General features: G+C 55.2%; 5 protein-coding genes and 1 long non-coding RNA gene across 15 annotated transcripts; 4 read left to right on the top strand and 2 right to left on the bottom strand.

The window, feature by feature from the left end:
- Window positions 1-17,002: 17,002 nt before the first annotated feature.
- LOC134550664 (uncharacterized) lies at window positions 17,003-19,411 on the bottom strand. Of its 2 annotated transcripts, XR_010080391.1 has the most exons (4): window positions 19,276-19,405; window positions 19,002-19,048; window positions 18,410-18,679; window positions 17,003-17,352 (listed from the first exon to the last, which is right to left on the bottom strand). It is a non-coding gene; the product is annotated as an uncharacterized LOC134550664 (long non-coding RNA). The 2 variants fall into 2 exon arrangements; XR_010080390.1 differs by having other exon boundaries at window positions 17,005-17,352; window positions 19,002-19,411.
- A 24,586-nt stretch (window positions 19,412-43,997) lies between these two features.
- FRMD6 (FERM domain containing 6) lies at window positions 43,998-63,651 on the top strand. 3 transcript variants are annotated; one of them, XM_063399700.1, is made up of 15 exons: window positions 43,998-44,148; window positions 45,683-45,801; window positions 52,591-52,776; window positions 53,752-53,842; window positions 53,983-54,062; window positions 54,726-54,802; window positions 55,274-55,460; window positions 56,395-56,550; window positions 57,083-57,148; window positions 57,242-57,310; window positions 57,985-58,159; window positions 59,525-59,860; window positions 59,951-60,076; window positions 60,749-60,840; window positions 60,922-63,651. In XM_063399700.1, the coding sequence occupies exons 3-15, from the start codon at window positions 52,678-52,680 to the stop codon at window positions 61,204-61,206; spliced, it is 1,839 nt and encodes a 612-aa protein (XP_063255770.1). In that variant the 5' UTR covers window positions 43,998-44,148; window positions 45,683-45,801; window positions 52,591-52,677; the 3' UTR covers window positions 61,207-63,651. The 3 variants fall into 3 exon arrangements, with proteins under 3 accessions (XP_063255770.1, XP_063255768.1, XP_063255769.1); XM_063399698.1 differs by having other exon boundaries at window positions 53,983-54,125; XM_063399699.1 differs by having other exon boundaries at window positions 44,030-44,152; window positions 53,983-54,125.
- Window positions 63,652-67,490: 3,839 nt separating this feature from the next.
- Window positions 67,491-92,415, top strand: GNG2 (G protein subunit gamma 2). Its single transcript, XM_063399692.1, has 4 exons — window positions 67,491-67,867; window positions 88,443-88,509; window positions 90,090-90,205; window positions 90,969-92,415. The coding sequence occupies exons 3-4, from the start codon at window positions 90,119-90,121 to the stop codon at window positions 91,095-91,097; spliced, it is 216 nt and encodes a 71-aa protein (XP_063255762.1). The 5' UTR covers window positions 67,491-67,867; window positions 88,443-88,509; window positions 90,090-90,118; the 3' UTR covers window positions 91,098-92,415.
- Window positions 92,416-98,348: 5,933 nt separating this feature from the next.
- RTRAF (RNA transcription, translation and transport factor) lies at window positions 98,349-112,312 on the top strand. Of its 3 annotated transcripts, none has more exons than XM_063399691.1 (9): window positions 98,349-98,423; window positions 98,454-98,579; window positions 99,237-99,361; window positions 100,721-100,820; window positions 103,359-103,445; window positions 104,435-104,523; window positions 107,594-107,662; window positions 110,472-110,520; window positions 111,309-112,312. In XM_063399691.1, the coding sequence occupies exons 2-9, from the start codon at window positions 98,519-98,521 to the stop codon at window positions 111,461-111,463; spliced, it is 735 nt and encodes a 244-aa protein (XP_063255761.1). In that variant the 5' UTR covers window positions 98,349-98,423; window positions 98,454-98,518; the 3' UTR covers window positions 111,464-112,312. The 3 variants fall into 3 exon arrangements, with proteins under 3 accessions (XP_063255761.1, XP_063255759.1, XP_063255760.1); XM_063399690.1 differs by having other exon boundaries at window positions 98,405-98,423; window positions 98,460-98,579; XM_063399689.1 differs by having other exon boundaries at window positions 98,384-98,579.
- NID2 (nidogen 2) lies at window positions 111,857-129,566 on the bottom strand. 4 transcript variants are annotated; one of them, XM_063399683.1, is made up of 22 exons: window positions 129,261-129,566; window positions 128,263-128,571; window positions 124,738-124,970; window positions 124,129-124,502; window positions 123,346-123,495; window positions 123,023-123,268; window positions 122,240-122,440; window positions 121,902-122,123; window positions 121,452-121,595; window positions 120,587-120,715; window positions 120,368-120,511; window positions 120,166-120,285; window positions 119,852-120,085; window positions 118,949-119,185; window positions 118,617-118,838; window positions 118,326-118,495; window positions 117,140-117,269; window positions 116,352-116,526; window positions 114,134-114,291; window positions 113,444-113,567; window positions 112,692-112,804; window positions 111,857-112,603 (listed from the first exon to the last, which is right to left on the bottom strand). In XM_063399683.1, the coding sequence occupies exons 1-22, from the start codon at window positions 129,447-129,449 to the stop codon at window positions 112,593-112,595; spliced, it is 4,035 nt and encodes a 1,344-aa protein (XP_063255753.1). In that variant the 5' UTR covers window positions 129,450-129,566; the 3' UTR covers window positions 111,857-112,592. The 4 variants fall into 4 exon arrangements, with proteins under 4 accessions (XP_063255753.1, XP_063255754.1, XP_063255755.1 ...); XM_063399684.1 differs by having other exon boundaries at window positions 121,902-122,120; window positions 129,261-129,565; XM_063399685.1 differs by having other exon boundaries at window positions 116,352-116,523; window positions 129,261-129,564.
- A 134-nt stretch (window positions 129,567-129,700) lies between these two features.
- Window positions 129,701-136,364, top strand: LOC134551734 (uncharacterized). Of its 2 annotated transcripts, none has more exons than XM_063399687.1 (3): window positions 129,701-130,830; window positions 133,771-133,946; window positions 135,044-136,364. In XM_063399687.1, the coding sequence occupies exons 1-2, from the start codon at window positions 129,796-129,798 to the stop codon at window positions 133,774-133,776; spliced, it is 1,041 nt and encodes a 346-aa protein (XP_063255757.1). In that variant the 5' UTR covers window positions 129,701-129,795; the 3' UTR covers window positions 133,777-133,946; window positions 135,044-136,364. The 2 variants fall into 2 exon arrangements, 1 of the variants encoding a protein (XP_063255757.1); XR_010080670.1 differs by lacking the exon at window positions 129,701-130,830 and adding an exon at window positions 131,618-133,423.
- Window positions 136,365-137,068: the final 704 nt, after the last annotated feature.

Raw genomic sequence — 137,068 nt, 5'->3', positions numbered from 1 at the left:
AGTTGTTATCCCGTGGGAGATAAATGGGAATGGCAGCGAGCTCGTCCTTCTGGCGGGGGAGTCTTGATCAAGGCTTCAGCGTGTGCCCTGCATCCACAGACAGCTCCTGCCTTGCTCCTTTAATCACCTCGTTCTATTGGATTTTCCAGATGAAGAGCCCCTTTTTAATGAGCTCCTCCTCTAAGATTGAAATACGGAGTTTAATTATCTCCCCTTTACTTATTTATTTCAACGCCACGGGCCCGCAGCCCTTCCGTGGAGCTGCTCCCCTCCACGGGAGGCTGGAAGGAGAAGATTCCAGAGGCTGTGACTCATTTGTGGTGCTCTGCTTTGCTGAGAGCATCAGCAACATCCCAGGAGCTGGGATTGCTCCTGGCTGCTCGTGCAGTCGGGAATGAGCCGGAGCGTGGCTGCGTGGTGAATTATTGATAAGGGAATAATAGCAGCTGGAGATAATCTCTCCCACAGAATACAGGGAATAAATCTTCTCTGCTGTATGGGGAGTTAAGTCTTTCAGTGGGAAGGATGGGAATAATGGTGGCAGGAGGTTTTTCTGGAGCAAGAAGAGTGGAAGGAGCCCCTGGGAGCTGCGTGCAGCACTGCAGGGAGGGGGTTTGGCTCTGAGAGGGGGCTGCACCCACAGACCTCACTCTTGATTTGGGGACTTCTGCTTAGCTGAGAGCTGTGGGTCTTCCAGGGGAAACAGGTGATGGAAACTGGGAATCAAACAGGCATCCCAGCACCTCCAGGGCAGGTGGGGAGGAGTGGATCCCATCGAGTGCAGAGGATCACTTTGGATGTTCCCTGCTCCATGGCAGGGGCAGCTCCTGGGACTGTCCCTCCCCAGGACACAGCTCCAGCCTGGGATGGGGCAGGCACCCACCACGGGTGTGAGGGAGGAGGGGTGCGCTGGGATGTGGATGGGGAGGCACAGCAGGGGCAGTACCTGCTCCAGTGGGTCTGTTCCCAGCTTTTCCATGCCAGGAGGTTTTGTCCTGACAGCACCTCCTGGTTACCCTTCTACACCAGGCTGAGCTCTCCATCCATGGCCTGTGCTGGGGGCACTGGGGTGGCACAGGATGCACAGCTGGGACACCTGGACACTGTCGGGTTATTTACAGCCAAATACTCCCAATTAAAGCCTTCAGTGGCATCCAGAAGTGTCTGAGCCCCTTCAGGAGGGTTGCAGGGGCATGGTGGGGCTGCAGTGATCCCCCAGGGCCTGAAATCCCAGCAGGCAGGCTGTGCTCTGCCCTGGAGCCCCACGTGGAGCTGGGGATGTGGATGCAGCCTCCTCAAATGACAATTTTATTTTATTTAATTTTATTTTTTGTTTTCTTCTCTGCTGTTGAGCATGAAGAACACAACCCTGAGGTGTGTGGGGGTGAATCCCCCGTGTTCCCTGTGGCTCTGCAAGCACCATCAGCTTGGTACAGACCACATGGTGGGCACAGATGGTCCTTGCACCAACGGGGTCTTGTCTGATCCGTGTGTTCCCTGCAGATCCCTCTGCACCTCCAGGATCCCCACGCCAGCCCAGGCGGATCTGGAGCGCCGCAGCTCTGGGCACGGAGCCTCCAGGCATTCCTCTCATCCCTTATGGGCTGTACTGGGATTTTCCCCTCCAGGCATTCCTCTCACCCCTTATGGGGTGTAGTGGGATTTCCCCTCCAGGCTTTCCTCTCACCCCTTATGGGGTGTACTGGGATTTCCCCTCCAGGCATTCCTTTCATCCCTTATGGGGTGTAGTGAGATTTTCCCCTCCAGGCATTCCTCTCATCCCTTATGGGGTGTAGTGGGATTTCTCCTCCAGGCATTCCTCTCATCCCTTACGGGGTGTACTGGGATTTCCCCTCCAGGCATTCTTCTCTTCCTTGTGGGGTGTAATGGGATTTCCCCTCCAGGCATTCCTCTCATCCCTTATGGGTTTTCTGGGATTTTCCCCTCTCCTTGCCATGCTCAGTGAACCACTTTGGGAGAAAAACCTATCAAAACCAGTGGATGCTCTTCCGTTATTTAATTTGGAAGCAAAACCCTCACCCTGCACTGCAGGGATGTCCCCCAGCAGCACAGCTCTGCTCTGGCTGCCCCAACACCACACACGTGGATTTCTAACAGCTTAAAACACTCAGATGGGTCAGTGGACACCTCTCCCATCCTTTGGGAAGTCAGAGTTCCCATTTCAGTTAAATCCTGGTGAGATGAGCCCAGGCAGCAGCAGCAGCACAGACCAAAGGGCTGTGATGTCCCATGGGAGGGTGCACAGGGCAGAGGACAATTCCCCCTCCCTGTTTTTTTGTGGGGCTGGGAGGCAAAGCACCAGTGCTGGGACACTGCCTGGGCCATCAAAGAGATCCCTCTGCCATGGAGGAGCAGTGCAAGGAATTCTTCCCTGTGAGGGAGCTGAGGCCCTGGCACAGGGTGCCCAGAGAAGCTGTGGCTGCCCCTGGATCCCTGGGAGTGTCCAAGGCCAGGCTGGACAGGGCTTGGAGCTATCTGGGATAATGGAAGTTGTCCCTGCCCATGGCAGGGGTGGAATGAGATGATTTTTAAGGTCCCTTCCACCCCAAACCATTCCATGATTCCTGTGGCAGACCTTCAGCCCTGGGGACTGACTGGGCCCCTCCAGGCTCTGCTGCCAGCTCTGTGTTTTCCCAACGCTCTGGCTGGGCGTGTTTTGGGCACCAGCCTGGGTGGTGCGTGGCTGGAAGGGGCGCTGGGGAAGTTTCCCAGTCCCAGGGATGTCATTTCAGGGGTTGTGGTTTGGCTGAGCCTCCGTGGAGAGCCACATCTGGGCTGTATTTCTGGGAATCTGTAGAGCTGAGCTCTGTGTTCTCACTCAATTACAGTGGGACACTTGTCAGCAATTTCTTGTTTTTATTTCCTGTGACTTTCCAAACTTGGTTGTTTAAAAAAAAAAAAAACAGGCAGGAGGAAAAAAAAATCCCACCAAAACAACAAAACCCCCAAAGCACATGACACGTATTGGAAGTGCACCAGGAATGGACTTTTTTGGACAGGAATGACTCCACTTCTGCTGGAGCAGTGTGTGCAGGGAGAAGAAGCTGCCCAGAGAGCTCCATAATGATCCTGTCAGTGTTCCATGGAATCACAGAGTGGTTTGGATTGGAAGGGACCTCTAAAACCATCTCATTCCACCTTCCAAGAGACCAGGTGTCTCCAGGCCCCAGCCAGCATGGCCTGGAACATTTCCAGGGGTGTTCAAGAGGCACAATTCTCTCAATAATTCACTTTTGGTCAGCCCTGAGGTGATCAAGCTGTTGGACTTGATAACTGTGGCAGGTCCCTTCCAAGTGAAATATTCCAGTCCATTCCTGCTGTGGATGGGAGATGCTCAGTGCCCTGTTTTTGGGGCAGAGTCCAGGAGCACCTCCAGACCCTCCAGAGCAAAATTAGCCCCAGAGTGATGCAAAATCCACCCTCAATACCCTGGTCCCTGCATCCCCCTCCTGCTGTGGGCACTGGAGATGGAGCAATCCCAAAATGAAGGCCTTCTTCCAGTAATTGCTGCCTGAAAACACATAATTAATTCTGATAAATTGAGACGGGAACTTTAAATTGATTTAATGGCAGGTGGAAAAGAAGAATGCCCAAGGGTTGCCAATTTCTGCGGTTTCACTTCCCTGATATATGTAGGAGCTTTGGAATAATCACATTTGTCATTAGCACTGTCAGCGCTAATACATTAAACCAGACTAGTGCTGAATTGCTTTTATTTTAAAATTTATTTTATTTATTGGACCAAAGCGATCACGCTTGGAAATTTCCTAGTTTTGGACAGAAAGTGGAGAATCATGGAATTATTAAAGCTGGAGAAGACCTTTAAGAGCATCGAGTCCATGATGAACGAGCAGAGGTTGATAAGCTCTGTCTCTTATCTCATCACCAGCTTTTCCCACGAGAGTCCTGCTTGCTGGTGTGGCATTAAGAGCCCTCGTGGGTGTCAGGGCAGGGATTGTCCCTGTCCCCTTTGATTCCCCCCAGATTCCACACCCGTTGTTGCCCTGCAGAGTCACAGAGCATGGCTTTGACAGCTCATTCTCTTTGTCTCTTGGCTCCAGCCCCGTTTATCAGTGCAGGATCAGGATCTCTTGGCTCCAGCAGGGAGGAAATCCCTGCTGGCCCGGGATCCTTGGCAGCAGGTTGGCAGAGCAGGCAGCTTCCAGCCCTCCTCCCATGGCTTGGCTTCACTGCAGCCCCTCCTTCGCTGGGAAGTTCTTGTCCAGATGGTGCTGGAGCCAAAACGTCCGTGTTCCCTGGATTCCAGGACTTTTCCCAGGCATTGGCACAGAAGTGCCTCCTGCTGAAACCTCTCAGGGCCTCTCCTGTGTTTGTTCTGGGATGAGTGTCCCCAGTGCAGACCTGGATCCATGACCCTGCTCCTCAGGAAGCCTCTCAGGAGAGCAGGGAACCCAAAATCCTTCCCAGCCCCTCTGAGCAGGTGCTGGGAGCTTTTGGGAAGGCAGATGGGAGCAGACCTTGCTGGGAAGGAAATTGCTGCTGGGACAACATCCAGGAATTCTCCTCCAGGTGATGCCACTCAGGGTTCCCTTGGGCTGGTCAGAGCCATTGGAGTTGTTGAGTCTGGAGAAAAGGAGGCTCAGATGGGACCTTTTCACTCTCCACAGCTTCTGACAGGAGGGAGGAGCAAGGTCAGGCTCTGCTCCCAGAGAACAGGGACAGGACAGGAGGAAAAAGTCGTAAGCGACACCAGGGAAGGTTGAGATTGGATACTGGGAAAATTGTCTTCATGGAAAGGGTTGTCCAACCCTGGATTTAAAAGCCATGTGGATGTGGCACCTGGGGACATGGGACAATGATGGCCTCAGCAGTGCTGGGGGATGGTGGGACTCAACAATCTTCAAGAGCTCTCCCGACCTAAACAATTCCATGATTCCATAAGAGCCTGTGTCCTGCCAGCTGCTGGGAGCTAAGGCCTGCTGCTCTCCCTTTCTTCTTGGGACAGCCATCCCAACCTCATTCCCCAGTTTTTTGCATTCCTTGGAGCACTGTCACCAGCAGAACCGGCTGTCCGAGGCTGGGCTCTGCCAGGAGCTCATCCTGGCATTCCCAGCCCTCCACTTCTGTGCCGTGGCCATTCCCAAACCACACGTGCACTGTTTCCCTCATCCCTGCTCCCAGCCTGTGGAGAGGCACAGGCAGATCCGGGCTCTCCTGCAATATTTACCTCTCAGGAAGGTTCCCCATCTGCTGCCTCCTCTGATGCTCCCCAGGAATGGTGCTCAGCTGCTTTTCCAGGTTTGCCTGTGGAGCTCCAGGGCTGGGGCTGTGCTGAGCTGTGCTGCCCACCTGGAGGGTGACACTGCCACCTCCCAGAGCTGCTCTGCCTCCCGGGGCTCTGCCATGGCACACGTGATGCTGTCTGAAAAAGTGCAAAAAGTTGTGTTGGTAGGGGTAGCTTTTTCTTCTGTGAATTGTTGTGGTTTTTTTCCTTCATCTGCCTTACAAACATTCCCACTCAAACTCAAGAGAAATTCTGGGTTTTGGAATCTCCCATCTTGTTTCTCCTTTCCTCTTTGTCACCAGTTTGTCACTGCTCCTTTTGGGATGAAACCCCACCTCAGCTCCCTCCATTTGTCACATCCCTCATCCTTGAGGGGGTCGACACTTCCACTCTCCTCCTCACCTCATTAGAGCTCGCCCCTTGTACTTGATCTCCCAAATTAATTTGTCCTGTGTCTGTTGCCTGCTTGTTCCTGCAATTATTTTCCTCAAGGCTGAGGAAGCAGCGCTTGATGGGGATCTTTTCCCACTGGATGCCTGCAGACCTCCATCAGTAAACCCAAAAAGCTCTGCCAGATGGAGCTCCTGGAGCTTGGCTTTATCCAGAAGGTTTTCCTGCAAGTCCTGCTGGCTCTGACCCCCCACCCAAAAACTCCCATGGGGTCCTCAGTGGGGCTGGAGGTTGATCTGAGAAAAGGTTTCCCCCCTTGCACATCCTCTCCAGCTCTGCAGCACCCCATGGGGCACCTGCATCCCCCGTGGAGGAGAATTCCTGCTGGGAATGGTGGGGCTGAAGCTCTGATGGTGTCACTGCTTTGCATCCAACTGGCTGAACACTCAAAGTTGTGTTTGTCCCTGTCTCTGATTCTGTGTCTTGCGTTTTGCCCTCTCCCACTTGCCCATTTGAGACTCTCAGAGTCTTGGAGCTGCTCTGAATTGCAAATTTCCCTCGGAGTGCTGATCCTGGGATCTGAGTCACTGCGTAATCCATGGCCCCAGGGCTGAGGGGTTCAAATGCAGCCCAGGAGAAGAGTCATGGAGTCATGGAATGGGGAGAGGAAACCGCGTCTGGGAATGTGACACCCAGCTTTGAGCTGACAGTGGCCATGAGCTGTGTGTGACACATCACTGGCTCCCTGCTTTCCTACAGAGGGCAGGGAATTGTTGGGATGAGTCCAGGAAGGGCCATGAGCTGCTCCAAGGGCTGGAGCCCCTCTGGAGCCAGGCTGGGAGAGCTGGGGGTGCTCACCTGGAGAGGAGAAGGCTCCAGGGAGAGCTCAGAGCCCCTGGCAGGGCCTGAAGGGGCTGCAGGAGAGCTGGAGAGGGACTGGGGACAAGGGCTGGAGGGACAGGACACAGGGAATGGCTCCCACTGCCAGAGGGCAGGGATGGATGGGAGATTGGAAACTGGGAATTCCTGGCTGGGCTGGAATTGCCAGAGCAGCTGTGGCTGCCCCTGGATCCCTGGAAGTGTCCAAGGCCAGGCTGGACAGGGCTTGGAGCAGCCTGGGACAGTGGAAAGTGTCCCTGCCATGGCAGGGGTGGCACTGGACGGGATTTAAGGTCCCTTCCAGCCCTGGCCTTCCTGTGAGCACAGCTCTGTGTCACCCCAGCACAGCTCAGGTGTGGGAGGAAGGAGCTCTACCCCTATAAATTTCCTCCCTCGGCAGTCAGAGTCACCTTGGAGCTGGCAGGAGCAGCAGCCGGGCTGTAAATCACAGCTCACGGCAGTTTTGGGCTGTTCCCATCTTCTGGGTCTGTCCACAGTGAGTCAGAGCTGCCCCAGATGGCCTCACTCCAGCTGCTCCCTGTGTGCATTCCCAGGATTTACAAGGGCAGGGATCAGAGGCTGGGTAAGGAGCTGGAAGGAGTCACCCACTCACCGAGGGGCTGCAGCTCTGGGGGGATGTGGGGTGTCCCACAGTGCCTCCACATGGGAACCAGCCATGGCTGTGCTGGGAGAGCTTTGCTCCCAAGGAACCAGGTGAGATGGAGGTGTGACTTTATAAAAAATAGGGGCAGAAAAGGACAATCCAGGCACTGAAAAGATCATGAAAACAATGGACATTCATTTCTTTGCCTCCTTGTTCTCCCCAGTGTGGAGATGGGGAGGTCCCATGGGCCTGGACAGTGTTTGCTTGGAGAAAGAGGAGTCAGGGCAGGAGCACAAGGAGGGGAGATCCTGCTCCAGGTTCCTGAGGGATTCCTGCAGCTGCTCCCTCTCTGCCCCTAAAATGAGCACGTGAAGATGATTTGGGCTTGTTCTGAAGTTCTCAGTGATTTCAGTGACGTTTGTCCTTGCCCAAGAGTTGTGGGACTGGCAATGCTCCCCCCCACCAAACCCTGGCTGATCTGCAGGAAGGACTGGGGGTCACTCTAAACCCTTCCTGATATCCACCTGATTTTTCTGTGAAGCCCAGCCAGGGGAGCAGACACAAGCCAGCCTGGAAACAAGACACAGCAAGCCTCAGAGCAGAGCCCTGAAAATTCTCTGATCTGTATCAGGACAGGAATTCTGGAGGAGAGCAGAGCAGAGCTGCACTGTGTCAGGGTCACAGAATCGTGGAATTATAGAATGTAGAATATCCTCACCTAGAAGGGACCCACAGGGATCATCCAGCCCAACCCCTGTCCCTGCACAGACCCCCCAACAATCCCACCCTGGGCATCCCTGGCAGTGCTGTCCAAACACTCCCGGAGCTCTGGTAGCCTCGGGAATGTCACCATTCCCTGGGGAGCCTGGGCAGTGCCAGCACCCTCTGGGGGAAGAACCTTTTCCATTGGAGTGGTGAGAGGCTCTCCTGGGTGCTGAGGTGCTCTGCTGGAGCAAAGGTTGTCCTGGCTTCGGGAGGAGGAGACATAAAGATGGGAATGTGGGGGATTTCCATGGTGTTGCATGAGAAAGCCCAGAGGAGGCAGAGCTGGAATCTCATTTGAGGCTTTGCTTTTTTCCCCCCTCTGATTTTAGTTGTTGTTTATCTGTAGCATCAAATTCTGCCCTTATCTCTTGTTTGTTCCTCTGTTTCCAAGGCTCTGAGAGCACCAGAGGAGGCAGAACCAGCCTGGGGTCAGATGAGGGGACCTTTGGCTCATCCTGGCACGGGGAGCCCTCCGAGCCCAGTGAGGGGGATGTGTTTGTGTGCCGGGTGTCCTCTCTAAAGTCCTTAATAAAATTCACAAACCCATCAAGATCAATCCCCGTGCCAGCTTGGCTCATCAATACTTCAGTGCTCGTCTCCTCCCGTCCCTTTGAAGGGATTATTTTAATGTGCACCAGCTCCTCAGACGTGGATAATGAGGGGTCAGGCGGATGCTCCTGTGTGCTCAGAATGTGTCTGCAGCTGGGCTGCTCCCTCACTCCCTCCTGCTGGGGCTGCCAGAAGATTCCTCTGAATCCAGCAGCCTCCCAGCTCCCGGATTCCTGGGGTGCATCCCAGCCTCGTGCTGTGTCCGCTGCTGGGGCTGGGGAAAAGCCAAGTGCTGAGGACAACAAACCTGTCCCATGGCTGTGGGGCCAGAGCCCAGCCTGTCCCTCCCTAGAGGAGAATCCCACTATTCAATGGATGAACTTTCCCATTTTGTCCCAAAATTTTGGGATGTTGTTTCGGCCGTGCTGGATGGCGCTGCGTATTTGATTGTGTTGATGTTTTTGGAAACCTCCTCTGTTGAGAAGGTCCCTCATCCTTCCTCTGCTTCCGTGGAGGATTTGCCCATCCCACTGCTGAGCTGAGCTCACCCTGTGCCAGCCCTGCAGGACCCCAGGCACGGAGCAGGCAGAGCCCAGCAGATTTTGGGCTGGGGTCACGGCAGCGAGGCCTCTGGGAGGGCTGGAGTTACTGGAATGCTGGCTGTGGGCTCGAGGGGGGCTGGGATGGAGGCCACAGGCCACAGTGAGCTGCTGTTTGCCTTCTTCCCATGAAAAGCGGGAGGGCTGGCACTTGGGTTTGTTTGTTTTTCTCATCCCTGTTTGCAAACTCATTTACTGTAATAACAGCCCTGCTGCTCTTTTAAAGGACAGGTCTGCACTGCTTGGAAAAGGAGATTCAATGGGTCGGGAACAGGAGGGAACCCTCTGCTATTTTAAATGTTTTTCTCTCACTCACATCCTCTCTCCAGCCTTACCTGCTCATCACAGAGGGGCTTGAGCAGCCTTGGCTGCTGGAGATCTCCATGGAGATGCTCCAGGGGCTGGAGCATCATTTCCAGTGGAGCCAGGCTGGGAGAGCTGGGGGTGCTCACCTGGAGAGGAGAAGGCTCCAGGGAGAGCTCAGAGCCCCTGGCAGGGCTTAAAGGAACTCCAGGAGAGCTGGAGAGGGACCCTTCATCAGGAACTGTCATGATAAGACAAGTGGGAATGGGTTCAGACTGAAAGACAGGAAATTTAGATTGGATGCATGGAACAAATTCCTGGCTGTGAGGGTGGGGAGGCACAGGGTGCCCAGAGGAGCTGTGACTGTCCCTGCATCCCTGGCAGTGCCCAAGGCCAGGCTGGACAGGGCTTGGAGCAGCCTGGGACAGTGGAAGGTGTCCCTGTCCCTGGCAGGGGCTGGATGAGCTTTAAGATTCCTTCCAACCCAAACCCTTCCATGACTGTGATTTTGTGGAAGTGTTGATGGGACTGCTGTGCAATGATTTGGGAAAAGCTCACTGGGAGCTGCTGCATCATTCCATGGCAGGAAGGGTGACCCAGTGCTGGGGCGTGGCAGTCGCAGGGATCAAAGCCAGGGCCGTGCCAAACTTTCCTGACCAGATGTGGGTTTGATAAAGGAACTGGGCCATTATTGCTCCACCTTCATGGAGTGTGTGCAAATCATTAAGTGATTATTAATTCCTCATTACATTCCAAGCCTGAGAAAGTGTGAGGAAGAATTCACTCCACGTGGTTCAGCCCCAGACCTGAGGATGTCACACCTTGCAAGATGTGCAAGAGGGCTTGGATGGCTCTGCCCACCCAGGAGGGATGGTCCTGCTCCAGGACATCCATCACTCTTTGATGAGACTGTCCTCGAGGAGATTCCTGCCCTTTCCCTGTGCCAAAAGGATGTGATGAATCCCAGAAGACCATCCCCACATCCTCAGCCGTTGTCCCGTTATTCCCAGCTGACTTTGGAGGCTGTGAGAAGGCACAGTGACAGTGGGGACAGCTGGAGGGTGGCACAAAACAGTGGCCACCACAGCCTTAGCAAAGCACAAACCCCACAGTGTCAGCCCTGTCTGGGCTTTTTTCCCCTCAAAAAAGGGCTACAACAAAGTAAAGTCAATAAATGATATCCTCAAGGGACATTGGGCAGACACATGCTCCAGTTTTTCTCTTCACCTGCAGCTCTCCTTGAGCAGGAGAAGGGTCCACGAGCTACCAGCAGAGAATTAATTGCACAAATCATGAATAATTTTGGTTTCTTGGGGCAAATTAGGGCTCATCAAGGAGAACTGGCCAGAGATTCCTTTCCCAAAGCAGGAACTGGGCTGTGAGATGAGCACTGGGGGTCTCTAAAGCTTTTTTGGGGGGATTCTCTCATTAAGGATTGTTCGGGGGTCACACCTCTTGGTGGGCTTATCCCAGCAGGGACAGGGGGCCTGGTGGAGATGGGCTGGGAGCCTGTGGAGATGTTTCCCGTGGAGGAGAGGATGGTTCTGCAGGCACACGCCAGCCAGAGGCGGAGCGGGCGCAGGGACAGGCAGAGCCGGCTCCGCCGCTTCCCACGCCCGCTCCCGGGGATCCCCCCGGGCTGGAGACAGCTCTGGGGGCCCCAGCGCTTCCCCTCCGCTTCCCTTCTCGTCTGCCCGCGGAATCTGCCCGGCTTGGGGATTGTCTGCGCTTTGCCGGCCCCGCTGGATGCCCCGTTCCGGAGCTGCAGCCCGGACAATCCCTCCTGCCCCATCCCGGCACACTCCAGCCGGGCAGGGCTGGGATAATCGGGATAATCGGGATCATTCCCTGCCCGTGACTGCCCGGGGGGCTCAGGGACACCCCGGGCTGGCGGAGGGTGCTGCTGCTTGGTGGGAATTTGCAACTCCCCTCCAGCCCTTCTGCCCCCCTCTCCACTTCCCTCTCCTTCCCCCTCGCTTTCCTGCCTAATTTAAGGACAAAAAGAGCCCCATGAGCGGCCCCGTCCCTGCTTCCCAAACACTCCGAGTCCTCCTTCCCTCTTTGTTCAGCACCTGGCTCGCGATCCCTGCTCCAAGGGAGTGGGGACAAGGAGAGGTGGCACTGCCACACCAGGTGACATCTGCCAGCAGGATGCTGGAGGCAGCAGCATCACGGCCCTGGGACTGCTCCAGAGGCCGTGGATGGTGTCAGGGAATCGTGGCTAACACGGCTCTTCCCAGAGTCCCGGCCTCTGTCCCTCCACGTGGACAAAATCAGCTCGTTTTCCTCCAAAAAGGAGAAAAAAAATATATATATATATAGGCTAAGCAAGCACCTCAGCCTTTGTTCGGAGAGACAAGGGGCTGCAGCCTGCTCAGATGGAATTTATTTTGTGCTCAGTAATTCAATCCATTCGGGCTCAGGATGTGGCCAGGGCAGTTGAGCCAAAAAATGCAAGTTTAAAGCAACTAAATTTTATGCTGTGTATACAGTGAAGTTTGGGGTTGGCTGAGACAAGCAGTTTCTGTGGGGGTTTTTTTTGCAATTCCTGTTGTAGCAACAGGCTCCTTGTGCAATGGAAGGGCTGGGGGTTGTGGCTGGAGAGGGGCAGGAGGGGATCTGGGACAGCTGGGGTGGGGGACAGGGCTTATCACAAGGGGATTGATACTGGCCCAGCTGAGTGACAGAGGGGACAGCGTGCTTGGCATGGCTGAGAACATCCCTGTGGTGTGGCCTGGAAAGGGTTGGATCTTTCCTCCCAGCCCATTCCCCCAGCACCCAAATGCCCCCAGTGCCACGCAGAGCTTCTCCCAGTGCTGGAATGTGGCTGCTGAGCTGTGCTCTCCTCGCAGAGGTGTCCCTCTCCCTGCCATTAACATTTTCCAGCTGGAAAAGCTGTGCAATGCTGAGCCGTGGCCCAACAGCTGGGCTGCAGATGTGGGGAAAGCCAGCCTGCAGCATCTGTGTGTTTGTGTGTCCCCAGCCCCTCCAGCCCCATCTGCCTTCCCTGAGCACGGCTCATCCTTGGTTTTGCACCTCTGAGTCCTCCATGAAGCTGCAGAGCCACTCTGCCATTAAAAATCGTGAAATCAAATCCAGACAACTTTGGAAAAGGAGATTCAATTCCTGGGAATCAAGCCCAGGGCTCTCAGGAATAACTCCTTGTTTTCCCCTTGACCACGGGGTTATTATTTCAGCTGGCCAGCTCGCTCGGACCAGCCCTGCTCACCCCTCAGCCGTGGTTTTGGCAGGAAAAACTCGCTGTGGGAGCTCCTGGTGGGAGCTCAGCACTCCGAGCCTGGAAGAGCATCAGGGCTTGGGCAGAGCAAGCCTCTGCAGGGAGGTTTTCCTGTTAAATGGCATCAAGTGGCGTTTTCTGCTCAGGGATCACACCCACAAAAGTGCTGCTCTTTCAGGAAGCTCATCCCAGTGGCCCAGTGGAGCCCAAGGCGAGTTCTGGGATTTATCTCCAATCCAGTGTTGGGCTGGAGGGAATTCTCCTCCAGTTTTGCCCCGTGCTTTGCTTGTTGCTGCAATCAGGGCCAGTTTACAAAACACTTATCAGTTTATCAGGCTACTCCTGGAATGTGCCCACAGCCACCCACAGGACTGGGAGCTGCTTTCCAAATCCTTCCTTTCTTCCCTCTCAGGCTTTGCACTTTTGCCTGCAGAACATGCACTGCCCTGCTGAAGTCATAGATTAAATTAATCCTGGAATGGTTTAGGTTGGAAAAGACTTTTAATTCTCCCAGCCCATCCTGTCCCATGAGAGTCACTCAGAGATGGATATTTCATGTAACTTGTCCAGCTCAGGGGCTTCCTGATGGGGCTTTTAAGAGTTTGGCAACCCAGTGGATTTTTATCCCATGAACTTTTCCCATATCCTCACAAACCATCAGCATTCCTAGTGTTCTGTGAGCTCAGCAAGTTAAAGAGGGGCACGTTGAGGACCCACCTTCTTTTGGGTGCTCTCACCTTCATCTGATGCCCGTTTGATTCTGCATCAGCACTAACTGGACACAGCTCTGAATTCCCGAGGCCACCAAGATTCCACAGGCTCCTGTTGCCTTATCCTGGAGTTCCAAGTCACCTTGGGCAAACAGAGGGCTCCTTCCCTGGGAGACCCTGGCACAGGGTGCCCAGAGCAGCTGTGGCTGCCCCTGGATCCCTGGAAGTGTCCAAGACCAGGGCTTGGAGCAGCCTGGGACAGTGGAAGGTGTCCCTGCCATGGCAGGGGGAGGAATGGGATGAGATTTAAGGTCCCTTCCAATTCAAACCATGATTCCATCCTGCCCCATCCCCTCCCTGCTCCTCCACCACTGCCGGGCCCCACAGCTTGTCCCCAAAAGCTGTTTGCACCCCCATGGGTTGGAATTGGAGTGGATTTTGCCCTGGAACTCACATGTCCCTGCCTGCCTCTTCCTCTTCCTCCACCATCTCTTCCAGCAGAGACTTGAGAAGATCTCCTGAGATGCTTGGAATATCCTGGACCTGCAGGAGATCTGTGCATTCCTGGGGGACTTTCATCCATCCAGCATCCCCTCGAGGCTGTCCATGCCTTGCCAGTGCCAGGACACCACGGAGGGGACACGTGAGGGGTGTGGGGACCTTCTGGAGGCCACCACCACTCCTGGGACAGCAGCTCCAGGCCCATGACAGGGCTGTGGACACCAGGGGGAACTTGTGGACCCCCCCAGAGCTGCTGACGAACAGATCTCCACAGGCTGGCCCATAAACTGTTAACACATTAATTAAAAGAAGAAAAAGGAGTTGGTCCCATTAAGCTCCCCATCTGTTTTAATTATCCACTGGAGCTCACAGAAAGCTTTGTACACACTGTAATTGCATAATTAAAACGAACTGTTGGGAGATAGATGGCACTGAGTTGACTGGGGAGAGAAAAGCAGCCCTTGCTCCTGCTCTGCTGTCGCTGAAGAGCATCGTAATTAGAAAGAGACATTATAAAAAACCCCTTTTTGGGCTGAGCTTAGCATTGCACAGCCCCAGCTGACTTCTGAGAGCTTCCCGGGGGTGTTTGTGTCATCTCCACCCCGAGCAGAAGCAGCAGCAGCATCAAACCCCGCTTTGCTGATAGCTGGGATGAAAATTTGCTCCACAAATCCCAAATTTCCAGCCCAGATCAGCACCTGGGTGCAGATACAACCCAACCTCTCCTGCCTTGTGCCCGTGGGTGGGGATCTCAGCAGATCCAAGGGAGTTTGGTTGGCAGCTCCCAAAACCAGGCTCATCCAAAGGGATCACATCCAAAACCCAGCTGGCTGTTCTTGGGCATGGAGCAGGTGGCCTTGTGCTCATGACAGAAGTTTTAAAAATCAAAATATTAGTCTTAAGAAGGGAAAACAACAAGCGTAACAAACTTCCTGTGAAGCAGTGGGAATTCTTCGCATTTTTTTGAAGTTGTCTGTGGGTTGGGGTTTTGGTTTTTTTTATCCTTGTGGTATTGAACTGATATTCTCATGTCTTACAGCTTGTTTTTCCCAGCTTGCTGCTTTTCCACGTTCCCTGCAAACCTAATCTTTGGATTCATACTTTTATTTTTCTTGACATTAAACTTCTGATCCGCGCCGAGAACACACGATGAGGTCATTGCAGTCCTGAAAGCTGGAAAAAGTCCTTCTGCTTCAAAGCCCTCCTGGGACATGCCTCTGACAAGGAGGAGATCCAAACCACAACAGTTCCCGGGGAAAATACGACTCTGGATCAGGCCAGGAGCGAGCTCATGGCAAGGAAAACGCTGGGATGGAACAAAAGCAGAGCCAGCCAGAGCCTCCCAACTTTAAATGTCAGCTCAGAGACACACGGATAACTTGCAAGGGTCTCCTGGAGCCAAGGTAAACTTGGGATAATCTCGGAGCAGCGATGCCCTGGCACCACTTCCACCCTGGCACGGCCCTGATGGATGGTTTCTGTCCCATCCCATCTCCCAGGGGCTGGTATTCTGTCACAAAGCAATTTTCCTGGCAGAGAGGCACGATTCCATCAAACCTGAGGAGTTTTGTGGGAATATGGCTGACCCTCCTCGCCAGGGCATGGTTTGACTTTTCCTTTAGGGACGAACTTCCCTCGCCATGACAAGAGGAGTTATCTCTTTTAATCAGAGCTGGAATAAAGGGCCCAGATTCATCCCAGCTGTCCGGTTTCTCCTTGGAGTTTTGTTTCCTGGCAGATTCCAAGGTGTTTTTGAAGCGAGTTTGCAAACATGGCAGGCAGCAGCTCCAAACATCCAACAACAATCCAAGGCACGGAGAAAAACTCTCCACCTGCAACAGTTCATTTGTGGGCTTCTCATAGAGATGGACACAAGCAAATCCTCTTTTGCAAGTCATGCTTTTCCCATTTCTTTCATCTCCCAGAATTGGGTTTTTTTGGGTTTTTTTCCAGATAAAAAGCTGGTATCAGTTGCTCAGCTGTGCCGAAAAAAATAGAACTGGAGAAGGGAAGGGTTACAAATCCCTGTGGATGTGGCACTTGGGGTGGGCTTGGCAGTGCTGGTTAAAGGCTGGCTCTGATGACCTTAGAGGGCTTTTCCAGCCTTAACTCCTTCAAGTTCCATCATGGATCCTTAGCAGGAGATGCTGGGATCTCCATCCATACAAAACTGTGGAAAACATCACAAATTAAAGCAATAAAATGGAATCATGGCATCAACAGGGGAATTGGAGATGCCCAGTCCTGGATGCAGCCACACACTCCAGGATGGGATCCTGAGGCACCCAGAGGGTGAAACAGCACTTGGTTGGCATTTTCTTGGAAAGCCACTTCTGAATCCCAGCCCATGTGTCCTCTGGAAAACTCCCTGGCCTGGGATTGGGAAGCAAATCTCATGGATGGCTTAGTTGGGATGTGTTTTGCCACAGGCCTAATGCTCTGGAAAATTAGAGTGCAGGTTTCATCTTCTCTCCTTTCTTCTCTCAAGTGTACTCTGGAATTAACTGAGCTCAGTGTTGGTGTGAAATGATTGCAGAACATGCAGAAAATGGACTTTTTAGCCTAAAACTCTCTTTGAGACATTTTGAGAGCACAGTTTGCCAAACCACGGCTCGGCTTTGTTGGCTGTTGTAATGGGAAATCTCTCTTGAGTGTCTCCTACCACGGATGTGATCCATGGTGGCTTTCTCTGGAGAGCAAAATTCACCCCAAATTCACTGCTCAAGGGTCAGAATAGTGAAGCATCTTTTGGGAAATCTCTTCCATCTGGAGAAGGTTTTATTGGGGAAGGTCATCCGTAGTCACCAAAATGCAGTTGCTCCCCTGAATACATGTATAGATGAATATATGAATATAAATTTCCCCAATTCCCACTGAAGTAAAGGAGTTAATAATGCAGAAAGAGGAATAAAGTCAGACTAATGCTGTGAGGGTGGATCAACAAGAATCCCAGAATGGTTTGGGTTGGAAGGCACCTTAAAAATCATCTTGTTCCACCCCTGCCGTGGTCAGGGACACCTTCCACCATCCCAGTTTGCTCCAAACCCTGTCCAGCCTGGCCTTGGACACTTCCAGGGATCCACAGCTTCTCTGGGAAGCTGTGCCACGGCCTCAGCACCCTCACAGGGAAGGATTTTAATGAGGCCCTCAGGATTCTTGCAGGCTTTATTAACTGGGGTGTTGTTTTTTCAATTAACATGAGGGAGCAAAAGAAGCCCAGAGAGATGACTAAATGCGAAAGATCTGGATATTTCTGCTGTAGTGGCCAAGCCAGGAAGGTTCTGGTGTAACCAACGGCGCTCTGGAGTTCTCAAAAAAGAAAAAAAGAAGAAAAAAGGCAAGCCAGATTTTTGAGGGATTTTTATTCCACTATTTTTACAAAAGCTCTGAAAAACTCTTTGTCTGGACCCACCCAGAACCACTCGTGGGACCAGCGCCGGGGTTTTGCTCCTGGCGTCAGCTCCCCGTCCCTTTTGTGCAGCAATTTTTCTTCCCACTGAGGTCACTGCTGAACAGAAAGCGCTGGTTGTTTGGAAGCAGAAAGTTTCCTGCAGAAAAACATCCAAATGAAACATTTCAGCGCTGGGAAACCTTCCCTCCCACCCGCTCTGGCTTTGCTTGGTTCTCCCCGTGGAAAATCCCCGGTGTTGCAAACCCACGGCTCGTCCCTGTCCCCCTGCTCTGTCTGGGATGCACAGAGCACCAGGGCACCTTCCCAGTGCCTATCCCTCCTGCCAAGCACGGCCATGGCGTGTGCTCGGTCACTGATCAGCCTCTGGGAAGCCCAGGGAGGTGGTTTTGATGGAAGTGGAGGTGACACCTTGATTTTCCTTCCCAGGATGAAAGCAGGTGCCTGCCACGCCCAGCAGGTGTCACAGAGGGAATCAGAGACACAGAATCAGTGCCACAGCTCGGGTACCCCTGCACTGAAATTGTCCATCCCCATGGAATGTGGCAGGGGAGGCAATTCCCAGCCCATCTGTTTGCTGGATGATGAGGAGGTGTTTGGGCTGATGGTGGGGCATGGCTCTACTCAGGCTCCAGAGGGGCTGGGGACATTCCAATGTGAAATTCCCACGTGGCACACAGAGCTGTGTGCTCCTCACCCTCAGGACACTTTTCCTGAGCCCCTCTCTGGACACCTCCTCGCTCTGGAGCCCGTTGCAGGTGCATGAGGAGCTGATTCCCCACCTCCATGGTGCTTTGAGCTGTTCTCCCTGGGCTGCACTCACAGGTCACTGCCCAGTCTGGCATGGCCCTGAACTGGTCTGGCTCCTTTCCCTGCTGGGACAGTCCCAGCTCATGGCAGGATTTCTCCTGGCTGTAGATGTCAGGTTGCCATCAAGGAAATCCTGGTTTCCTTCTCTCCAAATGCCTGAGCTGCAGGCAGGACAAATCTCCAGTGCTCTGGATCCACCCCTTATCTACCCCTGGTGTTCCCAAACCTGAGGTTTTCCATCCCCACGTTTGGGCTCTGCTGCTTCACGCCCCATTCTCCTGCCTTGCCTCCTTCTCCTTTTCCATGTCATCCACAACAAAGCAAAGGGAGAGACAGAATCACAGAATCATGGAATGGCTTGGGTTGGAAGGGACCTTGAAGCTCACCTTCTTCACCCTGCCGTGAGCCTGGACATTTTCCACCATCCCAGGCTGCTCCAAACCCCATCCAGCCTGGCCTTGGGCACTGCCAGGGATCCAGGGGCAGCCACAGCTTCTCTGGGCACCCTGTGCCAGGGCCTCACCAATGTCTCCAGGATGTTTCTTATCCAGGATGAGCAGTGCACACGTGGGATCCCACCTGGGCAATCCCAAGCAGTGTGGGTTGTTCCTGGTGAGCTCTTGGCAGCACCGGGGCTCTCAGGCTTGGAAGCAGCTCTGGGACAACAAGGAAAAACACAACATTGATGAAGCTTTCCATGAAAATGGTAACTCCAATCCCAAAGGGCAGCTCCAGCCCCCAGTGTGGCCCTGCCCAGCCATGGGATGGGGTTTAGTGGTGGTTTTAGCTCTAGGTTAACAATGGACTCAAGGATCTTAGAGGTCTTTTCTCAATGATTCCATGATTCTATGAAACAGAACTGGGGATCTCATCCTTCCTGAAAATGTTCGTCTCCATCCCCTGGTACTTCTGTGAAATAGACGTCAGGATCTCACAGGGAAACCTGGAAATCAGACAGAAAACGTAGGGAAAAACTACCTTGGAACGATCTCCTCGACTGTGTTTCCATCATCCTCCCATATCAGCTGCAACACAAAGGACAGGAAAAGTAATAAACTGTTTAAAAAGTCATATTTCAACTTAACTGCCCTTTTCTAATGCTTCAGAACAGCCTGTGCTGGGCTGAGCCAGAGTCTTGGAAGAAAAATGAAGGGTTGTTCTTGCTTGGTCTGAACTGGTTCGTTGAGTCATGCTCTTAGTTAATCCCTGGCATCGGCACAGCACAAAATCCTGCTGGAGGGGAAAAACTCACTCAGGGAAAGTTCAGGCCATTCGTGCTGCTCTGAACGGGGCGAGCAGACAAAGCCTTCTTGTTTCACAGGCGGGGGAGAGCAGGGAGGAAGAGGGAGGCGAGGAAGGGCGAGGGATGGCGGGATGGAGCTGGAGAAGAGGCGGATTTGGGATGCCTGCCCACGGCGTGCTGCACGCCCAGCCCCAGCCAGCCGGGACGCATTTTTCCAATGCTTGAGCTGTGTCAAGGAGAGGCATTCCCTGTGCCAGAGGGGTGCGTGCCTCAGAGGGGCAGGACAAGACACAGCACGGGCTCGGTGGGGTGGGAAGAGCAGGGTTTGGGGAGGAATGTCAGGTCCCTGTTGGTGGCGCAGGGAAAAGGTGGGATGGGAAGAGCAGGGTTTGGGGAAGAACATCAAAATCCTGGAGAAAATACCACTGGTGGCATGGGGAGAAGGTGGGATGGGAAGAGCAGGGTTTGGGGAAGAACATCAAAATCCTGGAGAAGATACCACTGATGGTATGGGGACAAGGTGGGATGGGAAGAGATGTCTGATGCACCAGAGTGGTGGGCAAGCTTTTCCAGGCAGGGAAACCTTTTCCAGGCAGGGAAGGCTTTTCCAGGCAGGGAAGGCTTTTCCAGGCAGGGAAAGCTTTTCCAGGCAGGTTGGTAGATGCTCTGTTGCAGGCAGAGTTTGGAATGTCCCTCCAGAACAGACACAAAGCAATCCCCATGGCAAACACTGCTGGGACACTTTGTGCAAAGCTCTGCTCACCTTGGAGGCCCCTTCCACCCCACCCCATGCCAGGAGAGGTGGTGGGATAGGAATGAAGGATGTTTTTCCACCACACACATCCAGGCTGAGCCGAGCTCCAGCCCCACAGGAGGTCTCAGCAGGTCGGGGCTGTGACAGGACACAGGCACAGCTTCAGGCAGGCCACCACCTCCTCCTCACCTCCACTGCTGTCATCAAAGGGTGGCAGCCAGGTGAACGCCTCTTGCTCTTGCTGGCTGACTTCCAGGGCTCAATTAGGAAGGCAAAACTGGTTAATTAGGGATGCCTCAGAGCTGGCCATCAGGCCAGACGCTGGTGGGTCTCCAGGGAAGATCTCTGAGCTCATGCTCTGGAGGATCACAGCAGCCATCAGCCAAATGTGATCTAATAAGCAAATAAATAATCTGCAAATGAACTGCAGCTCTGACAGGTTCCTGCATTTGCAGTGCCCTGGAACTGCTCAGGGCAGTCAGGTTGGGTAATTCCTCCTGCCTCAAAGTCAAGCTGGTGTTTTGCTCCTCTATGAGGAGCAGATCTGCAAAAGCTGTGGGGGGAAGGGGAATGGGAGCACAGCATCAGGTCAGAGGTTCTCCTGCTCACCCTGGGGAGTGAAATAATTGAATAATTAGTGAATAATTGCTGCCCCTTGGCCCCTCATGCTCCTGGATAAGGGATATTGTTGCCCAGCTCTCCTTTTCTGTCCAGCATCCCATGGGATGAACACATGGGTGAACTCTTGTCTAGGCAGGGGATATGTTCATATTCCATACATTATTATATCCTGTAGAATATCATCTAGCCCATAAAATCATGTTCACTGCACCTTTTATTCTCTTTGCCTCTATACTGTCCCTCTCATCTCAATGTCACCCACCACCTACGTCGGCAGCGACTTCCAGATGAGGCTGGAGACAGAATGAATCATAAAAGTCACTTTGCATTGGCTTGCTCATAGAATATTCCTAACCTTAAATCCTTGCCCAGCTTAAAGTGAGGTTTCCACATTTCAAAGGGGTGTTCTTTTTTAATCCCACCACGCTTCCCAGGTAAGCCTTCCCTGGTTGCCTCTGTCTGGAAATGAGGCCGTGGTGCAGCTGCAGGAGCCCAAATTGTGCTCACAATTTGAGTTTGGATTTAACAGAAGAGAGAGAAAGGAAGGAAACTGAGGGGAAACTCTTGGAAAATGATGAGAGGAGATGACCATGAATCCATCAGGGCTGCACAAGGACAGCTTTGATTCTTCCCTGTGAGGGTTGTAAGGCCCTGGCACAGGGTGCCCAGAGAAGCTGTGGCTGCCCCTGGATCCCTGGCAGTGTCCAAGGCCAGGCTGGATGGGGCTTGGAGCAGCCTGGGACAGTGGAAGGTGTCCCTGCCATGGCAGGGGTTGGCACTGGATGATTTTTAAGGTCCTTTCTAACCCAAACCATTCTGCGGTTCTGTGTAACATCACCTAAGGCTCAGATGGTTGAAGTTGTGTATGGGGGAGAACATCATCCAACCAAATAACCCCCTTTTGTGGGGTAATCCACCTGCAGAGCCAGCTGGGTGGATGAAATCCACCTTTAAATATATGATTTTCTTTAGGTTTGTAATTTAGAGTAGAACAACGCTCTACTTCATGGAGTGGGGGGTTTTTTTTTGGAGGACAGCTGCCTCCTGGGATCTTCCTGCCAGTCTTTAATCCTTTAATGGGAGCTTCATGGATATTCTATGGAGCTTAGGTTTTAACAGCAAGATGAGGAGCCCCTCCCTGCCTTTGTTAAGGCAACATTACACCTGGCCCTGTGATGCTGCCAGTAGAATCCATAGTGGGATCCTTTTTCCCTGCCCATCAGAGCTTAAATTCTTTTTTGTGCCAATTTTCTCTTTTTTCGTGGTCAGCTGCTGGCTCTGTTCAACAGTCCAGCTGCACAAATCTACACCAAAAGGGGGGAAACACCATCCAGCATCTCCCACCTGCAAGGCATTGGGTTTCCTGGGGCTTTTTGCACAGGTAAAAATGAGATTCTGATGCTCTTCGCAGCAAGGAGTGACATGGAGCTGGTCCCTCTGGTTATGTGTCTGCTTTCCTGGGCTTTCCCTGAGCTGAAAATTGCATCCTGCTGCATTTCAACGCTCAGTCACCTATGGAGTGAGCTGCTGGCAGGCTGTGGTGGTGTTTGCAAGGATTTCCAGGGCTTCAGCTTCCTCCTGCTCTTCCCAGAGTATGCCCAGGCTGCTCCTTGGGTTTTGGGGCTATTTGTCAGGAAAAAGGGTTTAAAGAGCTCCTGACACCTCTGTCCTTGCACAGGGCTCCTCTCCTTGCCATGCAGAGCATGGCTGGCTTGGAAAATATCTTGAGTTCTGACTTTTAGAGCAGGGTCAGCATGAAACACCCGCGATCCCCACAAAATGTGGGACAGGAGACCCCGCTACGGCCACCAAATCCCCCTGGGAGGGTGACAGAGGCCACCACCCTGACCAACAGAGCTGTGGAGGGAGATCAGCCAGCCCTGGGAGAAACTCTTGCCGTGGGGTGGCTTAATTACATCCTGGCTGGAGCAGCCCAGGGCCCTTTGATGTGGGGACGTGGCGCAGGTATCTCGCAGAGGAGATGTCTCCACGCCAGCCGCCGTCTAGACTCCAGTGCACAGCTGGGAGGGGGTGACTCAGCCACTCTGCGTCCCCCCCTCCGAGGTGGCTCCGAGTGACAACGGAATGGCAGCCCTGAACGGAGGCCACCACCCCCAGGAACCTGTCAGTGCCCCGGGCACGGGGTGAGCTGCTCCAGGCAGGGCTGGCAGGTTGCTCTGCCTTCCACAGGCTCCCAAATCCACTGCATGGGATGGGTTTTTTTCCTATATTTCAAGTTATCTGTTTGCACGGTAAGAGTTCAAGGCCACATTAAGTTAAGTTGGAGCAACCTGGGCTAGTGGAAGGTGTCCCTGCCCATGGCAGGAGGAAGAAAGGGATGGTTTTGAGGTCCCTTCCAACCCAAACCATCCTGGGATTCCGTGACCTTATGCAATGACCAGCAACACCACCCCAGTACTGGGCATTTGCTCCCCGGTTCCCCAGGCAGGACATGGTCCCACCAGCCAGGGACAACTCACATCCAAGTTCTGCACAGTTTGGGGTGAAATCATGGCTTGATTGGAGCACGGGTGTCACCAAGATAGCTCCTAGCAGGGAGTCGAGCTAATTAAAGTCCGTTTAGGGGAAGGAGCTGCCTTTCTCGTGGCAGGAGGGAGCAACTTCGTGGGCTCTAATAAAGTCAGGGAGGAAAGCATGGACGTGGTCATGGATACAGGGATGCTGCTCCCCTTCAGGGGAGGAACCACTTTGTTCAATTACCTGGAAATGCAGAACATTCCCAGGCTCACAGCAGGGAGGTGTGAGCTGGTGGCACCCCTGCTCTGTAGGGACATCAGCTTTAGGGTCACCACAGCTCCTCCAGCTAAGATCAGGGATGAATCCCACCAGCACTGGCGAGTTCCAGCACAGGGACATAAAGGAAAATACAAAATAAATTAATACATTTTGTTCTGTATTCTTCCTGTTAGGCCTTAAATGTTCTCTGTGTCTCCCATGACCTGGGAGAGTGATCCTGCATCCTTGGGGACCTCTTTTTTGGCTTTCCCAGCTCCCTAAACCACCCTCACAGAGAAGAATTTCTTCCCAGTATCCTATCTGTCATTCCCTCTTGTTGTGTCCCTCCATCCCTTGTCCCATGTCCCTCCCCAGCTCTCCTGGAGCCCTTCAGGCATTGGAAAGGGCTCTGGAGCCTTCGCCTCTCCAGGTGAACACCCCTGGTCTCTCAGCCCTTCCTTTTGGAGAGAAATGTGTTTCCCAAATCCAGAAGACAGGCAGACTGGAGTCCCTCTAAGGCCAGCTCCTGTGCCAGCAGCACCTTCCCTACTCGGTGTTTTTCCCACTTTTGATCTCAAGAGACAAATGGGAACATCTGACAAGCAAATGACACCATTCCCTCCCAGCCCTACCCCACCATGGAACCGCTCCCTCCCAGGTCCTGCACCCGTGACCTTTGGGAAAAGGCCATGGCAGGGGCTGAGCAGAGATTTCATCCCCCAGTCTTGGTGGGCTGCGGGTCTGGTGTCCATGGTTGTTCTCTACAAGCCAACCTTGCAGGAATTCTGCCTTTCCATGATGGGGAAAGGGCTCCCCTTTCCCCCATCCTGCCCTTGGAAGGTTGGCTTAACCCAGATTTCTGTCTCCCACCACTCGCCACTCCCCCGATAAAGATCCGTGTGAAATTTATCTCGCCATCTTTCATTAAAATAAACCAATTAAGCAGCGCCGAGGAGCCTCTGATCCAGGCCAGCTCGGTCAGTTGGTGAATCCCTGTTTCCAAAGCATCTTCCCTCTCTGCTTACCCTCACATCAAAGCAAGCCAGGGACCAGCCCCGTCCTTGGAGCAAAGCCTGTCAAGAGATTGGGGAAACAGCTGACTTAATGCTGAGGAAATTAGTAACCAAATCAGTTCTTAGCCAAACGGCTCCTCTTCTTGATCTTGGGAAAAGTGGTGTTTAAATTCTCGATCTCATGGTTTTAGACTCAGGAAATGTGATTACACATCTGTCATTATTTTACTCTTCTGCGTTGATGGGTCATATTAAACAAACCACATTCCTGCATCGCTTAGTAATCTCTGCTGTTCCCTTTCCTTGCCGAGGAGACAAGTCCCAGCTTGACATCCCCGTCCCTGTTGATCACAGCTCTGCTGTGAACCAACCGGCAGAGCCGTGCTGGCACCAGCCTCAGGAGCGCTCGCACCTCCGACCTCTTTTCTCCAGCTTCCCACAGCTTTGCAGCCCCCTCTTCTCCTAAACAACAACGTTTGGTGAGGAGCAGGAGATCCACGCCCTGCTGAGATCCATGTGTTTCTCGGAAAGGTGGTCCGGCCTTCCCCCGTCTCCCACCGAGCAGGTAAGAACATGCACTCTGGGCTTGGACACCAGTCAAAAAGGGTAGGTCCTTCCAAGCAGAGCACAATTCCCAGGGATCCCGGGGCCTCACCACCCCAGGAGGCTCCTGCGGGATGGGCTCCCAGCGGCCACGCAAGAGGAACCTGCCCTGAAAAGCGCCACCTCTGCAAGGACACTGAGCTTTTCTCTTGGTGGCTTTATGTTCCAGCTGTGCTGAGAGAACCCCGAGCTCGCCATGGAGCTGCTGGAGGAACCTGACTCTTAGATGTTCCCAGCACCAGGTAGGAAAATGAGGGCCTGTTTCAATGGTGTTGGGGATGGGAGTGGTGGGGCAGGTACTGGTGGGGACGTTGGAGATGTGGGGCTGTGGTGTCGACTGAGAGGAGCCTCCCCAGGTGTTTCATGGCTTGTGAAATCCTTCCTACCTGCTGGAAACTCAGCAGAGGATCTCAGGGAAATCATGGTGTCAGAAAGCTTTGCCTTTTCCTACTGAGAATGGTTGGCCAAGCATTGGCAGCCGTGCTCCCTGTGGCTGTGTTTTTCCTTTATCATGGCATTTTGGCACAAGAGCTGTGCCAGGAACAGTAAAGATTCCTGGGAATTCTTGTGGAGGATGGTATGATCTTGGGAAAACCCCGAGCTCCCTGTGCAATGCGGTTTGCTTGGAGCTTGGCTTTTCCCTTGGATTTGTTGGTGTGATTTGCCTGCACCAAGCCCAGATCTGTCCCATCCTGGCAGCTGCCAGAGGTGGAAGGGTTGGAATGCATGGGATGTGCTCCTTGTCAGCAAACCCACCATGTTTGTGCTGGACTGATTCCCATGGGAGAAGCGAGGCTGGCGCCCTGTTCTTGTCAAAGATGAATCCATTTGGTTAAAAACAGCTCCTTTTGTTCTCTGCCATGTGAGTTTTCCTCCACCAGCCCCTACAGGACGAGAAGGGAAGGTCCTGGTGAAGTGGGGTTGAAGAGGAATGGTGGTGGGAGTGGAAGGGTAAGGCTGGGCGTGGGCAGGGCACCACTCCTTGCTGTGGGAGGCTGGGTGAGGTCCTGGGGGCACCTCTGCTCCCACCCTGCACCCGGCAGCTGGGAGGGATCCAGTTCCCTTGGCACAGGGTATCCAGGGCTCCATCTCCCACAGCCACCCACCCAAGGGTGCTTTGGGCAGTGGGTGCAGTGCTCTGCCTTCAGGTCCTGGAGCCTGTTGCTTCCAAGCTTCCATAACCTGAGGAATGAGCTGGGATTGCTGAATTCCGAGCTGCCTGTAGCCTTTGGGGTTTTATATATGTGTATGGCAGGTGTTCTTTGGGTGTTTTTGGCAGGGATCCCCTCTGGACTGCGTTGGGTCACACAGTTTGGGGACAAGGGCTCAGGAGCGCTTCATGTTTCATGGCTGATCTTCCCTGATTTGAAATCATCTGCAAGGTTGATGTTGGCACAGATACTGTCAGACTGCTGGAGCGAGTCCAGAGGAGGCCATGAAGGTGCTCCAAGGCTCTGGAGACCTGGGGGTGTCTGGCCTGGAGAAGAAAAGGCTCCAGGGAGAGCTCAGAGCCTCTTCCAGGGTCCAAAGGGGCTCCAGGAGAGTTGGAGACAGACTGGGGACAAGGGCTGGAGGGGCAGGACACAGGGAATGGATCCCACTGCCAGAGGGCAGGGATGGATGGGAGACTGGGAAGGAATTCTTGGCTGTGAGGGTGGTGAGGCCCCGGCACAGGGTGCCCAAAGAAGCTGTGGCTGCTCCTGGATCCCTGGAAGTGTCCAAGGCCAGGTTGGACAAGTCTTGGAGCAGCCTGGGATGGTGGAAAGGGATGGAACATGATGATCTTTAAAGTCCCTTCCAAACCCAAACCATTCCATGACTCCATGAAACTTCTCTGGACCCGGTGGAACACAGGACCAGGCTCTCTTGGCAAGCAGAGCAGCTTGGGAGGAGCGTCTGAAGGACAGCTCTTTTTAAACAATTAAGAGCTTCTCCAGCTCATTTCCTTCAATGCCCTCACAGAGCAAATCAGCTTAATTAGCAGTCTTAGTGAATAATTAATTTTCTCACAGGTTTTTTTGATAGCTTCTTTAAAGCAAGTGGGCTCGAGCTGCCACTGAGCAGCTCCTGGCATGACCACGGCTCAGTCCTTTGGCTGGAGCCTGCAGACCCCAAGGCCAATTTATTCCCTTATGGGCAGGGGAAATGGCAAAAAATGGCACAAGAAGGGACCAGTGGTATGGAGAAGTTTTCCTCCCACTATCCCATGGAGATAGATGCAACCTGTCGATGTCCTAGCAAAGCACTGATGTGTGGCCCCAAAACCTGCTGCCCAGCCAGCTGACAGAGAGAGGTTTGAAGCTCCAAAGCCATAAAAATCAGGTTTATTTTCAGCTTTGCCTCTGCTTTTAATGACAGGAGGGTCTGCCGTTGTTTAGACCTGAGTGGAGAGACTTTAATTACTACTTTGGTGCCAAGGATGTAAATATGGACTCGGGGAAGCAGCGAGGGTTATTAAAGAGAAAAGGCTGTAATTGCTGGGCCCCTCCCTCTCCATCAGATTTTCCTCTCGCTCCGGTTTGGAGAGGACCGGCTGATCCAGTCAGGCTGTCTCTGGCCAGGGGTTGCAGGCTCTCCCTGAGGAAGGGGAATATCCAGCAGCACCCACCCAAGTCAGGATGGAGTCGCCTTTATCCGGGCAGAAAAGCTTTGTGGAATTTAGCACAGGTTTTAGCACGGCCACCCAGAGATGTTTGCAGTGTGAGGAGCAGGGCAGGCTTTTTGGGTGGGTTTTCCCTGGGGAGATTTTTTGCCGTGGAAGAAACTCCCAGCCCAGCTGCAAACAGCCTCTCTCGGATGCAAACACTCCCATGGCTTCTTTTTTTTTTTTTTAACTCGTATCTTTGATTTCATTTAATAATGGATGAATTATCAGAAATATGTGCTGGCAGGCAGCCCGGGTTTTGTCAGGAGGCAAACGACTTCAGGAACGCGTCGGTTGAAAATATTTTGAAAAAGAAAAAAGGAAGCGAGAACAAATAAAATTTTAAAAAAAAGAAAGTCGGTCTATGCAAAAGCCTCCGGGGGTGGGAAGAAAACCCAAGCTGACTGCAGGACTTTTTTTCTCTCCCTTTTTCCTTCATGCCTGTGCTGAGGATTTGTCTCACTGCACTCATGTCTCTCCAAGAGCACACTGTCACTTCTGTGGGGTGGAGGGGGAATAGCCGGGCTCTGTCCCCTCTGGAGGAGCCTGATCTCCTCCAAAAACTTTGGCACAGCCTCTTGGAAGCGGGGGAGCAGGGATGTGCTGCTCCTGACCCCATCTCAGGCCGTGCACCCAAATCCCCATCCTCGCTCCACGGCTGTGCCCGTCCCCGTGGCAGCACCGCAGGGAGCAGGGCCCGGGTGCCATGGGGGACTTTTGGAGCGTGTGGGGTGAAGCAATCCTCCCTGCCCAGTCATCGGGCAGGAACGGGGCGAAGCCGGGGCGAGCAGGGGCCGGGGGAAGGCAGCGCCTCCCCGGCAGCCTGCACCGACACGCCGGGCCCGGCACGGCCTCCCCGCGGGGCCTGCTCCTTCCTGCCACCCCTGCAAAGCCACCCCAGCACGGCCGGGCAGGGAACGCAGCGAGGGCAGCACCGAGGAGGAGGATCTGGGGATGGTGGTGGGTGAGAAGATCAGTGTGAGGTGCCCGTGTGAGCTGGGAGCCCAAAAACTGATGGGGTGCTGGGCTGACCCCACAGCCTGGGCAGCAGGGAACAGGGGATCACCTCCTCTGATCCCCTCAGGTGAGACCCCAGCTGCAGAGCTGCCTCTGGCATCCTAATTTATAACATCCAGCATCACAAAGATGTGGAACTGCTGGAGCGAGTCCAGAGAAAGTCATGGGGTCTGAGGGTTGGAGCCCCTCTGCTCTGGAGCCAGGCTGGGAGAGCTGGGAATGTTCCCCTGGAGAAGGGAAGAATCCAGGGAGAGCTCAGAGCCCCTGGCAGGGCCTGAAGGGGCTCCAGGAGAGCTGGAGAGGGACTGGGGACAAGGGCTGGAGGGACAGGACACAGGGAATGGCTTCACTCAGATCAGGGTTAGGTGGGATATTGGGAAGAAATTCTTCCCTGTCAGGGAGGTGAGGCCCTGGCACAGGGTGCCCAGAGAAGCTGTGGCTGCCCCTGGATCCCTGGAAGTGTCCAAGTCTGGGTTGGACAGGGCTTGGAGCAGCCTGGGACAGTGGAAGGAGTCCCTGCCTGTGGCGGTGTGTGAAATTTAGTTTATTAAGTTTGTTATATGTTCCTTTGTTTCCTCGTCCCTTGTCACGGTGACCCGGGCTGACCGTGCGTGGAGACGCTGAGGTCTCGAAACACAGCACCGTGACACCTGCCCATGGCAGGGGTTGGAATGAGATGATTTAAAGTCCTTTCCAACACAAACCATTTTGGGATTCTATGACTCCATGATTCCTTTGGTCATCCTGCTGGCTCTGGACATTTTTGACGGCTTTGGGATTCATGTGAGGGATCCCAACAGTGGTTGCAACATCACCTCCTCCCACAGCCACGGTTGCTTTGCCTCGACGGAGGAGGATTTCCCACCTGTCCTGCATTGGCCTGATTTTAAGATGGAAATGGAGAGACAGGGAATTGCATGTTAAAAGTCTGACTCCATTTCAGCTGTTTGCTCCAGCTGGTGAATTTAGCTTTGTTTCCCTCTAGAGAGCGATTTCTCCAAAGAAAGCAAAGCCCACATGGAGAAGGTCCCTGAGGTCCCTGCTCGGCCCTGGCAGGTTTGGGATCAGTCCCTGTGTCCTGGCAGCGTGGCTGAGGCAGGAGATGCTCCTGAGCCAGATCCCATCCCACTCCTCTAGCCTGAGTCAGAGTGAGTCAGCCCTCTGGATTGCTCTCCTGCTGCCCCGAGCCAGCGCAGCATATTTATTAGTTAATTAGTTTGCATTTCCTCCTCCTCTCTTCCCTTCACAGCAAGCCCTCTCCCGCATCTTTCCTGCAATGCAAACTTCGGGGACCTCCATCCCATCAACATCCCCAGCACCCTCTCCCAAAAACACCACCCCTCCTGCAGAGAGGTCCCCTGTCCCTGCAGTGGGTGGCAGGGGGGACCCACGCTGCTCCCAGCAGAAGATCCAGGGTCCATCCCAACCTCTCCCTACTAAGACCCAATTTTAGCCCCAAATGTGAGGATTGAAGTTCTTTTCCTGGCTGTTTTTCCCGGCAGAGGAGCTGGCGTGCCCCGTGACACAAGAAGGGTGCAGGCTGTGATTGTGACATCCCAGGGAGTCGTTAGCAGAGGGGGAAGTGTGCTGAGGACTGCAGGGAGCAGGAGGAATTCTTGGTGGTTTGCAAACTGTCCCCAGGGCTGGTTTTGCTCCGTATCCATGCTCTTCATAGACTCATGGAATCCCAGGATGGTTTGGGTGGGAAGGGATCCAGTTCCAACCCCTGCCATGGGCAGGGATGTCACTCACCAGATCAGGATCCTCCATCTCTGCTTCCCAGAGTTTCATCCCTTAGGGAAGTGGCTGAGCTGGGTCCCACAGCCTGGCTGAGCCCAGCTTTGACCTCACCACAAAAACCTGGAATTTAGCTGGAAATCTGGAATTTAACTGAAATCCTGATAAAAAACCAGGGCTGCCTAAAAAACCTGCAACCGCTCCGGATGCAGGAATGAAGGTGGAAATGGAGATAGGAAAAGGAACAGGGCTTGTGGATAGGAACAGGCGTAGGGAGCAGGGTAGAGATGGGAAAAGGAACAGGGATGGAAACGGGAATGGGGATAGGGATGGGAATAGGGACAGAGACAAACATAAGGATAGAGATGAGCACAGAGAAGAGGATGGGAACGGTGACAGAAACAGGGATGAAAATGGTGACAGGAATGGGGATGGGAACAAGGATAAGGATGGGGATAGGAATGGGGACAGGAACGAGCATAGGGATGGGAATCTGATGGGAACCAGGACAAGGATGGGGATGGAGAGAGGGAAGGCACAGAAAGGGAAAGGGAGCAGCCTCGCTCCCGCCGGCTCAGCCAGCTCAGGTAATGAGCAGCTCCCCTGCCCTCGGCTGCCCCGCCTGGGTGGGGAGGGGTTCTCCAGCACTGAGGGCTTGCAAGCGAGGCGCCAGAAAGCAGACGGGAAGGAGCAGGTGATTTTTTTATCCCAGTGAACTCAGCGCTGCCATTTCACTTGGAAAACTCATGGATGATCCTGCTGTTTCCTCGCACTCTTTGTTCTTCCTCATCCTGTTTCCCACAAGAGAAATGGGGAGGCCTGGAGGAGCTGGGCAGCTTTAATGGGGCACGCTGGGTCTGATAGGAATCAGGTCCAGCTCTATCTCATCTCTGCTGGAGAAAAAAAATCTCATTTTCTTTGGCTTTGCTGACTAAAGTTTAATTACTTTGAATGCAAATGATTCATCAAAGGAACACAGATTTATTTTTTTGTGAGAAGTTCATGTGTAGCCTGGAAAGGAAAGTGTTTATTGAAGTGTTCTCTGAGCAGGATCTGCTCAGCATCAGGCAAAGCCTTTGGGCAGAAACAAGGAAAAAATTACTTTTGCTCTGTTCCCAACTCTCTTTCCCTTCCCTGAAAGTTCTCCCTGAGCACTTGACAGCATCACACAGCCCATTGCACAAGTGACTTATATTTTCCTGCTCTCCAGGTCTGCAAACCCATCTCTGGCAATTGTCCAGATGGGGGGAAAAATGGGGCCTTTGCTGGTTTTCCATGTTCTTTGTGTGAGTTCATATTCTGGGAGATCTGATTGCAAAACCAGTCCTGGAGTCAGGGAGACAGAATTCCAGGCAGGTGTTCTCACTGCTTTTGGGGAGACTCTTCTTTCCTTTTGGGGTGTGTAATTCCTTTATCTTGCTTATCTTTCCTGGAGGTGCCTCTATAAGCCCAGAGCAAGCCTTGCTGGGCAGCCAGCAGAGTTAGCAGGGCTGACAGGAACTATCTGGTCCCCCAAAATTAAAGGGCACGGCAATGTGGGAACACAGCTTGGAGTGCCAGTAGCTTGTGCTATGAAAAATCACCTCAGCGTTGTATCCTGATGGGTTTAAAGCAGGTAAATGGCTGAGGAGGGGTTGCCACCACCATGGCTTTAATTTGCAATCCCAAGGGAGCTGATCCTGCTGGGATGGGGCTGTGGAGGGGAAAGGAATCTCTGCACAATTCCCCCCTGTGAAAACCCCTGGAAACAGAAGACAAAATGATGCCGTGCTTCTTGCCCTTCCCAAAAATAACCCCAAAATCCTCTGGAACACCATGGGTGAACCCTCTGCTGCTTTTCCTCATTCTCCTGCAGATGTTTGCAGCAATGAGGTGCTCAAGGGCAGCCAAATTCCCCCCAAAACCCCAACCTGGGGAATGGGGCCCGTGGATGCAGCAACACAAGGGTGCTGGAGAGCCTCAGGGTGAGGGGCAGCCGTGCACCCCACCCACCCAGGAATCAGACAGTTCCAAGAGCAGATAAAAGGGATTGGGGCTGGCTGCCTGCCCATGGAAAATCCCAGCCCCATCTTCTCACCTGGAGCTGTTTGCAGAGTCTTCTCCCCCATTAGCATGAGCAAGGCTGCCTCGGTGCAGCGCTGCCTTCGATCCCGCTCGGCTGCTGCTCCTGTTGGGATCTGAGGCTGTCTTTAATGTCCTTCCCTCCTTGCCCGTGGCACCTGGGGCAGGCCCAGCCTGGCATGTCCTGGCCATGGGCAGACAGACTCAGTCTGTCCCAGTCCCAGTGGCCTTTCATCCCCTGGGCACCGGCGGCCCCAGCCCTGCCCCGCAGCCGTCGCACCCATCCCGTGGGTCAGCCAGGGGAATTCCCCAGCCAGCCATTCCCTGGGCTGTCCACCCATGCTGGGTGCTGTGGGAGTGACCCTTTGGCACTCCTGAACACCCACTTCCCCAGCTCATAGCAAAAAATGAAATAAAATACATCATCCAAGCCCCCAAACACCGCTGCGCTTCGCAAACGCATCAAAATATTTGATCTGCAGGTGTTTGGAACCCATTTGCATGATGCAAAGATATTATTAATTGCCAATTAGTAGTCAAACAGCACTAATGGCACCTGGCACAGGGAGGGCATGCGCAGCTGGGCCTCTGCAACTGGAAAAACACCCAGCCCTGTGTAATTAAATGTCTTCTGCAGGCTCACCCCACCCGGCTGGCCTGGGCACTTGTGTGGGAAGCTTCCCACGCCACTGGGCTGGGGCACTGCTGGGCTGGGGCAGCTCCAGGATGGAATTCTGCTGGTCTCACAGATGTGTCCTCCTTTCCTGGGATGGCTGGGGAGGAAATGATCTCTCCCTGGCGTGTGGAAGGAGCAGCACGATTCCAGGAGCTGGTAGGAGCAATCCCTGCACAGGGTAATTGGGGTGTCTGAGGGGTGAGATGTGGCTCAGGCTTAGGTTTAGGCTGGGTGTGAAGCCTAGCTCAAGGGAGGGCAGGCCTGGTGTTCTTCACGCAACAGCTTGAGATCCAGCCCTCTCATAAACACAGCCATGGGAATGTGGTAAATCCAAGCTGGCTCTGCAGGTGGGGTTGTTTGCTGAGCTCGGAGATGGAGGGATGGAAAAGGCTTTTTGTGCCTTGGAAACTGGCCTGATTGTACCTGAAAACCAGGGATTTATACTTGGAAAAAGAAACTCTGAGCGTTATTTTCCCTACTTGGTTCAGCTGATTGCCTCCTAGGAGCACTGGCTGGGCAGACCCATGTCTGCAGCAGCATTCCATGTTCCTGAGGAACTGGAAAAGCCTCAGGCACAGGGAATGTTGCTGTAAAGAGGGGAAAATCCCCGCTGTGGGTGAGGGTGGATGAGGAGGTGGCAGCAGCCCTCATCCAGGGGCAGTTGCCCTGGCAGAGCCTGTGCCAGGCACAGGAGTCCTGGCTGCTCCAGGGAGTGATGCTCCAGCTCTTTCCTCGCATACAGAGCACAAAGTTGGGGACTTTGTGATTTTTTTTTAAGTTTTATTTGGGGGGGATTTTTGGTTTGGGGGTGATGAGCCAAGCAGTTGGGCTTGAGGAAGCCCTGGGGACCTCCAGGCTCTCCAGAACACCACAGGGCTGGAGAGACTCCTGAATTCCTGCTCTGAGAACCCAAATCTTTGTTTTCTTCAAGGCAGAATCTTTCTGTGGCATAAAAAAGAAAAACAACAAACTTGCTCCAAGTGTATGCTGAGGGTTTGTGGAAATAGGGGTGTGGGATGTGCTGCTACATCCAATGGGAAGATTTTGGGGTGTAAATGGATTCAAACTGCCAGAGGCCAGGGTTAGATGGGATATTGGGAAAGAATTCCTGGCTGAGAGGGTGGGCAGGCCCTGGCACAGGGTGTCCAGAGCAGCTGTGGCTGCCCCTGGATCCCTGGAAGTGTCCAAGGCCAGGCTGGACAGGGCTTGGAGCAGCCTGGGACAGTGGGAGGTGTCCCTGCCATGACAGGGATGGCACTGGATGAGCTTTAAGGTCCTTCCAACCCAAACCATTCTGGGATTCCATAAGTCAGGGGAGCTGGCTGGGGGGGCTGGATTAGCTGGGATGGCTGGGTTTGGGGACTCCTCTCTGCAAAGCACCAAAACTGGAGAATCCCTTCAGAACAAGGGGTCTAAGGGCTGAGTTTGCACCAGGAAAGGGGCAAAGGGAGTGTCCTAGGCTGCAGAAAATCATGGCTGGAGAGGGAGGCCTCTGTCCCTGGATGCTGCTTTGGAGCAGGATGGGATCTGCAGTGAGCCAGGATTGGGTTTATTGGATGGGATGACACAGCAGGACCCCGGTCCCTCTGCAAAAATTAAATTAATTTGAAATAGAGCAAGTGCTGATGGAGCAATTGGGAATGGTGCTCTAAGCAGGGTATCAGTGGGGTGACACTTTCCCAGTGTTTTCCTGCGATGCCCACAGCATCCTTCACCTCTTTCCTTCATTCAGAAAAGGCCTTGGGTAAAGAAATGCTGGCACAGGGCAGAGTTGTGCAAATACGAAGTGGGCAAGGGCTGAACAAGGCACACCTGGGATTTCTCCCTCACTGCCCATCACCAGCTTCCAGGTGCTTTATTTTCAGTATTTTCTTTATTTAAAAAAATAAAATCATTAGAAATAATCTCCTGGGATGGATGGATGAGAGTCAGGGCTCTGCATTTCATGCCCCTGCAGTAATGGGTGTCAGGGATCTCTTTTAAACCTCTGTTTTCCAGGGCTTTATATTTGGATCATAAAAATTCAGAGGAGAGAGGAAGGAAAAAAGGAATCACATAAAAGGAGGCCATAGCCACAGCTGCATTTGGTTTATTGTGCTCACAGAGCTCATAAACAGCTTGGGTTGGGAAGTGGAGAGGGCCAGGTCCAGCTGCTGTGGGATGTTTGGGGTAGGAACCCAGGGATTTTGAGGGTGCCATGAAAATGTGAGCTCATGGGGGACTGGAATGAGGTTTTGGGGATTTGGGCTTGCCTTGATAACGCCCTGCCCATGGACAAAGGTCCTGCCAGGGATGGAGGGGAGGGCTGCTGCACCCATGGGGGGCGTGGGACCCCAAAATGGGGTAGAATCCTAAAATCTCAGAATTATTTGGATTGGAAGGGACCTTCAAGACCATCCAGTTCCAACCCCCCTGACATGGGCAGGGACTCATTCCACTGTCCCAGGCTGCTCCAGGCCCCATCCAACCTGGCCTTGGACACTTCCAGGGATGGGGCAGAGGTTTGGGAACTTCCGGAGCAGCAAGGGACATTTTTGGAGTGTCCCCAAAGCTGTGATTTGCCTCCCTCCTGCCTTGCACTGACTCCCAGACGCAGCCCTGGGGAAGGCTGAGCCGGCTCCTTCCCACCCAGTTTGCTTTAATGAAGTAGTGCTTGGGCTTCTTGGCTTCTCCAGACCCTGGAAAGGGAGGGAGGGGTCTAAACATTGAGAAAATTCCCTCCTGGAAGTGCAGGGGTCAGCACTATGTCAGCTCCTCCATCCACAGGGTGCCACACCACCCACGGGGGGGTGCCTTGGGAACCGTGAACACCCCAGGAGCTCCCATCCTCCAGGATGAAAATGATCTCTTCCTCCCTGGGCAGGCTGGTCTGGGGCTCATCCCCGAGCCTGACCTGGCCTTGGTGTCCCCTCAGCCCATTCAGGCATCCTGCACATCCCAGACACGAGGGAATGATGTAATTTCAGGGCCACGTTTTCCAAAAATTCAATTTGGCAATGGTCTGGGAGACAACATTCTTCCAGGAGGGGCTTTACCAGCTTCCCAAGGGATAAACACTTCTGGAGCAGGATAACCCTGCTGGGTGGAAGCTGAGGGTGACATTTTCACCATTCAAACACATCCTTTCCCCTGTGCCATGGACTGGGAGCAGCGTGTGGAGCTGGCAGGGGGAGGCAGCTGGAGATGCCACAGCTGCTCCTTCTCAGGGAAGACAACTTTCCCTTCCTCTGGGAAAAGTTTCCACTGAAAGTTGCCCTTCAGACCAAAACAAAACCATCCTTTTTCCTGCTGCAGAGAAGGGAGGGAGGGCAGTGGGATCATGGAATCCCAGAATGGTTTGGATTGGAAGGGACCCTTAAGACCATCTCATTCCAAACCCCTGCCATGGGCAGGGAAACTTTCCCCTAGCTCAGGTTTTATCTATAAATGACCAAATGCTCTCTAGACATAAATAAAAATGTATATCCACATACCCACAGGCTTTCCCTGCCAAAGGAGCACCCCAAAATCCTGCCTGGAAAAATACCCTGCAATAATGCACCGTGGTTTTGCAAGCACTCAAATGCCTTTGCTCACTTACAGGTTTACAAGAATATTCCTGATATTAACTCACAGCTAAATAAGCAAATAAACACATGAGTAAAGTGTTTGCTGCAACAGCAGGGAGATATTCCCAATCCATGACTAAAGCTGTGGGGTTTCAAGGCTTTTTGGGACATGATGCCAGCTCCAGACTGTCCCATGGGTGCCAGAGCACTCAGTGGTGACACCTCTCCAGTGAGATTCCCCAGGGAACCAGGCTGGGATAAAACCCAGCCAAAGCCTGTGGCTGTTTCAGAGCTGGTGTCCAGTGCTGCTTCACTGGGCAGCCCCAAAAATGGGTTTTTTAGCCTTGGGGGGTGATGGAGTGTTGTAATTTAAATTTTGGGGAATGCAATCCCACAATGGAGCAGAGGGGGATCCCCTTGGGGTGGGATGGAATGAGGGAGGGGGAAGGAGAAGCTCTGGGAGAAGTGGGGAGAAAAAAGGGGGTGGGTGGCCACAGTGGAGGGATGAAGGGATATGGGACCACAGCAATGTGCCTGGGGAGCTCAGGAATCCAGGGAGCTCGGGGACCTGGGGAGCTTGGAGAGCCCAAGAACTTGGGGTCCTGGGAAGCTCAGGGACACAGGGAATTTAAGGCCCTGAGAACTTGGGGTCCCTGGGAGCTCAGGGACACAGGGAGCTCAGAGACCCTGAGAACTTGGGGTTCCTGGGAGCTCAGGGACACAGGGAATTTAAGACCCTGAGAACTTGGGGTCCTGGGGAGCTCAGGGACACAGGGAATTTGGACACCCCAAGAACTTGAGGTCCTGGAGAGCTCAGGGACACAGGGAATTTGAGGCCCTGAGAACTTGGGGTCCCTGGGATCTCAGGGACACGGGGAGCTCAGAGATCCCAAGAACTTGAGGTCCTGGGGAGCTCAGGGACACAGGGAATTTGAGACCCTGAGAACTTGGGGTTCCTGGGAGCTCAGGGACACAGGGAATTTGGACACCCTGAGAATGTGGGGTCCTGGGGAGCTCAGGGACACAGGGAATTTGGACACCCTGAGAACTTGGGGTCCCTGGGAGCTGAGGGACACGGGGAGCTCAGAGATCCCAAGAACTTGGGGTCCTGGGGAGCTCAGGGACACAGGGAATTTGAGGCCCTGAGAACTTGGGGTCCTGGGGAGCTCAGGGACACAGGGAATTTGGACACCCCAAGAATCTGGGGTTCCTGGGAGCTCAGCTGCAGCTGTGTGGCTCCTGTGTGCCGTTGATAAACACAGAGGGATTAACGAGCTATTTGTGGGAGCCCATTAGACAAATATTAGCCCAGCTATGGATCCTCCTGGAGGCCGCCTCTGTCCATTTCACAAAAATCAATTCGCCTTTGGGCGGGCGTGGAGAGACGCCGCGGCGGCTTCAAAAAGCAGAGGAATTGCACAAATCCTGCCCGGCAGCACCTTTGGAACCCCTCCAAAGGGGGGTGTGAGGTGCCTGTGTTGATCCAACCCCAACATCGCGGCATTGGTGCTGCCAGGACTGGTTTTAGGCTGTGCCGTGTCGGTGACCCCGGCGGGAAGTGATTCCAAAGGGGGTTTTCAGCCCTGCTGTGACTCAAACCCCAGGCACGGGCTGTTGGCACCAGCCCTGTGCCCCCCCGGGCTGCCAGGTGGATGTGGAAGCGGTTCATGGAATGAGATGGGCTTGAAGATCCAACCCAAACCATTCCATTTATCCCCAGCTGCTCCTGGAGCCCGGTGGAGGTGGGGATGCTCAGGATGTGCCCGTGGTGCTGCTGGGGTCCAAGGGGGCTCTGCTGTTCCCTGCCTTGGACTCTCATCCCCTCTCCCCTTCGGCATCCATCCTTTCCCCTGCCAAATGGAGCGCTGACCTTGGCCGGGGCCGCCGGCAAGGCCCGGAGCACAAACAGCTCTTCACAGCAGCAGTGAATCATTGACAGACGGCTGATGGACACGCGGGGCCACGGCCAAGCTCCCCGCGCTCCCTGGCTGCTTTGTCCCCGGGGATGGAGGAGGGGACGGGTGGCCTGGGCTGGCTTTTCCCTGCTGCAGTCGTGTTTACAGAGCCCCGTTCCCCTGGGCCAAGAGGTGCCTGCCTGTTTTCCCTGGGGATGGAAAGAGCCCCAGCCGCCTCCCAAAGCACCCCAGAAAGTTGTGCTGGCAGTGGGGTTGTTATAAACCGCGCCAAGGAAAGCACGTCCTGGCAGGGCAGAGCCATGCCAGGGTGGTGTGGATGGAGGGAATGGGATGGGAGCCTTTGTGTCCTTCTGTGATGGAGCTGGGGTTTAAATTATGGGAAAATCCTGATTTAACTGACCAGGTTCAATTCAGGAAGTGCATTGGAGGATGTCCAGTCCTCCCAGTGTGAATGTGGTGCTGGTCCATGAGCCCTGGTGCTCAGTCCATCCCTGATGTGGCTGCCCTTTGCACGGGCACACAGCAAACCCAGCCCTGCTCCCCTCACCTGCTTGGCACCGGCCTCTCATCCCAGCTTTATCCTGGATCCACACTTCCCTGGATCAGGTTTGGAGCAAAACCTTCGGCTTCATGACCCCATTCCCAAATTTCACCGCGGCTCCTGCAAACTTCTAACCAAACTCTGCTGCCATGGAAGATACCTGGGCACAGGTGAGCAAGGAGCTGGATGAGCAGGATGCCAGGGGAGAATGTGCCCCCACAGCTCCTCCTTTGGAGGAATCCCTAACCCTAACCCTGGTCCCTGATGGATGCCCTGGCTCTTCACAGTCTTTCACCACCCAAATTGTTGGTTTTGGTTGGGGTTTTTTCTGTTTATTTGTTTTTGTTGGGGTTTTTTTTTGTTGTTTTGGTTTTTGTTTTTTTGGTTTGTTTTTGTTTGTTTGTTTGTTTGTTTGTTTGTTTGTTTCCTTTTTTCAGCAGAGAAATTCCCAGTTTTCCTCCCACCTCAGCACACTGATGTCTTTTAGCATTGGGGCTGTTGTGACCCCCCCGAGGGGGCCCTTGCTGGGGTTCCTCTCCCGTTTCAGCAGCCCTGAGGCATCTGCCCCCCTGTCAGATGGGATTGGAATCATGGAGTGGTGTTGAAGCCGGAGAACAGACGGGCTAAAAATATTCCCCCGCTCGCTCCTGTGATCTTTCCTGCCCCTCCCCGCCGCCCTTTCCTGCTTCACACCACAATTCCATGGGATTTCAGCAGCTCTGGCAGGCTGAGGGCAAACTCTAGGAATAACCCCCAGGCCCAGAGCCACGAAAAATCCTTTTGGGGTCCCAAAAAGCAGAAGGGATGTGGGAGCTGCAGTGGAGGGGGGAAATGAGCTTTTTAAAGAGGGAAATGGCGAATGGACTTGGGAATGGGCCGGGTGGGGAGGCTGTGGGAAAACCAGATTCGCTCCATTAAAAATCCCTGCCCACCTCGCCCCGAATTTATCAATAATTTGGTGATACAGCCCAGTTTGGTGCTCCGGCTTGGGCAAGGATGGGGGGGTTCGGTTTGGGGGGTGATCCCGCCTTTCCTTCCGGCCATCCCGAGGAATCTCCGGGCTCCAGTCGCATCCCTGCTGCTGCTGGGGGGGATGCTGGGCTGGAGGAGCTGTGAATTCCGCGGGGCAGATTAGCAGAACGCAGCGTGTCAGCGCTGCCGAGCCGGGGGATGCTGCCCCGCCGGATGCACGCCTGGATTTTCCTGATGGTTGCAACACTCGGGGATTCAGGCTGGATTTCCTCCTTTTCCAGCCTCGCTGGGCTTAAATCTCACGCAGCTCCTTTTTATTTTCGTCCTTGCCGATTTCCCAGGCACAGGCTGGGCACAGTAAATACAGAGAGAGATTTCAGGGGGGCAGTTAAATGTAGAAACATCCTCCCCCAGCTAAAACCTGATGGAATCAGCCCCTCTGGGAGCATCCCCTGAATTCCCAGGGAGCCAGGGGTGCTTTGGCATTGCCAGAATTCCAGAATGCTCAAGGATCCATCCTGTTCTCCACCTGGCTCCTGAGGTGGGCTGTCCCCAGGCCACTCCCAGGGATGCTCCCCCTTTCCCAGCACCAGCCAAAGCTGGGCACCAGCTTTCCCAAAATCCGTAAATGGATGGAGTTGGAGCTGTCCCCAGGTGGGTACCCCTGAGGAGGGGTCCCAGTGTGTGCTCAGGCTTTTCATTATAAACCCAGTTGAAGCAGAGGCTTGATTAGATCTCTGAGAATTGGGTATTTATGGCCAAAACTCAGACAGAATTCTCCTCAACAGCCCAGGGAATGCTGGAGGGGGTCCCTCCACCCTGGTTCCTTCTGTGCTGGGGGGACAGGGACTGGCCTAGCCCAGCCTGGATAGCGAGGGAGGAAAAGCTTCCTTGGAAATCCCCGTGAAATGCAGGAATGGGAGCGAGGTCCAGCTCGTCTCCAGAGTTTATAGCAACGCTCCGGCTGTTGTGGCTCCGCGCCGGGGTTTCTTTATTTAATTTCTTCCCCTTATGGGCTGAGAAACCTTCCCAGCCCCAGCACAGCCCGCTCACAGTAGCTGGGATTTGTTTTCCTCTCTTGTCCGGTGAGGAATTTCTAAATCCCAGCTGCAGCCAGAGCTGGAATATGCTGAGTTGGAAGGGACTCATCAGGATCATTGAGCCTGATGCTGTGCCAGGTGTCACCAAGCACTGGTGACACCCCTGTCCCCAAATGCACCCCACAAGGCTTGTTGTCAGTGCTGAGGTCCCTGTGCTGCTGCTCTAGGGTAAATTTTCCTAGCAGGATATCCTGAAAATCCCTAGAAATGGATGCTGGGCACTGAGAGCAGCAAGCCTGGGTTGGCACAACTGATCCATCAGCCCTTGGGAAGGGAATGCAGAGAAGGATGTGTTTAGTTGTTATTTTGTTGCTTTTTTGAATAATTTTTATGCCATTAACAAAATCCGAGGGGAACTGTGAGATAAGAGAGCTCCCACGGCTCCGTGTCCATCCCTGCCAGTGACAATGCCAGCATTGAAATTCTGGGATGGGAGACACTCAGCTGGTGATAACGCAGGATCACAGTGAGCCACTGCTATTTCCTGTCCTTTCCATTTAAACACATCCAGTGCGAGAAAAATCCGTGTATTTTCTGGGAATGGTATTTTCAGTCATAACCACGTCACCTTATTTTTTTATTCTTATTATTTTAAGATAGGCCTAGCCATGCCATTAGCTAGGCAAAAAGAAAAAAGAAGAAGAAAAAAAAAACAAAACCAAAAGAATTCCATGTTTTTTTCCATTTTCCATCTGTGTTTCCGCTCCTTGGGACTTGGAGGGAGATTTATTCCAGAGCTGGGAGGGAAATGGCACTGGAGTCTTTGGGCTTTTCCTCTCCCAGAGCGGTCTCTGGCTGAGGTCCATCTTTCCGAGCTCTCCCCACGTTCCAGCCTGGGATGGCTTTTCCCAGAGCGTCTGCCCCGGCCTCGGGAGCATCTCCCGTTGGAATGAGGCGAGATATTCCTCCCTGCTCCGGAACAGCGTCGCACCCGCGCCATCCACGTCGGTGTTTATGCATCGCCTCGCTGGCATCCCAGAGCTCTTCCTGCTGCTTTATTTAGCCTCTGCGGCAAGGCAGGCGCTGGGTTCCTGTATCCCTGTATTCCACAGGGCTGGGAATGGCGCTGGGATGTGCTCAGCAGGACCCGCTCATTCCCCGCAGCGCCGCAGCGACGGCGGCCGCGTCCCGCTCGCGCCTCCCCACAGCCCGAAAATGTTTTGTGGGTTGGGATAAATGAGCCTAAGGGTGGCTTTGCTCGGTTGTCCCTCTGTGTTAACTGCAGGATGGGTGTTCCCAGAGGGAGTTTTTGGGGAAAAAAGACCTTTCTGGCTGGAATGACAGGCCCTGCTTGGACGGGATGCTCCCCGTGCCCTCGGCAGTGGCACCAGTGGCTTTGTAAGGACTCGAGCAGGAGGTGTGGGGTAGAAACCCTCTCCCAGCTCCACCTGGCATGGCCAGGAGCTGAGAGCGAGCCCCCAGCCCAGTGATTTCCAGCGCCAGCTCTGCAGAAAGCCAGGTTGTTTTTTTCCACGAGGAGAGCGGCGAGTTGGATTCCCAGCGCTGGTGCCGCACACTCCCGTAATGTAATTACCCAGCACGATCTGTTGAGCTGCAAACAGATTTCAGCAAGGAGTGTCGGGGTGTTCACAGCAGAGCTGCTCTTTATTTAGGGCTGGGAACAAGCGGCTCCTCTCTCCCAGAGCCTCGTAGAGACTGTGGGGGCCGAGGCGGCCTCGCAGGTCAGCCCGAGGAGCGCCTGCAGACAGTTGAAAGTGAGGAATAAATAACTACTCCAAAAACAATCTCGCCAGATGGCACTTCTGAAGGAGGAACTGCTCGGAGATGCTCTGCTGCTAATTTATGGTGCTGCTGCTGTTGCTATTCCGGGCCTGGGTCACCTATGGAGAGGGATCCGTGTGTGCATCGGCTCCAAGGGGTGGCCAGGCCTCACACGAGTGAGCCCCACTCACCTTCATCCACTGCCGGGGGGTCAGTGGGGGATTTAATGGGAATGGGGGTTAATTCTGCTCCTGCCTCAGCCTAAGGACTGGTTTGATGTGCCAGTGGCACAGCCACAGCTGGGGATGCTGGGATGGGTGGGGGGGTCCCCTGTTCAGGGGTGTTTGGACCCCCAGAGGATTTGTGAGTCCTTTCCCTGGGAGAGCATAGAATCCCGGGCTTGTTTGGATTAGAAGAGACCTTTAAAAACATCTCATTCCAGCCTCTGCCATGGGCAGGGACACCTTCCACACTATCTCTGGCTGTTCCAAGCCCCATCCAGCCTGGCCTTGGACACTTCCAGGGATCCAAGGGCAGCCACAGCTTCTCTGGGCACTCTGTGCCAGGGCCTCCCCACCCTCACAGGAAAGAATTTCTCCCTCATATCCAATCTAACCCTGTCCTCTGGCAGTGGGAAGCCATTCCCCCTTACCCGAACTCCCTCTCCGGTTCTCTTAGAGCCCCACTGGAACGGACTCTAAGGTTCGGTCCAAGCTGAACACCCCCAGCTCTCCCAGCCCTCCCGAGCAGAAGTTCCCCAGCCCTCGGAGCATCCCCAGCCTCTCCGGCCCCGCTCCCCGAGGTGCCCGCAGGAGGAGGATGCTCAGCTCCGCTCCTGGGCACCTCCGGCTGGCTCCAGCCCCGCAGGGACGGTGCCCGTGTGCCCTCCCAGGGGATGCTCAGGCTCTCCCCGGAGCCCTTCGCGGGCACCGCGGCGGCGGCTGCCGGGCTCCCCACGCCTCCTGCGGGGCCGGCACTCGGCTCTCCCGCCCGGGACCCCCCCGCTCCCGACCCCTTCCCCGCTGTCCCGGGCACGGCGCCGGGGCGGGAGGCGGTGCCGGTGCCGCTCGGGGCGGTGCGGGGCGGCCCGGGAAGGGGCGGGGGCGGCAGGATGGGCTGGGCTGGGCACGGCTCGGCACGGCTCGGCACGGCGGGGTTCGGCACGGCTCGGCTCGGCACGGCTCGGCACGGCTGGCAGGCAGCGCGCTCCCGCAGCCGCAGGTAGGTGCGTGCCCGGCGCCCCGCACCGCGCTCCCGCTCGGCTCAGCCCGCCCCGGCTCAGCCCGGTTCCGCTCGCTTCGGCTCGCTTCGGCTCGCCTTGGCTCAGCCCGGTGCGGGCGAGCTCGCCCCCGCGGGGCCGTGCCGCGGGTGGGCCCGGCGCGGCCGCTTGTTGCGCTCGGGGGCGAGTTGGAGCCGGAGCGCTGCGAGCGGCCCCGGCTGCAGGAATGCGAGTCATTTCCTCCGCCCGCCCGCGGGAGCTGCGGCTCCGCCGGAACCCCCCCACGGCCCCCGACAGCCGCGACACGGCCACGACACGGCCGCGACATCGCCGCGGCCACCCCGGACCCGCTGCGGCGCGGGGCGCGCTCCAGGGGCGCGCTCGCCCACGGGACCCCTCGCCCCTGAGTCGCACTCGCCCGCAGATCTCCGTGCCCCTGGGTCACCCTCGCCCACGGGTCTCGCTCACCCGTGGGACACCTTGTCCTCTCACCCACAGGCCTCTGTCACCCTTGGGACCCTTGTCCCTGGGTGATGCTCACCCACAGGTCCCCTCACCCGTGGGTCACCATCACCCATGGGTCCTCTTGTCCCTGGGTGACACTCACCCCGGGTCACTTCACCCATGACACCCCTTGCCCGTGGGTGACACTCACCCCGAGGTCCCCTCGCCCACAGGTCCCCTCATTCCTGGTTCACAGGTGCCCACGGGTCCCTTTGTCCCTGGGTCACACTTCTCCATTGGTCCCCTCTCGCCCCTGGGTCTCATCCACAGCCCCCCTTGTCACCCAACTGTCACCTTCCCCAGTGGTCCCCTCACCCCTGGGTCAGACATCCCCAGTGGGTCCCCTCACCCCTGGGTCACACATCCCCAGTGGGTCCCCTCACCCCTGGGTCACACACCCCCAGTGGGTCCCCTCACCCCTGGGTGCCTTTTCTGTGGGTCATAGTGGCCCACAGCCATGGTTCCCATCATCTCTTGGTTCTTGTGGCTCCCTCATCCATGGATCCTCCTGTTTCTGGGTCACAGCCACCTGTGTCCCTGTTGTCCCATGGGTGCCCCCACCCTGTGGAGATGCCCTGGGTGCCAGCTGGTCCCTGGTGGTGGCACTGATGGTCCCTGGTGGTGGCACTGATGGCCCTCTCCACCTTTCCCACCGGGAACGCATCCCCCTGACACGTTCTGCATAAATCCATGCAGCTCCTAAGCCGGGCTTTACCTGACCCGGTGCCCTCGTGGCAGCAGGAAAATTGGGGCTGAGCTTTCCCAGGGCCGTCCTTGGTGTCCCTGTGTCCTTTGACTCCCCGTGGGAGTGAGGCACATCCCGACCCTGCCGTGCCCCCAGCCCTCCCTTTGCTGCCGTCCCCCGTTCCTGCCTCATCCCCTCCCTGCTCATGGCCAGTGCCTTTCTGGCCATCGGGATGTTTTTCCCTCGAAGCCAAACTCTGCTTTTCCAGAGGTGCTTCCGCGTGGCACTGATGGAGCTTTGCTGCTCTGCCTAATTCTGGGCTGGTTTGTGTTGGTGTTTTTCCACAGGGCTGGCTCTCCCTCTCCGAGTCTTGGATAGAGCTGGGATTAATTCGAGCTCTCTAGCCTGAAAGAGATGTTCCGTTTAAAATTCCCAATCCCGAAGGCATTTTGGAGTTTGGTTCTAGGTACTGGATTTTTTACTATCGGTTTTTAAAGGGGTTTCTTTTTTTAAACTGGGTTTATTCAGGCTCTTTAAACCCCGAGTCTGTAAGCAATTATTCCATTACATGAAAGTCAGGACGCTGAGAAAGATTAATTCAGACCAGATGTAAAAATAAATGGGAATTTGAAATTAAGATGATGTCAGTTCCCTCCTGCTAAAAAAAAAAACCCGGCAGCCTTTGGACTCCAGATGGAGTATACAAACCATGGCGCTGGTTAAAATATCTGCCTGCTCCTTAATTGAGTTTTATGCTGCTTTTTCTCCCCCCCTTGACTGAAAAGTGGGCTTAGGATGTTTTTCAAAAAGCTTTCCCCGATTGCAGCTGGGGCAGGGAAGTTGATGGAGGCTGTGGCGTGGCCAAGGAGCTTTCCCAGCTGGAAAACTGGAGAGCGGCGCTGCTGAGGGAAGACAAATCTCTCTCTGCCCGCCCCAGGATTAAAAAAATCAGGAACTTGGTTTGGCTTTGTTTTGCTGGGTTTGGAGCTGGAGGCGAGGACGCCACAGAGGGCAGCAGGAGCTCCGGATAGCCCAGGCATGGATTTGAATATTTTGGCATAAAATGGAGCTGGTTTTGGGTTCCTGTGTGTCTGCAGAGCGCTCTGTGTCTTATTTTTTTTCCCCTCTGTGTGCAGCAAGCACTGCGCATTCCCCGGAGTGGGAATGGGTTTGGGTGCCAATCCCATGTGGAGGAGCGTGCCTGTGAGCAGGATCCTGGGAATGGGGCTCCCCAAAAGTGCCTCCTGCTGGGAAGGAAGGGTTTGCCCAGGGCAAACCCTTCGCAGCATCTTGGGGGTGTGTTGTTACAGAAAACAACGTAAATATTCATCACTGCATATTATTAATATTAATGTTTACGTGACATTATTAATTATATAATATTACCTTGTTAATTAAATTTAAAATATGAGTTTAATTTCTAACTAGGGAGCTCGGTGGTTTGGAGGCTCAGGGCTGTGCTTTCTGTGGTGCAGCGATTCGGGGTGGTGACTCCGGCCCTTGGGGCTGCTTCGTGGTCCAGGGATCCCACAGCCAAATCCCAAGGGATTTATGGCAGCTGCTGCTGGTGTGGGCTGCAGCCTGCCCACGGAGAGGGGAGCAAAGGCAGCGCGCCACATCCGTGTGCAGCCTTGGGAGGGATGCCTGTCATCCTGGGAGTGGGATCAGAGCTCTGGGAGGTTTGGGCTTGTTGGGGGATGGTTGCTAAAATGCCTGGGAATGCCATGGGACAGCTCTGGAGCTGGGTGGGAGAGCTGAGCTGCCCTGAGCACAACCCTCTCCAGCCCAGTTATGATATTGTTCTAATCTCAAAGGCTCAGGCAAAGTTTCCTGGAAGGAAATCTGATGGAAGGGGCTGGTTCTGGAGCAGAGGAGGGAAGAGGAAGAGCAGGCGTTGTCCCTCCCCTCCCTGGAGCCCTTGCCAGGAGAAATCCATCTCTGTGTCCATCCCTGGCGGAGGCAGGGACGCTTTATTTATATTTTAGTGCTCCAAAGTCAGGGAATGAAGAGGCCTGGGGTGGCTCTGCAGTGGGTTGGACAGAAGATCAGCGCTTCCAGCCTGGATTCTGCTCCACGCATGACAAGACAGGCAGGGGAGCAGTTTCCTGAGCTGCCATGGCTCAGCCTGTGTATTCCCTTGGAATGGGATGTCCCGTGGGGCTCATCCCTAGCAGGAGGGGACATATCCCATTTTTAGGATGATCCACACGGCTCAGCATCCCTGCCCAGCACTCTTGTCCCACTGCAGTAGCCAAGGGGAAGGAGGATGAGGAAGAGGAGGAATGTTGAAGAGGTGGAGACAGGCGAGCTCCTGGAGGAATTTTCCTTGGAGAGGAGTTTTGGATACCCCCAGCACTGGGGGGCATCTGCTGGGGCTGGTGGGGGCCAGCCCCTGGCTGCCCAGGCTGAGTTTCCAGCATCCAAATAGCTTTTGTGGCGGATGAAGTAATGGAATATTTATAACCGAGTCCTTTTTTCCCAGTGAAGGTCTCTTTCATCTGCCTCTCTTCATTAGGAGGAAACTGTTGAGTTCATGAAGAATTGGAGACGATTTTAATTACGGGGCAACCGCAAGCAGGAATTAATCTGGCTTTTGGGTTCGGAGAAGCTGCATTAAGGGACGGCCCTAAAACTTGTAATAACAGCTCTGTGCATACCTGTGCCTGTGATGTGGGGTGAGACCCACTCCAGACTCTTCCAAACAAGAAATTCCTGCCCCATGAATTCATCTTCCCGTCTCGCCCCGCGCTCTGGGCAGCCTCTGGCTGCGGGATGGCCCCTGCCTAGTGTGGGTCCTGGCCTGGATCCCTTCCCTCGCCCCTGGGTGCTCCAGGAGGGCTGGAACAAAAGCCTGGCTGTGGGATAGAATCAAGGAATCGTGGAGTTACTTAGGTTGGAAAAGACCTCTGGGGTTGTGATCAGCCACTCCCCCAGCACTGCCAAGGCCACCACTAAGCCATGTCCCCAGGTGCCACAGCCACATGGCTGTTAAAGTCCTCCAGGGGTGGAGATGTCTGATAGGGCTGGATTTTTTTGAAAAGTGGATATTTTGGGCAAGGAGGGACAGATTTGGGTGATGGAGAAATGGACAGGGTCTGCCTGGAGGCTCTGGATTGTGGCTAGGTTGAACAGGGGGGCACTGGGATGTCTGGTGGGGGCCACAGAGGGACAAACCTGACCCAATCCCACAAAGATGGAGACTCATCTGCTTCCTTGAAATCCATTTAAATCCACGGAGAGGGAAAAACGCTGCACATCCACCCAGCCTCGCTTCCCATGCACGGAATCTGGAAGAAAACCCCACCTCAGCCAGCAAGTTCAAGCGATGTTCAATCCCCACCCTGGAATTACATCCAAATTTCTATTTCTGACGAGAGCCTGCTCCAGCACCTCCATCTGAACCAATCCCAGGCTCTGCCTGCCCTCGGATGTGTTTGCAGGACCCCGGGATGAGCAAATCCCTCGCCGAGTCAGCAGCGCCAGCCCCGGCTGCTTTTCCCAGGTTTTTTTGCGGGATGTTTTCTTTGCAGCGGAGCTTTGTGCTGGGATTTATCCCATGGCATCAGCGCCGGGGAGGGAGACAATGTTCCAGCAGCCTGGGCCTGGAAAACACAGTGGATCGAGGAATTTTCTCGGCACGGCTCCGGAGTCACGAGCAGTTTGCAGAGCCTTTCCATGGAGTTTTAATGCTCTTTTCCCCATAGCAGGGAAAACATGGCTGGAAAACCTGGATCTCCTCACTCTGCTGGTGCATTCTCAAGCCCTCATTCCCAGTGTTTTTTCCAGTTGACTGTGAATGGAAAACCCTTTGGAAGAATGCCCGGGGTGGAGGTTTCTGCTTGGAGTGTGGGGTGATCTGTGTCACCCCTTCTGCTGTGGGGCGATCCAGGGGGTCTCTCCCTTCCAACCAGGATCTTTCCAGCTTGGAGCCGGGAAGCTTTGGCTAGATCTTTAAAGGTCCTTTCCAACCCAAACTATTCCATGCTTCCATGTTTGTGCCTCCTATCAACACTTCCCCCGGAGCAGCAGGGACTCGGCAAGGGCAGCGGCGCGGGGTCCCGGGCAATCAAAGCCGACATTGTCGGAATGAGCAGCAGATGCTTGGGAGGAATTTGCCGGCGTCTGGCCGGGGCTGCTGCAGGCACAGCACCCTGGGAAGGGCTTTGTGTGTCCCCTCGCTGAATCCCTGCAGCTCCCAGGGCTGGCAGAGCCCCCGGGAAGCACCTGGAGCAGAGGGAATCTCCATAGGGACCGTCCCTGTGTGGTGGGCTGATGGAATGTTCACATTCAGCAGCAGGAACTGGGATGTTTTCTATAAAAATACCAAAACATACGAGTTGGGGTTGGGGTTTTTTCCCTCTGATGTCCGTGCTCTGCTGACACCAGCTCGTGTGGTTTAATCCCCGCTGCTCTGGGACCAATCCAGGCTGCAGGAGGAGGAGGAAATGCAGGGGCTGGTGTGGGGATGAACTGTCCCAGAATGCCAGAGAGTGACAGGACAAGAGAGGAGATTGTTTCAAACAAGAGGGAATGGTTTTAAAACGGTTTTAAATGGTTTTAAATTGGCAGAGGCCAAGGTTAGATGGGATATTGGGAAGGCACAGGCTGCCCAGAGAGGCTGTGGCTGCCCCATCCTTGGAAGTTTTCCATGTTGGACAGGGTTTGGAGCAACCTGGGATAGTGGAAGGTGTTCCTGCCCATGTCGGGGAGAGATTCTTGGTGATGGATTCTCCAGCAGCTCAGCAGTGGGTGCTGCCCGTGCAGCAGCCCACGGATCTCTCATGCCCCACTGGGGCTTGAGGAGCCCTGTGGGTGGGAGCAGGACACGGAGGGTGCTGGGGGAGCCCCGGGACACGGCTCCTCCCCAGCCCAGCCCGCGCAAGTCACGTCACGCCGGTGCCCGGGAGCTGCCGGCGCCCGGCCAGGCCAGGACGTGCCAAATTCCTTCAGCCCCGTTCCGTGCACGCTGGGGTTTGTAATGAGCTCTGAAACCAACCCGGCCGTGGCGCTGCCGGCTCCCGTCGGGATCGGCCACAGCCGGGCACGGCCACGGTGCTGGGCACAGCCTCAGAGCATGGATACCATGGAGAGGTGCCAGGCACGGCCACGTGCAGAGCTGGGGAGCAGGCAGGCACTGCAGGGGTGTGCTCCAACTCAATGTGTGCGTGCCACAATGCATGGGTGCGATGCATAGGTGCAGTGCAAGGCCAGGATGCATGCATGTCTGTGCTGCGTTGATGTGGTGCAACGGTGCCATGATGTTCCAACACGATTTATGGATACCACAGTGCAGTGCTGCCATGCACAGATGCAATGCATGGATGCCATGAGGTTCCAACTCAATGCATGCATGCCACAGTGCATGGATGCAATGCATAGGTGCAGAGAATGGGCAGGATGTGCATCTGTGCTGCGTGGATACGATGCAGGGATGCCATGGGGTTCCAACTCAATGCATGGATGCCACAGTGCATGGGTGCAATGCATAGGTGCAGTGCATGGCCACGATGCACATCTGTGCTGCGTGGATGCAATGCATAGGTGCCATGATGTTCTGACACAATTTATGGATACCACAGTGCCGTGCTGCAGTGCACACATGTGCTGCATGGGTGCCATGAGGTTACAGCTAAATGCATGGATGCCACAATGCATGGGTGCAATGCGTGGGTGCGGTGCACGGCCAGGATATGTGTCTGTGCTGTGTGGATGCAATGCAGGGATGCCATGAGGTTCCAACACAATTTATGGATACCACAATGCAGTGCTACCATGCACAGATGCAATGCATGGATTCCATGAGGTTCCAACTCAATGCATGGATGCCACAATGCATGGGTGCGATGTGTGGGTGCAGTGCATGGTCAGAATACACCTCTGTGCTGCGTGGATGCAGTGCATAGGTGCCATGAGGTTCCAACACAATTTATGGATACCACAATGCAGTGCTGCCGTGCATGAATGGCACAATGCACTGCTGCCATGCACAGATGCACTGCATGGGTGCCATGAGGTTCCAATTCAGTGCATGGGTGCCACAATGCATAGGTGCACTGTGTAGCTGCAATGGATGGCCAGGATGCACATCAGTGCTGCATGGATGCAATGCATAGATGCCATGATGTTCCAGCTCAGTGCATGGATGCCACAATGCATGGATGCAGTGGAGGGCTGTGATGCACACAGATGCAATGCAAAGAATCCACGATGTACCACGCATGGATGCAACGTGTAGGTGCAATGCATGGCCAGGACGCAGGGATGCAATGCATGGGTGCAATACGTGGCCACAATGCACCAACCCAAGGCATGAATGCAGTGCATGGATACAATGCATATGTGAAATCCATGGATGCCACACACAGAATCCACAATGCAGGGACACAACCTCTGTGCTGCAGTCCCAGAGCGCCCTGGCCATGGGAAAGCGTCGCCTCCGGATTTCCCAACTTCTGCAAAACCCCAGGATCCCCCAACTGAAAGTCACCTCGGGGCACTTTTCCCCATTCTCCTGCACAAATATGCGAATTCCAGGGTTTCGGAAGCCAAAGGCGCTTCCACTTAGTCCAGAGCAAATATTTGGTGGCAAGGCAGACACTCTGCTGTCTGGGTGCCACATAAATCTGGGGTAGGAAAAGGCTGAACTAGGTCAGAGTTTAAAGTCCATCCTCGTGGTGTCACGTGGGAATTCGTGTCCTTGTGGACAGTGGGGTAAAAAGTGCTCTGGGAATATTCACCCCTGGGAAATGAGAATTTCCTGGGGTCAGTGTTGGGATGGGTTTGTTGGCTCTGAACGGCAATTCCAATCTGCAAATCCCTGTTAGTGCTTGGATTGTTTTATTTCACCCCAGCAAAGGGTCAGCACTGGGGGAAGGGTGTTGGAAGGGATCCTCTTAGGGGACCCCACAGCATTTCCTTGGCTGGCAGGGGAATCTGCTTCCAGCACTGCTCCTTGCTGGACCAGCCGGGTTATTCCCAGCGGATAAACTTCTGTTTATTTTAGTTATGCCAGAAAAGCCTTTCCTGAGGTTTTCCTGAACCCGAGCCGGGAGAATCAAACTGCTGGCCCAAGATTTTGGGGCTGGGCCAGAAACCATGGGGATAGCTGTAGTGAGGTGTGCTCAGGGGTTTTGGGGGACACCCCAACCGTGAGCCCACACCTCATGGGGACATGCTGGTGGGTGGGAAGGACGGGGTATGCAGAGGGGGAGCTGAGGGTGCCGTGCCCAGGGCTCATCCTCCCTTTTCCCTGCAGGGATGGCACCCGCGGGGCCCGAGGCCGCCCCGGCCCGCCGGTGAGGTGACCCCCACCGCCCACCCCGAGCCCCCTGCCCGGAGCACGATGAACAAGCTGCCCTTCCACAACAACAGAGTCATGCAGGACCGGCGCAGCGTGTGCATCTTCCTCCCCAACGACGACTCCCTCAACATCATCATCAACGTAAGGAGCCGCCCCCTCCCCAGCGCTGACATTTATCTCCATCGCCCCCCCGGGGCTGTGTCTGCACGCCCTGCGTTTGCTCCTGGGTCTCCTTTGGAGCCTGCCTGGCCTCGCCCTGCCAGGGAAATGCACAGTTGTTGTTCCCCCCGAGGTTGTGGCTGTGTTTTATGCTCTCCTGCGCCTCCTTCCTCGATGGGATGCTGGCAGCAGCGGGGTTTGGGGAGGGTGACCTCCCTTGGCATCCCATCCTCCAGCCCTCACTCCATTAATCCCTTGTGGAGGGCACTTCAGCCTCCTCTGGGCCAGGGAATAACCAGGAGGGGCTTTGGCTCCGACTGGGATGGAGCACTGGATGTGCAATTCCCACACTTTTTGTTGGTTTTTTTTTTTAATTCACCCCCCACCCAATGTTGCTTTTGAGTCAGGAAAATGTTGAAATTCCTTTCAGAACTTGAAGGGAGCTTGTAAAATAGATGGAGAGAGGTTTGGAAAGAGGCGGATAATGATAGGATAAGGGAAATGGTTTTAAACTTGAAGAGGAAAGATTTAGATTAGATAATGGGAATAAATCCTTCCCTGTGAGGGTGGAGAGGCCCTGGCACAGGTTTCCCAGAGAAGCTGTGGCTGCCTCTGGATCCCTGGAAGTATCCAAAGCCAGGTTGGACAGGGCTTGGAGCAACCTGGGGTGGTGGAAGATGTCCAGGGGGTGGAATGAAACTGAATATTCTGATTTCTGCCCCCAAAACATCTCCCCGGTGCTGGGTTCCTCCACCACCCGCTGCTCTCGAGCTGCCCTGGGGTCCAGAGTATCCCAGCCCTGGCAGAGCTCTGGTCCTGCATCCCAGGTTTTTGGGGACTCCCCCATGGAAAGCTGAGCCCCACAGCCCACCCTGTCACCCCCCGTCCTGCTCGGGGTCCTGCTGAGGCTCAGGTGGGCACAGATACATCCAGAGCTCATGTAAGGGTTTTTTACAGGTGAAGATTTTGTGCCAAGAGTTGCTGGTGCAGGTGTGTGACCTCCTGAGGCTGAAGGATTGTCACCTCTTCGGGCTCAGCGTCATCCAGAGTAAGTCAGGGGGGCTTGAGTGTGAAAATGAACGCTCTTGGTGACCAGCAGGTCACAGCTCCCCTCCCACCCCCACTGCTGGGTCCTGCTGGGAGGCAGGGGACACATGGGGATGCTGATGCCACCTCTGTCCCTCCTAGACAATGAGCACGTGTACATGGACCTGGCCCAGAAACTCTACAAGTACTGCCCCAAGGAGTGGAAGAAGGAGGCCAGCAAGGTCAGCGGTGAGGTCTTGCATGGAGAGCTGACGGCAGTAAGGCCACCTCTGTCCCCGTCACAGGTCACTCCCAGGACCCTGCCGAGGGGTGGGGTGGGGGCATTTAGTCAGCGTGGGGCTGGGGGTGGATGTGCAAAGTCACATCCTGGGGTTGTCACTCCTCGGTGCCACCGTGTGCCCCAGCTGGGGGTGCATCCCCCACGCTCCATCCCTGGAGCTCTGGGGGTTTTTCCCCTCTGGTTTTTCTTTTCCTCCCTTACCCTTCAGCAGAATTTTTGAAGTCCCTTCTTCCAAATTCTCAAATCGATGTGGGTTGTTTCTCCCCAAAGCACCTGTTCATTCTTGCAGTGGTGAGGGGGTGGTGTCCAGGCTGGAGTGCTGCTGGGTGATGGTCTGGGAGAGGGAGAGCAGCAGCGAGGGGCTGCAGAACCCCTGGGCTTGTCACACCCAGCCACCTGCGTTTTTAAATCCAAATCCCCTTCACTTCCAGCATTTTGCTTGGAAAAACGGGTGCCAGAGCCTTCACTGAGGAACAAAAATCCTCATCAGTGCCCTGGCGGGCGAGGGGTGGCTGTGACAGACGTGACCCAGAGAGCTGAGGCGAGGGGCTGGGGTGTGATGCTGGGGTCCCCACAGGATTGCTGAAAACCTCCTCCCTTCCAGGGGATCGACCAGTTTGGCCCCCCGATGATCATCCACTTCCGAGTGCAGTACTACGTGGAGAACGGGCGCCTCATCAGGTGGGGCCTGTCCCCGGGCTGGGGGACACCCCGGGGTGCTGAGCACATCCCAAAAGCTGGGTGCTTTTGGGTGCTTTTGGGTGCTTTGGGGTGCTTTTGGGTGGGTGCTGGGTGGGTTCCCACAGGGGCAGGTGGGGACACTGCCCCCAGCCAGCCGTGACAAAGCCTCTTTCGGGGTGGGGACAGTGTGCTTAGGGGTTTAGCACACAGCCTGATTTGAATTACCTACGGCTGGGTGGGAGCTGCAGCTCCTGCTTTGGGGCTGAAACGATTTCCAAGGGTTTGGGGACACAGTGGCACCTGCATGGGTTTTTTGAGGGGGTTACCCCACCTGGCTGGTGAAGGGGCTGCACGAGTGGGAATTTCAGCACCTGGGGAAAAGCAAAACCCTTTGGTGACCCCTCCCTGAGGGCTCCCCAGCGGGTGTGCCCTGGCTGCTGACTCCTCCCTGTGTCCCCTGTCCCCCCACAGTGACAGGACAGCTCGGTACTACTACTACTGGCACCTGAGGAAGCAGGTGCTGCACTCGCAGTGCGTGCTGAGGGAGGAGGCATATTTCCTGCTCACTGCCTTTGCCCTCCAAGCCGACCTGGGAGACTTCAAGAGGAACAAGCACTACGGGAAGTACTTCGAGCCCGAGGCGTATTTCCCTGCCTGGGTAAGATATCCTGGTGTGGCCCCTGCTCCGAGCTTGGTGCTGGGCTGTTCGCAGCCTTCTGGCTGCCTCCTGTGCTTGGGTTGATGCTGGTGATAAATAACCTGTGGGGATGGAAATAGCTGTGGGTTGGGGTCAGTGGGAATTCCCTGTGAGCTGCAGGGATGGTCCTGGGGGATCCTCTGTGGACATTGCCCCCAACACCATCAGGTGAAGCCCTTTGGGAACTGGTGGAACAGAATCACAGAATGGCTGAGGTTGGAAGGATCTTAAAGGTCATCGTGTTCCACCCCTGCCATGGCAGGGACACCTTCCACTGTCCCAGGCTGCTCCAAACCCTGTCCAGCCTGGCCTTGGACACTGCCAGGGATCCAGTGCCACAGCTGCTCTGGGCACCCTGTGCCAGGGCCTGCCCACCCTCCCAGCCAGGAATTCCCAATTCCCAATCTCCCACCCATCCCTGCCCTCTGGCAGTGGAAGCCATTCCCTGTGTCCTGTCCCTCCAGCCCTTGTCCCCAGTCCCTCTCCAGCTCTCCTGGAGCCCCTTCAGGTACTCAAAGCTCCCCCGGTGCCTTTTCTTCTCCTTCCTACCCTCTTTCTGGGTTTTGTCCCAAAATCTGCCCATTTCTCCTTTTTTCCCACGTGTCACTGAGGAGTGGTGGCCCCGGGCCCGCAGGGAGCCCGTGTGTGACCCTCCTTGCCCAGCACAGGTGTCATCATGGAATGGGCACGTGGATCACACTTCCCAGTGGAAAACCCTGCTGGCCAGAACCCGGGGTTCTGGCTGTAACTGTTTTATTTTCACCTGGAAGTCTCTAGAACAAAGCTCCAATTTGCCCTTTTCCCTTGAAACCGCCGCTGCCAGGAGCGCTGCTCCAGCCCCCAGCCCTGAGCGAGCACAGGGCAGCTGGACAAGGCTCTCTCCTCCTCCCACCAGGTGGTGGCCAAGAGGGGCAAGGATTACATCCTGAAACACGTCCCCAACATGCACAAGGACCAGTTTGCCCTGACGGCCTCGGAGGCACACCTCAAGTACATCAAGGAGGCCGTCAGGCTGGACGACGTGGCCGTGCACTACTACAGGCTCTACAAGGTGAGCCCTGGCCCCGTGCCCGTGGGGGTCTTGGTTTTGGGAATGTCCTCCTTCGGAAATCCATGCTGGGTTTTTCTCCTGGGATCAAAGCAGGGAGAGCAGGAGGTGTTTTGATGGAATCCCCGAATGGTTTGGGTTGGAAGGGACCTTAAAGCTCATCCAGGTCAACCCATGCCACAGCAGGGACAGCTTCCACTGTCCCAGTGTGCTCCAAGCCAGCCTTGGACACTTCCAGGGATCCAGGGGAAGCCACAGCTTCTCTGGGCACCCTGTGCCAGGGCCTCACCACCTTCACAGGGATAATTTCTTCCTCACATCTAATTTAAATCTCTTCTCTTTTAGTATAAAAGCATTCCCCCTTATCCTATCACTCTCTGCTTGTGTCCAAAGTCACTTTCCTTTTTTAATTTGGCACATTAATCATAGAATCAATGACTCGGGTAATGGTGGGAGGATCCCTGGGCTGAGGTGGGGCAGATTTATCCACTTCATGCTGCAAATTGTGTATTTAAAACCCCTTTTTTCCCCTTAGGACAAAAGGGAAGTGGAGGCCTCCCTGACTCTGGGGCTGACAACACGGGGAATCCAGATTTTCCAGGTAGGTGACTGAGTGAAGGTGATGGCTCAGCTCAGCTCTGCTCCATGCCCCTGCCAGAGTCCTCAGCCATGGTTCCCTCTCCTCTTTTTGTAGAACCTGGATGAGGAAAAGCAGCTGCTCTACGACTTCCCGTGGACAAACGTGGGGAAGCTGGTGTTTGTGGTGAGTGCCACCATCTCCACCTGGAGCACTGCTTCCAGCCCCGGGGTCCTCAGCACAGGAAGGACATGGAGCTCTTGGAGCAGCTCCACAGAAGGGCATGGAGATGCTCCATGGGCTGGAGCCCCATTTCCTCTGGAGCCAGGCTGGGAGGGCTGGGAGTGCTCACCTGGAGAGGAGAAGGCTCCAGGGAGAGCTCAGAGCCCCTGCCAGGGGCGGAAGGAGCTCCAGAGAGGGACTGGGGACAAGGGCTGGAGGGACAGGACACAGGGAATGGCTCCCACTGCCAGAGGGCAGGGATGGATGGGAGATTGGGAATTGGGAATTCCTGGCTGGGAGGGTGGGCAGGCCCTGGCACAGGGTGCCCAGAGCAGCTGTGGCTGCCCCTGAAGTGTCCAAGGCCAGGCTGGACAGGGCTTGGAGCACCCTGGGATAGTTAAAGATAGAAGGGGGTAGGACTAGGTGGTCTTTAATACCCTTTCCACCCCAAACCACTCTGTGGTTCCACGATCCCCAGGCAGGGCATCTCTTGTGCTCGGATGTGGGCGCGGGATGCTTTGGCACCCACCCCCAGCAGGCCATGACAACCCCTGGGGTCAGCGAGGAGCTGCAGCAGGGCTGGGTGGGAGCCGGAGCGTTCTCCTCCTCGGGGCTGAGCCCTCCCTTGTCCCACGCAGGGCAAGAAGTTCGAGATCCTGCCGGACGGGCTGCCCTCGGCCCGCAAGCTCATCTACTACACGGGCTGCCCGCTGCGCTCACGCCACCTCCTGCAGCTGCTGAGCAGCAGCCACCGGCTCTACATGAACCTGCAGCCCGTGCTGCGCCAGGTCCGCAGGCTGGAGGAGAACGAGGGTAGGTGCTCCAGGCCCTCTCCTCTCCTCTCCTCTCCTCTCCTCTCCTCTCCTCTCCTCTCCTCTCCTCTCCTCTCCTCTCCTCTCCTCTCCTCTCCTCTCCTCTCCTCTCCTCTCCTCTCCTCTCCTCTCCTCTCCTCTCCTCTCCTCTCCTCTCCTCTCCTCTCCTCTCCTCTCCTCTCCTCTCCTCTCCTCTCCTCTCCTCTCCTCTCCTCTCCTCTCCTCTCCTCTCCTCTCCTCTCCTCTCCTCTCCTCTCCTCTCCTCTCCTCTCCTCTCCTCTCCTCTCCTCTCCTCTCCTCTCCTCTCCTCTCCTCTCCTCTCCTCTCCTCTCCTCTCCTCTCCTCTCCTCTCCTCTCCTCTCCTCTCCTCTCCTCTCCTCTCCTCTCCTCTCCTCTCCTCTTTGTCTTCCTTCCTCTTTCCTCTCTTCCTCCTTTTCTCACTCATTCTTCTTGTCCTACTCTTCATCCCCTCCTCTGCCTTAACTTCTTCCTTTCTCCTCCTTTTCATCTTTTTCTTCGTTGTCCTCTTCATCTTCCTTGTTCTCATCTTCATCCTCCTCTTCTTTTGTTTTCCTCCTCCTCACCATCCTCCTCATCTTTTTCTTCCATATCCTCCTCCTCTTCCTCCTCCTTCTCATCTTCATCCTACTCTTTTCCTGTTTTCTTCCTCCTCTTCCTGTTTCTCTCTCCCCTCCTCTTCTTGCTCCTTTCTCATCTTTCCCCTTCTCATCTTCCTTTCTCTTCCTTATTCTCCTCTTTCCTCTCCTCTTCTTCCTCCTTGTTTCATCTTCTTCCTCTTTTTCCTCATCTTCTTCTTCCTCGTTTCATCTTCTTCCTCCCCCTTCTCATCTTCTTCCTCCTTGTTTCAAATCTTCCTCTTTTTCCTCATCTTCTTCCTCCTCATTTCATCTTCTTCCTCCTTTTCATCTTCTTCCTCTTTTTTTCATCTTCTTCCTCTTTTTCCTCATCTTCTTCCTCCTTGTTTCATGTTCTTCCTCCTCATCTTCTTCTTCCTTGTTTCATCTTCTTCCTCCTCATCCTTGTCTTCCTCCTCATTTATTTTCTTCTTTTTCTGCTCCTCCTTTTTTTCTGTCTTCTTCTTTCTCTTCTTCCCCGACATCTCTTCCTCCTCCTCTTCTCCCTCCTCCTCCTCTGTTAGAGGAAGAGCCCAGCACAGGAGGTTTGGAGCTCCTCCTGCCCCACCTCCCTTCATCCCACCGGTGTCTCCAGCGGTGCCACCATGCTGGGTGACAATTGTGACAATTCCGGTGACAATTCCTCCGTGTGCCCAGGCGTCCATGCCCCTCCAGGTGCTCCGGTTTCCCCCAGGGCCGTGGGAATCACTCCAGCCCCTTCTCCCCCGCAGAGAAGAAGCAGTACCGGGAATCCTACATCAGCGACACGCTGGACCTGGACATGGAGCAGCTGGAGAAGCGCTCGCGCGCCAGCGGCAGCAGCGCCGGCAGCATCCGGCACAAGCGGCTGTCCCGGCACTCCACCGCCTCCCACAGCAGCTCCCACACCTCCGGCATCGAGGCCGACCCCAAGCCCCGCGAGGTGGGGCCCGAGGACGGATTCCCCGGCGCCGGCGCCCACCGCAAGCTGAAGACCTGCAGCTCCATGACCAGCCACGGCAGCTCCCACACCTCCGGCGTGGAGAGCGGCGGCAAGGAGCGGCTGGAGGAGGATTCCCAGGATGACGGTGAGGCAGGGCAGGGTTTTCCAGCCGCTGGGGTTGGAGGGGGCTCTGGAGGGGCACGGCTGACTCGCGCCGTTCTGCTGTGCCCGGCAGAAATCGAGATGCTGGTGGATGACCCCCGGGAGCTGGAGCAGGCTGGGGAGATGGAGGTGAGCCCCGACATGTGCGTCTACATCACCGAGGACATGCTGCTGTCCCGCAAGTTCAACGGGCACGCGGGTAAGGAGGTGGCCGCTCCTCTTCCCAATCCCCCGGTGCGGGTCACACCTTTGGGAGCTGGGAGGAGATGATCTTTGAGGTCCGTTCCAAGCCTGGTCATTCTGTGGTTCTTTGGTGTTTGGCAGAGCAGAGTTAGCCTGAGGTGTCCATTTGGGACGCTGGGAAAAACTGTTTGCCCAATGGGTTGAAGGAGAGATGGGGTAAAGAAAAGAGGAACCTCTCTCAAGTTGAGCCAGAGGAGGTTTGGATTGGATATTAGGGAAAATTTCTCCACTGAAAGGGTTGTCCAGTCCTGGCACAGTTTCCCAGGGCAGTGGTGGAGTCCCCATCCCTGGAGGGATTTACAAGCTACGTGGATGTGGCACTTGGGGACACGGGTCAGTGGTGGCCTTGGCAGTGCTGGTGAACAGTTGGACTCCATGGTCTTCTCTGGAGCTGTGCCTGCACCCAGAAAGTCACCTGCATTTCCAGCTCTGTGCTGGGAGCTCCTGGGAGGTCTTTGGGGATGCCAGGCTCCCTGGGAAGAGCTTTGGATGCCATTTTGGGGCAAATTCGGGATGCTTTGTTGGGCTGAAGGCACCGCAGGGGAACCTTTGTCCCCATGGAGAGCAAGAGTGGATCCCAAGAGAGCTGAGCCACCCCAAAATAACCTTTGCACCCCTCTTTGCTCAGGACTCATCGTGAAGGAGATCAGCTCCTCCACCTCCAGCTCCTCAGAGACGGTGGTGAAGCTGCGGGGGCAGAGCACCGACTCCTTACCCCAGGTACGTGGGGCTGGGCCTTTGGGGTTCCCCGAGCCCCGGGGCCCCCTGGCACGCCCTGAGCCCCCTCTTGGCCTTCCCCAGACGACGTGCAGGAAACCCAAGACGTCGACGGACCGGCACAGCCTGAGCCTGGACGACATCCGGCTCTACCAGAAGGACTTCTTGCAGTTGGCCAACCTGTGCCAGGACACGGCGCAGAGCTTCACCTTCGGCTGCGCCCACGGCCTGGACGAGGACGGGCTCTACTGCAACGGCTGCCTGGCCCAGCAGTGCATCAACATCCAGGACGCCTTCCCGGTGAAGAGGACCAGCAAATATTTCTCCTTGGACCTGACCCACGACGAGGTGCCCGAGTTCGTGGTGTGAGCGCGGGGAGGCTCCGGCGCCGCCTCGCCCCGGCCCTGCCCGGCTGCCCCTGCAGACCGTGGGATCCATGGTGCCAAGGATTGTCCGGAAAAGGGGCGGGATGGGCATCCCCGGGCACGGAGCGGATTCCGGAGGAGTTTGTGCCAAACACGAGTTGTCTTATTCCGACTGAGGAGGGAGGAGCACGGCTCAGCTGGAGCAGGCAGGAGCCCGCCCCTGTGTGATCTCTCCCCCTCCTTGCCCCCAGGTGACTCTGGGGTGCCTGGAAAGCCCAGACTGTGTTCAAGCCAAGCCAAAGAAATGTAAATAACCCTAAAGGCCAGTATGGGAAGGGAGAATTAAGCAATAACCAGCCAGGGATCTCCGGGCACCGTGATGTTCCAGGGAGGAAGGCATGGCCAGCAGCTCCTGGGGCACAGCATAATCCCAGCTTTTCCAAAAAGAACCTGACCTGTGGAGGTCAGGCCACAGCAGTCCCAGCCAGGTGGATGATGGCTGGAAGCTCTCAGAGCCATTTGCAACTTGTTTTTATCATTTTCTTTTTTTTTCCTTTTTTTTTGAGAGCAAAACCCCAAAACCAAAAAAAAAAAAAAAAGAACGCAAAGGAGGATGGAAGAAAATAAGTCCCCTATAAGGATAATGCAATAATGCATCCCAAACATTGAATATCTAGAGAATACATATATAAATATATCGAGGTATGTATGTTTATATATGTCTGGATCCTACAGACCCATTTGCATTTTACTCCTGCTCTGAAACACCTTTTATACAAAGGATCTGCCTCTTTCTTTCACGAACTCTATCAGCAATCCTATTTTTTTTTCCTAAGCACTAAGGTGAGAAAACAGACTTTCCTCTCAAGGAGAACGTGCATCCAACCACCTTGTCCGTGTGGATCTTCCATTCTCTTTTTCCCAAGGCTTCTCATGAGTCTTTAGGTGTCTTACAGCTGGAATAATCCTGCCAGAGGATGGTGGTGACGTGCTAGGAAAATCCAAGGGTGGTTTTCTGAGTGTGTCCCAGGGAAGCCAGACAGCCCAGGTGGAATACTGGCCAGGGTGGAGCACTGCAGAGTTAATTATCACAGCACAATGCCTTTGTAGTGGATGTTTTTAATTAGAGTTTAGCCATTGAGAGCCAAAGGTTTGCCATATTTTGATATACCACCTCTTTTTTTTTTTTTTTTTAACTGGAAGCTTTTCTTAAAAACAACAAACCAAAAAAAAAAGTTATAATTATTTTATAAATAAGCACAATCTTATTTTTATAAGAAATGTTGGGGGAGGGAGCTGAGAAAGGGGAGCTGGTACCAAAAGAAATGGAGCACAGCTATAGGCACAGTGCAAAAATAAATCTCTTGGGATGTTGGGGTGTGGGAGAGCTGCTGTGGGACCGTGGCACTGGCACCGTGTCCCCACCCCAGAGCTTGACCTGGCCCTGCCTGAGGGGTTTTATGGGAAAATAATGCGGATATCCCATGTTGGCAGGGCAGGATGGTGGTCTCTAAAGCATCCTCACCTCCCTAAATCCACCCAGGGCAGCTGGAGGGATGCTGCTGGGGCTCAGGGCTGCGTGCCCCACTCTGGTTTGGGGGAGACCCCCCCAAATACCCCCCAAACCTCTCTTTGGGTGCTGGGATAACATTTGTGACTGCAGCCCCCCCTCCACGCTGGGTTTGCAGTGTGTGCACCAGCAGCGTGAGTTTCTCTGCAGGAAAATCCCCCAGATTCATCCCCAGCCTCTTTTTCCCTCTCCTCCTCTCCTCTGGGCGCTCTCCATGGCACCCCCACCCTGCAGAAACACGGAGCTGGAGGGGAAAAAGGGATAAATTGTGTAAAGAGATGCTCAGAATGGGGAGGGGGCAGCCCCATCCCCTTATCCTGCATCCAGAGCTGGGTTGGAGGGGTGGGGGCTGGAGCTGGGCTGGTGCTGAGGGATGTGATGGAGCTTGTCCCTGCAAAGACAGCAGTGCCAGGGGGCAGGGGACAGACACAGAGGTGCCATTGGAGCAGGGGACAGACACAGAGGTGCCATTGGAGCAGGGGGACACAGAGGTGCTGTTTGTTCCCGGTTTTCCCGCAGGTGGCCGGGGCGGTTCCAGCAGGGGCCGGGGGTGGCCGTGCCCGCCTGCCCTTGGGGCTTTTTCCCCCCTTGCAATAAGGAGCTGTCTGTCTGCACAAAATAATCCTTTCTGTGAAAGGATCTTCCCGTCGGGGCCATGGGAGAGCCCGGTGACTGTGTTGCAAAAGGAGCAGCAAAAAAAAGAAAAAAAAAAAAAAAAAGAAAAAAAAAAAAGAATAAAGAATAAAAGGGAAACTCAAGGAAAACCACACGAAAATCCCCCGGAGCGAAATTCTTTAATTCTTTTGTACCAATGAAGTTTGTTGTGTGCCTTTTGCAGTACGGCTGGACGTGACAATAAAGTGACAGTTGTTTGCATCACTTTGACTCTTGGAGGTCTGAAATGCTCCCAGGCTCCAGGGAGAGATGGAATTTGAGGACAATGTTGCATTTATTGTGTGCTCTGCTCCCGAGAGCAGGTTAAGGGAAATCCCGCCTCAGGCAGGGCAGGGGATGGGCTGAGCCCTTCAATCCTGATTTTTGGTGATTTTTGTGGAAGTGCCAGCCAGTTCCAGCACTCTGGAGTTGGGAAGAGGCATGGGGGGAGCTCCTGAAATAAGTGGGAGTATGCAGTTTCCATAGTAAGGTCCTGGTGGGATGCTCAGGGCGTTCTCAGCCCTCAGAAGCTGTGGGGGTGAAGGGGTGAACCCTCCTTGTGGGGCTGGGGGAGGGCAGAGCCTGTCCCTGCCCCCCAGAACCCCAATCCTGCTCCCCCCTCGGGCAGGGGACGGGCAGTGCTCACTGTGTGTGCGAGATGAGTGAGCTCTGCTTCCCCTCCATCCCTCTCCCTCTGCTCAGAGCAGGCTCTCCTTAGGGATAGTGGGATGGGGTCTGGGAGCAGCACCCAGGGGAGTTTTCCCCACGGGAGGCAGCTCCACAGGGGTGGTTCAGGATGTGACTCGGAGCGGGAGCCTGAGTCGATGTTTTTGGGTGGTTACACGCGGATTCTCCAGCGTCTGATGGAAGGTTTGTGCTGCCTCTCTCCTCCACAGCACCCAGGACCACCCTCCCCTCTCCCACTGGTGCTAATTAAACTCAGAACATAATTGGCCAGTGCTTTTCCATGTGATCTTGCCAGGTTTGCTGAGCCTGGCACCTCCTTCCTCCAGCCAAGGAAAACTGGGGAAGGTACCAACACCCACAACCTTTCCATGTCCCCATTTCCAGTTTCTGGAGCATCTCTGGGTCCTGAGTGGATTTATCCTCTCACAGGGAGAGGGTGTGGAGTGCCAGGACACAGGGAATGGCTCCCACTGCCAGAGGGCAGGGATGGATGGGAGACTGGGAATTGGGAATTCCTGGCTGGGAGGGTGGGCAGGCCCTGGCACAGGGTGCCCAGAGAAGCTGTGGCTGCCCCTGGATCCCTGGAAGTGTCCAAGGCCAGGTTGGAGCACCCTGGGATAGGGGAAGCTGTCCCTGCCCATGGCAGGGGATGGAATGGGATGGGCTTTAAGGTCCTTTCCAACCCAAACCATCCTGGGATTCCATGAAGATGATGATGATGATGGTGGTGATGAAGAGCCTGTTTTCCATGGGGAAGCAGCATCAGTAGAGCTCCCAGAGTGGTTTCTCCCAGCACACAGAGCTGTCCTGTGGCCCTGCATGCAGCCATGTCCCAATTTAAGGCTGGGGCCCTGATCCTGCCTGCCTTTGCCATCCATCCCTCCTCCAAATCCTGGGACAGGCATGGAGATGTGGGACTGTGCCCCTCTGGGGTGCCCCCACCGCCCCCCTCCCCTGGCACTACAGCATCCACAGTGCCGGGAGCATCCAGTGCCTTTTCCACAGGCTCCAGAAATAATTGCATGTTCCCAGCAAATTCCCTTTGTCCTCTAAAAATATCCCCAGGCCCCGGCGAGGCGGGCGCTGACCATCCACAGGGCCGGGGCCCTAATTGCTGATTTCTGCTCAGATCCGACATTTTCGGGGCAGCAGGGAGGAGCAGGAGGGAATGAGCCGCTCCTGGGAGGGGGCCTGCATTGTCTGCCGCTAAGTATAGCCTCCAGATTCCCTCCCCGGCCTATAAAACCCCGGAATTTTCCAAAAACCAGATGGGGAAGGGTTTGTCGCACCGGCCAGCCCCATCTGGAGGGGGTGAGGAGGGGAGGGAGCACTCCCCTCCCCGTGGGGAAAGAAAAGGCTAAATGGGAATGAATTTAATGAATCCCCTTCCTTTGATGACTTGACCTCTATTCCTGCTTCATCTCAGCATGGGGGAGGTCCCCAGGGGAGGAGGGAAAGGTCCTCGAGTTCCCATCGCAGCTGTGTCCCCAGGCACCCACGCTGGCCTTTTCCCCGGGATGCTCCCTGCTGCCGGCAGCCCTCCTGCTGCTCTGCCTTGCCATTCCATGGATTTAAACACTGATAAAAGGAAAAAGAAGAAAAAAATCTGCCCTGGGGCCATCTCTTCTCCACTTCCAAATTTTGCAGCTCCCATCGTTGTTCCGGGGCAGCCGGAGAAATCGGGGATTTGGGATTTGTGGGGCAAATGCCACTTGTACGGAGCCAGCTGCAAAATGCACGATGAAAACGGGAGATGTTGCAGTGGTACCCTTCATTTGCTAATTAATTTCCCTCTCCCTGCTTTCTCCTGCTGCTGAGCAGGGATGGCCGTGCTGGAGTGGGTGCCTGGCACTGCATCCTCTTTTTATCTCTTTTTATCTCTTTTTAATCTCTTTTATCTCTTTTTATCTGCCCTCCCAAAACAAGCACGGCTGGATGTGCCCATCGGCATGGCCCCAGTGAGGCACCAGTGACTAACTGGTGATAATTACAAAAAATCCCCCGCGTGCTGGTGGCTTTTCAGGGAGTTTCTGGCACCCTGAGATGATCACCGGAGGCGATAATTTTGGTGAATGCTGCGCCGCAGGTCCCCGGCGCTGTTCTGGGGTCACTGCGGAGGGGCGGGAGGGACCCTGCCAGCTCCGGGTGGGTGCCAGGGGGGCTCCGGGTGGGTTTTTGGGATGCCGGGCTGATGTGCCCAGCCGGGGCTGAGCTCCCTGCTGCAGGGCAGCAGAGGAAATCAGTCATCGAAGGAAATCAGTCATCGGGGGTTGCTGTGGAAACGGGAGGGGAAAGCCGGGCTGTGGCGGCAGCGCGGCTCTGCAGGGCCCTGGAGGGGCCGGGGAGGGGGGACACACAGCCCCGTGTCCCCGCTGTGGCCCGGGGGGCTCCCGCTGTCACCCCTCGGGGTGTTCCCAAAGGGAGCTGCATCCCGCCGTGCTGCTGCTGCTGCTGCTGCTGTGGGCGCTGGCACGGCTGTTCCGGGCTGTTTTGGGCTGTTCCGGGCTGTTTGGGGCTCTTTTGGGCTTTTTTGGGGGTTGTGCCCCTCCCCAGCTCTGCTGTGCCCCCTGCCCCAGCCGTGCCTGGGGGACACAGGAACTCCCTTTCATAAAATCATGGAATTCCAGAACGGTTTGGTTTGGAAAGGACCTTAAATCCCAGCCCATTGCATCCCCTGCCAGGGGCAGGGACACCTTCCACCACCCCAGGTTGCTCCAAGCTCCTTCCAACCCGGCCTGGAACAATTCCAGGGATCCGGGGCAGCCACAGCTTCTCTGGGCACCCACCTTATAAAAACCCAATCAGCTCCCTCATGCCTCAAAAATCTTCCCCCTGAAATCCCCCAAACTGGGCATGTGGGCTCATACGGAGTGAAAAGAAAATATAAAATACTGAGTGATCCCCTGAGCTGTGCCCCAAACGGGAACTTCTGAGTTGGGAAGGGTTTGAGGGACAGGGAGGGGTTTGGGAGTGCCAGGGGATGTTGGTGAGGGAAGGGTTGGGAGGGATCCAGGGTTTTGGGGGGCTCGAGGGATGTGGAATGATCCAGGCATGGAGCGCTTGGGGCAGTGCAGGGGGTGAGAGAGGGCAGGGGTGGGGTTAGGGGGGCTGTGGGTGCAGGGATGGGGTACAGGGGGGGTTTAGGGGTGTGATGGGGGGGTCAGGAGGGGCTCGGGGGGAATCTGGGGTGCGAGGGGGGTGGGTGCAGGAGCGGTGGGTGCAGGAGGGGTGGGTTTGAGGCTGTGGGGTCGGCACGGAGCGTGTGTGGGGTGGGGGCCGGGGCGTGGATGGGGCGGGAGAGGGACACGGGGCCAAAGGAGGGACCGCGACAGGGACGGGGACAGGGGATGGGCAGAGCCAGGGAGAGGGAGCGGCGCGGGCTGCGAGGCAGAGCAGGAGGCAGCGGGCTCCGGGCAAAAGCGATCCGCAAAAGCCGGGGGATCGCAGGGGAGAGGAGAGCAGCAGGAGGAGGAGAGGAGGAGGAGGAGAAGAGGAGGAGGAGGAGGAGGAAGTCGGGGCTGAGCCGCTTCCTGTAGGCAGCGGGATGAGCGCAGACAAAGCTGGGTGGGGACTCGCCGCTCGGGGCTGCTGCTGACCACCCTCCTCCTCCTCCTGCGGCCGCATCCCTCCGGCCCTCCCTCCTCCATCCCTTCCTCCATCCTTCCCTCCATCCATCCATCCCAGCGTCCGTCCGTCTGTCCGTCCCGCCGCCCGCCCGCCCCGCGGGGACCGGGGCACCGCCGCCCGCTTCCAGGTACGGCCGGGGACGGGGGGAGCGGGGCTGGGGGCACTGGGAGCGCTGGGAGCACTGGAAAGGCTGGCATTGTGAGCACTGGGAGCACTGGGAGGGCTGGCACTGGGAGCCCTGTGAGCACTGGGAGCACTGGGAGGGCTGGCACTGGGAGCCCTGTGAGCACTGGGAGCACTGGGAGGCTGGCACTGGGAGCACTGGGAGGCTGGCACTGTGGGCACTGGGAGCACTGGGAGGGCTGGTACTGGGAGCACTGGGAGGGCTGGCACTGGGGGCACTGGTAGCACTGGGAGGGCTGGCTCTGGCCGCACCGTCCGCACTGGCGCAGGTGGGGCTGGGCAGGGCGGTCCCCACGGCCGCCACCCGCTGTCCCTGACCCCCGTGGGGACCGAGCCGCTCCTGGATCGGCACGAAATCCCCCCAAAATCCCTCAATCGCCGCATCCCACCGGGACCCCGCGGGCTCGGGGGCGATGGGGGCGCGGGGGTCCCGCCCCGCCGGGGCTGGGAGCGGGAAGGTGCCTTGCACAGGGAGTTCAGTCTCGCAACAAAGGTTGGATTTAGAGGGTTTGATCCTCCTTAATCAGCTGATTTGCCATCACAGGCAAGGCTTTCGCCGTGCATGAATGAGACGTAGTGTTCTTTCTTCCCTGATTTTTTCTTTAAATCACGGGAAGGAGGGAACGGGGAGACTTTCCCAACCCCAAATCCCTGCAGCAGCCTCAGCTGGGATCAGCTCCAGCCTGGCTTGGAAGGATTTGGGGGTGATGCCCGTGCAGGTCCATCCCTACAGCCCCGTCCCTCTCCCAGCATTTCTATCAAAATCCCCATTTTTCCCAGCAGTGCTTTGGGTGAAGGATTCCCGGGAAAATCTCCGGGAAGATGAGCTCGAGGAAAACTGGTCCAGGGCTCGCTTGCCCTGTGGGAGGGGAGAATCCAGCAAAAACCTGACGGAGGGACGATTTGGAATTGATATCAGGAGGAAATTCCTGGCTGTGAGGGTGGCGAGGCCCTGGCACAGGTTTCCCAAAGAAGCTGGGGCTGCCCCAAATCCCTGGAATTGCTCCAGGCCGGGCTGGACGGGGCTTGGAGCAGCCTGGGGCAGTGGAAGGTGTGGATGGCAGGGAGTGGAATGGGCTGGGCTTTAAGGACCCTTCCCATCCCCGTCAGTGATTCCATGATCTTCACCTCCTCGGTGGAAAATGATTTATATTTAAGGAGAATCCTTGATGCCCCCTCATTAATCAATTACTAACGAGCTGCTAATGAACTTAGAGCACGGTAGCCAAAGGGCAGCGGCTGGGAGCAGCAGTGATCTGCCCCTGCTCTTCCCGCTGCTGGCTCCGGGTTCCTTCTTTCCCTATTTCCCTCGAATTGCTCTCGATCCCTCTCCTCTGCAGGGATCCCGTGCTCCTCACTCCTGGAAAAGGGGCTGGGGCCGTGTGGATGGTGGCAGCAGCCCATCCCCGGGCAGCAGGCTGCAGCCAGGCACTGAGGATTTTTCCTTATAACTGGATTTCCCTGAATGCAACTGGAGCATGCGATTTTAATCCTCTTCCCTACCATATGGCCGCTGGCTGGGTTGAAATATGACTCAATTAATTATTGCCAGGAAAGCCCTGGGGCCAAGCCTTTCTCCAGAAGGAGGTTTGGAGGTGCTCCCGGGGTTCTCACGGGGCTTTTCTCAACCCTTGCTGTGGGACTGGGGGATGTGGCTCAGCCCCATCCCACCCCAGCTTCTGTGTCAGCCCTGCAAGGCCGGGCATCGCCCCAGCTGCTCCTTGGCACCAGTTTTGGGGCTTTTTTAGGCATTTCCAGCCTGGAAGGAGGAGGCAGGGATGCTGCTCACCTGGAACACGAGTCTGGCAGTCTCAGCATCACCTGGATAATGACTGGAGGCAGCCTCTCCCCAAAAATGGGATATTCCCAGCTTCGGAGGACCTGTGGTCCTCACACGGTGCCTGCACGTGCCCGTGCTCCCTCCCAGCTCCCCTGGGAGCTGCCAGCTTTGCTCCCAGTGGAGAAGGCACCAGCATGCAGGATCTCAAGGGATTTTCTCCTTGCAGTCACGAGCTGGTGGTGGCTTCGTGGGGCACATTTTGGATCTGGGGGAGATGATAACTGCTGCTCCATGGCGTGGGAGTTCTCAAGACCAGGAGCGGGCAATCCTAGAGGGATTCCCATGGATTGATGGCTGAGAGCCCGTGAAAAAGCATCATCATCATCATCATCATCATTATTATTATTATTATTATTATTATTATTATTATTATTATTATTGCTGTTAATCCCCAAGCCCGCCTGCTGCTTTGCCACCCCGTGCCAGGTGGAAAATGCAATAAAAATGCCATTTTCCCATTTTCCCGGGGTGGGCAGTGCCCTCCCACCCAGCAGCCCCGCGGATGTTCCCGCTGGAATTCCAGGGGCTCCTGGATCCCGGTGAGTCACCGAAGGAGGACAGGCAGGCGCCGGCGCTGGCTGTTTCCATAGTAATGAGGGCTGGAGAGGCGGTGCCGGAGCCCCACGGACCCTCCGTGTCCCCAAAAAGCGCTGCCCGGCCGGGATGCTCCAGGCGGGCACGCCCGGGACACGTGGCTGCTCCTCCCGCTGGATTGCCCCGCTTTGGGCTGGGATTTAGGCCTTCACCCTGGGAAAACTCAATTTCTAGGCACGAGTGGCATCAGTTCCCAGCGTGGCTTCTCCAAGGGTCTCGCTCCTGTGCCCGGAGCGGGTTGGGAAGGCAGGATGGGAAAGCGGGGTGTGTCCGTGTGTGCCCACAGCCAGCACGGAAGGGAGGAACGAGCTGAGGGATTCGCTTGGATTCTCAGTTTTTCTTGCTTTTCAGGCTCTTTTCTCGCTGTTCTCCCTCTCTGAGCTCAGGCTCTTTGTGGGGAGGAGGGATGAGGGCAAAGGCAGGGGGGGATGGAGCCCCATTCCATGGAAACGATGTGGGTGCATCCCAGTCCACCGGCCAAGGAATTTTTTGTGTGTCCTCACACAGTTTTATTCCCTGCTCACTTCCAGCCCAGCTTTCCATGTGTATTTTTCTTTCTGGGTGCCACACGCCTGGTGCAACCCCTCCAGACCCACTCCCTTTGGAGCACAGGAGCAGCTTTGTCCACCCAAAATCCCGGGGGGAATGGCCAGGAGCTCTCCTGGTGCTGCTGCTCGTGGGGAAGCTCGGGATGGCTGCAGGGACAGAGGACAGGGACAGGGGACAGGGACAGGGGACAGGGACAGGGACTGGGGCTCCTGGCTCTCCACACCAGCTCCGAGGAGAGGCAGGTCTGAGCTGGCCGAGAGAACACGGATTTGGCTCCCTGGAGAAGCCAGGCTTGCTCCAAACCCCATCCAGAAGTGGCTGGGATGGTGTTGGTGGGGTGTGGGTGTCGGATCAGGCCAGTGATTAATTAATGATGCCATTGATTAGAGACCAGGCGGCACTGGGGGGGCGGGGAGGCAGCTGGATGCAGGAGCAGGGAATCATGGAATCACGGGGTGGCTTGGGCTGGAAGGGATCTGAGACCATCTGGGATGGGTGAGGATGCAGCAGGGCTGAGGCTGGAGTCTAAAATCGCTCCTAAAATCTCCTGCATTCCATGTGGGAATGATGGACTCCAAGCACCGGGATCAGCGGGAATAAAAATCCCTTCTGCACTGACATTGGACCAAGCGTTGAAAAATCAGCACCTTGCAGCTAAGACACCCTGGATAATTCCTGGGAAGCAGCTGCACCAGGACCTGCTTATCCTCCCAAACACAATTAGTTTTCACCTTATCTCGTCCTTCCCTGGCTTTTCACTCAGCAGTTTCCTTCCCCTCCTGTCTGTCATCATCCTCCTCGTTAGAACCCGGGTTAATTAGTTTATCCAAGGGAAGCTCCGGCGTTGCTGGATCCTGGTTGGAGTTCTCTGCTGTGGGTGATGCTCAGGCAGATTCCCGAGCCAGCTGAGCTCAGGTTGGGCATTCCAGGGCTGCTGGAATTCCAGGATAAGCTCCCTCAGCTGAGCCGGTGGCTCAGTTTAACAGGTTTATCTTGCTGTCCTCTCTTGCTCCCTGAGGGCTTTGGGAAGGAAAGTTGGCTCTGTCCATCCCTAGGATCCCTGTCCATCCCAGCTTTCCTGCCTGGACAGGTCCTGCATGGGCAGTCTGTGTGGGAAGGGGCTGCCTTGCCTGAGCCTTGGAGCTCCTCAGGGATCCGTGCTCCTTCCTGGGTCACACGAGATCCCTCCAAAGGGGAAAAACCCTTGGCAGAGCACGGGATATTCCCATTCCAACCCCTGGGTGTTCCTGCTTTCACTGGGCTGCTCAGCATCCTTCCTCCTGCTGCATCCTCAGTGCAGGGGGAGAAATCCCAGCCCCAAAGCCTGGCTGCTTCCTGCCCTTCCTGTGCCTTGAGCTGCCTGTGCCCATCCCTGCAGGCAGAGCAGGGACCACGGGGACACCGGTGCCATGGGGACACCGGTGCTGTGGGGACACCGGTGCCATGGGGACACCGGTGCCATGGGGACATCGGTGCCGTGGGGACATCGGTGCCCCGTGCCACCACCAGCGCCTCCGTGAAGAGACCAAACCTAATTCCTGACATTCCCGGAGTAAATTCGTGCTGAGGACCCCCCTCCTGCCTCTCCTCCTGCACCTGCCCGGGTAGGAAGAGCTGGAGCCCCGGTGTTCCCATGGCTGGCACCTCCAGGAGAGCGGGGACACTGCCGGGAGGGTCCATGTGCTAATTACTGTCATTATGGTTATCATGGTCATTAGGTCAGGTCGCTGTCCTGTCTCTCCTGTCGGTGCTGCTGTGCCAAGAAACCTCAGGCATAGAATCGTGGAATTCTTCAGGTTGGAAAAGGCCTCTGAAATCTTCAAGCCCAGCCATCCCCACCCATGTCCCCAAGTGCCACATCCACACGGCTTTGAAACCCCTCCAGGGCGGGGACTCCACCCTGGGCACGGTGTGCCAGTGCCTCGATTCCTGTGCGGTTTTTGCCAATTCCCTTTCAAGGATTTGTTCTCCCGGTTCCTTTTCCAGTGAGCTGAGCCCCTGCAGCCAGGGAAGAGCCATCCTGGTGGTGGCTCCCTGGGGACAGCCAGGGTGTCCCTGTGCAGAGCCTGCAGGGGTGTGGAGGAGCCGTGGTTTCCCTCCTGTTCCCATCTGAGCTGTCCCAGAGGAGACACCAGGGCCTGGATGAATTTCAGGAATATTTAACCTGTTGCAGCATCCCCCTGGGATGGCACAGGGAGCACTGCCAGGTGTCCAACAACCACAGCCTGAGGGGTGAGCCCCTCAAGGGGAATGCTGGAAGGATTCGTCAGGCTTCAGTTGTCTTAAAATCCCCCCTGAAGCCGTGAATCCCTGTGCAGGAGCTGTGGATTAGGAGGAGCTGTGTTTTGGGGTCATTTTGGGTTGTTTTGGGGTCATTTTGGGTTGTTTTGGGGTCATTTTGGGTAAGAAAGCTCCAGCTGTCAGCTGATGTGAGATGCTCAGCGTTGCTTTGATTCCTCTTTGGAGCCTTTGGTTCTGCTTTGGAGCAGGTGCAGGGAAGGGAGGGGAGGAGGAGGAGGGAGAAGGTGTTGAGAGTCAGGGGTGCCAGGAAATGTCTTCACAGTCCCTCTGTCACCAGGGGATACCGGGGCAGAGCCAGCAGGTCCCTGCCTGTGACATTTGTCATCCTTAGGGCTTTGTTCTGTCTGCGGCCCCTTAAACCTTGGGAGGAGCAGGCAGGGCTGGGTCAGAGCTCCTGAGGACAGAGAAAATTCTCAGTGCCCAGAGTGAATCCAGAGAGGCCCCAGAGCTGCTCCAAGGGCTGGAGCTGCTCTGGAGCCAGGCTGGGAGAGCTGGGAATGTTCCTCTGGAGAGGAGAAGGCTCCAGGGAGAGCTCAGAGCCCCTGGCAGGGCCTGAAGGGGCTCCAGGAGAGCTGGAGAGGGACTGGGGACAAGGGCTGGAGGGACAGGACACAGGGAATGGCTCCCACTGCCAGAGGGCAGGGATGGATGGGAGATTGGGAAGGAATCTCTGCCCTCACCCATCACTCAGGGCAGATCAGAGCTGTCACCATGTGGGTCCAGCTGTCCCCAGGATGTCCTGCAGGAACATGGCCAGGCCTTCTCCATGCTCCAGGTATTCTCCATGTTCCTTCTCAGGGGCTTCCTTTGCTGGTTCTGCAGCAGTTTGGGGTTTGTACCTGTGAACCACCCATCAGAACCTCTCTGAACCTCTCCTAGTTAATCTCCAGGCCCATGACTGCTGCTGGAGCAGCTCAGATCCTGCTGGAAAGCGCCCAAGCAGAGATTCTCCACCTTGGGAAACGCTGAACATTGACCGGGCCTGGTGGATTCCATGGCTTTGTGTAGAACCTTGGGAGGGAGCAATGACACAGTGGGGACAGAGCTCCAGTGTGACCCTGGGCAGCTTCAGGTGTTGGGAAAGGCTTTGGGTTCAGCTCTGGAAGCCTGCCTGTGCTGCATCCCTTGGATTTTGAATCTCCTGGAGACGTGGTGCTGCTTGGGCGGCCCCATCAAAACCCCTTGCATTATTTATCAGCTGGTTTAATAGAACTGCTCAGCCTCACAGCCCTGCTCAGGGATTTGTATCCGCCTCTGGTGCTTCCCTCACTCCCCATTTAATGCCAGTGGGGGGGGGAATTCTCCCTCCTCCTCCCTCCCTCCACACGGGGAATAAAAACGGGGAATAAAGGGAATAAAAAGATTATTTTAATGCAGCCAGCCAGGCTTAAGGAGAGGTATAAGCAGCAAATAAGGCAGGTGCTGATTATTATTTTTTAAGCCTAAAATCTAAGCCCTGTGTAAGTGTTTCTACGAGATGATGTAAAAGTTAGGCTGGCTTTGAACCTGCATCCTGCCTGGAACTGGGAGCCCCCAAAGAGCAGCTGCTCCCAGTGGCTTTACAGCTCAGGAAAAATACAGAAAGCCCCTGAAACAGAAGTTCCCCAGCAGCAGGCAGGCAGGGAAAGGTGTTTAATCCCGGGGCAGGCAGCTCGTGGAGCATCGTGCTGCAAAGGCAGCAATTCCAGAGGGATTAAAACTCTGGCAGTGGACACGGAGGGGGATAAATGAGGCACAGACATGGGCAGGGAGGGGATCCAGCTGCCCTGTGCTGCTTCACCCAGGCTTTGCAGCGTTCCCCAGGCTTGGAATTTTTCATCTTTTCTTCTTTTCTGCCGTGTAAGTGTGAAACGCCCGCCCAGGCTGGCGGCTTCTCCCGGCGTGTGCTGAGCGTGTGTCATCCCACAGCCGGCAGGGTGGGAGAGCTGCGCCCTTGACTCAGCAGGAAGCGTGGCAGGGATGCTCTGCCAGGGGTTTGAGGGGGAAAAATGGGCTGGTTCAGGGATTCAGGGCTCTGTGGGAAAGGTGAGGTGGTGTGTGTGAGCGGGGAGGATGGAGACAGCCAGGGCATGGTGTGGGAAAGGCTCCGAGGGAGCAGCTGGGGAGGGAAAAGGCAATTCTGCTGTTTGGCAGGAGCAGCGTGGTCAGGGAAAATGTAGGTGGGTCAGGCCTGGAGCAAAGGGAAGCTGCTGAGCACACCCTGCTGCTGCTGCCGCTGCTCCCTGCCCCAGTTCTGCCACGCTGGCCGTGCCCTCCCCCCCTCCTTCCTGGGGAAGGGCCCAGGCGTCCTCTCTGCCTCCAGACCCAGGGCCTACTTTAGCCTGGAATGCAGCAGGGCACAGGGGAGAGAGAGAGCGAGCGAGGCAGCAGCGGGGCAGGGAGTGAAATTTAATTGGGATAATATGGGTCAGCTCGGCGACCGAGCGGGGAGCGGCAGCGCCAACAACCTACTTCTGCCAGCCCGCCCGAATAACCCGGTTTGAGCTGTGCCAGGGCTCCAGCCCTGCCTGCAGCCCTGCCTGCTTCAGTTCCTGCAGCCCTGCCTGCAGCCCTGCCCTGATCCCTACCCTGATCCCTGCCTGCATCAGTTCCTGCATCCTTGTCTTGATCCACATCTGCATCCCTGCCCACATCTTGCCCACATCCCTGCCTGCATCAGTTCCTGCATCCCTGCTTGCATTTCTGCCCTGCTCCACATCTGCATCCGTGTCTGGATCCCTGCCCACATCCCTGGATCCCTGCCCACATCCCTGGATCCCTGCTCACATCCCTGGATCCCTGCCCACATCCCTGGATCCCTGCTCACATCCCTGGATCCCTGCCCACATCCCTGGATCCCTGCCCACATCCCTGGATCCCTGCCCACATCCCTGGATCCCTGCTCACATCCCTGGATCCCTGCTCACATCCCTGGATCCCTGCCCACATCCCTGGATCCCTGCTCACATCCCTGGATCCCTGCCCACATCCCTGGATCCCTGCCCACATCCCTGGATCCCTGCTCACATCCCTGGATCCCTGCTCACATCCCTGGATCCCTGCCCACATCCCTGGATCCCTGCTCACATCCCTGGATCCCTGCCCACATCCCTGGATCCCTGCCTGCACCCCTTTCTCCATCCCTGCCCTCATCCCTGCCCTCATCCCCACTGGCCTGGAGAACCCTCTCTCACAGCCTCAGCTTTGCCAGGCTGGGAAATGTCAGAGCCAGCACAAGGCACAGTAAATTCCTTTTCAAAGTTATGGATTGTGGAAATATAGAATACACAGGGATGGATTTTTTCCTTTTTTCCCTTTTTTCCCTTCTTTTTTCTCCTCCTTTTTTCCTCTCTTTTTAATCTTTTTATTTCTCTTTTCCCCCCTCCTTTTACACCCTTTTTCCCTCTCCTTTTCCTCTTCTTTCCCCCCTCAGAAACCTGCTAAACCCTCCCCCGTTGCATGTGGCTCCTCCACATGGGGATGTGGCCCTCAGCAGATGCTTCACTCACTCCACGGCTCTCTCAGAAACCCTCACAGCCCCAAGACAATGGGGTTTTATCCCCCAGCCCATGCTTAAAATGCACCAAATCCCCCCACATTGTCACAGAACTCCCATCTCCATGTGCTGCAGCCACTATTGGAGTTGTGCTAAAGGTACCAGCTCTGGATGCTGTGAAAAACCTGGAAAAAAATGGAATCCCTGAATGGTTTGGGTTGGAAGAGACCTTGAAATCATCCAGTCCCACCCCCTGCCTTGGGCAGGGACAATCCCCACTACCCCAGGTTGCTCCAAAGCCAGCCTGGATTTGAACGCTTCCAAGGAGGGAAGGAAAATTAATACCAATAAAAAAAAAGTTAAAAAAAAAATTCCCAGCCTTTTCCTTCCATGACAAGGATAGGAAGACCAGGCAGCAGCCCTGGGAATTCTGTCTGCACTCTCAGCTGGGCTGTGACCTGTTTGCTGTATTTGAAGCTTGAAATAGAGCCTTATGAGTAATGTGGTTCAGGTGCTTATCACCAATTAATTAATTCTTTTGCACGGTGGATACCTAATTAAAGCAGTCTCAGGTAATTCCTGTGGGTGGTGGGGGGGCTCAGATTAATGGGGCTGCTTAACGGGGTTGTTTCTCTGCTGATGTAACTTGGGTGATTCCCAGAGGCTGGGAAGGGTCATTGGGCTCCCTGTGAGTGTTACTTAAAATAAAATTCTAATAAAGGTTTGATCGGGGTGAAATCATCCGAGGATGATTTCTCATCACGAGGATTTCTGCAGCCCAAGGCTCTGCCTGCTGCAGGAGGTTTTTTGAGGGGAAAAAAAGTGAGGCTCTAGCCAAAAAAAAAAAAAAAAAAAGAAGGGATTTGGGGTTTATTTGAACTGAAAACCGATTTGCAGAGGGGTGGGCGCAGCAACCTGGCACGAGCCGTGGCAAAATCAGCATTGTCCTTCCCATTCCCTGTGGTCACGTGCAGGGTGCCCCTAAAATAGGATTTTTCAACCAAATCAGGGCAAAGTCTTGTCCTAAAGGGTGCCTGTGTCCCCATGCCAATGAGCAGGGAGTGGTAAATCATGGAATCATTCAGGTTGGAGGAGATCCCTGAGATGGTGGAGTCGAACCATTCCCCAGCCTTGAATTTGGGGTGATTTATTTGTGTAAGGCTCAGGGCGGGTTTGTCCTTTTCCAAATCCTCCTGGAAATGTGGTGTTGACACAGCCAAATATCAAAATCCTTCTGGAAATGTGATGCTGGGAGAAACAACTCCATCTGCAGCTCTCCCTTCATCTTCCCTTCCAATCCTCATTTCCCACCCTCCTATCAAGATCTTTATCTTGACCTGGACAATACTTAAGAGCAGGATGTTAAAAACTGAAACCCATGGCTGGATATGTTAATTAACATGAAATAATAGCACTTGGCTGCTTCCCTTAATTAAGGGTCAGGAGTTTAGAGCTGGATGAGCAAATAAGGAAGGAATTCCTGACTGGGAAGGTGGGCAGGCCCTGGCACAGGGTGCCCAGAGAAGCTGTGGCTGCCCCTGGATCCCTGGAAACGTTCCAGGCTGGATGAGCACCCTGGGATAGTGGAAGGTGTCCCTGCCATGGCAGGGGCTGGAATGGGATGAGCTTTAAGGTTTCTGCCAGGCCAGACCAGTCTGGAATTCTGTGATCAGTGTGCTGCAGATACTCTGGCCCATCCATGGATTTTGGGGAATTTCTGAAGCTGGATGTTCTCCTCTTCTCCACTCCTGTGCTGCAGCAGCCCCCGGTCTCCCAGTGACCTCTGGGTGCTGCTTTACATTTTATTAAACCTCAAAAACCCAACCCAGCCCCCCAAAAACCCCATGAAACCTCAAGGCACGTTCATTTTTGGTGACGTGCAGCTGTGGCAGGGCTGAGCCCTGGTGGGGAGCACAGGGTTGGAGCTGGAGCTGGTGTGACAGGATGTGTCACACGTGTGTGACATTATCTGTCCTGCTGGGGTGTCACAGCCCAGGCCCCTTCCCTTCTGTGTCACAGCAGGAGGAGATGCCAGCCTTGCTCCCCAGGACCTGGGCATCCTTATTCCTGGGATCTAGGCACCCTTATTCCTCAGGATTTGGGGATCCTTATTCCCTGGTATTTGGGCATCCTCATTCTCCCAAATTTGGGCATCCTTATTCCTCAGGATTTGGGGATCCTTATTTCCCAGTATCTGGACATCCTTATTACCTGGTATTTGAGCATCCTCATTCCTCAGGATTTGGACATCCTTATTCTCTGGTATTTGGGCATCCTCATTCCCCAAAATTTGGACATCCTTATTCATCAGGATTTGGGCATCTTTATTTTCCAGTATTTGGGCATCCTTGTTCCTCAGTATATGGACATCCTTGTTCCCTGGTATTTGGGCATCCTCATTCTCCCAAATTTGGACATTTTTATTCCTCAGGATTTGGACATCTTTATTTTCCAGTATCTGGACATCCTTATTCCTGGTATTTGGGCATCCTCATTCCTCAGGATTTGGACATCCTTGTTCCCTGGTATTTGGACATCCTTATTCCCTGGTATTTGGACATCCTTATTCCTCAGGATTTGGAAGTCCTTATCCTTCAGGATTTGGACATTCTTATTCCTCAGCATTTGGACAGCCTTGTTCCCAAGTATTTGGGCACCCTTATTTCTCAAATATCTGGGAATTTGTATTTCCCTCTGTATGGGCTTTCTCAACCCTCAGGATCTGGGCATCCTTATTCCCTGATATTTTGGCAGACCTGAATTCCCCAGTATTTGGGCATTCTTCTTTCCCAGTATTTGGACACCCATGTTCAGAATTTTGGGCATTCTCATTGCCCAGGTATTTGGGAATCTCAGTGTTTGGGTATCCCTGAATTCCCCACTATTTGGGTGTCCATGTTCCCAGTGTTTGGACATCTTAATTCCTCAGTATCTGGGCATCCTTATTCCTGAGGATTTTAGCAGCCCTAAATTCCCCAATATTTGGACATCCTTATCCCTTAGAATTTGGGCATTCTTATTCCCCGAGTATTTGGGATTTCTTTTTTCCCCTCTTTTATGGGCACCCTTCTTCCTCAGTCTTTGGGCATCATTATTCCCCAGGCATCTGGGAATTCCTGATTTGCCCTTTGTGTGGGCATTTGCATTCCTTGGTGTTTGGGCATCTTTGAATTACCCAGTAGCTGGAAATTCCTCAATATTTGGGCAGCTTTGTTCCTTGGTGTTTGGGCATCTTTGACTTCCCCAGGAGCTGGGAATTCCTTGATATTCCTTGGTTTTTGGGCATGTTATTCCTTGATATTTGGGCGTTCTCATTCCTCAGAATCTGGGCATCCTCATTCCCCAGTACTTGGCCAAGGTGAGGGAACACCCAGGCCCTGATCTGCTCCCACCTCTGGGATTATCCCTTTTTCCCAGGGTTTTCCCCCAGATAACAGCCCTAGAGCAGGTTTGGAGTTTGCTCAACAACCAGAACATTCCCCAGTGGCATTCCCATAATTCTGGACCCTTCTTCCAACCCTGGAGCAGCTCTGTGCTCCCTCCCTGTGCCAGTGGGATGGAGAGAGCCAAAATCTTGTAGGAATGGTGGCAGGAGGGACCAGAGCAGGCTGCTGGTCCTTCACCTGAACGATCTTTTTTTAAAAAAAAAAACCACAAAACCACTAAAAAACAAAACAAGGAAGTCGAGGTTGGTTCCTGTTTGCTTCAGTTTGAGCCATTAGGGGCCGGAGAGAAAACAAACTGAGGTTCCCCGTGCACCTGGGCAGGGAATGCTCCAGGGAAAAGGGACACCCCAGGAATGCCAGGCCTGAGCCCCCTGACTCCCTCTGAGCTCCACTCGTGCTCAGCTCTGGCACACAAGGTGGGTGAAGGGCACATCCCAGTGCTGAGCTCTTCCTTCCAAGCAAAATTCGGGAAGAGAAAAAGAAAATACCCTTTGCCTTGCCTTGGTAATTCCCATCTTTGGAAATTCCCATCCGAGGCTGGGCTGCGCAGGGCTTGGAGCAGCCTGGGATGGTGGAAGGTGTCCCTGCCGTGGCAGGGGGTGGAAGGAGATGATTTTAAAGTCCTTTCCAAGCCAAATTATTCTGGGATCAATAAATGGGGCTGCAAGGGGCGCCCATCCCGCCTCTCCCGTTGGGCGGGAGGGATGGGATGCTGCCGGGATAACGGAGCTGCTGCCATGGAAACAGGCTCGTGGGTTTTTTCCCCGCTCTGTTGTCTCTCAGCTCATTTATTTATTTATCTGCCAGCACATCTCTGACCTGCAAGCCGCTTCCTGGAGATTTAAACACCGTGTTGGACATCTGGTATTAAAAAAAAAAATGGTTGGGAAAGGGAATAAAATCCCCTGGAGAGGGGCTGGGAGCTGTGGCTGGAAGCAACACTCAGGATTAAGGTTTTCTTTGCCCCAGGGAAGCTCACAGGCACAAATGGAGCTCAGACCATTTTCTTTCCTTAAGGAAAGAGTGAAACATGTGGAATTTGGGCGTATCAAGGCTCCTTTCCCAGCCGGATCTGTAACTCCTGTTGGGATGGATGAGACTGTCCCATCTCCCACCCCCTGGAAAACGTGGCTCTGCTATTTTCTGGTTTGCCTGTTGTATTTTTATACTTTTTTGGGATATATTTAGCAATTTTTTTTTCAGCTGAGCCACCTATTTTTAGCCATGGCTTTTAGCAAAAGCCACGAGATGCCTGGCAAAGCCGTCCAGCCCCTCACAAGGAATTCCCACGCTCCAGCACCAGCCCTGTTCCCAGTTATCCCTTCTGGATGCTGCGTCCTGGCTGGTTTTGGGGAGGAAAAGGCAGTTTTTGGGAGAACCTGCTTGTCTCAGTGGGGATGCAGCGAGCTGGGCTGGGCTCAGCTCTTGGGAAGCACAGGGACAAGGAGAAATCCCAGCAGGAATGAGGTTTGGGACAAAATTCTCCATTATAATACTCAGCCTGGATGCTTTTCTGGACCAAAAAAACCCTTTTGTGACCAAAAAAACCCCTTTTTTGACCAAAAAAATTCCTTTTTTCTGAACCCAACCCCCCCTGGGTGGTGCCTGCCTGGTAGGAACAACCCTGATCCCTGCTCTCCCCAAATCCTGCCTGTCCCAGGAGGATTCACCCCCTTTGCTATAACTGAGCAGAAAATGCTGGTGCATCAGGGGTGGAAAATATGACTTTTTTTGACAGAAAGGAGCAGGGAGGCTGCTGATTTCACCCCAAAAAGGAGCTGTTTTTCAGGGTGGGGGATGCTGCTTTCAGTTTTTGTGGTGAGGGGGAGGAGAGGTGCTGGCCTGGCCAATGTCAGCACTTTCTGTCTCACTCCTGCTTTTCCTTTTGGTTCGGAGGGGAGAGAGACAGATGGGTTTTATAGAAAGCAGAGAAAAACCTTGCTGGGAGGTTAAAAAAAGTCTGGAAAATTGAATTATGGAATCATTCAGGTTGGAGGAGAAGCCCTCTGGGGTCGTTTCCCCACCACTGATGTCCCCAAGTGCCACATCCACGTGGATTTAAATCCCTCCAGTGACTGTGCTGCCAATTCCAGTGCCTCTTCCTGCCTATTCCCATTTCTGGAATAGGAGAGGATGTACCACAGGTTTACAGCTGGAAGGGAGCACAGCTGGGTGGGCAGAGACCCCGAGAGGTGCAGGAGGTGTCTCGTGGTGAGGTCTCACTCAGGGCCAGTTTGCATTTCCAGGAATGGCAGGAATTGCTTTCCAGGGATGCTTCCCGGGGTTAGTGCTGCCTTTGGACAGTGACAGACCCAGCCCAGTGCAAAATGTGCTTTGAGAGACCCCTTCTGTGATGGCAGTGCCTGTTTGGGGTGATTGCACTAATTAATCACCCTTGAAATCATAAAATTGTGGAATGGTTTGGGTTGGAAGTGGCCTTGGAGCTCTCCCAGTTCCACTTAGGACACCTTCCACTATCCCAGGTGGCTCCAAGCTCCATCCAACCTTGGACACTTCCAGGGATGGGAAATTTCCATTTTTTTAACATTTAGGAGAATTCCAATCTCCACCCACTCAGACCTTGAGCTAAAACCCAACCAAAAGAGGATGAAAACCTTCCGGAGGTGGTTCAGCTGCGGTGCCGCGGGTTTGGAGCTGGATCCAGCCCCAGGATTCATTCCAGGATCCCCCAGATCCACAGCTCCCAGCTCTGTGCAGGGCTGGACGAAGCCAAATCACCCAAATCACTGCTGCAGGCAGAGCTGGGAAGGGAGGAACAGGAGGGGAGGAACAGGAGGGCAGCTTAGCAGAAAAAAAAAAAAGGAGAACCCAGAAATGCTCCTTTGGCCGGGGCTTTTTGGGGCTGGATGTGCCACTGGGTGTGGAAATGCATCCAGGAATCCAGGGAGGTGGCCCCTGGCCTGGAGCAGTGCTGGCTTTTAGCTCAGAGCACTTTCAACCCCACTCTCATCCCATCAAGCTGCTCCACATCCACATTTCTTGCTCCACATCACGGATAAAAGGTGGAGATTTTGGGAAGGCTGCAATGAGCAGAGCAAGAGCTGGCCCAGCTGCATCAGGGATGTGCCTCGCTGTTTGCCCACCTAAATCCCAATTTTTGGTGCCTGTTTGGTGACAGAAAAAAAAAATGTCATTCAACAAAGGCTCTTCATTCAGCAGACAGCAACAAATGAGGTTTTTTTTAGAGCTTTGGGACCAACTAGCAAAAACCAGCAGCAACATTTTTGTGTCCAGACATTGACTGCCAGCGTTTTTCATGGAATCACAGAAAATTTTGGGTTGGAATGGATCTTAAAGTTCATCCCACTCCACCCCTGCCATGGCAGGGACACCTTCCTCTGTCCCAGGTTGCTCCAAGCCCTGTCCAGCCTGTGGCAGGCTCAGATTTTTTGGGAAATCTGTGCCAGGGTCTCACCACCCTCCCAGGGCAGGGATTTAAGCCAAGCCAAGCTGCTGGAGCCCCTTCCTCTCCTTCAGCCCCAGCTCCTCTTTACTCATTGCAGTCAACCAAACACCACCCCAGAAAGCATCCTCAGATCCAAGGGAAAATGCCAAAATATTCATCTGGGTTTTTCCCCAGAATTCAGCCCAGATTTCCCCTATTTTTTCCCCTTTTTTCCCCACAATTTTTCCCCATTTTCCTCCCAATTTTTGCCCTTTTTTTTTTCTTTCCCATTTTTTTCTGTTTTCCATTGTTTGTTTGCCGTTTCTCCGTTTCTTCTCCATTTTCCATCGGATCTTTTCTGGGATTTTTCCCTCGAAATTTATCCCAGATTTGCCCCATTTTTTTGCCCCATTTTTTCCTCAATCTTTCCCCACTCCCCCCTCAAGTTTTGCCTTTTTTTTTTTTTTTTTTTCTGTTTTTTTGCCTTTTTTTTTGCCATTTTCGCTGCTTTTTTTCCATTTCTTCACTGTTTTCCATCGGATCTTTTCTGGGATTTTTCCCCAAGAATAGATCCTGGATTTTTTCCCAGGAATGCTGGTTCTGGAGGGTGATGCCTGGGCACCCCCTGCATCATTGAGATTTTCCCCATTTTTCCCCCCATTTTCCCCTCAATTTTTCCCTGCCTCCCCCAAATTTTAATGCTTTTTTTGCCCTTTTTTCCCATTTTTTTCCATTTTCTGCTGTTTTTTCACTGTTTCTTCACCATTTTCCATCAGATCTTTTCTGGTTTTTTTCCCCCAGAATTGATAATGGATTTTTTTGCAGGAACACAGGTTCTGGTGGGTCTGGGAGGGCCAGGTGATGCCCAGGTACCCCCTGCATCACTGAGATTTTCCCCATTTTCCCCTCAATTTTTCTCTTCTCCCCCTCCAATTTTCACTGGGTTTTTGTCCATTTTTTTGCCATTTTCTGCTGTTTTTTCACTGTTTCTTTGCCGTTTCCCATCAGATCTTTTCTGGGTTTTTTCCCCCAGAATTGATAATGGATTTTTTTGCAGGAACACAGATTCTGGTGGGTCTGGGAGGGCCAGGTGATGCCCAGGTACCCCCTGCCCATTGGGCACTTCTGGGCCAGGCTCCTCTTGGACATTGATGCCACCTATGAGAGGGGAGATTGGAAAAATCTTTGAGCGTGGCCTTTAGAGGGAAGTTCATTTTCCTGGCATTATTCCTGGCAGTATTCCCTGTATTTCCTAGCAGTGACATCCCCCCCTAGGCTGGCACAGGGATGGGACTGCCAGAGCCAGGACTGGAGGTGAGAAGATGCAGAGAGCCTGCCTGACCCCGTTTGGGGAATTTGGGAATTCCCGGGATGCTGGGGCGGGATGGGACACAGGTCACTGAGGAGCTGTGCCACCATTATCCCAATTTATCTCCAAGTTTTCTCCAGCAAAGCTCAGCTGGAGCTGGCCAGCTTTTTTGGTCTTAGGCACCAAAATCCCAAGAGTGAAGTGAAATCCCAAAACCCAGCCAGCATTTCCTGGTGTTCCCATTTCCAGGGGGCTGCTCTCACACCCAGAGCTTTGCCTGCAGTGAAAGGAGTTCCAAGGCTCTCCCAAGGGATTGCAGCAGTGCCTTATTCCCCTCATTTAATGGCACGTGTGTGCCTGGATAATGGGATTCCTGCCTTGGAGCCCACAGGTTAATGAGTTCTTCCTCGTTATTTCCATGCTAATGATGTTTAACATGGCCAGGACATGGATATTGCCTCTTTTGGGCTCTGTAATTACAGCTCGGGACCTCGCCGGGTTGTTTTGATATTTGTCTGCTGTGCAGGGGGTGATTGATTGATTGTGTGTGGAAAGGGTTGGATTGGTTTAAAGGATGCAGAAAGCTCCAGAGGGATTTGGGACAAGGGCTGGAGGGACAGGACATGGGGAATGACTTCCACTGCCAGAGGGCAGGGGAGGGATGGGAGATTGGGAATTGGGAATATGAGGGTGGGACCAGGTTACCCAGAGAAGCTGTGGCTGCCCCTGGATCCCTGGAAGTGTCCAGTGACAGGTTGGACAGGGCTTGGAGCACCCTGGAAGAGTGGAATGGGATTTAAGGTCCCTTCCAACCCAAACCATTCCATCTCTCCATGATCCAATCCAAACAAAAAAAAACCAAAAAACATAACAAAAACCACCACAACAACAAAACCAAAAAACCCCCAAAACCCAAAAACAAAAACAAAAACCAAAAACCAAACAAAACACAAAAAAACACCAAAACCCCCCTCACAAAAACAAAACAAAACAAAACAAAAAACCACCAAAAAACACACACAAAAAAACCCCCCACAAACCCCATGGAATTTTGGGGTTGTTCCTGGTGGTTCCACACCTTCCTGGGGGCACAGCGGGGTCTCCTCTCTCTGGGGTTTAAAAGCTGCTTTTGTGGCTGCCCTGTTGGAGCAGCTTCACCAGGGGTGGGACATTGAGGAGCTGTTGGAGCTGTTTCTCTGGGGTGGGACATTCTCTCACTTTGAAGTGTCATCTGCTGCTTTTTTTTTTGTTGTTATTCATGGTGGAGGAAACGCCCCAGGTTTCCCCAGGGGTGGAAATGCTCTAAACCCATCACTGGCCCCAAACTGGTTCTTGGTTTTTTCTTGAAGCACTGCAGAGTGGCTGAGGGTGTGGTGGCTCCTGGGAGGCTCCTCTGAGTTACCCCAGAGTCCCCAACATTGTCCCTGTTCTCACAGGTGACCCCTCCCAGGAGAGTTCCACCCTTCCCTCCTGTATTTTTGGGGCTGTTTTCCCTGTTTTAGTGTCCCTGGCGCTGGCTGTAGTAAGAGCAAGGGAGGGTTTCCTCACAGGAGGGTGCCAGGAGGGTTGGAAATACAGAATTATTTAAAGATCAGGGATGTAACAGCCATGGGGATGCTCTCAGCTGCCCTCCCTGCTCCTGTGGATCCAAAACATGGAATGAGTGAAGTCCCTGAATGCCACTGGAGCAGCTCCTGGGTATGAAAGGGCACAATATGGAATTGTTTAGGTTGGAAAAGCCCTCTAAGTTCGAGCCCTCAGCACTGCCAGTCCCATATCCCACATGCCACATCCACAGGCTTCTGCAGCACTTCCAGAGGTGCCATTTGCTGCCTTGGGGGGTCCCTGTGGCACCCACAGCAGGCAGCAGCAGCCTCTGGGCTGACCCTGCCCCAGCTCTCCCTGGTGCTGTGCCACAACCACGGCACCTTCCACAGCCTTGCAGGGCAAGGAGAAGCAGGGGGGATGCACCCTGTGCTCCAACCCTTCTCCAGCCACGAAAAAAGTGAGGAGAGAGGAGCTAAACCCACATGGAAGCGACAGCACGGGCTGAGCTGAACCTGCAGGGATGGCCCAGGGCTGAGGGGGGCACATCCAGCAGGAGCTGGGGCTGGCACTGGGGTCAGGGCTGGCACTGGGGTCAGGGCTGGGGCACTGGGGTCAGGGCTGGAACTGGGGTCAGGGCTGGCACTGGGATCAGGGCTGGCACTGGGGTCAGGGCTGGAACTGGGATCAGGGCTGGAACTGGGGTCAGGGCTGGCACTGGGGTCAGGGCTGGAACTGGGATCAGGGCTGGAACTGGGGTCAGGGCTGGAACTGGGATCAGGGCTGGGGCACTGGGGTCAGGGCTGGAACTGGGATCAGGGCTGGCACTGGGGTCAGGGCTGGAACTGGGATCAGGGCTGGAACTGGGGTCAGGGCTGGCACTGGGGTCAGGGCTGGAACTGGGATCAGGGCTGGCACTGGGGTCAGGGCTGGAACTGGGATCAGGGCTGGGGCACTGGGATCAGGGCTGGGGCACTGGGGTCAGGGCTGGGGCACTGGGGTCAGGGCTGGCACTGGGGTCAGGGCTGGCACTGGGATCAGGGCTGGGGCACTGGGGTCAGGGCTGGCACTGGGATCAGGGCTGGCACTGGGGTCAGGGCTGGCACTGGGATCAGGGCTGGCACTGGGGTCAGGGCTGGAACTGGGATCAGGGCTGGCACTGGGATCAGGGCTGGCACTGGGATCAGGGCTGGCACTGGGGTCAGGGCTGGAACTGGGATCAGGGCTGGCACTGGGATCAGGGCTGGCACTGGGATCAGGGTTGGGGCACTGGGATCAGGGCTGGAACTGGGATCAGGGCTGGCACTGGGATCAGGGCTGGCACTGGGATCAGGGTTGGGGCACTGGGATCAGGGCTGGAACTGGGATCAGGGCTGGCACTGGGATCAGGGCTTGAACTGGGATCAGGGTTGGGGCACTGGGGTCAGAGCTGGCACTGGGATCAGGGCTGGCACTGGGATCAGGGCTGGCACTGGGGTCAGGGCTGGAACTGGGATCAGGGCTGGCACTGGGGTCAGGGCTGGGGCACTGGGATCAGGGCTGGCACTGGGATCAGGGTTGGGGCACTGGGGTCAGAGCTGGCACTGGGATCAGGGTTGGCACTGGGGTCAGGGCTGGAACTGGGATCAGGGCTGGCACTGGGGTCAGGGCTGGCACTGGGGTCAGGGCTGGCATTGGAATCAGGGCTGGGGCACTGGGATCAGGGCTGGCACTGGGGTCAGGGCAGCGTTGCCCAGGAGCTGCTCCTTGCAGCCCAGCACCAGTTCTGTGCAGCAGAGAGCTCCCTCCACACCCCTGTGCATCCTCCAGCCCGGCTATGGGGCTGCCAGCAGCCCTGGGCTGACTGAAACCTCTTCCTGTGCTGAAAACCTCGCTGGGTGCAGCCAGAAAATGTCACTGGGGGCTGGGCTGGCACGGCATGGCACGGGGCGGGGGGACACGGGGAAGGAGCCTGGGATGTGGCACCCGGCGTCTGCCAGGGACCTCGGGGTCCCTGGTGCCACCAATGATGGTCCCACGGGCTGAGTTTCGTTTTCTGTTCTCTTTGTTTGAAGGCAGTGAAGGGCCAAGAGGAGCAGAGCTTCCCTTAGAGGCACAAATCCCCAGAGAGATCGGCTTCTGGTAAAAAATAATCTTTCTTTGTGCTCCCCTCCTCATCCTCACACCCCGGCTGGCCCTGGCACGACTCCTCCTCCAAGCAGGCACCAGTGCTGGGTTGATTCCTTCTGTAAATCCCTCTCTCCAAACACTCTAAACCCCTTAAGATGAGCTTGAGCTGGGCATGCCCTCACCTTTTCCTTAAAATTCCCTTGTTTTAGGGCTTGCCCCATTGCCCAGGGGTCTCACTGTGCCCTGCTACAGCACATCCTGAAAAAAACCCCACATTTTGGAGCCCCAGCCAGGCAGGAGAGCTGCTGGAGGAGCTGGATGCTGGGACCCTGCTGCCTCTGCCAGAGCTCACTGCTGGTGGAAGGTGCCGGAAAAACATCCGGGATCCAGCCTGGAGTGGCCTTAATGAGCATCCCCCCCCTCCCTGCCTGGGGTAGAAATCTCCAGAAACAGGAAACTCCAGCATCCTGTTTAGCATCTCAATGTGCAAATTGGCAGCAGGGACAAAGCCAGCAGGCCAGGGGACACCGGACACACACTGGGCACAGCACAGGCTGCATGGTGGGCAGGGAAGGAGCCTGGCACAGAAATGCTGCTCCCCTATTCCTGCTGCTGTCCCGGGCTGTCATGGAACAGCAAACACCAGAGCACAGCTCAGCTGGGGCCCTGCTGCTGCAGGCTGGGCTCTGGACACTCCCGGTGTCACCAAAGTGGCATCCCTGCTCTGGGGACAGCAGGGAGGACACCCTGGCAGTGTGTCCCTGATCTGGGGACAACGGGGAGGACACCCTGGCAGTGTGTCCCTGATCTGGGGACAACGGGGAGGACACCCTGGCAGTGTGTCCCTGCCCCGGGTCAGCACCTCCCATGCTCAGCACCTCACTTCGATGGCTCTGACACTCCCAAAGCCACCCTCAACCCCACGTTTTGGTGGCTCTGAGCCCCCCAAAACCATCCTCAACCCCACGTTTTGGTGGCTTTGACATTCCCAAAGCCATTCCAGCCCCACGTTTTGGTAACTCTGGCACTCCCAAAGCCATCCTCAGCCCCACGCCATCCTCAGCCCCACGTTTTGATGGCTCTGGCACACCCAAAGCCACCCTCAACCCCACGTTTTGGTGGCTCTTAGCCCTCCAAAACCATCCTCAGCCCCACATTTAGGTGGCTCTGAGCCCCCCAAAGCCACCCTCAGCCCCACGTTTTGATGGTTCTGAGCCCCCCAAAACCATCCTCAACCCCACGTTTAGGTGGCTCTGACACTCCCAAAGCCATCCTCAGCCCCATCCCATCCTCAGCCCCACGTTTTGGTGGCTCTGACCCCCCCCAAAGCCACCCTCAGCCCCACGCCATCCTCAGCCCCACGTTTGGATGGCTCTGGCACACCCAAAGCCATCCTCAACCCCACGTTTTGGTAACTCTGACACTCCCAAAGCCATCCCAGCCCCACATTTTGGTGGCTCTGACACTCCCAAAGCCACCCTCAGCCCCACGCCATCCTCAGCCCCACATTCTGGTGTCTCTGAGCCCCCCAAATCCAGGGGGCTGCAGGGCTGGGGCAGCCCAGGGCTGACCCTGGCGCGTTCTGCCCGCAGCGCGCCCCGGGAGCGCCCCTGGCCTGCCCATGGCTAGCAACAACACTGCTAGCATCGCCCAGGCCCGCAAGCTGGTGGAGCAGCTGAAGATGGAGGCCAACATTGACAGGATAAAGGTAGGGACCCTCGGGAACTGCCCCCAGGAATGCTGGTGCTGCTGCCCGGAGCTCGTGGGGGGAGCTGGGGTGTGGAGCCAGGTGGTGTTTGGAGGGGATGCTCTCAGTTCAGGTATTTCTGACAGCCCTGGCTGAAGGCACTGGGAGATGGGATCATGGAATCCAGGTTGGAGGAGACCTTAAAGCCCTTCTCATTCCATCCTCCTGCCAGGGACATCTCCCGCTGTCCCAGGTTGCTCCAGCCTGGCCTTGGACATTCCCAGGGGTGGGAGGCAGCTGGAAGCATCACCTTGTGGGGTGGTGGGAAGGAGTGAGAGTCCCCAAGGCATCTCAGCTCCTTGCTAAGAGCTTAAATCCAGGGGGAGAAGTGCTCCAGGGCCGGGATGAGCTCTGGTGGCTTGGGAGCTGCTGGAATAAGGAGCGAGGGTGGTGGGTGAGGGCAGGAAACGCTGCTGTGGATGCTCCTGCCAAGGGATGCGTGGGAGAGCAGCATCCCTGCCAGGGATGATAAAGTCAGTCCTTGTCAGGTGAAGGCTGGGAATGGGGGGAGGCTGGGAAGGCTGGGAATGGGAACACAGAGCCCAGAGGTGAAGAGCCAGCCCACAGCCAGCCCCAGCAGGGATGCGCTGTTGGTCAGGTTCTCCTCTCACATCTGATGTTCCCTGCCCAGGGATGCTGCCAGCCCTTCCCTGCTGGTGGCACCTCTCCGGGTGGGACATCCCCATCCCCTGTCCCTAACCCAGGGCTCCTCCTGCTCCTGCAGGTGTCCAAGGCAGCAGCAGACCTGATGGCGTACTGCGAAGCCCACGCCAAGGAGGACCCGCTATTGACCCCCGTCCCGGCCTCAGAAAACCCCTTCAGAGAGAAGAAGTTCTTCTGTGTGATCCTGTAAACCCTGGAGGAGCCTGACGGGCACTCAGGCCACCCTGAACACTGGTGTAGAGTTTTTAGCAATGGGGACGACCTGCTGGTCCGCAGCATTTAAACAAAAATAAGTAAAAAACACGGCCTGGAAGCTACAGAGATGTGCATGTTTAAAGAACCTGGCCACCTTTGGGGGAATCTGATGATCTGCATTGCGAGGCAAAAGATCTGAAGTCTGTAGAGTTGCCTAGAAAGAGAAAAACAAAACAAACAAAAAAAATCCCATGTAAAGAATAAATCTGTGTCACTTTTCCGCTCCCAAAATCGTTTGATCGTTCCGTATTCAAAGCACCAGAGCTGTGCCGAGCAAAGTTAACTGCTAAGGATGTGTATAACCTTCTTGGAATGGTATTGTTGGTTTCTTTCCAAGCTAATATTTTTTGATTTGTCAGATATATAGCGACAGGTCAGGTGGCTGTGCCGTTACTCAGTGTTTGGTCTTGTGCTTTTTTCATTTCTGGCTGTAGCGTAGCAGGAGGGGCTGGAGGGGACACGGGCAGCTCCGTGTGCCCAGCAAACCCCACTTTTTACCCATTCTCTCTATGGTTAGCTTTGGTTCTGCGAGTAGAAGTGATTCCTGTGTCGTGCTTGGTGCCCCATAGCCCTGTGATGACATTCAGTGGTAGTGCATGAGAGTTGAATTCCGTCCATCCGCTCCACACTTTTTTTTCCAGCGTTTGGCACCACGTGCTGGTGGAGGAAGCCGTAGGGAGGGAACAGAGGCGATTCTGAAAGCAAAGAGAGCTCCTGAGATGCCTTAGACGTGCCTGAAATACCTCCTGCCGTAGGGCAGGGGCCAGCCCGGCTGCAGGGCGAGCCAGAAATCCGAAAATCAAAGTCGAAAATCAAACTCGACCGCTTCTCTCCGGGTCTTTCCTTCCTCCTACACCTCTGTGCCTCTGCCCTCCTCGCTTGGCCCTGCTCTTCCCCCGGGTCCTGGTGGCTCTTCCCTCCCTCGGGGCTGGTCTGGAATGTTGCTGGGATGTTGTTCCGTGCTGGGATGCTGCCTCAGGGTGGGATACAGCCCCGTGGTGGGATGCTGCTCCAAAATGGGATGCTGCTCCTCCATGGAATGTTGCTCCACGTGGGATGCTGCTCCACCATGGAATGCTAATCCACCATGGAATGCTGCTCCATGGTGGGATGCTGCTCCATGGTGGGATTCAGCTCTATGGTGGGATGCTGCTCCTCCATGGAATGCTGCTTTTCCATGGAATGCTGCTCCATGACGGGATACAGCTCCATGGTGGGATTATGCTCCATGGTGGGATGCTGCTCCTCCATGGAGTGCTGCCCCACCATGGGAAGCTGCTCCTCCATGGAATGCTGCTCCATGGTGGGATTCTGCTCCGTGATGGGATTCTGCTCCTCCATGGAATGCTGCTCCTCCATGGAATGTTGCTCCATGGTGGAATTCTGCTCCATGACGGGATACAGCTCCATGGTGGGATTATGCTCCGTGGTGGAATGCTGCCCCATCATGGGAAGCTGCTCCTCCATGGAATGCTGCTCCATGGTGGGATTCTGCTCCATGGTGGGATGCTGCTCCGTGGTGGGATGCTGCTCCTCCATGGAATGCTGCCCCACCATGGGAAGTTCCTCCTCCATGGGATGCTGCTCCATGGTGGGATGCTACTCCAAAATGGGATGCTGCTCCACCGTGGGATGCTGCCCCATCATGGGATGCTGTCCCACCGTGGGATGCTGTCCCACCGTGGGATGCTGTCCCACCGTGGGATGCTGTCCCACCGTGGGATGCTGTCCCATCATGGGATGCTGTCCCACCGTGGGATGCTGTCCCACCGTGGGACACTGCTCTATGTTGGGATGTTTCTGCCCCTTCCTGCCCCCTCCTGCTCCCCCGTTCCCGCTGCCCCCTCCCCACGTTGGGCAGGGCCAGGGCAGCAGTCCCGGGCGCCGTGGGGCCGCCCCTTCCCAGAGGTGCCTGATTCCCTGTTTACACACGGCCTGGCCTCTGCTCCAGGCTGGGCAGTTATTCCCAGGTCTGCTCCATCTGCTCCCGGCTCCAGGGGACACACGTCACCTCTCCAGGCCCCTCCTTGGGCCTGTACTTTTGTGGATGTGGCTTGTCTCTCCTTCCTGCTGCTAAACACCTCCTGGCTTTCCCCTGCTCCTCTGTCCTCCTGGGAAACTTTGGGAATCGTCACTTTGGGAAGCATAATGTGGAGATTTCTGTACTAAAGGAGCTGGGTGTCACAAAGGTCACAAAGGTTAAAAATCCCTGTGGATCCAGGAGGGCAAAAGTCTTTAGGTACCTTTTGGTAACTCTTTCTAGCCCATTTAAAAAAAAAAAAAAAAAAAGTGCTTTTTTGGTTTTTCTACCTTTTCATAGTCTTTTTCTAGTTCTTCTACAGGGAAGGCCAGTTCTTCTCACACTGGACTCCAGACTTTTGGCACCTGGGAATGTTTATAAGCCACAAGTAGCCTAGATGGTCCCAGCCCCCCACCCAAATTCCCTCAATTTTGATCTTTTTACTACAGCTCCCGTGGATTCAGGATGAAGGATGGGTGAAGTGGTTTGCTCTGCAGCTGGTTTCACTCATGGTTTTACCAGGCAGAGATGTAAAAACCCCATCCTGAGTGTTGTTTTTCCTTTTTAATCAGATTTATTGTCACAGAGAGTGAAGAGCAGCCGGTCTGACCCGGGGCTCCCACCCCAGCCTTTCTCAGACACTGTCACAAAAGTGGTTTGTAAGAATTTTTCTAACGACTTGCCTATTTTACAACTCGAATTCTTAATAACTTAGACGACAAAATAAAGCTGCATGAACATGGGGGAGCGGGGAGGGGGAGATTTTCAATTAACCCAGACTACTCATGGGAGGTGTTTTACGTTGCTGCGCTTGATTTTCTGTCACTCGTGGTGTTGCCATTGGTGTACTGCCAGGTATTTCACCCCCGTATTTCTATTTACACAGATCTGCCTTTGTTAGCCAAGCAGAGATCGCCTGCCAAGGTTGTTCCCCCTCCTCACAACAAAAAATCCCACCCATCCCTCCATCCCCATGCTGGATTTCCAGCCTGGTCTCAAATGACATCCCACTACCCCCAGGCTTTTAAAGGAAAAACAAAAATATCTGGAGTACTGGAAAAAGGACTTTTATTGTCTGCAAAGGTTGCTGGTGGCAGTCTGTCCGTGGGCTGCCACCCTGCCAGCAGCAGGATTTTGGGGAGGGGGTGGCTGTAGGCGAAAGCCAGTCGTGGTGTAGCGCATCCCCATCCCACATGGTCTGTGTACTCGTTGGAAATAAACTTTTGGATTTGTTTCAAGCCTTTGGAGGTGCTGCTCTGTGCCTGTCGGCCTCTGGGGAGGTGGGATCCCGTCCTGGCTGTGGTTGGATGCCGTTCCCAGGGGGTTCTCCCTGTCAGGGAGGATTTAGCAGGAGTTTTGGTGCCTCCTGGGGTTTCAGCAGCTTTTTTGTTCCCACAGGATGAGGCAGGTGAGGGGAGAACAGGGTGGGACATTGCCCCTTGCTCAGAAACTGAGAGACACCTAAAATTTCATTGCCCAGCCCTTCTCCCCTCTCTATCTTTCTTCTCCCAGCCCTGGCACTCAGCACAGGAGCAAATCCAGAGGAGGCCACAGAGCTGCTCCAAGGGCTGGAGTCCCTCTGGAGCCAGGCTGGGAGAGCTGGGGGTGCTCACCTGGAGAGGAGAAGGCTCCAGGGAGAGCTCAGAGCCCCTGGCAGGGCCTGAAGGAACCTTATAAAGAAGGACAGATTTTTACAGGGCCTGGAGTGACAGCAAAAAGGGTTTTAATCTAAAAGGGGGTTGATTCAGACTCAGATATAAGGAAGAATTTTTTTAATGAGGAGGGAGGTGAGGGCCTGGCACAGGGTGCCCAGAGAAGCTGTGGCTGCCCCTGGATTCCTGGAAGTGTCCAAGGCCAGGCTGGACAGGGCTTGGAGCAGCCTGGGATAGTGGAAGGTGTCCCTGCCCATGGCAGAGGATAGAACTGGATGATTTTTAAGGTCCCTTCCAACCCAAACCTTCCTAGGATTCTGTGATTCCACGATTCTTTCTTGTTCTACTACCAAAACACTTCCTGATCACTGAATCAAACACACTCTGCTCCTACCAAATTCCCCACATCCTGAATTTCCCCTCCAGTTTCCCAGGACCCTCAGGCATGAGTGTTTTCCTGGACACATTTTGAGGCTGCTTGGCCTCAGCTCATTCCCAGGGTCGGGAACAAGGTCAGGAACAACTGTGGGTTCTGCAATGAAACCACCACCACTGAGCCCAGCACAGAGCTGTGTTGATATCCCGATTTTCCAATCATCCTGTCGAGCAGCAGGATCAACTCCCATCCTTTTCCGTGCCCATCAGAGCGGCTCAGAAGCAAAATGGTGTCGGTGGGAAGGAAGGAGCCAAGCCTCTCGTCGCCTGCCAGGCAGCTCAGCTGTTCCGTGGCTGCCTGGCTCCCCTCCAGCTCCAAAGCTCGCTCCTTCCATCCCTCCCTTCCATCCCCACCTCCCCGGGCTGCAGCTCAGCAGCATCTGCCGAGCAGGAGGAGGTGCGGAGCCTCCACGGAGGGCGTGGGAGGGATGCTGCTCCCGGCGCCACCGCCCTGCCCGGCTCCCTAATGAGAATAAACCCATCTGCACTAATTGCACTCATTAGCTGCGAGCCCCGCGGCTCTGCGGCGGGGAGAGGAGAAGGCCTGGGGGTGGATTTGGCCCGAGCGCTGCTGCGGGAAGGGCTGGACCCAGCGGGGAATGGGGGGAGTTAAATCCGGGGTGGGATCCAAGGATGGGTTTGGAAGGACTGTTCCGAGGCAGGAGGGGCGGAGAGCGGAGGTTTCGCTGCCTCCGTCCTTGTCACTCTTGGTGGCGTGGACAGCGTGTGACACTCGTGGGGCTGGGACGGTCCCGAGCTCCTTCTCTCCATTCTGGAGTTGTTGTGCCCGTCCTGCTCACTCGAACGTCCAGGGACACTTCCTCAGGAGCTGCAGGGACAGGACAAGGAATAACGGGTTCAAACTGAAAGAGTGGGAGTTCAGGTTGGATATATGGAATTCCTGGCTGGGAGGGTGGTGGCACAGGGTGCCCAGGGAAGCTGTGGCTGTCCCTGGATCCCTGGAAGTGTCCAGGACCAGGGTGGACATGGCTTGGAGCAGCCTGGGACAGTGGGAAGTGTCCCTGCCATGGCAGGGGGTGGCACTGGATGAGGTTTAATGTCCCTTCCAACCCAAACCATTCTGGAATTCTGTGATTCCGGAGAAGCTGAAGGAGGCTGAGGTGACAGGGAGTCCCTGCCCTGCTGACACCACTCCTGCAGAAGCCGGAGGAGATCCAGTGGGTGGGAGAGGAACGGTGCTAAAGGGAAAGGGCGGCAGAAGCCCCCCTGGATCCCCCCGAGGCCATGGAGGGGGCTGGCTCATCCCGGTGCCAGCTGGAGCGCCGGGAAGGGCTGGCACGGAGGAAATGTCAGGATGAATGCTGCAGTGGCTCGTCACGCTGTCACCGCCTGGCTGGCTGCGAAGTGCCACCCCAGCCCGCGGGGGAACGGGGGCGGCTCGGAGCTCATCTCCTTCTGCAGGGAAAACCGCCCGGGGAAAAAACCTTCCACTGGAACCTTCACCTGGCGGCTCCCCAGTGCTGCCCAGTACAGATCCCTGCTGCCCAGTTCAGCTCAGTGCTGCCCAGTGCTCCCCAGTACAGATCTCTGCTCCCCAGTACAGATCCCTGCTCCCCAGTGCTGCCCAGTTCAGCTTAGTGCTCCCCAGTGCTGCCCTGTACAGATCCCTGCTGCCCAGTTCAGCTCAATGCTCCCCAGTACAGATCCCTGCTCCCCAGTGCTACCCAGTACAGATCCCTGCTGCCCAGTTCAGCTCAGTGCTGCCCAGTGCTCCCCAGTACAGATCTCTGCTCCCCAGTACAGATCCCTGCTCCCCAGTTCAGCTCAGTGCTGCCCAGTGCTCCCCAGTACAGATCTCTGCTCCCCAGTACAGATCCCTGCTCCCCAGTGCTGCCCAGTACAGATCCCTGCTCCCCAGTGCTGCCCAGTACAGATCCCTGCTCCCCAGTGCTGCCCAGTTCAGCTTAGTGCTGCCCAGTTCAGCTCAGTGCTCCCCAGTGCTGCCCAGTACAGATCCCTGTTGCCCAGTTCAGCTTAGTGCTGCCCAGTTCAGCTCAGTGCTCCCCAGTGCTGCCCAGTACAGATCCCTGCTGCCCAGTTCAGCTCAGTGCTCCCCAGTGCTGCCCAGTACAGATCCCTGCTGCCCAGTTCAGCTTAGTGCTGCCCAGTGCTCCCTAGTTCAGCTCAGTGCTCCCTAGTACAGATCCCTGCTCCCCAGTACAGATCCCTGCTCCCCAGTGCTGCCCAGTACAGATCTCTGCTCCCCAGTTCAGCTCAATGCTCCCTAGTACAGATCCCTGCTCCCCAGTACAGATCCCTGCTCCCCAGTGCTGCCCAGTACAGATCCCTGCTGCCCAGTTCAGCTCAGTGCTGCCCAGTGCTCCCCAGTACAGATCCCTGCTCCCCAGTACAGTTCCGTGCTTCCCAGTGCTGCCCACTGCTCCCCAGTACAGCTCTCAGTGTTCCCAGTACGGCACAATGCTACCAGTACTCCCCAGTACAGCTCAATTCTGCCAGCGCAGCTCTCCAGTGCTCCCAGGCCAGCTTCCAATGCAGCTCCCAGTACCCCCCAGCACTCCTAATGCAGCTCCCAGTGTTCCCAGTGCAGTTCAGTGCTCCCAGCACCCCACAGTACAGCTCCCAGTACAGTTCAGTGCTCCCAGTACAGTTCAGTGCTCCCAGTACAGTTCAGTGCTCCCAGTACCCCCCAGTACAGCTCCCAGTACAGCTCAGTGCTCCCAGTACCCCCCAGTACAGCTCCCAGTACAGCTCAGTGCTCCCAGTACCCCCCAGTACAGCTCAGTGCTCCCAGTACCCCCCAGTACAGCGCAGAGCACGCCCCAGTCCCCCAAAGCCACGCCCCTCACACTGACCCCGCCCCTCACACTGACCACGCCCTCACGCTGACCACGCCCCTCACGCTGACCACGCCCATTTATGACCTAAACAGGCCCCGCCCCCTCCCCGGCCACGCCCCCTCTGCCGCCGCGTCCATACCCAAAGCAGAGCGTGCATACCCATACCCACTTCCCCTCCCGGCAGCCCGTTCCGTTCTCTGATTGGTCTAGATGGCCGCCGCTCAGCGCGCTGACCAATGGACGGGCAGAACCCCGCGCAGGGGGCGGGCGATCCCGTCTTTCCGGTGCCGTCTGCGCGGCCTGACTGGGGGAGGCGGTGCCGGCACCGGGATCGGAATCGGGATCGGGATCGGGATCGGGATCGGGATCGGGATCGGGATCTGGGATCGGGATCCGGGTCGGGATCGGGGCCGGCTCCGGTACCGGCACCATGTTCCGCCGCAAGCTCTCGGCGCTCGACTACCACAACCCCGCCGGCTTCAACTGCAGGGGTGAGGGCTGCGGGGCCGGGGGCGGCCCGGGCTGGCGGCAGCTGTGGGGTGGGACGGGCTTTAAAATCCCTTCCCATCAAACCACGCCGATATTCCGTGACCAAATGAGCCAAAACAGCTCCGCTGGGCTCTGGGGGAGCGGTGACAGCCCAGAGCTGTGACCTCCTGTCACCCACCCCGAGCATCCCTGCGTGCGCCCAGCCTGGGAACTGGGGAATTCCGGCCCCCAAATAACGGGATTTAAGAGGATTTCGGGCCAGCGAGCAAGAGGAATGGAAAAAAAAAGTGCAGCCGCAATATTTATTCAGTGTTTTTTAAGAGGAGTTGGGGATTGGTGCTACAGGTGTCATGTTTGTGGCGAAAACAGAGTTAAACTCAGATTCTCTTGTTGTTTTTTCAAGTTTCTTTCTCTGCTTCGTAAGTTATATTCCCAATAAAAACAATGTGTTGGGTGATGCCTTTAATGAGGTCAGTCAGTTGCAGCCAGTTTGAAAAATGAAAAGCGCTCAGGGTTGATTTTTGGTCAGAGAATGCACAATTTTAGTGGGTTTTTTATTTATAACTATGGGGTTTTAGTGGTAAAAGTGCTCAGACGTGTCAAGATTTGTATGAATTGGATTAAAACTGAAGATCTTTTTAAATTCCTGCTTCCCACAGATGAGACAGAGTTCAGGAATTTCATTGTCTGGCTGGAGGACCAGAAAATCAGACACTACAAGATCGAGGACCGGGGGAATCTGAGGAACATCCACAGCGAGGACTGGCCCAAATCCTTTGAGAAGGTATTTCCTTGCTCCAAACAAGGGCTGCTGTAAATGATCTTTCACAGCTGCTGCAGCTGTGCAGCAGAAATAGCTCTGGATATTTGTCCTGTTACAGTTCTAGGAATTTAAATGTCTTATTGAAGCCAAACTGGGGGAGTTTATTACAATGGGAGCATTTTGTGCATAGTTTGCCCTCAGCTTTGTTTGTTTAATAGGTGGAGTATCCATCCTAATCTGGTTTTTGTGGGTTTTTTTGCCTGATTTGATTCAGCTCTTGAAGCAGAAAGAAGACTGACTGCAAATAAAGAATTTTTTTCTGCATTACTGCTCCTCCTGGAGCAGAAGGAGGTGGGTGAGGCCCCTGCAGGCCTTGCCAGCATGTGGGGAAAAGCTCCTCCCTGCACCTCCTGTCACTCCAGATGGATTTTCTGGATCCAGCTGGACTCTGGGTGATCCCGGTGCTCCTGAGCATTTGCAGCCACCACAAGGCTCTCGAGCTTTTCCTCTTGGTTCCCATTTCCCTGCTCTGGAGTTCCCATTTCCCTGCTCTGGAATTCCCATTCATCCCAACTTTTTTTCCCCTCCTGGAAACGTTTGCTTTGCTCACTGCCCAGGAGTTGCAGCGCTCAGGGAGAACCTGAATCATTCCAATATCCTGTAGGTAAATGGGAATATGTGGAATTGCTGGCAGCTGGTGCTGGTGTGGTGCTTTCCCTGGCTTGGTGAGAGTGTCCTCTCCATAATTTCCAGGGAATTCTTGCTTTCCAGCCCCTGGCATCCTTTGCCCAGCCGTGTGGCACTTCTGTCCCTGCAGCAAAGGGACACTACAGGATGCCACCGTGTCCTGGTTTTTGGGAGTAGCAGCCAGGGCTGGATCTCGTGTTCTGGGACAGAACCTCAGCCTGGTTTTGTCCTCTCTTGTTGTACACAGTCCCTCAGAAAGGGAAAATTACTTCTGCTGCTCCAGGGGATCCTCTGGCTTGTGGAAGCCTTAGGTGGCTTCATTCCAGGTGGGAAGGCTTTGTTCCAATTTGTTCCCCCTTCCCGTGTTTCATTTGCTCTGTGACACGAGCAGAGAGTAAAACAAAGATGTTTTGGCTTCCCTGGGTGCAGTCTGACAATAAAAAACACTCATTAAATAGAAAATTCCATTGCCAGGTGTCAGACCTGAGCTGGAGGTGGGTTGGGACACTCCAGCACGGATCAGATGCCACAGCAGGAATTTCACAGCAGGAATTTCACAGTGACACCTCTCATTAATTAATATTTTCTGTGAGGCCTGTGGGAAGGTGACTGTTCACCCAGCAGTTCTGTGCTCCCAGCTGATCCATCCAGGTCACCAAAATCCATTTCTTTTCTCTCCTTTTTGCTCCCCAGTACATGAAGGATGTGAACTGTCCCTTCAAAATACAGGAACGACAGGAGACGGTGGATTGGCTTCTTGGCTTGGCTGTGAGGCTGGAATATGGAGATAATGGTAGGGGGGAATCCATTTTATATCTCAGAGTGGGAGAGGGATGGGGGTTCCTGATTGATTTCACAGGATCCCAGGGTGGTTTTGGTTGGAGGGGACCTTAAAGATCCATGGGCAGGGACACCTTCCACTGTCCCAGGGTGCTCCAAGCACTGTCCAGCCTGGCTTTCCACACTTCCAGGGATCCAGGGACAGCTCCAGCTTCTCTGGGCACCTCCACCCTCCCAGGAAGGAATTCCTTCCCTTTGGTTTGCAGCGTTCCCAGGGCGGGGTCACTCCCTCTGTTCCTTGGAGCATCCGTTCCACATTCCATTTCCCCTGGAGACAGTTTCTCCTACAACCTTTATTGTCAAAGCTGTCCCTGTGCCTTGGGACAGCTCCATGCTCCATGCCCAGCCTTCCTGGGAGCTCTGCTAGAGCTGGGAGCTCGTGGGCAGAGAGCAAAACGTGTCCGCTCCTCCTTGAGGCATTCCCGTATCTTCTTGCTCTTTTTTCTGGAGAATCACAGAGAGATTTTTGGTTGAAAGGAACCTGTAGAGAGACCTCCCAGCCCTCCTCCCTGGGCAGGGCAGGGTGGTCCCAGCCCCGTCCTGGCTGACCTGGAACGCTTCCACAGCGGATGCCCTGCACCTCTGCAGGTGCTGCAGGTAGCGCTTCAGCAAGTCGGGGTTTTCCCTCAGCTGGGAGGGCAGCTTGGAGGTCTTGCAGGAGCATCCGTCCTTCCCACCGGATTTCTGGAAGGGTGACAGCGTGGTGACAGGGACAGAGGGACCTCAGGCCTCTCCTGGAGAAGCTCAGGCCTGGCTGGGCTGCCCCGGGGAGCAGCTTGTGTGGGAATCATGGAATGGTTTGGGTTGGAAGGTCCCTTTAACCCCATCTCATTCTAATCCCTGGGAATCCTGAGCCCCTCCTGGTTTTCTCCACAGTGGCCAGGACCCACCTCTGCCTGCAGGGGCTGGGCACAGTCTGGGAAGGCCCTTCCTTGTCCCCACGGGCTCCTGACACCGCCCTCCTGCCCCCTGCCCCTCCCTCACCTTTCTCCAGCGGTTCCTGCCGAGGAAAACCCCCAGGAGCAGCAGGCACAGGGCTGGGACGCTCCAGCAAAGCACCTCTGGCAGGCTGAGGCCCCTGTGGGCACTGCCCTTCTTCTCCAGCTCCAGGGGGGGCACATCCCACACCAGGGTGGCCCAGGAGGGCGGGCAGGAGGGGCTGCTGCTGCTGGGGTAGAAACAGCTGAGCCCCAGGGCCACCAAGACGAGCTGCTCCAGGCTGGGCATCCCACTGGGATCCTGCTCAGGCCTCCCTGTCTGGCACCTGGAGCTCTGCAGGGTTGTCACCCCCACCCTGTCACCAAATGTGCTGTGATGTCACACCACGGAGTGCCATGGGCAGGGGACACCTTCCCCTGCAGAAATTCACGCTGGGTTTGGAAGTTTTCATCAAAATCAGGCAGTGTCAAAAGTGTATTTCACCTATTTAAAAAAAATAAAGCACAATTTGGTGTGTTTGTTCCACCCCATACTCAGAGGAACTGTTTCTTTTCAGCTCCCACAGGACTGGAGCAGGTATTTGTTAGCAGTATATTTGTTATTTAGCAGTATATTTGTTATTTTATTTCTGGATAGAGCCAATCCCACTGTAGATATTTATCCCTTTTTCCCTGTGGGATTGCCTTGATGAGAACTTCCTCTGCAGTGCATGAAATGCATTATATTTAGTACTACATTTATTCAGAGAAGTTATTCTTAGACACCCCCCCCTTTTTTTTTAACAAGGAGTAGATGTGGAACCCTTGGGAACTAGGACAAGGTTATGAAAAAGTGGAGTTAAATCTCCCCAGTCACAGCAGTTCCATCTCCTTGTGGAGGGAGTGGGAATACAAATAAAATTACAAAATAACAACAGCCAAGGTGCTGTTTTTCCATTACCTTTAATTCCTGCAGGACTGAGCTCTGCCCCGATATTTATTTATTTATAAATAAATAAATACCTGTGCTGTGATTCTCAGTCTCTCATGATGGACAGAGTGAGCTGCCTATTCCTTGGCATTGTGTGAAAAAGGAGGAATTCAGCAGATTCCATCCTCCAAAGGCTTGGAAAACCCCTTTGTGGGCTGGGAAACAAACCCTGAGCTGGAAATGTTTTATTTGCTCATCAGGACCAACATCACCCCCTGATTCTTGATCCCTGCTTGAGGCAGAGGGCCCTGCCAGTGGAACTGATGGATTTTAGAAGTGGCAGATGTGGGAGAGGCAGCTTGTCCAGCTTCTGGGCTGAGGCTGTAAGGAAGAGCATCCTGCCCTGTGTAAAAGTGTGGAGCAGGCTCTGGAGCAGCTCACTGGAGTGGCAGCTTTTGGTATCATTAACAGAGAGCTCCAAAATCCCAGTTTATAAACCCAGAAATCCCAATTTATTATCCCACAAAGCTCCTGGGCAACCAGCACACCCCAAAAATCCACCTGTACCACCACAGCTCCCTGCTCAACTCTGAGTTGGTTCTTTTTGCCATTGATTTCTGTGTTTGCCTCCTCGTTTTTGCAGCTGATAAGTACAAGGATTCCACCCCTGACGGTGCTAAAAACGCTGACAACACAGCCAAAAATGCAGAGCCACTGATCAACCTGGATGGTGAGTGTGCCACAAGCTCCTGCATGGGAATGTTCTCCGTGGCCTCTGTGTTCCTCAGACTGGAAATTGGTTAATCCTGTGATGCAGATTTTTTTAAAGCTCCATTTAAAGCTTTAGGAATGCAGAGCTGAGCGTTCACCTGAACAGCATTGCTCTGTAAATCATAATTATTTATTGTAGGTGAGGGAGAGGTAGCTAGATGGCTTCAAAAATAAAAATATTGTTATAATTTATTAATAATAAAAATATAAAAATAATAAAAAATAACATTATTACTAAAAATAATAATATTATTCATAATAAAAATATTATTAATAATATTATTAAAGATAAAAATAAAAAGGAAACATGATGGCAGGCTGTGCTCTCAGGATTTTCCATGTTGGCTCAGTCTTCCCCAGCTGTTTTGTCATAATAATTTTTTTTCCTGCTAGGAACAGTGACATTAAATTGAAATGGTGGGAAAGAGCTGCTAAAATCAACCCTAAATCTTCTAAATCCTTTTCCATTCCTTCATCACCAAGAGGGCAGGGATTGATCCTGCCCTCACCAGCAGCAGAGTTCTGCTCTGCAGGGAGAAAAAGATACAAAATAATATAAAAATACAAATAATGTCCAGAAGAGAATATCTGCCTGTAATTTGCTTTATTTTCAAAGACTTCACCTGGTTATGTAGCCCAGTGCTCTGAAGCCAAATTGTTTCATGACTTTTGTGTCTCCATGGCCTTGGAATCATGGAATTAAGACTGGAAAAGCCTCTAAGATCACTGAGCCCAGCAGTTAACCCAGCACTGCCACATTCAGCACTAAATAATGTCCCCAAGTGCCACATCCTTGTATTTGAACACTTCAGGGATGGTGAGGAGTTGCCTTTGTCCATCCTTAAGACCAATCCAATACCAGGGAGCCAATTCTGCCTGCAGGAATCAGATAAACTAAAAAAAATCATTATTTTATATTATTTTTAATGACAATCCTTTTTTTTCCAGTGAATAATCCTGATTTCAAGGCTGGAGTGATGGCTTTGGCTAATCTTCTTCAGATCCAGAGACATGATGATTACCTGGTGATGCTCAAGGTGAGTTTCACACTTTTCCCACCTCCTTTTTCCTTCTTTTCCCCAGTGCCTGGTGTGTGTTCATAGCTTGAGGTGCAGTTACTGATAAAGGTGAATTTTTAGACAAAGATAGGGGAAAAAAAAATCTCTGTGTCTTTTCAAGCAGAAAAGAACACAGAAGATAAATCATGAAAATTCATGCAGGGAGAATTATCCTGGTAAACAATTTTAGCTGAGTTCCTTAAGGAACATCCTCAAAGGAGAAGTTTCTGTTCCAGTGCTAGAAATTCAGAGAAACTTGAAAATTCAGAAGTTAATGATGCCAAGGATGTTTTAAAACAACAGGGGAGGAGTTACAGTTAAAAGTTTCCTTTTTCTTTTGGTCTTATGAACTGTTTACTCCTTGTCATTACTGAAGTCAGTTTAATTTAATTTTGACGACTAATTATGGGGTTTAAGTGCCCTAAATAGGCTAATTAATTTTTTAAACCATCTTTTTTATGCCTTTAAGAAAATTTCTGACATTCTGGTGGAACTCTATAGATTTGGGGTCAAACCCATACTGTATTTTTTTAAGCAAAAACCACATTATTGATGAGTGTAAAATCCCAAGTTCCTACTTGATCATGTCATAATATACCTAAATAAACTTAGTTAGGGAATAAACTTTGTTTTGTTTGTCATTAAATAAAAGCATTTCACTGAAAAATAAACCAAATCAAACCATAAAATTCTGTTCATGACAATTGTTGTGATATTTGCTAAACTTGTTTTGGAGAAACCAAAAGCTGTGGGTATTGAAGTTTATTTAGTGTAAGTCTGTAACTCTTGGAAGAATATTATGGTAACTTGGTTTCTTAAGGAGTTTTCAGCCTGCATCCATTTTTTTCTATCCATTTTTTTCTCCTTCTCTCCAGTGTGGTTTCCTACTTTCCTTTCCCAAAATATCCTTCTTTGATCTTGAAGGGAGATGGAGATCTCATACATGAATCCCCTACCGAAAACCACTCAAAACCCCACAAAAATCAGTGTAAAGGGACATCAGGCAGGGAGAGGAGACCCTGGGTGTGGTGATAATGAGGATTTGCAGTGTGAACGAGCTCAGCTCTTAGCAAAATTCCTTCAGATCTTCTCCCAGGGCTGGCAAACTTTACTGGGTGTATAATTCTGGATAAATGTATTTACATTTCTGTCACAGTTCCACATCTCTTTTTTTTTTTTCCAGACAGATTTGGGTAAATCTAGCCTGAATTTTCTTGCTTTTAATTCCACTAAGAGTGAAAAATCCACATTCCAGGAACAATGCAGAGCTGGTTTTGGGGTTGGGATGATGATGTTAGGAAGTGTCAGACTCTTTATTCTCCCCCACAATGAGCAGGTTTGCAGGGAATTTCTGCTCCCTCTCCAGGCTTGGACACTCAGGAGTGGATGTTTTGGGAGAGCCAAAGGGTGCAGGCACACCACAGACATCTGGCCAGGATGAGCAGAGGTTTAAATCCCATTTTCTTCATTTAAACCTGGCAAGTTGATCACAAAGCATCTGTGGGACACAGTTGGATATTTCCTAATGCCAAAGGCACTTGGAATCCTCTTCCACAAGGTCTGGTTTCACTGCTGGAATTAAAGCACTCATCAAATCATTCCTTTGTCCAGGCCACTTCCTTCAGGGAAAGAATTCTAGAAGTATTTAAGTGACAACGTTCTGGTATCAGCTCAGCTTTAATCATGACCAAAACTGGGAGAAATCCTGGAGGAGAAACACGGAGCAGCTTCTGTCACTTTGGGCTGCTCATCAGGGAGAGTCTGGGGAATGTGTTTGACAGAGCCAGCTCTTCTTTCCTGTGGAAATCTGCCTGTGTGGTGTTCCTGCAGTTATTTTTGGAGGCATCTGGAGCTGTAGGTATCAGTAACTGAGAGCTCTGATAGGATTTCACCCCATGTGCTGCAGCCAGGGAAGACAGATGAGCACCAGGATTGTCAAAGTCAAGGCTGCTCTTGTTCCCAAGGCTAAAATTAATTCCTTTCTGCTCTCAGGTTTTTCCAAGCCTGCCTGGGAAGCCTTGCTCCAGGTTTCTCTGCATATGGGAGGTGGTTCAGCACTTCCCAAAAGATGCTGGCAGCAGCATTCCCTTCCCAGGGCAGCATTCCCTTCCCAGGGCAGCATTCCCTTCCCAGGGCAGCCTTTCCTTCCCAGGGCAGCCTTTCCTTCCCAGGGCAGCCTTTCCTTCCCAGGGCAGCATTCCCATCCCAGGGCAGCATTCCCATCCCAGGGCAGCATTCCCATCCCAGGGCAGCCTTTCCTTCCCAGGGCAGCCTTTCCTTCCCAGGGCAGCCTTTCCTTCCCAGGGCAGCATTCCCTTCCCAGGGCAGCATTCCCTTCCCAAGGCAGGATTCCCTCCCCAGGGCAGCATTCCCTTCCTCTGCATTGTACTGCAGAGTTAAAGGTGTGAGAACTCAGGAAAATAAGATTGGTGCTGCTGCTTTGGGGTTGTGACCAGCTCATTTTGGAATCATGGATTTGTTTAGGTTGGAAAAGACCTTTAAACCATTCCAACCTTTAAACCATTCCCAGCACTGCCACCTGTCCCCAAGTGCCACATCCACACAACTTTGGGATCTCTCCAGGAATGGGGACTGCACCACTGTGAAACCCTTTCCAGTGCCTGTCCAGCCTTCCCAGGAGGAAAATTTCCCTGATATCCAACGTGAACCTCCCCTGGCACAGCTTGAGGCCGTTCCCTCCTGTCACCCTCTTGAGCCTCCTTTTCTCCAGGCTAAAAATCCCAAGCTTTCCAGGCTATTCCTTGTATTTTGCAGCTTCTGTCCCAGGAGTGGCAGGAATTAATGGTGTGAAATCAATGTCCTTGTCACTTCTGGTTCAGCTGCCTTGCACACCTGGCTGAGATCCTTCATGCCAAGGTTATTCCTGAGTGGAGAGATTTAAGAGCTGGAAGAGTTTTCCAGAATAAAAAACCTGTCACAAAACTGGGTTTGAGGTTATAATTCTGGCTCTTTTTCCCTTGGAATCACTGAAAAATGAAATGCCTGAAGACATGAATTAATTCCTGTCCCCTTTCCATGTTTTTCCCAGGCCATTCGGATTCTGGTTCAGGAGCGCCTGACACAGGATGCCATAGCCAAAGCCAGCCAGTCCAAGGAGGTTTGTACCCATGGCCAGGGTTAATTATTCCCTGCTAATTAATGAAGATAAAGCTCTGTCCCCTCAGTCAAAACCAGTTCTGTGCCAACACTTCATTTAGGAGGGAGGTGGAAGCTTAATTTATCCCAACCATCCTGATTCCAGCAGATCCAGGGTTATGGAGAGCAGTGCTCAAAGCTGGATTTGTTCCATTTGAACACAAATTTACCTGTGTGAGGAACCACGGAACAGCTCTTCCCTGAGGTATTTTCCAGAGGATTATCCTGACTGTTCAGTGCAGCAGGCCTATGGTGTGAGGAGAAATGCACAATCTGGATTTTCCGTGGAATTAGCAGTGTTGGCTGCAGAAAGAGGTTGAAATATTCCTTGTATGCAGTGGTTTGCTTCATATGGACACCTCATACGTGTTCGAGGAATGGGATGTTGGAAATCCATCTCCTCCCTCCTCTCTTCCCAAAAAAAGGAGTGCTGAAGGAAATTCCTGCCCTGAAACTCAGATTTTTGCAGAATTCTTTTGCTAACCACGAGCTGTCTGTTGGGAAGATGTTCCAGGGGATGACTGTGGGTTTTTAGTTTGTGATTTCCTCATCATTCCAGATCTCTCCAGCATTTGGCAGAGCTGGGAAAGGCTGGGAAAAGCTGGGAAGGGCAGCCTCACCTGCCCTGCAGGTGTATGAGTACAAGTGTCCCTGCTGAAGCAGCTGGATCTGCTCAAAGAGCCCAAATTCCTTCCTTTTTTTGCCAGCTGCTGACAGCAATCCACGATTTATTGATTTATTATTTGTTTATTTGTTCATTTATTTATTATCATCCCCCTGCTGATGGTGTTTTCCAAGTGGGAATCACAGGTGCTCCGAGTTGCTGCAGTTTCCAGAAGCATTGGAAGGATAATTCAAAGCTTTGGACTTGCAAATCCATAAAACTGCTCAAAGAGCAGGAAAATGGGAAAGCAGCTGAGCCTGTTGTCTTCATTTTAGGTTCTGTAACGTTAATAAAAAGCAGCTTTTAGTTGTTGTTTTCATAGCTGCACAGCTGGGATCAAAATGAGATTTTCTTGGAGGAGCAGGGAAATTTTTTTGTTCCTGCCAGAGAATTGTTCCTATCTGATTTTCAAAGCATCAGCAGGGCTGAGATGTCTCTGTCTGGGAGATAACCTGGGAGGGAATTTTCCTTAGGAATGCCACGTTCCAAGGGGTGTGGAGGAAAGGGGGTGGTTAAAAGCAGGAAAATTTCTGCCAGGAGGGACCATCAACATCTTCATGTGCCAGGAAAAAAAAAAAAGGAAATAATACCTCCAAAGCAGAGAGGATGGCTGGGTTGGGAATTAAAAAAGAATGATGGAAAATTAGATTTATTCTTCAGGTTTTGACTGGTTTGTAAATGGCCAAATTTTTGTGCAGCATTCATAAATCAGATTTGTAGGGAGTGAGGCTGGAAGTGAAGCTGTCTGTGTAGCTCCTGATGTAAAGGTGCTCTGTTTTTAGTTTATTCCCCGTTTGAAGCTGCTGCACAAAGGATCCTGAGCTTGTGAGGGGATTCCAAAGGCAGCTTCCCAAAAAAAGATCAAACTCAGGGAGTGTGGGAAGAAGGGAGGGTAAGGAAATTCCTGCTCCCAGGTGACACTGGAGAAACCTTGGGGAATTCAGCCACAAAGAACTGAGGAGAAAAAAAAGACAAAAAGTCACAATTTTTCCTGCTCGTGTGACTCGAGGACACCCCAGGCTGGCAGGGAGCTCTTTGGAACCTTAAGCACAAACCTCAGATATTAAAGAAAAAAATCCATGTAGGAAGTCTGATATTTCTGGAATCTTTCTGAAGTGGCTTTTGTGGCATTTTTATCACCAGCTTCAACAGTGGAGATGGATTTTTAAGATTGCAGTTAGACGTGGATTTTACTATAAAGGCTGTGGAAAAACCCCACTTTTTGCAAAACCCCACCAGTTTGCATTTAATATGTTTTGATCAACTCAGATTCTTCTATTTTTTTCCATGTGTATAAAAGCCTTTAAAGGAAATTTTCACTGTCTAAAAGCTTTACAGCCCCATCCCTGCAGAAATTGATGGTATTGAACTCTGATGTTTCTGTTGTGCAGAATGCAAGGCTTTTGGCAAATGTTGAAAAAACTTACTGAGGGTCATAAAAGCAAATTCGGGGATTTGGAATGTTTAAATCTAATTTTAAGTGCATGTTGAAGCTCCCTGAGTGATGATTTAGTGTGACCACTCCTCTGCAGCTGGACAGGGCAAAGGAAACAGAGCAATGCTTAGAGACGACCACTAATAAATTTTGCTTTGTGGTGTTTTAATAGAGAGAATGTTTAGAAAACGGAATATTTCGCTTTATTCCTAAGCTTAACACTCGAGCAGCTGCTTCTGGGGATGTTGTGAGCTCAGCAAATGTTGATTACAGAGAATTTCTGCAGCTCTTTGCAGTCAGCCCCTGCCCCACGCCTGGCAGCTGCTGAAAGGCAGAAGTTTCTGAGAAAGCCCAGTTTTGTTTTCCTGGGAAGCTGCAGGATTGGGTGATGCCTCCCAGTCCTGCTGTTGGCCTTTTAAGGATTGAATGCAGGCACTGTGTATCCAAGGAGGGATTCTTAAGCAGGAAGATTTTTCTTTAATAACACTTTGGGTTTGGTGTTTCAGGACACAAAGGGAATTGTTTAATCAATGGTGACTTTTCAAACTTTTCACACATTTTTCTCTAAGCAAAACCCATTATTTTCTCCCCCAGTTACCTGCTCTAGTGCTTGATTTTATTTACCAAACACCTAAAATGACATTTTAAACAGGTTTTTTTTTCCTTTTCCAGGGTCTGCCTGTTGCTCTGGAAAAGCACATTCTTGGATTTGACACGGGAGGTGAGCACTGCCCCTAATGTGACTTTTAAATGGGAATGTTTGCCTTTGACAGAGTTATTACTGTCAAATCCAGAGCTGATGTGGACAGTAAAAAACCCTGGAGTGGAAAGAATTCCTCCCCCCCAGCTGGTTATTTATGAGCACTCCTGAGCATTTTGGGTTGGGAGCAGCAAAGCCTAAATCCAGGCTGTTTGGAATGTTTAAATAACAGCTTTTAGTGGCAGCCCGAGGAATGCATCCCGCTGTTTGTAAATCCTGCTGCTACCAGCAGAGGACAGCTGTGCTGCTTCCATGGATTGCAGCTGCCTCCTTTCTCCTAAAATCCCATCGAGGCAGCTCCAGTGGGCGTGACCTGATGGGTTATTGATAAACCTGATGGGTTATTGATAAACCTGATGGATTATTGATAAACCTGATGGGTTATTGATAAGGAGCAGCTGGGTGAGCTGGGGCTCCACGGGTCTGCCTTCACTCCTGCTCCACATCACTGAAATCCCTGCTGGGAATGTTTCACACCAACCTGGGAGGGGGAGGTTGGAATGAGGTGATCCTTAAGGTCCTTGCAGCTTAACCCAGCCTGTGATTCCCTCATTCCCTGACCCTGGATGTGAGGAAGGTTTGGAGGCCACCCTGTCCCTCTCCAGCAGCAGGGAAAGTTCTCTGTTTCCAGCCTGGAAACAGCAGGAACAACGTGCAGAGCATTAAAACTTCCTTAAATCCCTCCTGTGAGCTGAAAATGATGGACAAACCTCTGGATAATCCACCCTGCTCTCTGTGCCCCTCCCCAGATGCCGTTATCAACGAGGCTGCCCAAATCCTCCGCCTGCTGCACATCGAGGAGCTGCGGGAGCTGCAGACCAAAATCAACGAAGCCATCGTGGCCGTGCAGGCCATCATTGCTGACCCCAAGACTGACCACAGACTGGGCAAAGTGGGCAGATGAAGGGAGGAAAGCTCTCAGCCCCTGGGCACTCTGTGCAATTAGGAACCAGCTCCCGCTCTGGCATGCAGTTCGAAATGGGATTAATTCGCCTGTTTGGAAAGAAAACAGGAAATTAAATTCCCACTTCTGATGAATTACTAGTTTTTTCTTGAAATAAATGAAATTGAGGGAAACAGACAAATTGTTCTGAGTTGGCAAATAGGGCTTTTTTTTGTGTGTTTGTGTGTCTCTTTTTCATTGTGTTTGTCTTGAGGGGAATGTTACATAAAATCTTTTTTTCCTGAGGTCCTGCCCTAGGAACAGCTTGCTCCTGGCTTGCTTGCTGCTTCCCCACACTGAAATATTCCCCTACAACTGAAATAGTGAACAACTGAATCCAAAGGGAATCCAAACTTAAACCAACCTTTTTTATTCAATTATTGAAGTAACCTAGAAAAAAGTGAAGCATTACAACGTAACTGGTATTTCTGAACATGTATTGGTCTACACTGGGTAGGTCTAGGAAGGCACTTGGAAGACCCAACAAGCAGGGACAGATCAATTCTAGCATATTCTTCTAATATAAATACTAAAAGACATGCATGGAGGCAGTGGTGAAAACACAGAATTATCCTCTGGAAAATCTTCAATGCCTTTGCCACATCCCATCCCTGTTCTGCAGGATTTTGGAGCACACACAGTCTCTGTCCTCAGGGCTGTTTGTCATTTAGACCCAGCAATTTACTGCATCCACAGCTTCCCACAGGCACTTAATTTTTGGATAAAAGGATCTCTCGGTCAGATTGTCAAACCTATGAAAAATGAATCCATTCTTCTTCCAATAAAATAAAACATTGGAGTAAAAAAAAAGCTACATTCAAAATTTTGCATGAGGAAGAGTTTGAGTCATGGCTTGAGCTTCCCAGGACTTTTTTGGTTTTTTGGTGATAAAGTTTTCCACTTGGTAAAAAAATACAGTAGTAAAGTCTTGAGGTATAACTATAGAAAATACTTGAAAATCTTTTGCAGGAAAGCAGGGCACTTCATTGGCCTTGCTGAGGGGCTTCTCCCCCCTTGTATGCAGTGACAGTTCTCTGGGTCTGAAATTCCTCTGGGCGCAAAGATCGTTGTTTCCTCGAAAATGGAGTTCCTATTTCCTGGCTGTGGGGAGAAATGGAGATTTTTTAGTGTTGTCAGCACCCAGCAGCCATCAGAATCCCCAAGGGGCTGGGGTTTGGGTGGGTTTTACCTCCAGGGCAGTAGGGATAAACCGCTGTGATTCCGTAGAGGTGCGATCGCTGCTCTGGAAGATACTCATCAGTGAAGGCGCCCGTTTCTTTATTTACAGCTATCACCCCATCCCTGGTGAAAAAAGGAGAAGAAGAGTTTTATTCACCTATGAAATTTGGGGTTTTCCCCCTATTTTATGTGTGGTTAAGAACAGGCAGCTGAAAAGCTTGGGCTGAACACGTGCAGGACAAGCGGAAAGAAATTTGCCCTGTAAAATCCTCCTCCAGCTCAATCAGTGCATTTCTCTGTGGTGATGCAGCCACAGAACAGAGCCTTCCAAGGAGAGATTATCTCCCTGAGAGTCCCCTCCAAGTGTGGCAAGCTCTTAAGTGCTCGTGGTAATCTAAGATTGGATGGGGGTTGTGAGAGCTTCCAGCTGGAGCGGGAAGAGGCGAGTTCCCGGTGCCGAGGCAAAGGGAACGGCTGAGGACAGGATCTTTCCTTGGATCTAATCTAGATCCAGAGACTTGAGCCAAGTTTTAGTTAAAAAAAACCAACCCAAACCACTGTTTCTGTCCCTCCCAGGGAGCTGAGCTTGTGTCTCAACAACTCCTCCATGCTGAGATTTATAAGCAGGTGGTGCTGAAGCCGCACTCGGAAACCCAGGAGAGCTCTGGGGAGGCTCCAGGATTTGGGAGCGGGCTGGGTTTCCTCTCAGGGAGGGGAGCTCAGCGTTCCCAGCCGTGCAGGGGCTGGGATTCTCCTGCTCACCGTCTCCAGTCTGTGTGGTAGAAGTGGTTGGCGTAGCTGATGATGCTGAAGGGGTAGTTGAGGTTGCTCTGGATGACGCGGCGGCCGGTGCCATCCGGGAATGTGCATTCCAGGTGCTTGGTGCCTGTTCAAGCACAAAACATTCCCCATCCCACTGAAAATGCCACACCAAATATGTTCTTTGTATTTCACAGACTCACAAGGAGCATAGGACACCCCAACAATCCCACCCTGGCATCCCTGGCAGCGCTGTCCAAACACTCCTGGAGCTCTGGCAGCCTTGGGAGTGTCACCATTCCCTGGGCAGTGCCAGCACCCTCTGGGGGAGGAACCTTTTCCTGATTTTTTACATTTTGAAATAGCTTTTCAGCCTGAAGACGTAGAATCATAAAATTCAGATTGGAAAAACTCCCTAAGACCAAGTCCAGCCATTTCTCAGCACTGCCAAGGCCACCAGTGCTCCATGTCCCCAGGTGCCACATCCACACAGCTTTTAAATCCCTCCAGGGACAAAGACTCCACCACTGCCCTGAGAAACAACATTTTCCATGAAGAAATATTTCCTAAAATCCAATCTAAACCTCATCTGGTACAACACTGGAGCCCACAGGTAGCCCTGGGCTGAAGACATCCAGGATTTTCCCTCCAGGCTCAGTGTGACATTCTCTGATCCATCCTTGGGGACATTACCTGCGTCTGCCCAGCACAGTAGCTTGGAGAAGGGGTCGAAAGTCAGGCCATTGGGCAAACCAATGTCTGTGTGCACCAGCACCCTCCTGTTGGCTCCATTGACGGTGGAAGTTTCGATTTTGGGAGCTTCACGATTCCAGTCCGTCCAGTAAAGGTTGCTTGGGAAATAATGCACAAACAGGGCACACAACAGTGAGGAGTGGTGGGAGATTATCCTGGTTCTTGCCAGGAGAGAGGCCTGTTTTTTTCCTTTATCAGTGCCTGAACCATCTTTATTTGGTTAGGAAAAACCCACTCCAAGCAAAGCAGAACGATATCAGACATGTTTATGACCCAAACTGCGGCTCCTCGACGAGGGCGAGTCTGAGGAGCAGCACATTTTGTATCCCAACAGCACCCTGGGGGCACAGCTTGCATTCCCACAGCTTTTCAAAATAATCCACATCCTGACACTGAAACAGCAACTTTAGCCAGATCTGGAACTATGAGATAAAAAGAGGGGCTGGGGAGCAGAGCCAATCCCTCCTAGAGGATGTGCAGGGTCAGGACGGGGCCTTGGATTGTGCACCTTGCAAAGCTCCATATCCTAAATCCCTGTGGGATTTCTGCCTCTCGCGGTGGAATCCCTCCATCCTCTCAGGGGAGTTCCCAGGGTCCTGCCCTGGAAAGAACACCACAGAGTTTCCATCTGGATGGAAAGAAAGACCTCCTCCATGGAGCAACACTGTGTGCTCTGCCCCAGTCTCCTTCTCTCCTGATCCCTGGTTCTCCTGGTTTCTCCTTTCCCCGATTCCCCATGAGTTGTGCTATCCCTGGTGGCTGTCCCCATCTTCCCTAAAGGTCCCTGACCTTCCCCTGCCCCCTGTACTGCCCCTGTGCCCTCACATCATTGGTTCCTGACCCCTGTTGAGGCCTGTGCACAGCACATGGCCAGGTCTTTGTCCCTGATTTCCCTTCACTGTGTAGGAATAAACCTCGCTGGAACTCAGAACTCACAGAATCACCAGGCTGGAAGAGACCTTCAAAATCATCGAGTTTAACCCATGCCCCAACACCTCAACTAAACCATGGCACCAGTGCCACATCCACTGTTTTATTAAACACATCCAGGGATGGTGACTCCACCACCTCCCCAGGTAAACCATTCCAATAATTTATTACCCTTTCTGTAAAAAACTTTTCCCTAATATCCAGCCTATATTTCCCTTGGCTCAGCTTAAGGCTGTGTCCTCTTGTTCTGTCAGTGCTGCCTGAAGAACGAGACCAACCCCACCTGAGCACAGCCACCTTTCAGGGAGTTCTGAGAGTGATAAGGTTACCCCTGAGTCTCCTTTTCTCCAGGATAAACACCCCCAGCTCCCTCAGCCCTTCCTCACAGGGTTTGTGCTCCAAGCCCCTCTCCAGCCTTGCTGTCTCCTCTGGATGAGCTCAAGAGTCTTAATGTCCTTCCTAAACTGAGGGGACACAGCTGGACACAGCACTCAGTGTCCATCCTAAACTGAGGGGCAGAGCTGGACACAGCACTCAATGTCCATCCTAAACTGAGGGGCCAGAGCTGGACACAGCCCTCAATGTCCTTCCTAAACTGAGGGGACAGAGCTGGACACAGCACTCGAGGTGTGGCTTCACCAGTGCCCAGGGACAAGGGCAGAATGACCTCCCTGCTCCTGCTGCCCACACCATTCCTGATCCAGGCCAGGAGCCATTGCCCTTCCTGGCTACCAGGGCACACTGCTGGCTCACGTTCAGTCAGTTATCAACCAGAACCCCCTTTCTGCCTGGGCACTGTCCAGCCACACCATCCCCAGCCTGGACAGGCTGGATAACATTGCAGGGATTATTGTGGCCAAAACGCAGGACTTGGCACTTGGACTTAATAATCTTCATCCCATTGGACTCTGCCCATCCATCCAACCCTTCCAGGTCTCTCTGCAGAGCCCTCCTCCCTTCTGATAGATCGACACACGCTCCCAGCTTAGTGTCCTCTGCAAATTTACCAGTGAAAGTCTCAACCCCCTCTTTCACCTGATCACACAAAGGCCCCTCTTGCCTCTCCTTGCTGAGCCGTGCCGTGTGTGATGTGGAGGTTTAACCGCTCTGCCTGAATCCTCCCCACGCGCCTTTTCCCCGGGAGATGCTTATCCTGGGATGTATATAATATATCCTGGATATCCCGGGGTATATCACCCCCCCTGGAGAGCACAGTGCCGGGGCTCACCCTCGCACGGGGTCCACGGTGATGGCGCGGGGGTTCACCAGGTCGGTGTCGAAGAGCAGGCGGCGCTCGGAGCCGTCCAGGCGCGCGCGCTCAATCCTGTCCAGCCCGCTGTCGGTCCAGAACAGCGCCCGGCGCAGGTGGTCCACGGCCAGCCCCTCGGGGCTCACCAGGCCTGCTGGGGGCACGGCCGTGCTCAGGGAATGCTGCTGGGGGATCCCTCAGGCACCCCCCAAGGGTGGTGATGCCTGAAGATTTTAACTTTTGGGGTTTTTTTTGTGTATTGTAACCCTGTAGTTCTTCAGCGTATAACTCCAAACTCATATAACTCCGTAACGCTGCTAACAAGGCAGTGTGAGCTGCTGCTTTCCCATTGAAATCAGACAAAACAATTCCTCTCCAGGCCTGGGAATCAAGAGCACCTCACTGCCTCAGGCCCTGAGAGATGTGAACAAAAGTGACTCGGGGTGGGGAGCAAACTTGGGGTAAATGACTTCATTACTTCATTATCTGTCATTGGAAGATGAACCCCCAACGTGCGAATGGACCAAACTTATAAAAGTGTGAAACCCATGACCTGTTGTTCATTTTGGAGCTAGCCCCTAGGGGAGCTTCATCTGCCCGAAATGGACCTGAAGGCCCTCCAATAAACAGAACAGCTTGTTATTCCCTTAATTCTGTCTGGCCTCTGTTTTTAGGGAGCCCCAAAAGGCATCAGTGGGAGGACCCGGAGCTGCGATGGGAGCAGCAGACGTGGCTCTGGGCAGGTGACACTGGGGACAGGAGCACACCTGAGCTGATGATGGTCTCGGGCTCGGAGCCCGGCTCCAGGCCCGCCCGGCTGATGGTGCGGCCGGCCACGTCCGTCCAGTAAATCATCTTCTCCCGGCAGTCGTAGTCGATCCCCACCACGATGGAGCCCTGCCAGGGGGAGGACAGGGGGTGAGATCCTGCCAGGAGGATCAGGGAGCAACCCCAAACCCATCAGCTGGCACTGAGAGCTGCCTGGGACACGCTGCAAGTGGGGAATGGCACTCAAATCCCATTTCCCCAGCAAAACTCTGCTCTGACGGGCTCCCACTGCACCCTCCCAGCTGAATCCTGCAGCAGAGGATTTTAGGCCAGCTGGTGCAGGCTCACACCCACATCCAGATGGATTTGAACCCTTTCCCTGAAGGAGAGGGTGCTCCAAGAGCAAAGCCAGTCCGGGGAATGACCTTGAGGATGGGGAGAGGGAATATTTGGCCAGGTCCTTTGCTCCCCCAGGGTGCAGGGAGGGTCCTGGCCCAGATTTCAGTGTTCCTCTGCCTTGATCTGGCCTGGCCTGGCTGGAGAGGCAGATGGCCACGCTCCAAGGGGAGTCTAAGGAAGGAAAAAAGGCCAGCCTTGCAGCTGGAAGTCAAGGCTGTGACCAACCCTGGAGAGCTCTCACAAAGGGAGCCCTGAGCTCCTTCCCTTTGTGAGCAGCCCCAGGTCTGGGACCTGGCTGGGACCTGGCTCTGCTGGGGATGGCTGGAGGGAGGTGAAAATAGAATCCATAGAATCCCAGAAAGGTTTGGGTTGGAAGAGACCTCAAAGGTCATTCAGTTCCACCCCTGCCATGGGCAGGGACACCTTCCACCAGCTCAGGTGGTTCCAGCCAGGTCTTGGACAGTTCCAGGGGCAGCCACAGCTTCTCTGGGCACCCTGTGCCAGGGCCTCAGCCCCCCCACCCACCCTAGTCAGTAATTCCATGCAAAAATCCCATCTAACCCTGCCCTCTGTCACTGGGAAGCCATTCCCCTTGTCCTGTCACTTGTCCCAAGTGCCACCACGGCAGCACAGCCAATGTCCCCAGACACCAGCGTGAACCCCCCAAACCCCGACAGCTCAGACAAGCGGCTCAGAGAGAGGTGACAGCACCGAGTGGCAGCACCAGCCTGTCCCAAAGTCCCTCCGGTCCCCCTGCACCCCATCCCCTTCCCAAGGACACCGTACATGCAGGGAGAGCAGGGTCTTGGCCGCCTCCTTCTGCAGCCGGGTGCCGTTCAGGGGCAGGTACCCGATCTGCTGGCCCTGGGCGTAGAGCAGGAACGTCCCCGCGGCTGGAGGGGACACGTCGGGCCGGGGCTCGGGCCGGACGCTGGGCGGGGCGACACTGGGCAGACCTGGCGTGTCAGAGGGGACAGAGGTGGCTCAGGGATTGTCCCCCGGGCGCCACACCTGGAGCGGGGCGCGGCACCTGCGCTGTCGCTGCGGTGGGGTCGCTTTGGGGCGCCGGGCTCTTACAGGGCGGGGTGGTGCCGGGCTCGGAGCGCGTCCCCGGGATCTCCCTGCCGCTCTGCTCCACGCACCAGCAGTAGCCGCTGTCCCCGTGGCACTGCAGCGGGGTGAAGTCCCCGCTGGGGTCACACTGCGGCACGTACTGGTCCCCGCGGGGGCTGCCCCCGTAGTGCTCCAGCAAACTCTGCCGCCAGCGCTCGCACATGCTGGGGGGCCGCTCCGTGGGCTCTGCCACGGGAGGGTGACAGTCACCGCCCTGTTCGGGGGGGACTCAGGGCTTTGTGGAGCCCTGTGCCCCCCTCTCCCTGCTGGCCGAGGGTGCTCCCCGGGGCACTGACCTGGGCTCCCGCAGCGTGGGGGGGTGGTGCCCGGCGCCGTCCGGGTGCCGGCGATCTCCTGCCCCGCCGCGTCCACGCACCAGCAGTGCCCGGAGCTGCCGTGGCACTGCAGGGGCCGGTACCGGCCCTGCTCGTCGCACTGGGGCACGTGCGCGTCGCCCACGGGTGCTGGCCCTGGTGGCACCTCCCGCGGGTACATCCGCGCGTGCTCGCAGGGCGTCAGCTGCTGGATGGACTCTGCCGACAGCAAGCGCCCCCAGCCCGGGCTCAGGGGGTGCCACGCAGCCCCCCCGGAGCCACCTGGCACCTTGGCACCACCCCCACCCTTTGTCTGGGGTGGGAGCCCCACTCCAGCCCCCTCGACACCTCATAGCTGTTCCCTCCATCACAAGCTAACACAGGAGGTGGCCCAAAGGCCATTGTAACCCAATGGGCCAGGGCACCCTGAACACCCAGGAGCCCCTCGCTGCACCCACTTTGCAGCACCCTGCCCTCAGTGAAGGCCCAGAAGGGTGCTTGGGCAGAGGGTCACAGAGCCACAGAATGGTTGGGGTTGCAAGGGACATCTTGAGATCCTCCAGTCCAGCCTCCCTGCCAAGGCAGGGTCACCTGGAGGAGGTGGCACAGGAACATGTCCAGGTGGATTTGGAATATCTCCAGAGAAGGAGAGTCCACACCCTTCCTGGGCAGCTTTTCCAGGGCTCTACCACCCCCAGCATGAGGAAATTCTTCCCATGCTGAGGTGAAACTTCCCAAGTTTTGATTGATGGCTGTTTAGTTTACAGGTCCCCTCCACTCACTGTGGCCCCGCTGTCCCCACGCTGCTGCCCAAAGGGGATGGGACACCAGCCAGATGCCCAAGGCCCCAGCCCTGTCCCCTCACCCCTGGCGGGTGTCACTGACCTGGGCTCCCGCAGCGTGGGGGGGTGGTGCCCGGCGCCGTCCGGGTGCCGGCGATCTCCTGCCCCGCCGCGTCCACGCACCAGCAGTGCCCGGAGCTGCCGTGGCACTGCAGGGGCCGGTACCGGCCCTGCTCGTCGCACTGGGGCACGTGCCCGTCGCCCAGGGGTGGCACCTCCCGCGGGTACATCCGCTCGTGCTGGCACGGCGTCAGGCGCTGCGGGTTCCCTTCCACCGCTGGAGAGCCAGAAAGGAGGAGAGTGAGGCTGGGGAAGCCGTGCCAGGCAGAGAGGGCACGGGGCCGGCGGGCACCTCACCATACGTGCACTGGAAGCCGTCGCCGGCGTAGCCGGGCCGGCAGCGGCAGGAGAAGGAGCCCGGGGTGTTGTAGCAGACAGCGGCCGGGTGACACGGGCTCTCAGCACACTCATCCACGTCTGTGCAGGGGGAGGATGGCGTCAGCGGGGACAGGGACACCCCGGCAGCTGTGGCGTGGGGTCTCCCCCGTGCCCACCTTACCGGAGCAGCGGATGCCATCGCCGGTGTAGCCGGGGAGGCACTCGCAGGTGGCGCGGCCATCGCCGCGGGACAGGCACCGCGCCCGGTCCCCCGGGGCGCAGGGGTGCCGCCCGTCCTCGCAGGGGTCACTCGGCGGTGCCAGCGCTGTGGGGACAGGGGAGGGTGCTCAGGGCATGGGGCACAGGAGTTGGGGACACCGCGGGTGGGGTCAGCACTTACGCACACACGCCTGCCTGTCCCCCGCCGGCCCGTAGCCGCCGCGGCACTCGCAGCGGTAACTGCCCGGCACGTTCAGGCACACGGAGAAGGGGCCGCACTGGCTCAGGCCCTCGGCGCACTCGTCCACATCTGGGGAGAGGAGGAGACACCGGGCACCCCGATGGTGGTGGGACAGCCCTGCTTTCATGGTCTGGCTGCTTGTGGCCTGACAGGGAATATCCTGCCCCACGCTGCCCATCCCGTGTCTGCCACTGAATTTAATCAGCTACAGAATTAACTTTCTAATCAGCTCAAAATAGAAGGGAAAAAAGAACAAGATTGCTTTGATAGTTTTGATAAGCATTTGTCCAATGCACACCAATATTCTTGACTATTTGTGGTTTAAAACTTTGTTTCCTTCTCCTCAAATTAAGTGATCAGATTGGTCACTTAACCTGGGATTTCAGGAGAAGGAAACCAGCTCCGTATTGAAAGGCAGGATGCTTGAATTCCTCGCCAGCATCACTGTGCAGTGCAGCTCACTGGTACAGGGCAGCTCCTTGTGGGAAGGGACTCCAGATTTGGAAGATAAATTTGCATGTGAAGTTTGGTGTGATAAGAAAGCAACAATGAAGCTGGCTGGATTTATGAAATGCAGGGATTATTTTTCCACTGGTTTTGCTTTTTTTCCCGTCTCTCCTTTTCTCCCCTCCTCTATTTTATTTGCTCCTGTAGCACTTCCCCAGGGACCACCAGCACCCTGCCTCAGTTTTCCCCCATGCCGCATCCCTGTGCTTGGTGCTGTGACATCCCAGCCCCCCAAACCCCAGCGGCCACTCGGTGCCAGATGGGCACAGATGCCCCAGCTCTCCCCGGCCCCGCTGACCTCGGCAGCCCCGTCCGTCCCCACGGTATCCGGCCGTGCACTCGCACGTGTACTCAGTGCCCACACCGGGCTGGCAGCGCGCCGGGGCCTCGCACGAGTGGGTGCCATCGTGGCACGGGCTCACCGCGGGATTCTCGGCGTCGTCTGCAGGCACAGAGGGGTGTTGGAGGAATAAAAGATCTGGGAGAGGCAAGGAGTGACCACCCCACTTACACCTGATGCAGGCACCACCCCTGTGCTGAAGCACCGTTGTCCCACGCAGGGAACCACGGCCGTGCCACCCCCACCCCGCCAGCAGCGCTGCAGCTCCGACTGCTTGGAAAACCCCTCGATTTTGGCTGATCTTGGGCACAGCGAGCACACTGCAGCTTTGGGAGATGTCAGCATCCCCGCTGAGGGCCGGCACCCTGGGCTGGCACACGGATTGGCACAGAGGGTGCTGGCGCTCACCTGGTGCCGGGCCGATGCGGGCGGCCAGGGCGTAGCGCAGGACGTGCTCGTGGCTGTCGAAGAGGGCGAAGGCGCGCGCCACCGAGAGCCGCTGCCGCGCCGGCGGCCGCGAGTGCGGGCAGCCCGAGATGGAGATGTTCTGGCGCAGGCGGTATGACAAGGTCTGGTTGGCAGTGCCCGCGGCCACCACGTATTCCCGCTGGCCTGAGGATGTCACAGCTGCTGGGCGGCACGGAGAGCCCCGTGGGATGTGGGGAAAATGTGTCAGCATCGAGGTGTCTCGGATGTTTTCGGGTGTTCAGGGGGAGGGACTGAAGCCAGGTGAGCACAGGTCTTACCTGAGCTGGAGTAGGAGTAGAGTTCCTTGTAAGGAGTGAAGTGGATGGTGACGTTCTCTGGCAGGAAAGGCACCTCACCCTGGATGTGTGTCCTGAGGCTTAAATAATTGTCCGGCCCCAGGCCCTCGGCTGTCTGAGTGACCTGGACCGTCTCCCCACCGGGATAAAACGTCACCTCCAGGCTCTGGGTGAATTCAGCACCTGGGCAGGAAAAGGGAACAGGCACCATTTGTAGGGACAACCCCAAAGCATCCTTCCCTGCTACTCCAGCATGCCCGTGGGGGGCTCACAGCAACAGGTGAGCGCCAGCTGAGAGAGGGATTGGAGGAACCACAGAGCTGCCCTGAAGCCCTCATCACCCACCCAGAAGCCACACCCCTGGGAGTGACAGCACAGCCCAAAGCCCCGCTCACCACACCCCAAAGCCCTGCTCACTACATCCCAAAGCCCCGCTCACCACACCCCAGAGCCCCGCTCACCACACCCCAGACCCCGCTCACCACACCCCAAAGCCCCGCTCACCACACCCCAAAGCCCTGCTCACTACACCCCAAAGCCCCGCTCTCCACACCCCAGAGCCCCGCTCACCACACCCCAGACCCCGCTCACCACACCCCAAAGCCCCGCTCACCACACCCCAAAGCCCTGCTCACTACACCCCAAAGCCCCGCTCACCACACCCCAGACCCCGCTCACCACACCCCAGACCCCGCTCACCACACCCCAAAGCCCCGCTCACCACACCCCAAAGCCCCGCTCACCACACCCCAGAGCCCCGCTCACCGGTGATGCTGAAGCCGTTCTCCGATCCAGGCTCCTCCAGGGCGAAGAGCCATGCGAAGAGCCCCCCGACGGGCAGCAGGGGCAGCAGGGCGCGGGCAGCGGGCTGGGGCACCCCGCTGATGGCCGTGTAGGCTCTGCCGTCGCTGCCCACGATGTAGGCGTGCAGGTCCACGTCCTGGAAGCGCACGGAGGCGCGGCCCACCCTCAGGCTCCCGCTCACCTTGCCGTTGAGGCGATGCACGGCCCCTGGGCGGGGAGACGGGTACCCCTGGCAGCGGCCGCCCAGGCACGGGCTGCCCGTCCCCGCCGCCCGCCCCGCGTACCTTCGGGCAGGCACTGCCGCCCGTTCCCGTAGAAGGTGGCCCGGCAGTGGCAGCAGAAGCCGGCGGCGTAGTCGGTGCAGAAGGCGTGAGGGGAGCAGCGCCCGTGGTGCTGGGCGCACGTCTCCTTGCTGGCGGCGCTGTAGGTGAACACTGGGGACAAAGGGAGAGGGTTGGGGACGCAGGGACAAAGCCACCCTTCACAGGGGGTGGGCGCCTCGCCTTCTCGGCCCCAAAAACACCGCCTGGAAACGAGCCAGCTGGCAGTTGCGGTTCCCAAGAGAGCCACCCGGGACGCAGAGGGGTGGTGGAGAGTTTGGAACCTGTTGCCTGATTTCAGGCAGATCTGACAGAGGGCACGGAGATCAAATTCCTGAGGGTATTTTTGGGAGACAGCTGGCTGGGGACGGGGCTCTGCTCCCCCCGGGCACGTGCCATGGCGGCTCCACAGCTGGCTCGGTGGCGGGGAGGGTGCCAAGGCCACTGCTGACCTCATGCTGGGACCTGTCCCCTGAGCATCCCACCCCATCCTGTGCTCCTTGGCGGGCCCAGCAGGCAGGGCCGTGTGGCTCCGGCAGCCCCTTGGCAGCGGGATTGAGCTGAGAGGAGGAGCTGCAAGAGCAGCAGCTCTGCAGGAGCGGCTCCTCCAGCCCCGGCCTCTTGGGATGGGGTGAACTTCCAGCCAGGGTCCTTTTTTAGGGAGCCACCCCCCCGGGTCACTGTCCCCACTGGGTCATCACCCCGTTGGGTCACTGTCCCTACTGGGCAGGGTTGGTGGCCGCTCACCATCGGGGTTGAAATGCACGTCCTCCTCCACGCCGACGCCGTGGTGGCCGGAGCTGTAGGATGAGGGGTTGGCAGAGTGGCTCTGCCAGGTGCCACCGTCCCCTCTGGGCTGCAGCCAGCGGCTCTGCTCCGGGGCGTCCCTCCTGCCGGGGACAAAGCCCAGGAGCACCGGGGTGCGGGGCCCGTGGCTGGGACGCTGGGCCATGGATGTGTGGCTGGAGAGCGGGCGGGTGGAGCCGGCGGTGCCGGGGTTGGGGTGCTCGGGGGGGCTCTGAGGTGCAGCAGGAGCGGCTCCTTCGCCGCCCCCCGGCTCCGCGCGCTCCGCGCTGCCCACGTGGAAAACCCACACGCCGGGGATTCCCGTGTTGCTCTCCCTGTGGACACAGCACATACAGACATCGTCACAGCCAGGCTGGAAATGCCACCCCGAAGGCAGCACCACCCCCTGCAGGACCCCAGCACAGCTCCTGTGCATGTGGGGCTGAGCCCAGCCCAGCACCCCCAGCTCACTCCCCAAATTTTTCCAGGCTCTGAAAGGTTCCAGGGCTGGGAGAAGGTGATCCCCATGCTCCTCCTGCCCACACCCACAGCCCCTCAGGTTGGACTCACCTTTCCAGGTTCCTCAGAGCCTGCTCGCTGCTGGCCAGGCTGTAGAAGAGCCCGTCCCTCTTGGGGTCATCGCCGTCCCCCCAGCTGAAGCCCACCCTGGCTGGCAGCTCCAGCTGGACGTTGTAGGACTCCTTGGGCCGCGTCCCCAGGAACTGGAGGCCGCCCTCGGGGTACAGGAAGATGGTGTAGGTGTCCTCATCGTTGTAGGCTATGACTGCCTGGAAGGTGTTGAGCTGCCAAAGGGAGAGCGGGACAGATGGATGGCACGGAGGGGCAGGAACACAGCAGAGGAGTGAAGGAAGGGCAGGCAGGGATGTGAGAGGCAGCCCCACACACCCCACAGGGCATGGAAACACCCCAAAAGGGCCCTCCAATGGAAAGCACCTCCACGGAGACAGACTGGGAGAGCTGGGGGTGTTCACCTGCAGAAGAGAAGGCTCCAGGGAGAGCTTTCAGGGCCTGAAGGGACTCCAGGAGAGCTGGAGAGGGACTGGGGACAAGGGCTGGAGGGACAGGACACAGGGAATGGCTTCCACTGCCAGAGGGCAGGGATGGATGGGAGATTGGGAATTCCTGGCTGGGAGGGTGGAGAGGCCCTGGCACAGGGTGCCCAGAGCAGCTGTGGCTGCCCCTGGATCCCTGGCAGTCTCCAAGGCAAGGCTGGACAGGGCTTGGAGCAGCCTAGGACAGTGGAAGGTTGCCCTGCCATGGAAGGGGTGGCACTGGATGTTCTTTAAGGTCCCTCCCAAGCCATTCCTTGATCAGCCTGCAGAGCCCTCTTGGGGAAGAGCAGGAGCTGGGGCCACTCCTGCCCAGCCAACCCCAAGTGCCACATCCTGGGAAGACGCTCAGCATCCTCCTCGGATCCCCACGGCACAGCCAGGCCACTCCCGCAGTGCAAGGGTGTCCCAAGGGCATCCCTGGCCGTGTAACCCTGCACTGGGAGCCCCTCACTCCTGTCCCCCCACTGACACCCCCCTGCTCCACCCCATCAGCACCAGAGGAAAACCCGCACCCCCCGCTTGTCCCTGAGAACAATTTTAGCCTCGGTTTCCTCCGGAAAAAACATTCCTGTGCTCCCAGCTTCCCATACATCCCGCTATAGGCAGGTTGGCAGGCTGCCTGCCCGCCCTGGGGCCGTGCCAGGTGGCGGCACCGCGGCCACAACCCCCGGGGACAGGGAGGCCGAGGAGGCAGCACAGCCCTGCCCAGCCCCCGGCACCCCACACCCTCCAAAAACCGAGGATCCAGCCCCACACCGCTCCTGCTGCCCCGGGAAACAGCTCCAGGCAGGGAGCAGCAGCCCTCCCCACCGAGCTGCTGGAAGCAGCACGCAGGGAACGGCGCCCGAGCGAAGGAAAAATGATTAAACTCCAGTTTCACCCCCGGAGCAGCGGGAGGGAGGCCAGGGGCTCCCCCCAACCCACCCCCCACAGCACCAGCCCTGGTTTTGGGGTGCAGGGGCCCCAGAGCATCGCTGGATTTCCTGGCAGCCCCACGGGATATAAAGAGCCTTGTTGTGCCTGTCACACACTCGGGGCATTCAGAGACCCCGAAAAGGCGGCCAAAAAGCTGGAGGGGGGTGGAATAACCCCCCCTGCCCCCGGGGCTGGATTCCTCCCCCACGCAGCCAAATCACAGCAGCAGCTGCAGGACTCATTCTGCCTTGGGGGTGGGCGGCGAGGGGGGACACGCTGGGTGACATCGCTGGGTGACATCGATGTGCTGGCACAGTGGGATGGAGGGAAGGAGGGGGGAAGCCCCCAGCAAAGAGCTGCAAAGGGCAAATTCCAGCCCAAAAGGGCAAGTTTTGCTCCTACAGAAGCCTTGTCCCAGGAAAATGTCACTGAAGGCACCAAGAGCATGTCCCAAGGAGTTGGAGGGGACACGGCACTGCCAGACCTCCCACCCAGGCAGGATCCCCAAAGAGGGGGTCTGGGGATCCTCCACCTTAACCCAGTTTTCTACTTTTGGGGCTCCAAAAGGATTAGCTGTGACTTTCCAGGGCAGGGGGAAAGGCTTGGGAGTCAGTCCTGGTTCTGAGCAGCAGGAGGGCAGCGTTTCCAGAAACTCCACATTTGGTCAGTGAACGAAAGAGGTGTTTGGGGAGTTTTTGAGCCGTTTTGGCGAAGGGGGAGCTCAGCAAAACACAGGCACAAGCTGCATTTCAGGAGCTCTCCCTGGAGCTCCTCGTTTCCAAACAAGACCAGTTTCATTTTAAAGCCTGATCCAAACTTCTCAGAGGGAAAAAAAAAAACCACAACAGGGAAGAGAAAAGAAGAGGAGGCTGCGTTTTCGATGGCCGCGAGGTCGCTGTGAGGCCCCTGATGGCATCTCTTCAGCTGTTTTCCCAACTTTTAAATGAGAGGAAAAAATGTGCCTCGGCTCCTTCCAAACCTCAGCTTCTTGCCTTGCTTGGCTCCCCTCTCGGCACCGCGCTACCAAAGGGCCCTGGAGCGGGGGGATGCCTGGGGATGGTTCCTGGTGGTCCCTGGGGACCCCGTGGCTGCTGCTGGGCTTTGGGTGAGAGCCCATCTCCCACCACCCAGCTCTGGGTATCCATCCCCACAGTTTTCCTCGTGCAGCTCATCCTGTTCAGCTCCTTGGGGTCCTCGCAGCTGGCGGGGCGTCGCTGTCACCTCCTCAGCACGTCATCAGCCCGATGTGACAGCTCATGACCCGGCGTTTTTGGGGACAGGCAGCGCTGGAGGTCCACCCACGCAGAAGCCTTATCAGCCCCGTGGGTGGAGAGCACAGGTCACACCCCCCTGACCTGGCAGACCACCTATGAGCTTGTTTTCCAGGCACAAAATCAGCCCACGGTGGAAATTCCAAAGGCGGTTCCTGGCCAGCAGCTTAATCAGCACAGGGGCAGAAGGAAGGGCCAGCCCGAGCCACCAGTAAAGGTCAGGAGCACAATGGGTGACCCAAAGCAGGGACCTCCCCCAGCTGCCCCCAGCCCTGCACTGCCAAGCTGCCAGCACGGGAAAGCTTTGTCTGAAAAGAATCAGAATCCCAGAATGGTTTGGGCTGAGGGGATCTCAAAACTCATCTCATTCCACCTTTGCCATGGCAGGGACAACTTCCACTGTCCCAGGCTGCTCCAAGCCCCAGTGTCCAGCCCGGCCTTGGGCACTGCCAGGGATCCAGGGGCAGCCACAGCTGCTCTGGGCACCCTGTGCCAGGGCCTCATCTCCTTCATAGCCAGGAATTTCTTCCTAACATCTGATCCAAGCAGTGTAAAGCCATTCTCCCTTGTCCTGTCACTCCATGTCCTTGCTCAAGCACCTCCAGCCATGAGGGCAACCTCTACAGCCCTTCTGGCCAACAGCCCCACCACAGCCACAGCTCTGAGCAGAGGGGAAAGCTCCACGTTCCCCCTGGTGCTCACCCAAGGATGGATGGATGGGGCCACCATCCAGCTGCTCAGATGGAGAAGAATCAGCAGTTTGGGTACCATACAAGAAAACCCCACCCTCCCAAGGCACGCAGGAGGGGCATCCGAGCCCAGCCCCTCGGCCTCACCTTCGTGGAGGGCTCGGGGTCCTGGGAGAGCTCCTGGTAGGCGCCCACGTCCTCCCAGGTGGCAATGAAGGCGTTGGTGGGCACGAAGGCGCCGGCAGAGCGGGGAAAGCCGGCCTGGATGTATCCCACAGCCTGGTCCAGCACGTCCCGAGAGTCATCCTGCCGGTAGTAGATGTTCCCTCTGTCCCCGGAGGTGTCGAGGTCGGCCAGGAAGGGGGCGATGACGGGGAAGTCTGTGGGGAAATCGTCATCCACGTACTGGGTCTCCCTGGGGAAGTCCTGGCTGGAGATGACCCCGTTGGTGCCCACCTGCAGGGAGAGCGGTGCAGGGTGCTCAGGAGCCGCAGAGGTGCCACCACTGCCGGTGCCTTGTCCCTGTCCCCTCCTCCTCGGTGCAGAGGGGCACCGGGCTGGGAGCCCCGAGGCCGCGTGGCCCCATCCGGCCGGGCAGAAAACAAAGACCGCGGGCTGCTCCATCCCCCAGGGAGCCGCAGCGCTCAGGGGCCGCCCCAGCTGCAGCCGCTGCTGGCGGGGAACAGCTGCGGAGGAGAAAGGCCCCTCTTGTTCCTCCGCGGCCGGGGACACCGGGCAGCAGCGCGGGAAGGGCGGACGGACGGACGGACGGACGGATGCATGGATGGATGGACGGATGGACGGATGGATGGGGACAACACGTGCGGTGGGACAGCGAAGGTGCACATGGAGGGGCAGGAGGAGGAGGAGGGGGTGTAAAGGCAGGGGAGGAAGGGAAGAGTGGGAGGAAGGATGGAAAGATGTGAGGGTGAAAAGCCAGAAGGAAGGAGGGATGGTGGGACAGAGGGATGGAGGGAAGCAGAGTGGGAAGACGGAGAGAGACAGGGCTGGAAGGAGGGGGGGACAGAGGGTGGAGAGATGGACGGAGTGAAGATGGAGGGACAGAGGGATGGAGGAGAGGAAGCGGGGCAGGGAGCAAGAGCGGCCGGGGGGAAGGAGGGCAGGGGGGGCCGGCCGGGACTCACGTAGAGGCGGCGGGCGGAGCGGCCGTAGAGGCGCAGGGCGCGGCGGAGCAGCACCCCCGGAGAGCTCTCGTCGTCCCCGGGCCGGAGGCGGGCATCGCCGCGGGCCGGGCCGTGCGGGAGCAGCCCCGGGCGGGGTAGGGCTGCCCCCACCGCCAGCAGCGCCGCCAGCACCGCCGCCAGCGCCCGCATCGCGACAGCGGCCACGGCAGCCCCGAGCGGGAGTTGCCGAGCGCAGCAGCGGAGCCGAGCGGAGCCGGGCGGACCGGACGGGGCGACCCCGGCCCCGCGGGGCGGGACGGGGAGTAGCCCGAGGGGAGTGGCCAAGCCCGGCCGTCCCCGTGCTGGGCCAATCAGGTCTTACCCAAAATCCGTCCAGGCTCGAGGCCCCGCCCCGCTCCCGCATCCCCGCGCATCCCCCGGGCGGTACCGGCATCCCGGGGGGAGCGGGGCACGGCGGCCGCGGTGTCCCCAGGGGACAGAGGAGGGGGATCTCCTCTGGGAGCCCGGCGGCCGCGGTGTCCCGAGGGGACACAAGATGGGGATCCCCTCTCCGTGCCCCGCGGCCCCCGGAGCTCCGCGGCCCCCCCGCGGCCCCGCAACGCCCCCGGGGCCGGGCCCGCGTCCAGCCGCGGTCGGGGCCGGGGTCGCGGCGTGGGCGGGAGGCTCTGGAGGATCCTGTTCCCTTGGGCCGGGAAGAGACGTGACTCTCATCCACGGGGGGAGCACAGGGGCAGCCCCCGCCGTGCAGCCCGGCTGGCAGGCGGTCAGCGAGCGGCCCCCTCGCACGCAGGGCCGGCCGCGGGTCAGCGCTGTTTGTCCTTTCGCTGCCCCATCATCTATCATCGCCGCCCGGAGAGCGCAGGGATCGAGGAGGGCTCGCCTTTGGGTCGGGGAGGAAGAGCTCAAATCCCAACAGCTGCACTCCATGAGTGCTCCTGGAAATCTGGGCTGGGAGCAGCCAAAAGCTCTGCTCCAGCTTCCCGGAGCGTTTCCCCCTTCCCCGGCCTGGAGACTGCATCTGTCCCAAGGCACAGCCGTGCCCGAGGAATGCCAGATAACAGGGAGGGAAGTGTCAAACCCCTGTAGGCTGCCGAGAGAAATAAATCAGGGACACATTCATGGCATTCCCGACAGGAATCCTCGCATGGGAAGCAGCTGGACACCCTCCACCCCGTCTATTGCAGTGACAGGGATTTGTCACTGTGGCCCCTATCCCCTCCATCCCAGCAGAGTGCAAGCCCCTGCATCCTGCTCAGCCTGGAATGCAGTTCCCCCTGGTGCTGGGATTGAGCTGGTTTGGAGGTCCAGCCATTCCGGGGAGTGTCACTGCTGGGGCCACATCTGGAGAAGCCACTGCCCCTCGGCTGCAGGCAGGGCTGGCTCCAGCCCCAGGAAGGAGTCCCTTCCCTGGCCATGGAAAACCATTAGAACTTCGAGCGGGGTCCAGGCCAGCTGGACACAATTTGAGGAGCTTCCCGTGCCAAACTGCGGCTTTTCTTTGAAGCTCAAACACCTCCATGGCTCTCCAGGGAATTTGGGAGCTGCACGGAGCCAGCAGCTCCTCTGCCTGGTGAGTTCCCAGCTGGGATGTCACTCCCATGGGGAATGGTGGCATTTGGTGACACCTCGGAGGTGGCAATGGGCAGAGGGGGCAGGAAGGGGGGAGGGAAAGGGAGGAAAGCCTTGCTGCTCTGTGAGATCCTTGGGAGCTGTTGAAAATCCAAACCAAGGGCCCTGAGAATCCTCTGGACAGGGAATGAGGAGCTGCCAGGCTTCCTGCAGTCTTTAGGATGCTAAAAGGGGCATTTTCCCAACTCCCTGAGCCAAACTGGCACCAGTCAGTTAAAAAATGGCAGCTGGGAGGAGCTGGAGCCCTGGGCTGGCCTCGGAGCAGAGTCCTGCTGGCATTGGAATCCCTGCAGCTCTGGGAGAGGCTGGGAGTGGGGATGGGAACAGGGATGAGGAAGAGGATGGAGACAAAAATGGGATGAGGATAGGGGTGGGGACCATGATGTGGATGGGGTCAGGGATGAGGATGGGGAGATGGGAATAGGTAGATATTGGAGACAGATAGGGATAACCTTTGGGATGGGGATGGGGGTAGGAACAGGGACAAAGATGGAGACAAGGATGGGGATATGGATGAGGATGGGTCAAGGATGAGGAGGGGTAATAGGGAATGAAGAGGAAGGTGAGGAAAGGGGCAAGGATGGGGATGTGGATAGGTATAGGAATGGGTCTTGGGATGTAGATGGGGTTGGGTATAGGGATTGGGATGAGGATGGGGCTGGGGATGAGGATGAGGATGGGGACAGGATGTGGATGGGGACAGGACGGGCTGTGCTCACCCACTGTGCTGGGAAGGGAAGGGAGGTGACGCAGGGACTGATCCCAGTAATCACTTCCATGTGCCTGGGCAGAGCCTCCGGCTGCAGGGTTCATCCCTGCCCTTCGCTTGGGCATAAAAACAATCCAGAGCCATTTCCTGGGAGGCATTTTGGGCACAACCAGATGTGCTGGCATTATGGAAATGGGGGAAGATCTGGGATGGGGCTGAGGATGGCTCTGTCCCGACCCAGCAGACACTCCCAACTCCCTGTGCTGAACTGGGAAAAGCAGGACAAAGCACTGGTGACACTCCTGCCAGGCGTGGCTGCCGGGGGTAGCGGCATCCCCCTGTCCTGCTGAAGGCTCCCCTTCCCCTGGGCTGCCAGCGAGGGGCAGGAAAAGCAGAGGAATCCCTGGCGCAGAGGCTGCTGAGGCAGGAAATCCCGGCAGCCTCTCCCCGAGCCTGGCAGCGCTGGAATCGCAGAGCCCCCGCAGCCGGCAGAGATAAGGGCAGCAGCAGGAAACGTGCACCTCTGCCGGGGCAGCCAGGAAAGGAAGCGATTCCCGCAGATGGGAGCCATGGAGCACGCAGCAGAGGCTGGCAGGATGCACCAGGGCCCTTTGGAGCTTTGGGATGTTTGGAGGGAAGCAGGGCTGGGATGAGAGCAGGGATTGAGGCGGGCTCGGTCAGCAGCGCTGCCAGCTGGGTTAGTGGGTCACTGTCACAAAGCCCTTGGAGCATTTCTGCCCCTGGATGTCGGAAACCAGTCCTGCTCAGGGTCAGGAGATTTGGCAGGAAGGGCCACAAAGCCGTGCCTTGAGCATCCCGGTGGTTCCTGCAGGAAAGGGCTCTGGCAGGGGAGGGCTGTGCACCCCTGAGCTCCCTGGATCAGCACCAAGAAGTGTTTTGGCCTCATGTCCCAAGAAAAACAGATGTCTCTGGGGATCCCCCTCATGGAATCGTGGAATTGTTTAGGTTGGAAACAAGATCATGGAGTCCAACCATTCCAGCAGCACTGCCAAGGCCACCATGTCCCCAAGTGCCACATCCACACAGCTTTTAATCCACCACCTGGGCCTTTCCATGAAGAATTTTTCCTAATATCCATCTAAACCTCTTCTGGAGCAACTTCAGGCTGTTTCCTCTTGCTCTGTCACTTGTTCCCTGGGAGCAGAGCCCAATCCCCTCCTGGCTGTCCCCTCCCTTCATGGAATGATAGAAAGAAAACTCCTCCGTCATTAATAACTGGAATTTGCAGGATGATACCAGCCAAAAGTGACAGCAGCATTTCTGAGGCTCTGTAAAACCAGGCAGAATAAAGCCAGGCCCCATGATCTGCCCCTGGCCCAGGAAAGGGGGCACAGCCGTGGGTTTGAGCTCAGCCTTTGGAGCCATCTGAGAACCCCCAGCAGCAGGGACCAGCTCTGAGCTGTGCCAAGGACAAAGGGGCCCTCTCTGGGTGGCTGTGCCCCTCCTGTGGGGTGGCTCTGTATCCCTTCAGGCCATCCTGAGGGATTGCTCCTGCTGGCTCCCTCTCCCTGTTTCCCTTCCCCATCCTGAGGGAGCTGACAGCAGGGCAGGTGTCCCCCAGCACAGCACCCAGCTCTCCACATCTCCATTTTTGGGAACACTTCTCATTAATTTTGCTCTCAATTCCTTGACTCAGCGAAGCCTCATGACTCAGCACCTTCTCGCCCTGGCCCACTGCAGGGACACACTTCCCCATGGATCCAGGGATGAGCCCACTTCCCAGTGGATCCAGGGATGAGCCCACTTCCCAGTGGATCCAGGACTGGCTGAGGTGCATCCTCAGGGACATCCATCCCTGCTGCAGGTGATTTCCCACCCTGCAGCTCTGACCTGGAACAGATCTCTCTGCTCAGGGCATCACAAGTGTTGTGGGGAAGAGGTTTTCCTTATGGAGAGTGGGAATTATGGGGTCCAGGACACCCTGGGGTGCATGGAAAAACAAGATTTTTATGGAAAGAGGGTTTCTTGGCCCTTGGCAACTTGGCTGGAGCAGAAGTGTGGGAAAAGGTTTCAGTGCATGGAGAGGAGGAAAACCAAGTTGGATGAGGCTTGGAGCAACCTGATCTAGGGGAAGGTGTCCCTGTGGTGGCAGGGGGTGGAATGGGATGAGATTTAAGGTTCCTTCCAACCCAAACCATTCTGGGATTCCAGGATTAACCTGCTGAGTCCCCCCAGCTGGAAGGTGGAGCTCAGATCTCCCAGCATCCCGGGGAGATGAAGACTCACAGGATGAAAACTCCGCTCCCACATGGAAAAACTTTCAGAGACATCTGAGCCCCAGCCCAAAGGAATGCTCCAGGTTTTACAAATTATTTTAAGACACAAAGGTAAAGAATTTTTTTTTTTAATCTCTGGGGCTCTCCTTCCTTCCTTCCTCTTTCTAAATATTGCTGCAGAGCTGTTTGGACTCCAGCAGCTGCCGGATGAGCATGAGGAGCCCCGCGAGCCCCCGGCACAGAGCTCGCAGGGAGCTCCCGGCCGTGCCTGACACTGACTGATTCCTGCTCCCCAAGATTAGCCACCAGCTCCTTATTTGGTCCAGGCTCCAGCAAATTCCCTGGCAGAGGGGATTGCATCTGCAGGCAGAGCAGCCCGGATGGGTTTGTGCTGCAGCATCGGGAGGGAGCGGGCTCACAGCAGAGATAAAATCAGCCTGGTGTTTCCAGGGAGCCTCCTGTTTGTCCCCGCAGCACAAAGCACAGCAGGCACACACTGCCTGTGCCCATCGCTCTCCAGAGCACAGAATCAGAGCAGAGTCACTGAATTCCCTGAGCTGGGAGGGACCCACAGTGCAGCTCCTGGCCCTGCACAGACCCTTCCAGCAATCCCACCCTGGGCATCCCTGGCAGCGCTGTCCAAATGCTCCTGGGGAGCCTGGGCAGTGCCCAGCACCTTCTGTGGAAAAATATTTCCTGATATCCAACCTGACCCTGCCCTAAAAGAGCTCTGGTCCTGCCCCATCCCGGGGCTCTGACCCCAGCACACGCTGGGCTGAGCTGCTGCAGCTTTGAGACCCTTCCCTGGGTATTTATACCCAGTATCAAGAGTTTGCTGCAGAATTGGGCTTTGTTTGTTGCATGGATTAGGTGCCCCTGGAATCTGCCCAGCTTCTCCCCAGATGGGAGTGGACAGGGAATCCCAGAGTGGTTTGGGTTGGAAAAATCCCATCTTGTTTCATGGCCAGGGACCTCCTCCTCTAGATCAGCTCTGGGGGAAGCCGGGATCCCACGGCTGAGATGGGGTCCAGCCCTTCCCGCAGCTCCAACAAACCCAAAAGCATCTTTCCAGCTCATCCCTCCTCGCCTGACCTCCGGGGCCTCCAGCGCTGACCCCTGCAGCCCACAGGGCTCGGGGGTGACTAATCCCAGCAATTAGCCCCGTTCCCTGCATTTATCCGCTTCCTGCCTTTGTGTCCCCCTGACAGCTTCTCCCGGCGGATCCGCTCCCGGCCGCATTTCCCCGGCCGCCCCAGCCTTTGTCCCGCGGAGCCCCCCGGAGCTGGTGAAGGGGTTGTTCCCCCCCGACACGTGTCCCCTGCATCCTCTGTGACCAAAATCCAGCGGCGCCGAGGTCAGCGGGACCCGCGGGAGAGAGGATTTGTTCTTTAAATTGAACGCGGATGCGGCCCCGGCGGCGTTTCAGGCTAAAAGGGATTTCAGGGCTGAGCGATCCGGCTAAATGGGGACAGAGGGCTTGGGGTGGCTGGAAATTCAATGGGAATAGCGGCACACATGGGCTGCACATTTGGGAGCTGCCTGCCCCGCCCAGCCCCGCTCCTGTGCGTCCACAGGGGAGGGACACACGGACACGCAGAGGGAGGGAAACCCTCACATGTGTGGGGTTCACAACCTTTCCATGCCTAAAGCAATGAGCCAGCCCGTTTGGATTGAGTTATTCTTATGTTTCCTGAGGTTTTATTTATTTCTTTTTTTACTTCAGGATTCCTCTCCCCATAAACTGAGCTTCAAATCTTTTGAGGTTTTTTTTTTTCCCCTGAGAAGGTAGGGGCTGCTCATGAAGGAAGGAAAAAAGAGATGGAGGGAAAAAAGGATGGAGGGAAGGAAGGATGGATTTGGATTGAAAGGAAGATTAAAAATCATCCCATTCCAAGCCCCTGAGATGGGCAGGGACACCTTCCACTATCCCAGGCTGCTCCAAGCCCTGTCCAGCCTGGTCTTGGACACTTCCAGGGATCCAGGGGCAGCCACAGCTTCTCTGGGCACCCTGTGCCAGGGCCTGCCCACCCTCCCAGCCAGGAATTCCCAATTCCCAGTCTCCCATCCATCCCTGCCCTCTGGCAGTGGAAGCCATTCCCTGTGTCCTGTCCCTCCAGCCCTTGTCCCCAGTCCCTCTCCAGCTCTCCTGGAGCCCCTTCCGACCCTGCCAGGGGCTCTGAGCTCTCCCTGGAGCCTTCTCCTCTCCAGGTGAGCACCCCCAGCTCTCCCAGCCTGGCTCCAGAGCAGAGGGGCTCCAGCCCTTGGAGCAGCTCCGGGGCCTCTCTGGACTCGTTCCAGCAGCTCCACGTCCTCCTGATGTTGGAGGCAGCACTTGGGGGGATCGGCCGGGTAGCGCTGGGCACCGCTGCCGGGCTGGAGGGGAGGAAGAGGAGCGGGGCCGGTCCCGGCGATCCCGATGATCCCGGTCGATCCCGATGATCCCGGCTGATCCCGGTCGCTGCCGCCGCCTGCCGCCCACACCGGGACATGCAGCGCGCACCGACGGGACACACGCAGCCACGGACAGACTCCGCCCCCGGGGGGACCCCTCCCTGTGCCCTGCACCCCTCCCGGTGGTCCCTGCTCAGGGACAAGTCCCCCTCAACCCCGCAGACAGCCAGGGGTGGCACGGCCGGGAGCCACGGGGGATGATCAGAGCTGCACCCAGCCAGCCCGGGCACACCGGGAACCCAACAGATCCTGTCCTTTCCCCTTTCCTTTCCCCTTTCCCTTTTCCTTTCCCCTTTCCCCTTTCCTTTCCCCTTTCCCCTTTCCTTTCCCCTTTCCTTTCCCCTTTCCCTTTTCCTTTCCCCTTTCCCTTTCCCCTTTCCCTTTTCCTTTCCCCTTTCCCCTTTCCCTTTTCCTTTCCCCTTTCCCTTTTCCTTTCCCCTTTCCCCTTTCCCTTTTCCTTTCCCCTTTCCCTTTTCCTTTCCCCTTTCCCTTTTCCTTTCCCCTTTCCCTTTTCCTTTCCCCTTTCCCTTTTCCTTTCCCTTTTCCTTTCCCCTTTCCCTTTTCCCTTTCCCTTTTCCTTTCCCCTTTCCCCTTTCCTTTCCCCTTCCCTTCCCTTTCCCTTTCCCCTTCCCTTTCCCCTTCCCCTTCCCTTTCCCCTTCCCCTTCCCTTTCCCCTTCCCTTTCCCCTTCCCTTCCCTCTTTCCCTTTCCTTTCCCCCCCATCCCAGGGGTGATCCCTCCCTGCTCTCCCTCCCCAGTTCCAGGCCCCCCTCCTGTCCCTCT

The sequence above is a fragment of the Prinia subflava genome, chromosome 5 (assembly GCF_021018805.1).
Source record: "Prinia subflava isolate CZ2003 ecotype Zambia chromosome 5, Cam_Psub_1.2, whole genome shotgun sequence".
Taxonomy (NCBI): Eukaryota; Metazoa; Chordata; class Aves; order Passeriformes; family Cisticolidae; genus Prinia; species Prinia subflava.
The sequence above is the reverse complement of the archived record's forward strand: the minus strand, read 5'-3'. Positions and strand labels throughout refer to the sequence as shown.

Coding starts and splice junctions, on each gene's coding strand:
- FRMD6 (XM_063399698.1), top strand. CDS start 52,678: ATGAACAAGCTGCCCTTCCACAACAACAGAGTCATGCAGGACCGGCGC. Junction 52,777..53,751: donor CCCTCAACATCATCATCAAC/GTAAGGAGCCGC, acceptor GGTTTTTTACAG/GTGAAGATTTTGTGCCAAGA. Junction 56,551..57,082: donor ACTACTACAGGCTCTACAAG/GTGAGCCCTGGC, acceptor TTTTCCCCTTAG/GACAAAAGGGAAGTGGAGGC.
- NID2 (XM_063399683.1), bottom strand. CDS start 129,449: ATGCGGGCGCTGGCGGCGGTGCTGGCGGCGCTGCTGGCGGTGGGGGCA. Junction 123,269..123,345: donor GCGGCAGTGCCTGCCCGAAG/GTACGCGGGGCG, acceptor CTCCCCGCCCAG/GGGCCGTGCATCGCCTCAAC. Junction 119,186..119,851: donor CCCACGCTGCGGGAGCCCAG/GTCAGTGACACC, acceptor TGCTGTCGGCAG/AGTCCATCCAGCAGCTGACG.
- GNG2 (XM_063399692.1), top strand. CDS start 90,119: ATGGCTAGCAACAACACTGCTAGCATCGCCCAGGCCCGCAAGCTGGTG. Junction 90,206..90,968: donor CCAACATTGACAGGATAAAG/GTAGGGACCCTC, acceptor CTGCTCCTGCAG/GTGTCCAAGGCAGCAGCAGA.
- LOC134551734 (XM_063399687.1), top strand. CDS start 129,796: ATGGGGATCCCCTCTCCGTGCCCCGCGGCCCCCGGAGCTCCGCGGCCC.
- RTRAF (XM_063399691.1), top strand. CDS start 98,519: ATGTTCCGCCGCAAGCTCTCGGCGCTCGACTACCACAACCCCGCCGGC. Junction 99,362..100,720: donor GGCCCAAATCCTTTGAGAAG/GTATTTCCTTGC, acceptor TTTGCTCCCCAG/TACATGAAGGATGTGAACTG. Junction 107,663..110,471: donor AAGCCAGCCAGTCCAAGGAG/GTTTGTACCCAT, acceptor TTCCTTTTCCAG/GGTCTGCCTGTTGCTCTGGA.